General features: G+C 40.9%; 2 protein-coding genes, 2 long non-coding RNA genes and 1 other non-coding gene across 6 annotated transcripts; 4 read left to right on the forward strand and 1 right to left on the reverse strand.

The window, feature by feature from the left end:
• Positions 1 to 10963: 10963 nt before the first annotated feature.
• On the reverse strand, positions 10964 to 11036 carry trnav-uac. Its single transcript has one exon. It is a non-coding gene; the product is annotated as a tRNA-Val (tRNA).
• A 6832-nt stretch (positions 11037 to 17868) lies between these two features.
• LOC122129420 lies at positions 17869 to 18297 on the forward strand. The gene is made up of 3 exons (XR_006151768.1): positions 17869 to 17935; positions 18039 to 18104; positions 18208 to 18297. It is a non-coding gene; the product is annotated as an uncharacterized LOC122129420 (long non-coding RNA).
• A 19390-nt stretch (positions 18298 to 37687) lies between these two features.
• LOC105906565 lies at positions 37688 to 46188 on the forward strand. 2 transcript variants are annotated; one of them, XM_042704336.1, is made up of 18 exons: positions 37688 to 37888; positions 38477 to 38821; positions 39140 to 39487; positions 39769 to 39870; positions 40604 to 40648; positions 41614 to 41706; positions 41840 to 41932; positions 42385 to 42459; positions 42806 to 42904; positions 43324 to 43425; positions 43546 to 43623; positions 43806 to 43898; positions 44622 to 44705; positions 44990 to 45088; positions 45234 to 45332; positions 45514 to 45532; positions 45647 to 45707; positions 45872 to 46188. In XM_042704336.1, exons 1-18 carry the CDS (start codon positions 37840 to 37842, stop codon positions 45878 to 45880), a joined length of 1893 nt encoding a protein of 630 aa, XP_042560270.1. In that variant the 5' UTR covers positions 37688 to 37839; the 3' UTR covers positions 45881 to 46188. The 2 variants fall into 2 exon arrangements, with proteins under 2 accessions (XP_042560270.1, XP_042560271.1); XM_042704337.1 differs by lacking the exon at positions 40604 to 40648.
• A 310-nt stretch (positions 46189 to 46498) lies between these two features.
• On the forward strand, positions 46499 to 89876 carry LOC122129421 (putative butyrophilin subfamily 2 member A3). Its single transcript, XM_042704338.1, has 9 exons — positions 46499 to 46975; positions 48665 to 49012; positions 71843 to 72187; positions 72967 to 73062; positions 80292 to 80387; positions 80501 to 80593; positions 80969 to 81040; positions 82623 to 82718; positions 89860 to 89876. The coding sequence occupies exons 1-9, from the start codon at positions 46912 to 46914 to the stop codon at positions 89874 to 89876; spliced, it is 1227 nt and encodes a 408-aa protein (XP_042560272.1). The 5' UTR covers positions 46499 to 46911.
• A 1744-nt stretch (positions 89877 to 91620) lies between these two features.
• LOC122129419 lies at positions 91621 to 93548 on the forward strand. The gene is made up of 3 exons (XR_006151767.1): positions 91621 to 91835; positions 92198 to 92284; positions 92685 to 93548. It is a non-coding gene; the product is annotated as an uncharacterized LOC122129419 (long non-coding RNA).
• The last annotated feature ends 26444 nt before the right edge of the window (positions 93549 to 119992 follow it).

Genomic DNA, 119992 nt, shown 5'->3' on the forward strand with positions numbered 1-119992 from the left:
CAACTATGTTTACAAGGTTCAGAGTTCAAAAGTCTTGGCCAGAAATATTTACAATGTGTTGTAAGTCTCAAGTCTGAGCACCACTGAAAGAAGGTTTTTGTAAGGGTATCTTTACATTTGATTTAAATTAAAAATGTATTTATTACATTCCTTGTAGTCTCATGTTATTTCTTAAGTTTTCTAGAATATAACCATATTTGGCACTTTTGCGAAGAAATTTCGAATCAGCCAACGGCCTGGTCTCACTGTTAAACTCAAAAACTCCGACGAGGCTACAGCTGGCATGAAGGAGATCTCAGCACCATGGACAGCATCCTCCGTTTCTAGCTGTTCGGCGAACCGCTCCCTGACTTGTCACCAAACAGTCTTCTTGTAGGCTGCAGTGAATTCAAAGGTTCCCAGTTTTATCAGCCTCAAAATGAGCCGCTAAGCAAAAGGAAAACGCTTGGTGGTGTTCTGCAATAAACCAGTTCAAGTGGAACTTTTCCAATTGATTAAAAGCCTGTATATTTCAGCGGTCACCTAATGCAAACATGTCCTACAAGCCATACATTTTATTTGCTCTTAAAGGAAATCATTCAGAAGCAAAGGGAACAGTAAATTGGATTCAATTGTTAACATACATCTGCCTTAACAGAAAACTCCTATTACAAAGCAGCATTAAATGGAGTATAGCTATCTGGAAAAGAAGCTGTGAAAATCTCCAGTCATTTAAAGTTGTCAGGACTGAGGTAAAACACTGTAAATCAAACGAAAGCTGCTCATTACAAAGCTTCTTCTGTCCACCTTTGCCGCGATGCTTCAAAAGAGTTACACTTAGATTCGGCCATGAATAAATGAAACAGAGACATGAAATGTTGAAAACAAACATTGACAAAATTGTAGCTAATTAGAAAACAAAAAATTCGTCGAGGCTTGCTTCATTTTCCACACGTACAACACGTACACACTTTAGCATTTGAGTATCTGCCAGTGGCGATTCTAGACAATTTTTATAGGGGGGCCAAGGAGGGGCCAGTGTTTAACCAGATTTTTGTAACCAATAGTAGCTAGGTAGTCATATATAATAATATAATAATTATAATAATGATATTATAATAGTATATTTTTCTGTTTATAGTTTCTTCAAATTTAGACTTTTTAAATGTAGTATTTTCTAATTCTAGTGGTTGGTTAGTCATGACAACGAACATATCGTCATACAAAATTGCCCCACCAGAAATTTCGGGCTAAAATCGCCACTGCTATGCATACTAAAATCTAAGCATGTGCTTTTTTTATGTGATGTCTCCTTTAGGATTTGTTTTTGGCGTTGATACAATCGTGAATAATTACTGTGTCTTATCAAATCTAAACTCTTCTGAGCAAGCTAGGGAGCTGTAGCTGATAGCACATCTAAATGAGACAGAAGGACAGCGATATTTGGAAAAGACATTGATTTATTGGCTGCGATCCATATATTTTAACTTCAACTTTATTTTGTCCTTTAAAGTCTGCAAAGCGTCTGCCCCAACTTTCTTTTCCCGACATTTACATTTATCTTGTACATAATCCATCCCCATACACCGGAGATTTCAAGAGTAGGCTACAAATGCCTATCAATATGCAGTTGCAGGATGGGTGAACGACACCAAGATGTTATCTGGAGACAAGAAATATATAGTGATCACAGGTCATGTAAGTAAAAGCGATTTTTCAGCGATTATCAACCGTGTTATTTTAGTGGTGGTTAAGAGTGCCAATATGGGCTCACGAGTTGTAGCTAAAGCCTTTAGTAAAGGGCAAGCTAGCTATTAGCGCTCTAGCTTGCTCAGGAGAGTTTAGCTTTAATAAGACACAGTAATTATTCACGATTGTATCAACGTGCAGCATTTCACTTAACAGGTCAGTCATTCCCTAAATCTTTTGGAATAGAACGAAATAGTATATCTGGGTTTCTTTGGCCGACAGTTGTCATATCCAACAGCAAAACATATCCGGGCATTTGACTTTCTGTGGGTTGTGACCGACGCACAGCTATACTACTGTGTCCGTGTTGGACACAGATATGGCAGCGCTTAGACACAGTGACGTCACATGGTACCCATGAAAAGTAGTTGCTGAGCTCTCATTCAACGACGAGCACCACACCTGGCAGTCTTGTGTTTGGGTGAGCCGCTTTAATTTACCTGTGTAGAATGTTGCGTCGCATTAGTTCCGCTTTTGGCGCTCGGGTGTAAAATCATAATAAATTCATAATATTTTTATTTGGTCGGCACGGGGTGGTCACAGGGGTGGCCAGTGACATGTCTACGGGGGCACGGGCCACCCCAGGCCTCCGTGTAGAACCGCCACTGGTCATTGCACATAGTACAAGTACTCAGCATCTAACCAGAAGTGCAAAAAAGCTGAAAGGTGCAGAGTATGTACACATGTATAGTGGTAATAAATAAATAAGATATATACAGTATGAAATAAGATATATGCAGTATGAACAGTATTGATAGTATAACTGTTTCCCATACATACACTTTTTTTGTGGTGGGCCACTACACTATCAACATCAAATCTGTAGGAAGCGCTAAGCTACAAAAACTTATAAGTATAAATGAGCATTGATTTGTGAATTGCAGGTATCTTGTCACTGGAGCTTGGGGTTCAGGTTTTGTGTAGGCTTCTTTACAGTAGCTGGCATTGTAAATGCAGTGGCCAAAGCCATCTGGGACTGTCTGGTCGCTGAATACATGCCAGTACCAACTGGCAGAGAATGGAAGGAGATGGCAGAAAACTTCCATAGACTCTGGAACTTCCCAAATTGCCTCGGCGCAATCGACGGAAAGCATGTGCAAATCCAAGCCCCAGCCAGCACAGGATCCCTGTTTTATAACTACAAGGGGCATGGAGGGACCCTGGCTGCGTCTGGCTTTGGGCAGGCCTTGTATTCCCAGACCCTTCAGCTCCCCTCAGATGTCCCTCTCCATGGTGCTGAGGATCAGAGCCCAGTCCCCCATGTGTTTGTGGCAGATGAGGCGTTTCCTCTGCGCAGGGAGCTAATGAGACCCTACCCGGGACAGATTAACACACGAGAGAGGAGGGTGTTCAACTACCGGCTGTCCCGGGCCAGGAGGATGGTGGAATGCACCTTTGGCATTCTGGCAACACAGTGGCGTCTATACCGGAGAGTTCTGGGGGTGTCTCCACTGGTTGCAGAGAGGGTGGTTAAAGCCACCTGCATCCTCCACAACTTGTTGCACTGGGAGACAAAGGAAGACCAAGACCATCCCAACCCTATCCTCTGTTGAGCAGTGTGCTGTCCAGCACCTGGATCGTCTTGGCAGCAACAATGCCTCGAGAGAAGCCCAGGCTGTGAGGGAGAACTTTACAACCTATTTCTCCTCTCCAGCTGGTGCTGTCGATTGGCGACATCATTTAAAAAATTACTATTGTAAAGAAATACAAAAACATAATCTAAATGCCTTTGAAATTATTTTATTCACATTCATTACATTGTGTGTGTTGTAATGAAGTCCAAGGCTTATGATCCACCAAATTCGGCTTCATGCAGTAGCTTTTGGAGGCCCATGCGGACTTTCGATCGTGTTATGTTGTCCAGCCTCTGGAATGCAGGCAAGAGGCTCAGCAGAAAGTGTTAATCCTCGTTGTCGGTGTATTTAAGGCACCAAGGATGCTTTGGTTGATAATCAGTCAACGGGTGCGACCATTCCTTTTATTGACAGCAGTGGAGGTTGAGGCCTTTTGTGAATAGGGATGGGTTCTCCTGGGTGTGTGGTGTGTGTGTGTGTGTGTGTGTGTGTGTGTGGTGTTTGTGTGGGGATTGACTCTGCTGTGTCCTCTTGCACTGCTTGAGAGGTGAGGAGAGGCTGGTTCAGGGTCGGGGATCCCAGCCTGTCTTCTTTTATTTCAGTCCCCATGCTTTCAAGGGACAGCTCCTGTTTGACATATAGTGTGTAAAAACTTGTAAATCAGTTAACTTAGCTCATTGCATACAAGGCTCAAATGCAGGTAAGTAAACACATTCTAAATCAACCATGATATAAAGTTTTATGAATACAACTCCCCACCCTTCCATTTATGTCAAGTCTCTTTACTATGGTGTCAATTACCTGGGGTGATTGGGCCAGCGCAAGGTCATTTATAGGAATGAGAGCAGGACCTATCTGTTAAAAAAAGTTACATAGCAAGACAAAAAAACAGTTTGTTCAATAAATGAAATAAAACTGCATTTAATAGATTTGTGAATTGATACATGATAAAGTCCAACAAATCCCTACTTCTGTCTCTATCATCATGGTCCATGTTGGAAGTTGTGACCCTCTCTTGCACCTGGGGTTCCATGAAAGACATGATTTCCATGTACTTCCATCTCGTCTTTCTGCCACCCTCCGCTCCACTTCTTTTTTTTAATCCTCTTCGCTCTCCTTTCCCTAATATACTTGTCTCTGAAGTATTTCCACTTATTCTTGCATCTTCCTCTACACACACAGACACACACAAAAGTAGTGAACCTATTTCAAAAGGCATTTATAAAGGGCATTTTACTCACCAGAGAGATGCACCTGGTTGCTCACACAACTCCAACGCAATTGGTTCTCCTATTTGTGTTAGCGTAAATATTTGGTTTTGGAATTATAAAAGTTCCTCATCGAATACCGCTAAGATTAAATTCTCATCAATCTTTAACATCGCCATTGTCAATTTTATTTTGCCGCTACCAGCATCAAAACAGTCCAGTTTGTTAGCCTTTGTTAAGTGTGCCATTCTGAGTGAAATTTGCGGTGTAATAGGGAAAAGTCCACTAAAAGAGTGTTTGTTTCAAATTCCATCAATTCTGTGTTTTGGATTACTTAACTGGGGGTAGGGGTGCCTCACCTGGTTAACAGGATTGGGTAGAGTGGGGGTGGTGCCAGGTCAGGTTTAGGTGCTTACCTCATACACACTGCATGCACTTCAGGGGGGGGGGGGGAGGCACCAGACATATCCCTTCATCCTGAAGCCATCTCAACCCAAACTCAAGGGCCGGTGCCCTAGTCTAGGCTGCTAAACAGGGGACAACCTGTTCGTACACACGGACAGAGGCCATATGCATTGGGTGTGGAGGACCTAGATCCTGTCCCGCTCAGTTCCCCGCAGTTAAGTAAAGTGTTAACCCTACAAGGTGGCGGCAATTCTCCCGACCGCCACATTAACATCAGAGGAAAAAGGACCAACATCCTGTTAAGGACAATGAATCAAGAACAATCTGTGATTGCCTATATGGTGAACGGAATAGAGGTTAGTGCATTGAACGATAATATGTACGATAATATGCCTGTGGACACCGACAGAATTCCAAAGACAGAAGAGCTATCTAGGTGGCCTTACTTGAGTGAGATCCAGATCCCGAAAATCAAAGCTGAAGTGGAGTTGTTGATTGGAAACAATGCTCCTAAAGCAATTGAACCATGGGAAATTATAAACAGTCGTGAAAATGGGCCATATGCTGTGAAGACCCTATTGGGGTGGGTTATTAATGGTCCTCTTGATGACCGTGTCATGACAGACAGCAGTGGGCGTCAACATGTTACTGTCAACAGAATGTCAGTTGCGAAGCTGGAAGATTTGCTTGTACAACAGTACAATCATGATTTTAATGAGACATTAGATGACAAGGAAATGTCAGTAGAAGACAAAAGATTTATCAAAATTGCAGAGCAGTCAATCACGCCCAAAGATGGACATTACAGCATAGACTTCCCTTTCCGAAGAGAAAGGCCAGTCATGCCCAACAACTATCAGGTTGTAGAGCAGCGCCTAATAGGCCTGAAAATGGACATGCTGAAGTGGTGCCACAAGCTGAACTTGAAAGAGAAGATGGCAAGGTACATCCCACACCATGGCGTTTTTCACCTTAAGAAAGGCACTATTAGAGTGGTTTTCGACTGTGGCGCAACATTTCATGGAACATCACTGAATGCTGAACTCCTCCAGGGGCCAGACCTAACCAGCACACTCCTTGGTGTTCTCACAAGATTTAGACAACATCCCATGGCTCTCATGGCTGACATAAAATAAATGTTTCACCAAGTCAGAGTCTCAAAATCTGACTTTTTACGCTTCCTGTGGTGGCCTAAAGGTGACGTGTCTCTACCCCCTTTTGATTATCGCATGACAGTGCATCTGTTTGGAGCAGTGTCTTCTCCGAGCTGCGCAAACTTCACGCTCAGACAAACTGCCAAAGTCAATAGCAGCTGTTTTGATCAAGAAGTGATGAGCACTATTGAAAACACTTTATGTTGATGATTGTTTGAAGTCTCTTGAAATAGAAAATGAAGCCGTGGACCTGGTGAGAGACCTTACCTGTGTTTGCCACAAGGGGGATTCCACCTAACCAAATGGGTGAGTAACAGCCGCACTGTACTGTCTCAAATCCCCAAAGAAGATAGAGCCACTGAAATGAAAGAACTGGATTTGGACAGGGACAAACTCCCTACAGAAAGAGCCCTAGGATTGTTATGGTGTGTAGAAAGTGACACATTCAAGTTTAACATCTGTCAAAGATAATCCACACACCAGAAGAAACATTCTGTCAATGGTCAGTTCTATCTATAACCCGCTGGGTTTCCATTAACTCTGCCTGCTAAGTTGCTTCTTCAGGATCTTTGCAGAAACAAGTGCAGCTGGGACCATGAAGTACCACAGGCTGCATTGGAGAAGTGGAGGAAATGGCTGACTGGTCTTGACAAACTGGAGCACTTGAGAGTGGCACGCTGTGTGAAGCCAGATGGAATCGGAATGTCCACACAGGCTGAACTCCATCACTTCTCAGACGCTAGTGACCACGCATATGGAACAGTAAGCTATCTAAGACTGACAGAGGGAAAACACACTGTGCATATAGCTTTCATGCTTGGCAAGTAGGGCTGCAACTAACGATTATTTTGGTAATCGATTTAATCTATCGACTATTTTTTCGATTAATCGACTAATCTAATGATTATTTCCCATAGCAAATTAAAATAACGACTCAATGTTGGAATTTGAATTTCAAATGTATTTGAGTAACAAATGTAATCATAATACCTAAATTAAATAGTAATACAAATTAAAGTGCAAATATGCTTTTAAAAGTAAAGAGAAAGTGCAAATAAAGTTTTAAAAGTAACTCAAATTAGCAATCAAGCCTCTGCAAGTGCAAAATAACGCAAGAATAACTGGGCTGCAAGTGACATTCAAATTCAACTTATGAAATATATATTTTTTCCACAATCTTTTGTTTGAAGAATGCTAAGTGGAGGAGGTTAACTATTCAGAACAAACGAAAATACAGGCTACTCTGATAATTCACTGATTTACTACATTGCACTTAACATTCATGAAATAGCGTTAGCAAGCAATCCTCCATGAGACGTTCTGTTTTCCAACATGTAAGCTTAAACCTTACTATAAGTTATAGATATATCATATATGTCTATGATAATTGCTGCTCTGTTCACTGTTCTTGTGCTCCCACAGCTCATTCTCTTTGAAATACTGGAATAGTGCTTCTTTAACTACTAATAATTGACCATCATTGAGAAAAATTACAACTTTTCTGTTAGCCATATCTCATATGCTGCAGCTACTAAAGCTAGCTTTGTTTATTGTTTCCATGGTAACATGAGCCGTCTCAGAATAATTAGCTTTTTAGTCGGCCATTTCTGATATGCAGCACATGAAGGTACGAGAACGGAGGGCAAAGAAAACGGTGCATGATTTGTATGCTAGGCTATTTGCAGATTCTGTTCCATTTTTCTCAATGATGGTCAATTATTATTAGTTAAAATGCAACTATTTCGCACTTCCTATAGTGCATTGCAATGCCGGATGAAATTACCGGTAGCTCTGCTAGCGTATGCCAAAAAAAAAAAAAAAAAAAAAAAGTAAATTTTTTTTTATATATATATTTTATGACGCGTCGACAATTTTTCATAATCGACATCGTCGATTACGTCGACTAATCGTTGCAGCTCTATTGGCAAGGCCAGAGTAGCACCTTTGAAGCAGACGACAATACCACGCCTGGAACTTGTGGCAGCAGTCTTAGCTGTTCGAGTAGACAGAATGCTCAGAAAAGAACTAGACATCACGAGAATTGAACGAGTGAACAGTAAAGTTTTAATACTCAATATAATTTAAAGTTAGCAACACAGAGTGATTGCCTTTTTGCCTTGGAGTGTGCAGCCGTTAGGACGTTAGCGAGGCGCAGTGCACCGGCCAGAGGAAGAAGCTAGAATCGCGTTAGTCTGTGTTCGGTGTCCTTTGATCCCTGCCCCCGCTGAGGTCGACAGTTCCCTGCCATACAGAGACTGCTCCAGAGCTCCAGCTACCGAGTGAAATCTAAAGTGAAGATATGAGGTGAAGTAACCTGAGTTTGTGTTGTTAACCAGCAAGCTAGAGTGAAGAGAAACTACTGTGTTGCTCGCAAATACGACGGAGATATTTTTGTTATTTGATTTGTCACTTTGCTATTTGCCTGGACAAAGATATTTCTTTGCTAGCCTATTTGATTTGGTACTTTGCCGTTTTTCCTGTGGACTAAGTGAACGAGATTTGGGTATTTTGCTCTGGACTAAATTGTAAGATTGGAACCTAGTATTTTTCTTACTGTATGGACTGAAGCCATTTTCTGTTTAAAACAGCTATTAGGTGAAAGGACATTGGTCAGTGACATTTATTGTATATTGTCTTTGGCCACTGCTGTTCATTATGAATCTGTATTATCCGTTATAAGTCATTTGCAATATTCTGAAACTGTGAATGAAGGTGTTTAATTCCATTTTCCCTTTGGTAAGTATATATTTGAGTGTTCAGGTTTAGTATGTTGGCCAACATTAGTGGTAACATGTGCGTATTACAATTGTGAAAGGTGATTTTGAGAAACAGCATATTTCTATACAATTTGTATTGTGTTTATTTTTCTAATTGATCTAGTATAATAAATCACTAATTTTCAACTTTTAAACTATTTGCTTATACTTTGAAGCTATTCATCTTCTCTGAAGTAGGGGTGTCTCATCCTCTGCCAGTATATGGTAGTTAGGGAAAATACAGGGTAAGTTGCACTTACACTTATGCTTGTATCCTGTCCTTTAGGTCATCACCGTGACCTGTCCAAATCCTAAGCCCGTACTTATATTCGTTCCTTGAAGGCAGGTTAGGCTTGAGACTAGTAGGCCTGAGGGGTTAGGGACTCAGATCCTTTCAGGGAAGAGTTATTTACCCCTACTAAGCGGATGTAGGTCCCATTCGCTACACATGCACACTATTAGGGGCCGGTGTGTAGAAGCCATTTGAGTCCTTTTGAGTATTTTAGTTGATATTTCAGTTTGTTTGACTATATTATTATTATTATTATTATTATTATTATTATTGATTTAATTTCTATTGAATTATCCCGAATTAGGAAATTGTAATTGTTTCTGAGTGTGTGCCCCCTATAGTTCACGGGGGCATTAGGATAAAGGTGTGCCAGGCCAAGGACAGAGGAGGGTTCCGGCCTGCGCATAACATCATTGACCGTGACCGTGAAGCGGGAACCGTGAAACGTGCATAGCCTTGAACTGAGCCTTGAAATGAACTGATTAGAACGAAACAAAGAAATACAAAACAAAGACTTTAATTTACTTGATTTCTGTATGAAATAAAGGGAATGGAAAGTTCATTAAATCCACGTCTCCTGGATTCTATTTAAATCACGCGCCAAGATACAAATCGGCGGAACTCAAAGAAGTGGTAAACTAATTTGCAAGATTTCGCCACTATAAATGTTCTTTTGCTCATCCATACTCCTCCTCTTAATCCAACTTTTCAGATCCTTCTATATCAGATTACTCTCCAAACTCTGCATCCAAATTTCTATTCATCTCATTTTAAAAGCCAACAATACTCTACATTACATGCTTATTGATTTGAGCTTTACCACACATTTCTTGAGTGATGCTATATTGCATTGCCTTCTTTAAGACTAAACCAATGGCAAAATGTATCGAGAGCTATTTAAGTCAATTTGAATCAATTTTCTGAAGAAATCTTATAGTAGACAAAACTATTTTGTACCCCTGGTAGTGTAGAGTTTTATTTCTCCTCTCACAACCCTAATTTGTATGATTTCAGGTTTTCTCCTCCATGCTCTCACTCAAGCCAATTATTCAGCTGTATCCTTCATCCACATGAATACTTTTACATTTTAACTTTGCTCAGCCACAGCGAACATTCAGAAAAATGATTTTGAAGTTTAGGCTAGTAAGTACAAAAGCGCAACCTTCACTCAAAATGGTTGCTAGGTCTTTACCACCACTAGGCATCAGATTTATTACGCTGCTTGTCCTTTCATTTTTGTTCTTCTAGTTAAACCAACTAGACCAAGGACGTGGTTGCAGGAATAATGCTGTCCTTCAATCACAGCAGCCAGCTTTTGTCTCCATTCTTGCATTTCCCCCACTTTATATAAGCTTAAAATACACACACCGTTCTGGTAACTCATTCTCAACCTATTTTACCTCAGCGTTGCCCTCCTTTGACGAGCCGCTTATGTGAATGAGACTGTCAATTTCGAATGAGAAAAAAATGGAATAGACTGTATTGTACCTCTGTAGCCTATATGCTTAATGCATGTCCAGAGACGCTGCGTTCCATTGGGCAAAGGCGGGCAGTTGCCCTGAGCCCCAGCCACCAGGAGGGCCTCGTCGTACTTCCGAGTTTTTTTTTTTTTTTTTAAGAATTAAAATGAATCACTTGTCATTGCAAACGAATGACAATTCATAACAAACATGAAATGTGTTGTTACGGTTCTCTTAGCACCGTTTTCCCGAGCTGATCAGTTCAGGGTGGTGGACCAGAGCCATGTATGGCTATCTATATGATCCTCTGGGGAGGACGTTTCATTTCAGATGTCTATTAGCTACCAATGTTATATGCGCAATAAACAACAACAAGAAAAAATGTCTGGTTCCACTGGGGCTCGAACCCAGGACCTTCTGCGTGTAAAGCAGACGTGATAACCGCTACACTATGGAACCTCATGCTTGACAAAAGGTAAAAATGTACAATAAAAAAAAAAAAAAACCTACCACTACATTATCTGTTTATCTACTATAGGTAGATTGTATCATAGAGTGATAGTTTAACATTTCCAAAGTTGTTTTTGATGTTTAACCAATTTAAAATTGTGGGGCTCTCTAAGGATTGTTTACAGTCCGGATTGAATTGTGTTGGCTAATACAGCTAAACTTAAACTTGAAATTGACAGTACAACTTTGAGACACTGAAACGTTCGAAGCTCTTCAATGGATAAATGTTACGCGGTGTGAAACAGCTAGCTCTCCAGTGACGTCTACTGGTCATTTGTGGCTATAACAATCAAATCAAATCCAGCCGGTGGAAGTTTCTCTACACCCGAGGCCCGTTTCACACTGCCTGCGTTGCCCGTGCCTGGCGGCTGCGTTACCTGTTGATTTTCATTTCGGAGCCAGAACAAAATTGTTCTTTGCCCAGAGCCTCCAATTTGCTAAAACCGCCCCTGTGCATGTTGGACATTTTCTAGTGTCTGCGAGTTAGCATCTACTCACCGTAATCAGCGCAAACGATTGGCGTAGCATAGCCAACCCTTGATTATAAAGAATGTGATGTTTCGAGATTATAAAATAAAAGTTAACACATCAGTGATGTATATTCGGTCAGTATGATGCCCCAGTTAGCTTGCATATTATAAGGAATATTGTATAAAGAACATTAAAACAAATGATACATCATACATCATAGCAGCAGCTACTGTTACACCAGCTAGATTAGAAGTACATTGATGATTTATGTGCAGCAAAACGATATAAAGAACCTATTAAATGAATTCCAGCAAAGAACAAACAAACATTTCTTACCCGCAGCCATCTTGGGAATGCGGTAAACGTGCCCAAATCCCAGGTCGTTTTTATCATAGACATAGTATACTATGTCTATGTTTTTTATACTTTCAGCATGCTAGTGTGGTAGGGTGATCCCTGCTAATTAGTAGCTCCACCCATACCATTCCCGTGTCTCTACTAGCCTGGGCCTATTTAAACACGCAGGTGTTTGCAGTTACATCGTCTGGAGCCCAGAGTAGTGTTGGAACGTTGTCTGCTGGTTGAGCTCGTGGGAAAAAGATGGCTTGTGTGGCGTGCTTATAGTTTCGCGGTTCTTGGAAGTCATTAGCGACTAGGAGTTGGATGTTGGATTCATCATGTTCCATAACCAGCTCTTATCAGGTGTTGTACCCAATTCAGCACCCCCGGCGTCAGATGCACCCCCTCGCGGGAGCGCGCACCACTTGCTTGATAGGAAAGGAAAGCAGTTCGCCTAAACAAACGCAGGGGAAAATACTATACTACGATTTAATTATTTGTGAAAGAGATGGAAGAGAAGAATACAAGTGATTAGCTACAGTCTTTAAAACAAACGCAGGGGAAAATACTGTACTACGATTTAATTATTTGTGAAAAAGATGGAAGAGAAGAATACAAGTGATTACAGATTTTAAAACTGTTCTAAAGAGTACAAACAACCGATGTTTTTCTTCCAAAAAACTCTGATAATAACGAACGCAAAAGAACACCTTTTTGTTCTGTGGAAATATATAGCCTACCCAGCCATGACTACAAAATGAATTAACTTAATTTTGCTTTGAGCAAGTTGAATGTATTTGACACGGCGTTTCACAAGACTAAATATGATTCTAGCATTTCTTGCAATTCATAGGTTCAAAAGTAAGTGCTTTTAATTGGGTTAACCTGTAAATAGGTCGAAACAATAGCCTTCTGATCCTGAATATCTCTTGATGAAAATGTAATGTGATCTATGCCTGATAGACAAGTCATAACCTATGTGTGTGAAATTAAACATTTTTCTTGCTGCTTTATAAGATAAAATATAATAAACCAATTCCACATCCACCACTGACTTATCTGTGGTCAGACCTATCAAACTCATACATATCTTGGCACCAATTGCATGCAGTTAAAAGCACCAATAGTGAGGTCAAAGGAACAAAATGATGCAGATGGGGTGCATTTCATGGCAGGCCTTGTGTTCCATTTCCTGTGATATGTACCCCCAGCATAACTCTTACTGTGAAGCTGTCACATGCACTAAACTGACTCTGGTTACACGTACTAGTCTCATCTGCGTACCGTAAAAAGCATTTGATGCTAGGATCAACAGAAAAAAAAACGAGGGGTTGCGTACAGAGGTGTAAAGTAACGAATTACATTTACTCACGTTACTGTAATTGAGTAGTTTTTTTGTGTACTTTGTAATTTTTAAGTAGTTTTTGAAATCGGTAATTTTACTTTTACTTAAGTAGATTTTGACTGAAGTATTGTACTTCGCTACATTGGAAATTACATCCGTTACTGAGTAAAAAAAAAACATAGTTCAAGAAAGGAAACCGAAAGGCGGGAATCGCGCACGACAATTCTCATTGCAGTGGTGGATGCTGCATAGAGAGGATGATAGAGTCGATGCAAGCCGCCGGTGTCGAGTCACGAGAGATAGAGATGGAGGAAGATGATAGTGCGGACTACCAACAAGCTGCGGACGACCAACAAGCTGAAGCACCGAACTTTCCGCAAGTTAAAATTAAAGAAGATGAAGAAACCCCGTATCCACAACTCAGCAAGCAGTTTGCCTTCCAACCTAAAAGAGGCAACAGCTATATAATGCTGTGTAAGCTGTGCCTGCCCGGCCAGACCAGACAGAACTTTCTGCTTATAAAAATGAATCTTCAAATCTGTGCAAGCATGTGTTGGTAAGTACAGTATTTGTCCCTTTCCATTAGTAGTTCAGACAGCGTTTTTGTTGTTTATTAGCTTTGCTACAATAAGCAAAATATGCGTGTCATGGCACTTGTAGCCTCATTTTGGCTAGCACTTGCAACCACCCTGAGTATGCTAACGTCAAATAGCTAGCTAGCTAGGCTAGCTATACACTCATGTACCCATCCTTCTGTTAACAGCCGTCATCCAATAGACTAATAATAATTCCATTCCTGTCTTCCATTCGTTTCAGTTCATAGCATTATTATGTTCAGTCTCTCATATTGTGTTAAAAACTGCAGATCAGTCATCAGCAATAAGATACACTGCATAAACTGATATTAGATATAATTTGGCTGCCTCCCATGCCCTGAAACAGGAACGATGTGAATGCGCACACCATCGTTGTCAGACAGTTGGACAAGTCAATGTCAATGTGTATGTCGTTATCTCGAATTTATCACGATGTGGTGGCTTTGCAACGTGCACGTCTTTCATGTTCATGCTCAGGGGTCTCGGTTAGCAAGAATTTAGGATTATGAATTGTGATGCATGTAGAAATAGAAAATAATGTTATCATTCTGTATATATACTGTAGGTCTGTCATCTCAAGTAGCTATTTATAGCTATTTCTGTGTTAAGATGCACTCTTGATGGCAGCTCAATACTTAATTGTCAGAATTGTTGTTTGTCATTCTACAGGTCTAGTCTATGTCAGACAACATCTTGACCGGATGGTAGGGGCTGAAGCAAGTTGGACAACATTCATCAGATGAAGATGATTTATTTTCCTCAATGAAGTCCAGAAGGTACAGGGGAGTTAGAAGGGAACCTAGCCTGTGTCTCAGTCAATATGGATCTGCTGAACTTTCAGAATATCAAAAAACTGTCCCTGAAACTCAATACTGGCCTACCTGCCTCGGCCGCCTGCGAGTGACTCTTCGGCTGTGCTGGATTGCCGTTTACTGCAAAGCGAGCCCGGATGAACTCTACACACCTTGAAAAGCTGCTGCTCAAACTCAACACGAAGTTTGTAGACTAATGCTCTAAAGGTTCACACAAGTAAAGTAACCAAAGTTTTAATATAGTGGGGCAGCGGCATTTTAACTTTTTTATTTTAGCTGTCATGTGGTTCATGTCTTGACATGTCCTCCCAAAAGTTCTTAAATGTTGTGTTGACAGTTTAATGTTTAACATGTTTAATGTCATTGCACTTATATTTCTAAAGATTTCCTTTAATTAAAAATAACTAGTTTTTGTATTGGATTTATCACCCCTTGTCCTTTTTTGCACTATATAGGAGCGGCCCCGATCCAGTTGTTGAAAGTAACTAAGTAACTTTTACTTAAAGTACATTTTAAATGAACTACTTTTTACTTTTACTTGAGTACATTTTTAGATGGGTAATTTTACTTTTACTTAAGTAAAATTTCATCAAAGTAATTGTACTTTTACTTGAGTACAACATTTCAGTACTTTTTACACCTCTGGTTGCGTATCACGGCAGAGCTGGTTTCCTACCTGCCAGAATGTGCACCCCCTGTTAACTTTTACTACGAAGGTGGCACATGCATGAAACTGACTCTGCTTAGACATACTAGTCCCATGTGTGTACTGTCAAAAGTATTTGATGCTGGGATCAACAGGAAAAAAATTAGGAGGGGGTGCATATCACGGCTGGCCTATTTTCACACCAGGCAGAATAAGCACCCCCTGTTAACTTTTACTAGGAAGGTGGCACATGCATGAAACTCACTCTGCTTACTCATACTAGTCCCATGTCTGTACTCTGAAAAGCATTTGATGCTGGGATCAACAGAATTCTTTTAAAGGGGGGGGGGGGTGCATATCACGACAGGCCTATTTTCACAACAGGCAGAATAAGCACCCCCTCTTAACTTTTCCAAGGAAGGTGGCAGATTTATGAAATGGACTCCCCTCATCAGTCCTGTTTGTACTCTGACAAGTACAGTAGTGATGCTGGGAGAAATACACCACTTTCATGAAAATAATGTAATTGTCGAATTTAATTATTTTTTATTTTTACACTGAATAGTATTTGCATATGAAATGAATAGAAATTTAGGCAACATTCCTCACTTCCCACCATCGAGGCTGTCCAGCACAGAAGACGTCTGTGGAGGGCGCGCAGCATCACCAAGTACAGATCTCACCCCAACCTTTCCCAGACTAGCAGGTTCAGGAACAGCTTCTTTCCTGGGGCTGTCTCCCTGCTGAACTCTGCAGCTCCCCCCACCCCCTCGCCGAACCCTGCAACATCACCCCCCCCCCCCCCCCCCCACACACCCCCCCTGGCACATCGACCCCCAGTGACTGTACTCCTCCCGGCCTTGACGGCCATGCACCTTGACCCACCTGTTCATTGCCCTCTACCTCAATCCACTTCACTCCACACCACTTGTTGTACAAATGGTTGATTTAACATGAATTAATTAAATATTTAATGTACATTATCATCATATATTGTACCTATATGATGGGTATGATCGTACAGCAGCAAATGCAAATGGGATCACAAATATTTTCGTGAGATGCCTATGGTCAATTCAAATTCCGATTTTTTTTAGAGCTCTCGGCAAGCTGGTGGCCAACAAACCTCAGAGTTGGGATCAGTACCTGGATGCGGTCATGTTTGGGTTGAGGACCAAAAAGCAGATTACAACTAAGTTCTCCCCATTCATGTTGATGTTTGGACGAGAGGCTCGGTACTTAACACAAGTGCCAGAACACTTCATGGTTAGTAGACACATGTCTCAATATAATTTTATGTCTATCGATGCAGTGTTGAAAACATGGGCTGAAAGAATATAAAAAACATTTGTTCACAGGTTGACAGCAGTGTTGAAAATCGTGGTGGCTGAGGAAGCTGTGTCGGAGGACATAAAGCGCCTTGACGACATCAAGGACATTCTCCAGGGCAACATCTCCAAGCAGCAGGAGAAAATCAGGAGACGAATGAAGCACGGTGCTGCTAAACCAGCATTAAAAGTAGGGGACAAGGTGTGGAGGCAGAATGTGAGGAGTCAGCAGAGGAAAGGTGGAAAGCTGGAGCCAAACTTTCTTGGCCCTTTCACCGTGGTGGCACTTCAGGGGAAAAGTGCAGATCTGCTGGCTGAAGGTGGGACTGTCATAAATAAAGTTAATGTAGACCACCTTCAGCTTGCAAAGGTGGAGCAGCCCCGAATCCCCCACAAAATCGGTGCATCATTGGGCCCAGTCTCCGCAGCACCAACCTCTGCAGCACCAGCCACAACAGCAGGTCAAGCATCGCCAGCCTCCACCCCACCAGCAGCACCAGCCTCCACCCCACCAGCATCGCCGGCGTCCACCCCACCAGCAGCACCAGCCTCCACCCCACCAGCAGCACCAGCCTCCACCCCACCAGCAGCACCAGCCTCCACCCCACCAGCAGCACCAGCCTCCACCCCACCAGCCTCCACCCCACCAGCAGCACCAGCCTCCACCCCACCAGCATCGCCGGCGTCCACCCCACCAGCAGCACCAGCCTCCACCCCACCAGCAGCACCAGCCTCCACATCCACTTCACCAGCTCCATATACTCTTACTTCAGCAGAGAAATTTAGGTATTATGATATTGTATTTCTTAAATTTTATTTTTCCCCCCAAAATGTACAAATCTTCTTTTTTCCCCCAGATGTTCAGGAGGCATGGGCAGGGAAAGATGTTCATGTACTTCTTTCCAAAGTGGGCCCATACAAGTTGTTTTATTGGAACATTCTGAATACTGGTCCAGACAAGGAGCTGGAGAGTGAGGGAATTACTCTTTCATTATTGTATGAAATCATCAATTTCCACTCCCTATTGGGTAATACTTCAGTAATGACATTTAGAGTATATTGTGTAGAAATAAAACGACCTTAAAACATGCAAGGAAAATCAGGAATACTACAACAATGTAGTTGATAGTTTTACAGTGAAACTGCCGCTGTGTAATACTAATGACATCTTTATAAAAAAATGTATAGGTGATCAATGCGTATTTGTCTTTGCTACTGCGTCAGTACAACCAGTGCAATTCTGGAGATGGTGCGGTCATTGACACTTTCACAATGACCTCAATATGGAAAAGAAATTTCAGAAAAATCCGCGTATGTACTGGAGTGAAATGACTTTGCATTTTGTAAATATTACAAATATGCATTTTCAAGTTAAAGAGATTACGATTTTTTTTCCCCCTTTAACTTCTTTCAGATTGATCCAATGGCACACAAAGTCATAGTGGGAATTGTGAATGACAACCATCACTGGATGTTGGTGGTGAGAAGAGCAGCATTGCCCAACATTATAGAATTTCACTAATATCACTAATGCCCAGGGTGTTTTCCTAATTTATGTTGTGTTTCCATGTGAATAATAAAAGGTGATGTACCCACATGAAAAAAAGAAGCCTTTTCTTGGATCCACTTGGGGAATCCAAAGGCAAGATCAAAAAGTGCCTGGAGTCAACAAGGTAAATTTGACTCTTAAATGTAGTAGCTCTTCTATGAGTTGCTAAATGATGTACAACAGTTTTCACACATGTGTTATTTACATACTTTAGAGCCTTCATGAGGAAAAAGGGCTGCAACGTTTCCAGGTGGACATGCAGCACTCTCCCCCATAGCCGTCAAAGAGATGGCACATCCTGTGGTGTCCTGGCCTTAAAAGTGAGTGTGAAATGCAGTTACGGAAACATTATTGTCAAACTCAAATTAAGTAGCAATTGCAGTGAAGATCTTGACCTGCTTTTAGACATCCTGACGTAGGTTTAATAGGTAGGTAATACTTAGAATTTGTTTGATTTGTATTTAATGAATTGGGGCAGGCGGTCATAGACCATGCAATGCTTATTACATGTTCTTAATCAAAGTTCTCTTCAGTTTGCAGAGAACATTTTACAAGGGCAGGCAATGGACATGGACACATCACAGAAGGCAGTGGACAAGTTCAGACTAGAGAATCAGGTGTTTCCTTTTTGCTCAACATTGTCAGTCACTTCATGTTGTTGTTTTTTATTCATGTTCTCTCACAAATATGCAACCGTAAGACAGTCGATTAATACTGTGCAATGCAAATTGTATTAATCTGAACATATTTGTTCAATATTGTTTGTCTTAACAGATGACCTGAGCAACGAGTGCTTCTTTTGTGAGACGGAGTACCAGGATGAAACACAATGGGTAATTTCTACGCTTTCAAAAATGTTAAAAAAGGAATAGTTTTTACGTCATCATTGTCATGGTTGCCCTGGTTATTTACAACAATTGATTACAACAATCTTATGCATCATCGGCATCTATTAATAAAGGCATTGCTTATGTTGTGCTCGTTTTGTGTTGACAGATTACTTACTTTCTATTATACATGTGCTGTAGAAAATATTTTTTTAGCCCGAACAAAACACTTATGTTGGTGAGAACATTCAAAAACTGAAGGAATATTAAAGATATTATTAGTCAATGAAATTATAGTTATCCTATATTAAAGGACACTTTATAATATAAAACTTGCATACCACTACCCCTCCCTATTTCCCCAGATTTGCTGTGACGTCTGTCAGAGGTGGTACCACCACGGTTGTGTACGTTGGCCTCCAGTGGATGAGGAGTACCTGTGTCTCGCTTGTGAATAATGGCGCCACTTGCTATTTATTGTATATATTTGTATATTGTTAGAATATTTATATTATTTATATTTTTGTTTGTTTTTATACATGTGATGTGTTTATTGTGAAGGTGTTCAGTGTTCAAAGTGTTTTTTTCCATCACAATAAATTATGTAAATGTTCCCTATGACTTTGTGTGCACATTTCCCAAAAGAAGAGTCTAGAGAGAATATGTCATCACCACACTCCAAAAACTGCTTTTCTAACCTAGGGTTATTATTCTTATATTAAGATGAAAAAATCTAGTTGGTCTTGTTTTTAGCAAAATTGGACTTACCTAGTGCTGTCTTGATAAGGTGATTTTTACCTATTTCAAGCAAATATTACTTGCGCTGCCTTGATAAGCACATTTTAACTTAATTTGAGTTCTTTAACACTAGATATGAGAACTTTATCTTAAAATAATCCACTTTAAGTGTGGTAGTCTTATTTTAAGCAATAGTGTGTCAAGTTGTGTTATTTTCGTATTGCATTAAAGGTCGTAATTCAAGTTCTTTTCAACTAGATATGAGTTTTAACAACCACTTAAAAGCATTAGTGTCTCATTCTAAGCACTTTTATATCAATTTCAATCACTAATTCATTATTCACATTAAGACACTATTCAAACTGCAATCTTTCATTTGTATTTATTAAACAGTTCATGAGATACAAACATGCATTTAAAGCAACACAACAGTCAACAATATGATTACATTTTTTGAATAACCACATGTAATTTTATACAAAACCTGTTGTGAAAATAATTCACACAAATTAACCCGGTAAATCTGTGATTATCTCTGAACATTCACAGTCTGACGGCACAACAAAACATCATTTATGTTGTATTTGAGGGGTACATATTTGTGACCTTGAAATGGAACTATATGGTATGCTGTGAAATCAACAATGTCTTCATCAATGACCTAATTTGCCTGTGCAAGATTAGGTATTACCACCTCATAACAGCGCAAATCCTTCCTGAAGGCCACTGTTTCATATGGCTGAATTTCAAAAAAGAATTTCTTCTCAATTTTCCATATGTCTCTAATGAGGCTAAATCTTGGCATTTGGCCATCAAAGCCAGAAATGATGAGTGATTTATGAGACATATACTTATTGCTGTTTAGGGTGAGCCATTTTAATGACACAGCAGTCTGTACATCTATCCCAAAAGAATCCCTCAGTTTTGAGCGGATGTACTCTATGTTGGAAGCCTCTGACACCGGGCCAAGTTCTCTGTCTTTTGTGAATATAGGATGCTGGTTTCCACTGACATTTTGAGAGCATTCAAATCTTTGGTTGTGCTGAATTAATGTTTTACAGATGTTTTTAAAGTTTAATTTAGCAGTCCATCGTTTAAAAAAACGATGTTTGGATTCGAAGCGCATGCACATATGCCTTACCATAGGCCCCAAAGCAGCGATTTGTGAGGGCATATGAAGCAGATAATGCTGCTTTGGTATGATGTTCTTTTCTGGGAAGAGCTGTTTAAATGTTTTCAAGTGCTGCTCAATCAGTTCTTTGAGCTGTGCAATTGTATGAAGCGAAATGACTGGGGCAAGGAGAATCTGTGTAATCTCTACCAATTCAATGATGAACTGCACAAACTCACTGTCTTTGACATTATTTAACAAAAATGGCAATATTTTCAAAAGGACAAGCATTTGTCCTGATGATTGTTTTAGTCTGTTGTCATTTGAGGACAATGTAGATGCTGTGATGGGACATGGCCTGTCTCTTAAATCAAGAGGTGAGTATGGGAAACAATACATAGCAGAATTGAATGTATCCAGATCTATCTGCCCACTAAGAACGAGATGGTTTAGCACACATTTGATCTCCATGGAGGCAATCCCTTCAAGAATAATGTGCATAATATCTTGTGGTGTCTGCTCGATGAGATTGAAGCTGGGGAAATCAACTAATGAACTTCTTCTATTGATCCCATAGGTTGTTTTTAAATGGTTCCTTACTAAATCTGTACTGGCCTCAATATCACTACACTGCCTCAAATGTCCCTCCACTGTTCTTTTGTTGAAATATTTCTCATCAAAATTTGTTTGCATGTCTTCAGCTGTACAGTCACATTGCCGGCATTTGCAAAGGGCAAAACCCACACCCTCTTTGAAACCTGCAAACTCATGTTGAGCCAGTGTATCCCCACAAAGTGAAATCACAGCACCATAGATGGTCCTTTCACCAACTGCAGTTTGAATTTTAACACCCTGGTATAACACATCTAAATCTTTTTTAATTCTATCTAAAATCACATCCACAGTATACCTAGACAGGTCACTGGATTTTGCAATGGCCAGCAATCTAATTGCTGATAGTTTTGACCTATATTTAGGATCTATATTGCCTAAGGTGTAATAAACCATGAGTAGTTTGTTCTTTCCTGCATGTGATCCTAGTGGGTTGCACAGTTCAATCTCATCTGTGTATAAAATAAACTGCAATGCAGAGGGTCTGATGGAAAAGAGTGGGTGGTTCCTAAAAATATCACCATCAACTAAGTCATATAAGAACCCCTCTTTACACCTTTCGGGCATGGAGCTTATCATTGTAAATATCTGCAGATCAGAAAACAAGTCTTCAAGGCTCTTCAATAAGGGTACATAGAAAAAGGAGTTTGCTTTAATGGTAAGAGCTCCTTGGTTTTTCCCCCTGAGTCTGCATACAGTTCGAGATATGACTACCTCTTCTGGCTCAACTGGGTTAAAGAAATGCCTGATGCTTCTGTCCTGTAGATGTGTAGATGAAACCTCTGAAAAGGGGTCTTTGAAATCATCAAATACTGCTAGGATCGCTGTTTGGAGCTCCTCTCTTTCAACATGGGTTTCAAAAGCATTCTTGGTCTGGTCTCTCAGGCGGTCTAGAAGGGAGGCTTGGTACTGTTGGATATCAGCAATAACACTGTTGACATTGTCCTACAAAGAAGAAAATACAGTAAGCCCAGGGGTGGAATGTAACAAAGTGTTTGTACTTCGTTACTGTACTTAAGTACATTTTTACGTATCTGTACTTTATAGTGCATACTTTTTACTTTTACTTTGTTACATTTTGCAGCTATTATCTATACTTTTTTTAACAGTATTAACTTTGCAGATAATCCCTGGTAGATAACTTGTCATCCGCAGAATTGTAAATTCGAGTGTGAACAGTATTACAGAGGGTAAGCACAATAAGTACACCAACCTTTCCAATAAACAAATGTTGTTGCTTACAATTATTACCAGTAGTGACATCTGTAGAGGCATAAGTATTACCAGTAGCTTTATCAAAATGGCACAGCCTAGACATTGAGAGACAACCCATTGCGTGAGTACTTTTACTTTTAATACTTAAAGTACATTTAAAAGTAAGTACTTTTTTACTTTTACTTAAGTATGATTGTTGATGTAGTACTTCTACTTTTACTTAAGTATATATTTTGCTGGGTACTTGTACTTTTACTTAAGTACTAAACTTCAGTACTTCCTCCACCACTGAGCCTACTCACCTGCTTGAATTAGTCTAGCCATACTCTATACTATAGAGCTTCTCAAACTTTTTGGGGCCAGGTACCCCTCAAAGGGTAAATTTTTTTCCGAGGACCCCCTCATAATCGCATCCCAAATTAAACCATATAGGCTTATAGCTATTTGTAATGTTATATGCTTTTGGACTCTTTTACTCTAAAATCATATAGTACTAATATTACAAGAGTTTTAGATAATCATTGTGTTACATTTGGCATTACTTGACAGTATGTAGGATAGATTTGTAAATTATCTTTTGGAAAATGTGCTGAGAAGCTAAATAATGTTTACCTTACATAAAAAACAAATATTGATGGAATAACATTTTTTTTCAAAGCAGATTGTAGGGTTTTCCAATACAACTCAGATTGTAGAGATGATTCTGAAGATTTATTTTTAACAAAGACATTAGCAAACATGAAATATCCACCTAATGTTATCAAAAACTGGTATCCCCGACTGACACTCCGTACAAATCTCTGTACAAAAAATATGATAAACTCTTTTCAGTGGTGGTGTTGTGTGTGTCTGTGTGTCATCAATAAGAAAGGTGTTCCTGTCTCTCAGCACATAGTTTGTCCAGTCCAGTATATTACCCGGTCTTGTTGTCACTGAACGATGGCAACCTTTGGAAGCCAGATATCTGCAGTTGTTTTATGGCGGATGTCATGAGCACTTGTCTGTATTAGCGTTGTCACGAACACTTAACAAATGGCATTCATATTAGTACTAGCCTCCAGCAAGATACTAATGAAAACAACATGGTGACATCACTGCATTGATTATACACGTATAGGGTTTTCTTTCTAGAGGTTAATTTTGACAGTGAACTGGGCTACGTTCTTGCAGCCAAATTGAAAGCTAGATCAACGTCTTAAACGAGAATAGCTACATGCAATAGGGCAACCCGATATGCCTTCGGCGAACCTATCTTTAAAAAAGGGCCTTCTGCAATGATAAACACAATCCGTACTGATAGAAGATTAAATGCATCACTTGCAGATTATGGCAGTTAATATTACTAGCCTGAAAAGTACGGTTTAGTTACGTTAACCACACTGCATTATGATCATTGTACTACGCATAGTCAAAATTCTGTGATGGGGAAAATCGCTTGTCGCTAAACCAGGCTAAGGCTACTCGTGTTAGGCTGTATATGGGTGACCTTGGGGGTGTTCATGTTTATAATCACATTTGCTAACCTGCCGTTCTTTGAACTCTCTTAAAAGTTATGGGTGTCTGTCTGAGAGGTGCTTAGCCATATTTTACGTGTTACCTCCCTTTGCCTGAGTGGCTTTGAAGCATGTTTTACAGACGGGTCTCTGTGTGTCGATGGGCTTTCCTTCACAGTCTGCTTCGTGTCCGAAGTACTTCCAGATATCACTTATTTTTTTTTAAACAAGCCGAGGACGGTCGGCCAGGGCTCCTGCACATGAGGCCATGTCTCCCCTGAGATCACTCGCTGTGAGTGAAGGCTGTCTGTTGCATGTGTGAGAGCTGGGCAGCCCCGTCCTTGCAGTCAATGCGTGCAGGCAGCCTGACAGGGAGCGGAACAAAGAGTGCGCTCTGATTGCGTGCTATTTTAATGAAGTAACTATACTTATACCTTTCAAAACTTTTCTAGTACCGGTAAACCGTGTAACATTAGTCTATGTTTTGTATTCTGTATTGCAATAAATAAATAAAAAATGAAATACATTTAAAAAAAAAAAAACTTTGGAAGCCAGACTTTTTCGCGGACCCCCAGGATTGTCCGACCAGACCAATGCAAACCAGTTTGTTTTATAATAGCCTAATTATTTAATTTACTTTCTTACTTAGGGTTACTCCTGAAGTATTGTAACTTTGTGAACACAATATCTAATAAGCCAATGGTGCAATACCTGAGATAATCTCTCGCGGATCTTCAGAGCAAATGCTGCTGCATGCTTGTTTAGGCTGTGGTCCGTTGCGCCAGAGGATGCCTCCCCCTACAACATAATTGAGTACAGGATTTGCTTAAACAAATAAACAAACATACATGGATAAACTCTGCTTACATTAGCCTATGCAATATACTCTGTTATACTAGACTACTATGATCAAGTAATTTTTATAAAGCACAACAGTATTGACCAATAGTAAGCCTAGGCTATATAATTGAGGGGGGAAGGAAATAATAATGAGAATAATAATTATAATCATAAAGACCTATTTAACAGCCAGTTCAATAGGCATCCAAACTATTGGAAGAGCACAAGGCTCTTTTGACATAAAGAAGCTCACCGTGCTCTGTAGATCTGTCTGTATCATTTCCAAGTTTCTGTCTGTATGTTCAACGTGATCTCCAAAACCTGTTAGTAAGAATGTCAACGAAATATTTGACATAGAAATTCGTAACCATACATACTTACTGGCGGTGGTATGGCATTATTAACCACGCCCATAATACAACTTGAGTGAACGTCTCTCCGCCATGTTGGATTTTTTGAGCTCCCATTCATTTCCATTGTACCAAGATGTGTGTAATAACTTGTGTTCTGCTTCATGAAATACAGTTTTTCTGTTATATTCTTACAATTTAACATTGATTTCTCGTTAAAAATGCAATCATAACACGTTTATTTTACATCGTTAGACTTCACAAAGTGTGTTTACGGGGTGCAGGTCCACATTAATTTTGAATGGGGCGACGTCATCAGTTGCCGAACTATGGGGTTCTTTTATTTTGCATTGCTTGCGCCGACACTTGAGGCAAGTATGATGTTCGTATTTGTGCACTTTTGTTGTTTGTTTCACTTTTTTGCTTAGATTTTTAAAAATGTACCGAGAAATAGACACTGCACAATGTAAAAAGCTCATTATTGTAACTGAAAATTACGTCTGGGATTTGCGAGGTGATTGGTGTTGTGGACCTGTCAATCTCACTAAAAACATCTCCGTCACTACCCCATGCGCCAATTAACGCCCTCCAACTTCCGTCAAGCAAGACATAACCGGTAGATACAAACAAACCATTATAAATTACACAGGGGCGGCTCGTCCATAAGGGCGATTGGGGCGACGCACTGCCTAGGGGAAAAAAAAAAAAAAAAAAAAAAAACCTCCTTATGTATAAACGCAATATCCTTGTAAGTCGCGTAAATGACACGTACATTTAAATGTAATCATTTTTTTTTCTGTCGGATTCTACCACTAGACCGTCTGATCTGCCTCTGTATGTCATTGTCGAATCAGGTAACAGTCGTTCAGTCAGCCTAAAGTCGTGCTCCAAATGGCCCCACCCCTTCTGGGGCGATTTGGGGCGAAATGAAAATCGCCCCAGACCTCTCCCATTGACTCCCATGTTAAATCCATTTTTTTCACAAAACAGAGCTCTCAATGCATTCTCTATGGCTTCCGGGAGGGCTCGCCCCTCCTGGTCTTGTCATAAGTAGTGGACGTAAAAGCCTATACCAACGTCATACAGCTTCGACGGAGGCATATTCTGTCAAGATGGCTGCCCTGTCCAGTGCAATAACTCGATTCGCTCTTTGACAGAAACTCCTTTTTAGTCGGCGTACTAATGAAGATAAATTGACAACAAAACAATTAGGACTTCCTAGACCAAATGTATCCATTCAACAGGTTTCTACAAAGGGAGGGAAATCCTACATCCAAGAATTGGAACGAAAGAAAATCGCGTGGCTAATGCGGTCTGTATTTCATATACCACTGTCACTTTTCATAGGTTTTACAGTGTGTTTCACAGTTCGCTTCTTGCACTAACACTGAATAATTTTTTATGTGATGACTTATTTTGCTTTTGTAAGCCAATACTTTCAAGATCAGTCAATAAATATTGTTGTTTTTGACTTATGTTACCCCTTCTTTATGATGTTACTGGACATATCATGTGTCCTGTTAAGCTATGTTACATCATACAACATTTGAGACACGTGGATAATGAAAAAGTGGGATAATTTAATGTGGAGCCACATCATGTTTGCTTATGAAGGCTCCTGGATGCAACTTTCTTCCATAGCTTTCCACCTGTAACTTGCTACTCTAGCTATGTAGCAAGAGGGGACATATTACTGTTGTGTGCTGCCAATAGTGGACAAAAAGGTATTGCTGTATGAGTTAATCAGCTAACTTAATGTACTTACTGAATGGGTCGCCTTAATCATTATAAAAAAAATTGCCCCCCCTGAGAATTTTTTCAGGAGCCGCCACTGAAATTACATCTAATGTTATACATATGCTAATGGCAGCCAATTAAGGCTAAAGTTAGAAAAAGTTTCAGGTTTATTTAGACTTTTTTTTAGATGTAGTGTAGCATAGATGTGCGGTGTCCAGTTGTGCAGGCCAGAGAGGTCAACCAATCCTGTGTTCCCAGTGGTCCGTGTTCTGGCATGGGGTTCACGTGCACAGAAGGTGACAAGACGGTTTTCAGTTCCCCCAATGCAGTTTCACGGCTCCCCCAGATCGCACTGATAATCAATAGCCTATCAGAATGCCCCTTGACCTGTCCCTAATGTCGTCCTGTTACATCTAAATAAGCCAGACGGATAACCGCCAGAGTTGTAAGAAGCTGGAGCAGAGAAACAGAAATGTGCAGACCGGAACTTAAACAGAGTGAGTACTGTTATTATTTGTGTGAATTAGCGAGTCAGTTTAGTGCCAATAGTAACTAGTATTTGCTATTCCATCGAATGTTGTAATTATCCACATCTGTCTGCTATCTAAACCATTCCATGTATCATCATACTTCGTTAGTCATTCCGTTATATCAAAAAAGTTACCGTCAGTAATCTCTTTTAATGTACTTATCACTTAATCAGTGGCGATTTAGCCTTACATTTCTGGTGGGGCAATTTTGTATGAAGTCATGTCATCGTCACAATACTAGAGCTAGCTGATTATTATATAAGCAATTAGCCTATATTATTAGATAGACACATGGTTCAAATAACTTGCTTTATCAAGCTTGTGGCACACGCATACAACATGAAGCGAAAGGAACAACTGAAACAGCAACAAATCATGTTGCTAAATTAACGAAACTTAGTTAAAATGTTGTCTTATAAACCAAAATTATTTCAGGCTGCAAATTGCAACACGAAGGCTGGTCACGGGCTAGGCAGAATTCAATGGGCCCATCTAAAACTGCCCCATCCCCCAATGTAAATGTTGGCCTGTGTCGTTCATGGTCACATGTTGTTTCCATAGCAACATTCTTATGTTTGCAGCGCTGCCCAGAGGGGGAGGGGCAGAGTAGAGCAGGCAGCATTCCACAGAGCAAGCACAAACACAGAAACACACAAGAATCAAATAACTCCAAAACAGCACTATAATGCTTGTGAGTCTAGTTAATTAACACACACACATTCACAATTGAATCACTACTTTGCCTATCAAATAAAATAAGATATATTTTGCCACAAAGCACAGTTGTATTGAGCATTCTCCACCACATTCTGTTTTGTTTTTTCTTTCACTCAAGCACTGACTTTTCTTACTGACACTGAAACATCCCTTTGGAGATCAGTAAACTGCTTTATCAGTATCTATCTATATATCTATCCAAACACAGTTCAACAAGCGCAATGTCTTCAGAAAAGGAGCGCCTTGATGCTGTCCTTGAGGAGAGCACATCTTCTCTGGAGGAATGTAACCCACCACAGGTAATGTGCCTTACATAGAGACTGTCTACAACAGTTACACCACTGTGAAGTACTCTATCAGATTTAAATCTGAGCTTCTTTATCATTGATTTCCAGCCTAAGAAAAAAAGGGGGGAAAAGCACCACCAAGAACCAAAAGTTAGCTCGAGCAGAGAATCAGACAATTCGCAGACCGGAACCTTAAGGGGCTAAGTCTTCTTTAATTATTTGTATGAATTAGCGAGTCGGTTTAGTGCCAATAGTAACTAGTATCTGCTATTCCATCGAATGTTGTAATTATCCACATCTGTCTGCTATCTAACCCATTCCATGTATCCACTGTATCAGCATACTACATTAGTCCTTCAGTTATATCAAAATAGTTACCGTCAGTAATCTCTTTTAATATTCTTATCACTTAATAATGAAAGATCAATCTCTCCATTGATGACCACGTTCTGCAACTGTCTGTAGGCAACGTGAGAAAGTCGTCTCCACAATAAAAGCGATTCTTTTAGTTATTTTTTACTTCACCTTTTAAGGGAATTCCTACTGCAACACTGAAATTTCCCTTTGGAGATCAGTAAACTACTTTATCAGTAAAGTATCTATATATCTATCCAAACACAGTTCAACAAGCGCAATGTCTTCAGAAAAGGGGTACCTTCATGATGTCCTTGAGGAGAGCACAGCTTTTCTGGAGAAATTTAACCCGCCACAGGTAATGTGCCTTACATAGAGACTGTCTACAACAGTTACACCACTGTGAAGTACTCTATCAGATTTAAATCTGAGCTTCTTTATCATGTGATATGATTGATTTCCAGCCTAAGAAAAAAAGGGCAAAAAAGCACCACCAAGAACTAAAATTTACCTGGAGACAGAGAGACAGTAGGGGTAGAATCATACCCCAGACCACCAGGCCATCTACCAGTAAAGGTACAATAATCTTGTTGTGACATAATGAAAACCTTTTATTCTACAAATTTACATTGACTCCACATTCAAATGACACTATTATCTTAATGCCATACAGTATAACATGTCTTAAACTGCAGTTGGTTTTATTCAGTTTCAGGGATTAGGGAAACTCGGGAGAGAGAGACTGTGGATCCACCATGTATGCCAGAAATAGATCTTGGTGAGTGAGTATGTATGTATGTTGTACGGTGTAATGTGGTCACATATGAAAATTCCAATACCAAGCCATAGCCAAGGTTTGGGAAAATGTAGTGTTGAGTGTTATGATCGTTTAAAAAAAATATATGTATATAGCAGAGTCATGTAATGATTCTATCATATAAAGAATGGTATTGATTAAATGTGCACAAGAAGTGTGTATGCTACAAGTTAATTATATGTCTTTTATGAAATAGCTACAACACTGGAAGATTTGCGACAGCTTCTTCAGGAGCCTGTGTGTGAGCCTATTCAATCCGACCCTAACCCAAATCAGGGCAACTAGGCAGAGCATCTCTGCGCAGAAGTGGCAAGATGCGAGGCCACAGCTCTTGAGCAATTTTCTGCTATCAGAGAGTTGTGTGCCTCGCCATTGTCAGCAATGCCATCTGAAAGATGCAGTCATACGCTGCAAGGACTGCCTTCCTTGCCCCTACTTTTGTGAGGATTGTGACATAACATGTCACAGCAAGTATGTTTTACACAATAGATCATCAATGATTCGAGGATTCTTCAGTCCTGTACCGCCAACCACTGTGGTTGAACGGTTGGGGGAAGAATATTCACACCAACACCATAGTAAGTGATACATCTAGTCTCTTTACTTGTCCTGGCTATATTCCATTATCAATTGTGTAAGCTCTTAACATTTTCTTCAGTGAAATTCCTACCAGTGGAACTCCCAGCACACATCTGCTAATGTCCATTAGCGCCGTCATTGGTTAGTGGGAAACCTGTAGTCCTTATCAATATAAATGGTAAGTGTTTATTTGAAATGTTAGCGTTATTTCAAGAGCCATTTTTCATGCAGCTTAATTAGAGATGGTCCACACTTTTCAGTCTGTATGCTACAAGGAATTCTTTATTCTTTTTCTCAACAGGACGCTACCATCTGACTATGCCAGAGCTTTATTGTGGAGGCTGTGGTACCACTTGGACTCCAGGATTGGTGGATGTTCAACAAAGTGGTTATTGGCCAGCCACCATCCAATCTTCAGTTCTTTATGACTGTGAGGTGTTCAAGGCCTTCGAGGATTTCAAACTGGCTTCCCCAGGCAGTTCAAGGCTAGCTATGTTGAAGATGTTAAATATGAAGACCACGTCTTATGGCAGGGTGAGTGCTTGAAACATGTGCTCCCAACATCCTTGATGAAAAAAGTAGTTAATATTGTTTTCTGTTGTGTGTAGAATATATTGGATTTTGGGTCAATCCATTATCACCAGGTGTCTTGTTTTATCTTCACATGGCATTTTCTCTTTCAGACTGGTACTGTGTGCTGCGACACATTAAACAGAAGTTATACTGAGTGGGCTATTTGCCAGTATAAACTCTCTGAAATGTGTAAAGAGGAGCCATTCACTTGTCCAGCTTGCACACCTCAGATGCTCGCTGTGGCAGTGAATGGCAACCGCAAGCAGTATCGTTTTAAAAAAGCTGGAAAGTAAGAAAACCTCAATAGATGTTCCCCTACTTTTAAAGCTGAATTACTATGCATTAAATGCTTTTTGTAACATGTATTCAATTGTGCCATGTCATGCTCTTTTCATCTAGTTCTGATGACAGTGGATTTTTTGAGGGCATCTTTCTGCGTAAAGATGGGGATGTGGCGTCCTTTGTGGATTACATCCACTCCAGAACTGAGCATGTAAGCTTGAGGCTGCTCTATCAACCTTACTGCACATATTACCTGCTTTGTAGTATTTAGTATTTTGATCTCCCTTCTCTTCTCTTTACATTTTTTTTCTTGAAATCAGAATACAGGAAAGGGCTCCTGTGGTAGTGCTGAGTTCACAGCAGCAAAGGAGAGATCCAGAAAATCTGGTGCAAGTCTGGATGAGGAGGGGCTGGAAGTTGCTGTGTGCCGCCACGGGGTGCTTTTACGAGCACTTAACATGTTCAAGTAATTACTGTGCTATTTTCAAAGGACTGAATCATACCATGGTTCATCTTCAATAATAACATGTTGAATTGTTTATCCTTTATACAGAGGTGACATTTTTGCATACCCTATGTTCCTGCAGAAGGAAATAGCTTCCAATCAAAGAGCTATATTCTTCTGTATGGATGTGGTGTGCAAATATATGCCCTACCTGCACAAAATTGGCAAAGCATGCCCTGAGTACAGGCATCTACTTGAGATGAAACCATTCCTGTCAGTGCTTCATGCCAAAGCACATGGGCTTAAATGTGAGGTAAGCTATCAATTTCACCTACACACTATGTCTCTTAATCTCAGACTGTGTTTGATAATTAACTAACAAACTTAAACAGATCCTTCATGGTGGTGGCTACCAAACTGGTGCAGGCTCCACCCTAGGTGAAGAGGTGGAGCAAGTAAACAGCTTCCTGTCCAGGCTGGCGTGCAACACAAAATTCATGTCCAAAGCAGGTGGGAAAGCATTGCCCAGGACCCTTATTTTCTTGTGTCTGAGCTGTAAATACATTTCTTCAAATGCTACATAAAATGTCTCAGTTGACAGTTTTGCACATGCTATCTTGTTCCATACTTGTTATTGCTTTTGACATTATTTGATATAGAAATTCATTAAAATATTTACATTGAGTACTTAAATAATTAAAGAGTTTAAGAGTTAAATAATAAAAAAAACATTGCATCAAATTCTTTATGAATGAGTTGAAATCAAGCGGTTGTATGTTATACTTCCAAAGAACTGAATTCATTGTCATTTGTAGGACGAACCAACACACTGACCCTCCAAAGCATGGCCTGGAATAATCTTAAAGTGCGCAATTTGTGCCATGCTCTGTGTGCCAGATATTTCAAGGTGACAAATCACATTTTCGGTCAGCTGCTCATGTATTGAATGCAATGTTTGTTTGATGCGTGGGAATGACCTATCTGCATACTTCAGACCAAGAAGAACATTTACATTTACATTTACATTTAGTCATTTAGCAGACGCTTTTGTCCAAAGCGACGTACAAGGGAGAGAACAGTCAAGCTAAGAGCAATAAAAAGCATGGTGTAACAATAAATACTACTTTACATGAGAATTAGAAAACAACGACCTAGAAACAAGGAAAAAGAAGTGCAGGAATGTAACTGCTGAAGTGCAAGTTAAGCACTAGTCGAAGTGCCAGTTAGGAAGGGAGGTGCTCTCTGAAGAGTTGGGTCTTCAAAAGCTTCTTGAAGGTAGAGAGGGACGCCCCTGCTCTGGTAGTACTAGGCAGTTCGTTCCACCAACGTGGAACTACAAATAAGAATAGTCTGGATTGACTACACAAAAGAACTGGACCACACAAAAGAACTGGAAAGCCTCGCCACCCTTAAGGCAGAACTTGGGATTGATGAAGAGATGTTAGAGCAGTTTGTCCTGGATGTCCAGACTTGGGCAAAAGACACTGGTGTGTAGAGGTTGTCGCATGCAAATCATTTGCTCTTCCATTTGAAAAAAAATGTAAACACACTGAGCGTAATTACTATTTTATATAACAATAGGCATAGACACTATTGCTTTTATATGTACTGGGCTGTAGATGAAAAGCATTGATTTACTCCTCAGCAGAACCCACCAGTGCTGATTCCTCTTTGCTGCCACTAAGGAGGAGAATTGAGGAGCTGGCACTTGGAGTAAAACAAAGAACAAATCGTCTCTATAGACAGAATGGTAAGTATTGTTTACCACTGGTAATGTTGTATGCATTGCATTTCCTCACTTCAGAACATCTGATAAATGTAAAGATGTAATGAAATGTTTCATTGGTGAGAACAAAATAAAAACTAATTGTGCTTTCCATCTTATGATCATGTTTTTCAGACACCAACTCAGCACGTAACATCCTGCGACGTAAAATTTGGGATGAAAAGAAAAGTTTGGCAGTCGCAGTGGGAAAATATGATGCCCTTGTTCAGCCATCAGAACAGCTTTGCTCAGCAGAAGCCATTCTAAAGGGTGATTCTGTTTTGCCGTGGGACCTGCCTTCCTCCGGTATGGTTTTATGCCACTCTGGTGCAGCTAAATACCACCCATTTCATAGATATTTTTTCACAGATAACTTACTCTGACTTCTTGTGTATGTATTTGGGGTCTTTCCGTACATTCAGATGGAGTAGACTTCCTGACAAAGAAAAAGCTGTTTGATAAGGTCATGCTCATTCGGAGAATTGCGGAGGAAGAGATGATCCTTGTGCAAGAGTCGAAACAACACTGGCATAATCTCAAGAAAAGAGAGGATGGCTTGAAAACCTTACTAGCCAACGTAAATGCTGATGGTAAGAACAATACATTACCGCTGTCATTTGAATGTACATGACCATAATGTTTCAAGTTAACACTTTACACTCCTGATATCGCTGTGTACCTTTTTGTTTTTTTGTCTGTCTGAAGGGAGCCACCAGAGCCAGTGTTCCATGGCTCCGCTGTATTTTGCTGAAGAAATTGTCTGATCTACAGTCAGATCTCCGCGTTACAAAAGGCTGTTATTTAAAGCTGGTTCAGGTCGGCCCTCAAGACTGACGATGACGAAGATGAACCCGAAGACATGGCCAGTGGGCCAGAAAGTTTTGATGAGGATTCAGATGAGGACTTTGAATGATGTCCTGTGTCACAAAGCACTTGAATTATTTCTGGACATTTGTGTATATTTGTATATTTTGTGAACTGATGACAATTTATGTTTTTTTTTTTTTTACATAACTGGAGCATTTTATCCGAGTAACTGTATGGTTTTTTGTGTCTCATGACAAAGTTCTTAAATCTTGACAGTTGTTATTCTGTGGCTGTGGTTATTATATTATATATTATTAAATAGTAGCAGTAGAATCATTGGTTTTATTATGACTATTTAGAATAATATTACACAAGTAGCATGATACATGGTCATGTGCGCTACTGTGTCCCTTTTTGATAGGGTTACAGTTTTTTTCAAAAGGTTAGATTTAATATTGGCTTGATATTGACTTGTGATATTGATATACTGTATTTAAATATGTATTTCAAATACAAAATACTATTGTTATTTGTGTTTGATTGGCCTGATTAAATGGTCATATTACTTGTATCAAAATAGTATAGAGTTCAGTATTTTTGTAGAGCGGAGGTTTGTGATATAATGTCATGTTGCCTTGGAAATATGTTCATTTGTATACTTATTATAAAAAGAAATATGTTTGTTTATTTTCATACAAGTTGTGGTTATGGTACTTTGAGTGGTACTGGCGGAAACGTTTGGAAATAGAACCGTGTTCCGAACTTTGGCGTCGACACGTGTTAGACGCTGCCAGTGGGCGCTGGCCTTAAGAAGACGAAAGTGAAAGCAGACATCTGTTTTATGCTCGCAAGTCACAAGACATAGCCTCAGTGGCGGTTCTAGACAATTTTTACTAGGGGGGGCAAGGAGGGGCACATAAAAACTATAAGATTTTTGTAACCAATAGTAGCTAGGTAGTAATATATAATAATATATAGTAATAATATAATAATTATAATAATAATATTATAATAGTATTTTTTTCTGTTTATAGTTTCTTCAAATTTAGACTTTTTAAATGTAGTATTTTCTAATTCTAGTGGTTGTCATCATATAAAATTGCCCCACCAGAAATTTCGGGCTAAAATCGCCACTGCTATTCATACTAAAATCTAAGCATGTGCTTTTTTATGTGATGTCTCCTTTAGGATTTGTTTTTGGCGTTGATACAATCGTGAATAATTACTGTGTCTTATCAAACCTAAACTATCCTGCGCAAGATAGGGAGCTGTAGCTGATTGCATATCTAAATGAGACAGAAGGACAGCGATATTTGGAAAAGGCATTGAGGCATTATTAACTTCAACTTTATTTTGTCCCTTAAAGTCTGCAAAGTGTCTGCCCCAACTTTCTTTTCCCGACATTTATCTTTCAAGAGTACAAATGCCTATCAATATGCAGTTGCAGGATGGGTGAACGACACCAAAATATGGCATCTGGAGACAAAAAAATATGTATGTGATCACAGGTCATGTAAGTAATTATTCACGATTGTATCAATGTGCTGCATTTCACTTAAGAGGTCAGTCATTCCCTAAACCTTTTGGAATAGAACGAAATTGTATATTTGGGTTTCTTTGGCGACAGTTCCCGGGCATTTGAACTTTCTGTGGGTTGTGACCGACGCACAGCTAGACTACTGTCTCCCTGTTGGACACAAATATATATATGTGGCAGAGTGGGCTACGCCTCCACAGTCCATCCCCCCAGGTGTAATAAGAAACACTGATTACTGGGCGGGCTTGTATTTTGATATATAGCCCAGCTCAGGTCACGGGGAGACACGTCCTCCTAACCTTGTTTTGCTTCCGGGTGCCCATCAGTTTGTATGGTGGTGTGGGATTGCAAATTGCACTACTTGGGCTAATGCTGTTACCGAAGCACGAGTGGTTCATTGTCGCGACAAAGCCGGTGTAGCGGTTGCTCTGACGCCGGGTGCTCGGTGGGAATCAGCTGGAGCTCCGTCCATGACTCGCTGCCCCTGAGTGTGCAGTCATTGCAGCTCGGCACGTTGAGCTGAGGTTCATCAACTACCTCCCCCCGGGAAGGGCTGCTGTTCTGTTTACTGTCAAATGCATGTTTATAATTGACCGGCATGCTCATGTTTGGTGTGTATCTCTCTGTGATTTCCTGCATGCATGGGGCTAGGCTGGGTATGCTACCTTCCATCTCCGCTTGCTCTGCCTGATATCGTTTTGTTGGTTTCTTTTGATTTGATGCATGGGGCTGTGCAGTGGGCTGCTGCTTTTCCCTCTCTGCTTGGCCTGCATGTTTTGTTGTTTTGTGCTGCTGCTATGTTAACTATGGTGGTGGTAATTCTGAGTGATTGTTAACTAGCCTAACCGTGTCTTTGCTGAAGTGTGTGCGTGTGCCTCTGTGTGTGGGTGTGTGCATGTAGCTAAGGTAACCCAGGGTACTGTGACAAAGCCCGCTACTCCCCGCTGACCGTCGGAGGTCCACCCCGTCCTAAGTCCCTCCGCCAAAGCTAAGTAGCCTCAGTAGGATAGCCACACTATTAAATCCTCTCCTTGCATCTTTACTGTCAAGTGTTTTGCTAACCCCAGTGCCTCTATCTCTCTCCCTGGACAGGTGCAGTGGGTTTCACTTGAGCGACAGGCTGACCCTCCGGTGGTGGAGCCCCCCCCCCCCCCCTCACTTTTCCTTGCTGTGTGCATAACGGTTGCCCTATTTTGGAGTGCAGTGCTTACTGATTTTATGCACGTGTGGTGTGTGTCTTCTGGGCCTCTCCTGTCCCCCTCTTGGAAAGTCCTGCTCGCTGCGGTAAGCCACTGCCCTGCTCCACCTTTGAGTCCTGACCACTGGCCCATCTCCGTAAGGCTTTGGCCATCTCACCTGCTCATATTCGGGTCATAGCCCACTGGCTAACATTGTACGTGTCTACTGTGTGTGTTTAGTGTATGTGTGTATACTGGAAATAACTCTGTTTGGTTGTTGTGTGAGAGGCAACAGCCTGTACTAGAATTGCCCTGTATTCCTTTTACTACTGTTTGTATACTTGTTAATAAACTGTATTTATGGAACCCATGTCTCTGGCCTAAGAGTGGTACGAACTTGTGTTTGCCTTGTTAGAACTCAAGGAACACTGAGTCTATATCTGTCCTAGGGTGACTACCTAGGTGGCGTAGTCGACAATTAAAACTATCCTAGCAAATTACCTCGCCACTGTCACATATAATATTAGACACACGTCACAATCACATGGTATCCATGAATAGTAGTTGCTGAGCTCTCATTCACCGACGAGCACCACACCTGGCAGACTACAGTGTTTGGGTGCCCCGCTTTAATTTACCCGTGTAGAACGTTGCGTCACAATATTTCCGCTTTTGGCGCTCGGGTGTAAAATCATAATAAATTCATAATTTTTGTATTTGGTCGGCACGGGGTGGCCAGGGATATGTTTACGGGGGCACGGGCCACCCCAGGCCTCCGTGTAGAACCGCCACTGCATAGCCTACAAATAGAAGGTTTTAAAATAACCTAGAATGTTAACTCATTGGCTTCGACAAGATACTTTTGATTAGCAATGGCATTAGAGAGTTTGCTTATGGTTTGGATTCTGACATCATCTGAAGGTATGCATCCTCCATTTCTTTGAGTCGAATTACTAAAAATATCATCTTTTCTTATGATATGTTACTTTACTGTAGACTCAGTCAGGCTATTATTTTTTATCTGCGGTCTTGATCCAAGCTAAGCCTACTGTAGGCGATTATATTTGCTCCCACCTATCAAGACGATGTTTTTATAGGCTACCTACGTTCCCTCACAATGGTGGAAGTTGTTACGTTCTCTCTCAGTGTTCGCATAGAGGTCCTCGTACAATGTTCGTATGTTTGAGAGCGTCCACGCTGCCCAGATTCACCGCAAATGTTCTATAAAAGTTAATGGAACAAAAAAACAAAAAAATGGAAGCATTTATCAGTCAGAAATGTTGAATGTAATGATGACATTAGGAAAACATTTTCTTATCATAAAAATCACATTTTAAAAAGTAACGGGGAACATAATGAACATGTTCAGGCCTACTTATTTATTCATGATGTTAGATTTTTTGCTGATATTCTTATTAATGTTTGCTGGGCCATAACACATTAGGGGAGTGTGAAATACCACTGCAGTTGCAACTTTAATTGACTTTTATATTTTATTGTTTTCTGTAGCCTTCCTGCTACGGGGTCCTGCTGGTCCTCTGGTAGCCCAGCTGGGAGGTTCTGTTCTTCTGCCCTGTTCTGCTGAAACCCCCTTGCCTCTGGAGGAACTGGAGGTGGAGTGGAGAAGGACAGATTCAGAAGCACTGGTGCACCTGTTCCAAGAGGGGGAAGTTAGACCAGAATCACAGAGTTATGACTATAGTGGCAGGGCCCATTTTCTCACAGAGGGGTTTGCTGCAGGAAATTACTCTCTGCTGCTCACTAATGTGACCCGTGCGGATGGTAGAGATTACATCTGTAAAGTGTTTACAAATCTGGACTCAAACGAAATCACAGCTGAAATCAAAGATATTGGTGAGGTTCTCTGTTGTCTGAATGATTTGTAAAAGCAGCTAGGTTTGGTTGTTCTCTTAATGGTCTCTTTCTGCCATGTGTTTGTATCTACACTACACACCAGTACCTCAAGGGGAGCTACATGAAATGGGTTTCATGATCTTTTATGGGTTCAATGTTAAGCTGTGCTATAGCCATTAGTGTTCTATAATGTGCTGTGCTATAATGTGTTCAGGACATTAAGGTTTAGGATTATGTATGGACTTTTGAGTAGTAATATTCTGGACATACCCTGACTGTTTTTTTAATGGCAGTATTGTCTGTCTCTTGGTGTGTCAGAGCGCCTTGTAGTTACTGGGACAGGTGTGGCCTCTGCCTATGTTGGTGATGAGGTCACTCTGAACTGCTCTGTGGACTCCCATATCCCTCCTGGGGAACTGGATAACGTCACCTGGAAGAGGAAAGACCAGGAGATGTTAGTGCTAGTTTTCAGATATGATCAGATTGTGCCAGTCTCTGCACATGAACTTTATCGAGACAGAGCGGACCTCTTCACTGCTGAAATCCCCAAAGGAAACTTCTCCCTGAGACTCAAACACGTCAGGCCTGAGGACAAGGGAGAATATGTCTGTGAAGCCCACAGTGGTCATCTGTCAGCCAGCACCATTATTGTCCTACAGGGACTGGGTAAGACGACAGACAACTAGGAATTTAATTAGGAGTTAAATTTGTCCGTAAACAAATTAATCTGTCATCATTTATAAAGAATCAAGTAGATTTAATTTCTTGTAGGCTGACCCTATAGGCACTGAGTAATATATTTGGAAACAAGCAAATTATTTTTAAGGCTGCTTACTACAGTTTAGGTTTAGAAAATCTGCTTCTTAAGACTGACAACCTAAGAACATCATCTGTTTTCTTTACTCCATGTAATTTCTGTTCTGTTTATCTACCCTTAACTCCTGTAGGACCTCCACCTGTGCTGATCTTGGCATTAGTGTTGTGTGTCATTGCTCTTCTGTTGGCTCTTGGGCTTGGGGTTCCTTCATGTATCCATTTAGTATCAAACGGTAAGGACAGAATATACACTCAGTACCACTCAGGCCACTTTGAGGGCACTTTTTTAGTTACACCTTTCTAGTGCTGGATAGTCTTCAAACAGCCTGAATTCTTTGTAATATGGATAAAATGATGTCCTGAAAACTTTCCCTCTGTTGACCTGATATGATAGCATGACAGATTTGTGGGCTCAACATTCATGCTGCAAATCTCCCATCTATCCACTACATCCTGAAGGTGCACCATTGCATTTAGATCTGATGACTGTGTAGGCGTTAGGAGTACACTGAGGACATTGTCTTGTCCATAGAAAATTCTTGTGTGTACTGATGCTGGGGCGATGAACAGCCACACGTGCTGCTGGCCCTTGAGCCAGAGTTGCCAGTTGTGTAGGAGATAATGTTTATGCCTCAAGTCCATAGGTTGTGGGGTTTTAAGACAACCTTTATTTTAAGTGTTTTCAGATTAAACTGAATTGACTGCCTTTAGCATATGAATGTCCTGTCTCCAGCGATTGATTTCTCCTGAACTGCTTATGATAAAATCCTCAAAGCTGTAGGTGATGATGTGTAATTGCTGTAAGACCTGATGCTGACAGAAGACAAATTCTAACAGTAGTAAGGAGTACAGGGCCAATATGTATGCTTAGAATGTAATCATTTTAAACTGTAAAAAACTTTTCACTCTAAAGTTTTTTTTTATTTCTTTCTCTAACTTGACTGTATGTTTTTGTTGAGTTTGCAGAAAACCCCAATGAAGATGTAGATGGGGATGAGGATGTTGATGGGGGTGAGGATGAATCTGTGCAACAACTTTTCAACAGTGTAGTTGATAAGTTGTCCTTGCAGTGCACCATAAACATAATTTGTTTCATTAAAAGGAGTTTGGGATTAGGGGAACAGGATAACCATTGTTTCTTTGCCATGCCCATGAATTTACTATCTACATGCCAAAGGTAAAGACACTGGGGTCTGATGTTTGTGATGCTAACTATTGGAGCAAGTCCTTAAACACATAATGTGGTGTTCAGAGGTGTAGTGTTGTGTTCATATCCTTCAATGATGGCAGGTTTCCCAGAAAGGCACTCTGTTATTGAATATATACAGTATAGATTTATGAGTTTTCATCCAACCATATGCTGTCAGTACACAACAGTTCATATTGCACACAAGACAGACAAACTGGCATTAGAGATACCAGTGATCATAGTCATAATGGTGCCTGATGCAGAATGACCAGATCAGTCCAGTCAGAGAATGTTCTCTAGATATTCCTTAAATGTTTCCCCCCCCCCAACACGAATACAGCTAAAACTGAACCAAGCTGGGAACTGTGTTGTAGCGTAACTGCCAGTCCTGTTACAGATCGACTAACTCAGTGAATGTTGGCTACATGCAGCAGCAGGCATCATTGATAGTAAAATGGCATACTATAACTTTAGATTTGTGGTTTTCCAGCCACGCTCGAAATAGCAACATTACAAATTAAAATAGCCTACAAACCCAAATATAAACATACTGTAGACCGGTCAAGTCAGCTAAAGACCAAAGAAAACACGACACTCCATTGTCACTCCATTGAGGGAGATTCCAGTCTTTCAGAGTCTTCTTTGCTATTCTGAACAATTCAAGTGGAACAGCAGAGTGGAAATGGCTTTGGTGATTAGTTAGCTCCATTAGCACTAGTCCCCCGAATCTACACCCTTACCGCTCGTGTTAAACAGGGCAACTCATGTGTGTTTCCCTCTTCACCAGATAATGGAAGGACAATGCTGATGCACTGCTCATTGGTCTTCTGTCCAAACATCATTATGTTCATTGCTTTCATGCTATATGGTGTGAAGCAGGGTAGGTCATTGTTAATTAATGTACAAACTGTGCCATGAAATGCATTAATGTTATAAATCTGAACAGATACATAACCTAGCCTACATCATGGACTAAATTTAGTTTCTTATTCATTTTTTTTATTGTCTTGCAGGTTTTGTGGTTGAAATAGCTACGTGTGCAACTGTAAATCTGGTTCGATTTCTTCTGGTTTTCAAGACTGCTCCCTATCTGGACAGACTCCCTGGTATGGGTTTTAAGGGGGAAAATGTGCAGATGCATGCAAAATGCAAGAGTGTAAAATGCAAAAAAATAATAATAACAATAATAATAATAATAATAATAATGATGAGAAATGGACCTCCAAAAAGTTGGACATTACAAGTTGTTAAATGCTGAGAGCTAACTTCATGCATTTGTATTGTAACTGCATAGCAGAAGCTGATTTATAGAGTTCATGAAGGGTCATGCAAATCAAATCTAAAAGTACATTCTGTTTAAATGCAAAATATTATTTACGAATAGGGTACACAATTTATCATTATTTCTTATTACGTTGTATAATGTATACTGAATTATAATGTTGTCACATTTAATATCAGACTCTGCTTGGCCTGTAAGGGCCCATGTTTAGAATACTGCTAAGGGACCATTTTGAATATTTCTCTTTTACTTGGGTTGTTTTTCCTCATTTTACAGCATGTCCAAAAAAATATATCAAAGGAATGGGTGTCATGCTTCAATATCTAATCACTGCTGGAGCATTATTTTCAGGTACATATGAGTCCTTAGTGTGGCATAATGAACATATTCACATCATAAGGATCTATTATTTATCATTTATGGCCTTTACATTCATCATCAGTGGACAGGTTGCAGAAATGACAAATGTCAGAAATCAGGGGGGATATGTTGTCTAAGTATCTGAATAAGTATCTGACTCAGCTGGAAGAATCTAACATTAACATTTAATATATGGCATCACATTAAAGTGGAAACTAACACAAACATAAACACAGGCAATATAAGAGATACAGCAATAGCTAAAAGAGCTATACAAACATAAATACAGCACAGTTCAGTGTCTAATGAATAACTTGTGCCCTTTTCTGTCCCTCAGGTGTTTTCGCAGACCTTTCAGTCTTCGGCATTAACACATATTTTTTTGGGTACGCTGTTGGGATGAACTTATTCTTCAATTTTTGGGAAATTATCTTTGGTATGCAAGAGTGCCTTAGTCATGAATAATATTCAAGTTTTTTGTTATGTTATATATTTTCCTAAAGGTAGAAAACAGAACAATCCCTGTATCATTACAGCAGTATCAACCACGGCTGTGTGTGGTGTTGCATGGATAAGTTGGATGGTTATCATTTTAGCAGAGATATGTAAATTATTATTTGTATTATGGTGTGGCCTCATTTAAATATGTAGAAGCCCTACTGATTGTTTCACATGAAGGTATTAAATAGAAAAAGTATGGCGTTTATACAATGATCAGTAGAGGATATCATTCTTAAATATCTCTGCAACAGTGATGTTTGTCCATGCAATTTTTATTGACAAAAACAGGAAACATGCAGTTTCTGATGCAGATCAGAAACTGAGTTAATATCTAAATGCTTTACCTCCTTACAGATGGTATTAAGGATTTGGAATATTGGTGCTTTACATATGTGGACATAATCAACTGGATCCTGCTATGGCTGCTTGTTGTTGGATATTCAACCTTCAATTTAAGTATGTTTATACTTTTTTCAGTTAATGAGCATCATGTTGGAGAAATGGCAAATTATTTATTATTGAGACTCTGAGATGAATTGTGAACTGAGGGTAACATTGTTTGTATTGTATTCCCAGGTATGTCTATCACCACATTAACTGTTACTCTTGGGGTGGATGTCTTCTTTCATTTTCAACATTTCCATAAGAAGTGGTGTAAGTTGTATATTTTACTACTCTGATTAGTGAAGTGTTTAAATACTATTTCATCTAAATCTATTGTATTACAATTCCTCCATCAAGGTATTCTACATAATGTTCTATGTAATTTTGGTGTTTGGCCTAACCACCTCATACTAAAAAGAAATTAGTTATGCTTTCTTTCTGTGTTATGACAGATGTAATGTGGACAATCCTGTTAGTTCTCCTTTTCCCTACATGCATCAGTACATTTTTCTATTACCTTTATTGGATGTTGGCCAATAAACCAGGTGGGTGCAAACAAATATGACCATAGAAATAATAATCAATATAAAACATAATTGATTGATGTTGAGTCCAAAAGAAGAAGAGAATTTAAGAACTACCATGAAGTGCTATCATTTAACAAAAGGTATTTAAATTACATTTCTTAAACAAAACCAAAGGGATCTGTGGTGTTTACTGAAAGTTTATCTATAATTGGTATTTCCAACTTGTCATCATCACAGCTTGAGCTTGAGACAATGGTTCAACAAAATTCTGCCTGAATCAGACAATCCACCTCTAGTAGTAATTTACAGATACTTACTGCCAGCAAATGTCTTGAGATATAATAATATATTTAGCCTTTAACTTGTTTGGTCCAATGGTCCCTCTGGGAAATATAACATCTTGTAAAGGTTAGCCAAAAAGGACTGCAGAATATAATCTAATAATCTTACCATCCAGTCACTAGACCTCAACCCCAACGACATATTTGGCAATATGTGCCAATAAGACAGAACATACCATTTTATTTCAAGACACTGGAATTCTTATTCACATTTATATGTTTACAATTCACATGTACATATTGGTGCATCACAAACTACATATGGTTATAAATCCGTGAAAGACTGAATGTGCACCCATCACATATGGAAACAGTTTGCCCTTTTGTTTGTGTGTTGAATATCATTTGATCTTCTGCATGAAATAAAATCTAACACTTGTATGTTTCCTGTTGAGTGCAGAGGGTCCTGGATTGATGTGTGGCTGTGCACTGCTCTACAGTCTCACTGCTGTTTCAGGGTTTGACCATCCCCAGACAACAGCAGGTACAATGCTAACAATTCATTAACAATTATGTTGTGAAATTCATCAAATGACATTGTGGACAGCACATACAGAAAAAAAAAATTTAGTCAAGGCAGGTCATTCCCATCATTTATACGTAGAAACCGAGACCTGAATCCCCTAGAGCCAACAAATATCCTTACCACTGGTACTATTACAAATGTTCAGAGACCCTTTATTAATAATATTGAATGTTGTATTGAACATCACCCTGCAGTATAATGATACAGGATAACTGACCATATATGATATTTGTGTGATTCAGATATCCCCATTCCTCACATTGTTGTTTACATATTTGGAGCCGCTGCCCTTCCAGTAATCAATGCAGCTGCACTGACAACAGAATTAATCACGCAATTGGGTAAATATGAAAGAAACAAACAAACGAACCACATTTCTCTTAAAAGTGACACTATACCATTTCTGGGGTTGTAAGAAATATAACCAGAACTATTGTAGAAGTATGGATGCTGATCATGTTTTCTGTCTGTGTAACTCAACCTCAGTGACAGGTGCACGGATGTTCAGTGATCTGCAGGTTATTGTCCTGCCATGTGAATGTGTCTTTGTTTGTGGGTGGCTTGCCTTGCAGCCATATCACTACTGTAAGTACAGACGCCATGGGCTTTTGTAAGCCTTTGCCAGATAATGTTAAAATTGAACAATATATTAATAATTCTATAAGTTGTGTAATATTTTATGCTATTAGTAATATTTTCATCACCTTAAATTATGTGTAATTTAAATAACATTTTCAATCTTTTTCTGTTGGTGTCTTGGACATAGGGAAAAGGACAGGTGCAATGTAAGTGTTTGTAATTAATTAAACATGGATGACCTTGCCAATATGTGTTGGTCATGGTGTAATATTAAACTAAAGTAATAAACCTAATGCCACATATCCTCACTATCCTCTCAGAATACAGGAACAGCTCAGAGGGATAGCCACAACACTCAGTTGTAAACACCAGAGGTCACAGGTAAACTCAACTTTGACTCAAAAACTTCATGTTACTTTATGGATTTTGTCAGGATTTCTGAAAGAATTGTCCGCCACCCTTAAGGTTACCAATCTTATGTGGTAATATTATTATCTGCCTTAAAATGAGTCATCAATATTAACACAATTTCTCCCTGTTTGTAGGAACCCTGAGGGATCACATGTTTGGAGCCAATTACATGTATACAGTAAATAACAATAGATATCAAAATGGCAAAATAACATCATCAAAAAGTTTGTAAATATTCTTTGTGATAAGGTATGATTCCTGTTTTTTGTACATTTTGAGATGTTATGAATGTTTTTATCACTGCAAATTCCTATATACCCTCCATACATAAATACTGTACATACATACAGTACATACCTACACATTGCTTACTAATCTTGGCATTGACATGAATGCATGGAATCAAAGCTCTCTGTTAATTTCTGAAATAAATGACCAATGAAAATATGAATTACTGTGAATGTGTATGTGAGTTTTTAGGCTGTTGTTCTCAGATCTATCCAGTGCTGACTGAACTTTGTACAGACATTAGGCATGCATAAAAGTGATGAAAAAAACACTGAGATAAAGGCAGAAGGACAGTGAATGTACTGTTGAGCTTCAAACCACCTTGGCCATACTGGAAATAAAATAAAAGATTTCTGTAGTAGCAAAGAAGTGTCCACTCTCTGAATCAGACCTAAAAGTGGACAAATATTTTATAGTTTATAGTAGCAGTAAACCTCTTTTGAAGAAGGTCAAAGCCTCTATGTTCTTTCTTTTCTTTATTCGTCTTGGCACTACATACAGTAATGTATTGTTTAGTAGGTCTTCCCATATTCTACTGTTTGTAAAATATAAAAGGCCTTAAAAGATGAACACAACAACACAGCCCAGCTACAGCACATATCATTGAGAGATTCCATTTCATTATGACTAAAACAAAAATCTACTTTCTACGATTATGCTGGTTGCCCCTTGATGATCGCCATTCTCAGCTGGCGTGGTCAGTTCAGTCACATGGTTCTGTTGAAATACAAAATCGAAAGTAATTCAAGTCAAATGGTGTTGGATCCAGCACACACGAAGCCATACTACAGAACGGAATTGTTTGAAATAATGTTCGCATTTTGACGGATTCATTGTTTGCTGTCATTGCCATAGCAGGCTACTAGATCCGATCAGTGGGAATACTATGGCTGCGACAAAAATGTCTTTCAGAGGTATTTTGAGTGCCGTCATTCTCCTCTTCTCCGAAGGTAGGTCTGCTGACAAAGTAGCTGCGTCCAGGGGCGGACTGGCCATCGGGGATACCGGGGGAATCGCCGGTGGGCCGACGGGGTTGGGGTGGTCCAAAACACCGGCACAATTTAATCACCAACCGGCCCTCCCTCTAATATCGCCGGCTTAGGCTATATTGTATGCTTCAGAGAACACGTATAATTTACTGGAATAACTTTAGTTGTTGGAAAGTACTGACTGAAATCTATACTACGGCTCGCGGTCTGTATACACACTCATGGTGGCGATTTTTCGAAAAAAATTCTGAAGTGTCTTCTGAAATGTGTTCTTATGGACTTCGGAAGACCACCATAAGAAAAGATATTCACCTGATTCATAAACGCCTGAAAATGGGTTTTTACACAGCCGAAGTCTTCTCAGCTGTGCGGATTGAGGATGAGGATTCTTAAATTGAACGCACTACTCAACACTTGCGTCACTCGCTCGCAGACAAAGTCGTTTTTAAAAGTGAGAGCATTTCATCAGCACCAAAACGTAAAGGTGAAGCTAAAAAGCTCAGGGAGAAAAAGAAAAGATGTCTGCAGGAAGGAATGTTTAAAAATCTCTGATTTATTTGGGAAAGCACCGACTGGAGACAGTGATACGAAGGCAAATTGTGGCGTTGACTTGGCCAATTTTAGCTTGCTTTTCACAGATGAGGTAACGTTCCCTACAAGCTAGCCTAGCTAACGTTAGGTAGATGAATGTCCAAAATTGAGACCGTTATGATCTGGTAAAATAAGCAAACTGGCGCTGTTGTTATCATCGAGATTATCTAATTTAACATGTTAGCCGTAGTGACTTGTTTACAATCGATGAGCAAGCTGTCCATGGTGGTAGTTGTAAAGAGGGCAATCTTATAATTTTTAATAATTTATGTCAAATAAGTTAACCAGCTAGATTGTTATGCTAAAATCACCGTGTTACACACAACACTAACATTATAAACAATGTTAATATGTTATCTAGATTAGATAGTGAGGTAATAATAACACATGAGTATACTGATATTGTTTTTTATTACCATGTGACTATAATGCACCATGGCCGGCAGAGTTAGTTTAGGTTCTGTTACTTAACTTATTGTTTTGTTATGCACCTTCAACACCCCTACACACACACACCCAGCATGCAACACTACTGATACCACTGATGTTCACACCCCATCGTTCTATTCTGTTCATTTCTACAATATAGTTCATACTAATTCTACCCTCTGATTCCAGTTTCTTTATTGTGTGGACATTCATTCCTTAATGTTCTGTAGTTATACGTATAACCATCTGATACTAGCCCAGAGTTAAGCCTATTCATCTAGCAAACTATACCTACCTTGGAGTATTACAATAGTATGTCCATCCAGGCAAATTGGTGGATCCAAATGTTATAAAAAGAAAAAACATATATGATGTAATTTCTTCCAAAATAATGTTAAGTGTATGGGTATTTATCCAATACGTGCGATGCATTGGGTGGTTAACGCGCCGTGTATTGAGTGGGCAGCGCGCCGTGTAGGCTACTGAGTGGGCCGGTCTGACAGTAACTCTCGGTCCACTTTTTCCCCCCAGTCCGCCCCTGGCTGCGTTTGTTTATCAAGTCATCTCCCAACTATTTAATTTTCCATAAATGACTAATCATCAAACTAATACTTGTATTAATGTTGATAGGATTGATATTACAGGGCCCCAGTAGTCCCCTGGTTGCCCAACTAGGAGGTGTTTTGCGGCTTCCTTGTTCTGTGGAGACCCCATTACCTCTGGATGACCTGGAGGTTGAATGGAGAAGGACCGACTCAAAGGCGCTGGTGCACCTCTTCCAAGAAGGAGAAAGCAGACCAGAATCACAGAGCGATGCATACAGGGACCGAGCGCACTTTTTTACAGAGAGAGAGATTGCCAAAGGGAACTATTCTCTACTTCTTCGCAATGTTACAACTGACGATGCTGGAACTTACAGTTGCGGCGTTTACACAAATGAGGAAACCGGTGAAATTGCAGTTGAAATTGAAGCCATTGGTGAGTAGAAACAATCTTATATATTTTTTAATGATTTGCAGTTACGCATTGCTTGCTATTTTAAAACCTGAGCAGAGGTGTCAGATTTTGTGAAATGTAGTATAGTGTTGTATGCACACACATATTTCTAATTTTTAACCATATAACCTCCTCCTCATTGTGATTTTCGGTCAGTCAACGAGGACTTTATTGTATTCCTGCATCAAAACAATTAAATACCGACAAATAACATTTCAAAGACAGACATTTTACACCCAGGCATGGGTGATGATGATGTATAACGTCCAATAAATTGAGCTGCTATATTGTATTCCTAACCTATAACTTCTACAGGGCTCTCAAGTTTTGAAGACAGGCAAGAGTGACATATCCCCGCGTGAGAAATACGATACGGGAGTGCGTGACTGAAGACCGAAATGAGTGACTGTGACAGTTGAGAGCCCTGCTTCTATAACTTATATATAGCCCATGCTCAGCCAAAATATCTCCTAAGATATCAGCAGTTGGTGAGAGGTTCTCAAAGGTTACACGACATTTTCTTATATTAAAACAATCAAACAAACGATAGAGACTCGTAATATCATTCTTCGCACGACACCGTGTGAGCCTCAGCAGCTAGCCTCTCCGTGCACTTTCTTGAACATAACGTTTTCTCTTTTTAAATCGCTCAAACATGATCAATCCACTTGCTGAGGGCAGCTTCAACCACGGGTGCGCATTCTCCAAGAGTAGCAGCGTAGCAGCGTTCTCGTTGTTGGCGTGGACTACACAAGACCAGGAACAGCCAGTCCCGCTGCTGAATGTAGTCAACTCTTTTTTGCCAGTTTGTCATTAGCTTCGAGGAGACGTTTTTCATTGCGAGGGAGTGGCTTTTTCTCAACATGATTGCAGTCTGCACGCAGAACCAGCCTCGGGTAGACACGTGGAAGAAGATGGAGGCCACCATGAATAAAGTAAAAAGAAGAAAGACAAATGTTCCCCCATATATTGTCACGTGTGAAAATACTCAAAATGAGCACTGTAAACGGCCTACTTGATTAATATAATCATTTAAAGAGCATTTCTATGATTCTGTCACACGATTTGTATCCACAAGTTGATCACTGTAACCGTAATCACGATAAGAGGTTTCCACTGCAAGGCAAGGCAAGTTTATTTATATAGCACAATTGAATGAATGAAGAAAAAAGTAAATGAATAAAAAGCAGACTGCATTCAATCAGTTAACATAAACCATCTGAGAACAGTTGGGTCTTAAATCTACAGTGCCCTCCACAATTATTGGCACCCCTAGTGAATATGAGAAAAACAGGCTATAAAAAAAGATGTCTTTGCTGTTTATCCTCTTGGTCTTTCACTCAAAATATTCACAAAAATCTTACCTTTTCATTGAAGTAAAATTATTGAAAGGAAAAAAAACTGTTGACATTAAATAAATATTTTCCCCCAAAACATGTGTGCCACAATTATTGGCACCCCTAGAAAAATCTTATAATTAAAATCTAACTGAAGTATATTTCCAGTCATGTTTTACATTTTTAAGTTCACCTGTTTGATAAGGAACTCTTAAGAGGTTGTTAGGGATTTATTTCCCTTATCAGGACTGTATTAACCTCAGAATTAAGACTCACACAACCAAGAATATAATAAATAATTTACTTTTACTCTGGCAAAGAGGAGTGAATGGCGTCAGACCGCTTCTTCAACCTACACTCCTACGAGAGGAGCGCAGTGGTTTCAGAACGCTGTTCAACCCATCACTGCCTTCTCTGGTAAAAAGAAACAGACTTTATGCAAAGACAATATCACAGAACATGCAGGAAAACACTCCCCCCTTGTACCATCCCGTACTCTGGTTCCAAGAGATAAGAATGTTTACCTAAGACCCCCAAACCCAGACTTTAACACAACAGTCCAGAATGAGTTCACATAAACACATGGTCTCCTAATTCAGTCCTACCCTAAACATCAAATGACAGGTCTGAGTTTAACATCTCTGTTCTCACAGATAGAATTCCTCTCATCAGAACAAAGGAACAGCTTAGACTTCCATTTAACAACCTAATATCAACTTCATGATAATAATTAAAAAGAAACATTTCTTTCACATTTCCCTCCTGTTTATCATGAAAACAATATTAGTCTAAACATCATTAAACTAAAACATCATCATCTTGATGGTTCCAAACAACAGTTCACAGTAAGACAGAAGTACATACAAGACTAGACATGAGAACTTTGAAACATGTAGAAATACACATCATAAAAATACAAAAAGTATACAAATTGCTACAATAGAGAGCAGACTTTTCAACACCACTTACCACCATGTACCAGACGTAAACCAAGCAACCAGATTTCACCACGGAACATTAACCACTTTGTCTTGTAATAAAGCATCACATAACAACCTTCATTTGCTGTAAGGCTTCAGTCACAGAGACACTATGAATATAATCCAATATCCAAATACACAGCAGATATCAGTCACCTTAACACAAAACTCCCCCACTAGCAGCAGTGAGCAAATCTAGTACTAATCTATTTTGCAGCACCATCAGCCGAATCTGCGAGACCTCATCATTAAGGCCGTCCATGCTGACTAAGTTGTCATTAACAAAATCCTAACCTATCTAAGCGTTTCCATTCTTAACATGACTTTTCTTACTCATAGGGCCTGAAACAGAAACAAAATAACCTTGGAGCTGGTGGTCCAAATCTTTTAATCACCAGTCACGTCAATCCCCCCCACACGCTGTCATGCTTCTCAACAGCAAATCTCTTCTTACGAGATACTCTGCCTGCGAGATAGCACTGACAACACAAAAATGGTCCATGACCTGGGCGGGGGCGCATACGCCACCCCAGTGTGGAAGAAGATGACTGTACCATATACTACCACACAACCACAATACCTCTCTCACCTTAGGGGTACCCTTGTCAGAGTGGCAATGCCCTGCATTCCAACCTCAACATAAGGACCTGTTCCCAATGGACAGGGTACGACGTTGGCTGAGGAAGCAGTGTTTGATGACAGTATAGCAGTATCGATGACAATTTCATTACACTGTTTCCGTCTCAGAGAGCCTACTCTCGTTGTTCCTCTAATAGAAAAACGCATTTGGAATATGGAATGGACTGCCACTTAAGGTGACAGCTCGGTTGTGGCATGTTTTTTAGTTCTGCTAGTGGGTGGGTATTGTTACACAGATCCTGCACCTGGGTACTGTTTGCATCCTAAGATGGCTTACTGTAGCCCCAGTTGTCTGGGGCACACTTCTCTCCAACACAGATCATTGCTTGGAATGAGAGTAGCCTTGATTTAAGTCTAGGGTGAAAGTAGGATGTTGGCATTAAGGTACATACATAGCAATTGGTCCTATCAAGTCTGTTCGCTTGCAAAGATGCATATCTATACCATGAATTAGTAAAATACAGATGAGTAACGTTCCCCATGGCTTCATGTTCCCCATATGAAATCCACCTCTTATGGATTCTCTCAATTACACTTGTAGAGGACCATAGACCCAACATTACCCCTGAATTAATCATTAATAGTTACAGTTTAAACATTGTTTTACCCAAGTTATATAATGTATACAGAAAAACAATAAACACAAATAAACAAGAAAAACAATAAACAAAAAACACAGATACACCTCTACTATGTTGACCAGAATCTCTAACCCTCAGGGCGCTCCCTGGAGGTTAGGTGACGTTAAGACGGAAAAGAGCTATATTTCTCAACCCCCTCAAGTAGGCACGAAACCCTACTCAACGCTAGTGGTGCATCCTAAAAAAATGAACGAAGTTTACAGTGTGACAGATGAATCCAGGTGGAGCGTTCTGCAATTTTAACGGCAGTGGGGGTAGACAGTAGCACTTGATATGTTTCCTCCCCCCTGTCGTCAGACCAGCTCTTTCATTTGATGATTTTGATGAACACCCAGTCACCTTCACCTTCACCTGGCCTTGTATCTGTGGAGACACAAAAAAAACTCGAACAGTATTTGGTTCTTTACATTTCCTAGTTTGTAGTATAATTTGTGACACACCAAAAGTTGGTCTTATTGTTTTGCACAGTGCTTTTGCTACTGTGAAATTTAATTGAGTTATGCCGAATACATATCTCACATTTCATACAAAAAAAATGTTTTAATAGGTTTTTAATCCATATGTTGTATAGTGCTCATGTACTATGCTAACCATTCCCCCAGTTGATACATAAGTATCACCATGACTCTTAATCGCTGCCCATTTATATAAAATCACACTAATATGTGTAAGTTGACAATTCTTCTCATCTCCTCTCCTTTTAAAATACAGCGTGTGTGTGTGTGAGAATGCACAGAGGCCGGAGCCCTCTGTTCCCCCTGACAGCCCCCACCCATGTGCTTCTCTGTCCGTCTGAACAGCCAATCACACAGGTTTGTTTAAAAAGTCGAAGTTGCCTTTAGCGATTTTACGTCTTAAAAACAATCTACAATAATTCCGGGCTATCTTAGTCACTCAGTACTTTGGCACATACAATAGCTCACAACACATCACAATCTCGTATTTCCATTTTTCTTTTGTTATGCCCTCTGACGGCGCATTATCTGATCTAAGGTAACGAGAGAAAGTTTAATATGATCTTTTTCGTTTTATGTGCGTCGCGCTCTCAGCAATTTTAAATGCTCTCTCTTCACAGATGTTACACAAAATACCTTCAAGTAAACTATGCCAACAACTGGTCACTTGCTTATTTTAGTTTTAAATATCAATTTAAAACGTTAAGTTCCGATCAATAATCTTGCTCCAATGACTGAATGCCCACATCAACGCAACCGTGTTCGTCATTTCATCTATCAAGTTCACACCCTGAATAAAAATACACGGACATTTGCGATTTACACCACAGAACAGTCAAGCACGGCAAACCTATCATCAAACCCTCAAATCTACGTTTAGTCTCGCCTCGGAGCACCAAACAATCTCTTAATGAAACAAATGAACTCGTTTTTGCAAATACAATTCCTGCAACACTGGAATTATTTCCATTCATTACTATAATATCTATATATTTATAGCACTCTGAGATCCTTCTGAATCCCACTCCTTTATTCTTCATTATAGATGCTACACTGCATTTCGTTGTCTTTACATAATTTCTAGTAACTCCCCCTTCACGCACTTAAGACTAAAAAGTGCGTGCAAATGAACAAAGCAGATAAAATGTATAGAGTTTTCACGTGGCCACAGTAAAAGCGCTATATAGTTTATCAAGCCTGCAGTTTTCCCCTCTTTCTCCACAAGAATAACACTTATCCTCACTTTCTTTTAATCTTCTTCTTAACTTTCCATTGACTTTCTTATTCTCACTTTCTCAAAACCATCTTGCCTTCTTACTTTCCTCAAACCATCTCATATTCATTAATTATGGTGAGTTTTTTGGAATTAAGCAAAATACTTCTCTTGAGTCTATGAAAAATATCCGGATATTTTCCAAAGTTTTAATTTTGCCTAATTACTTTACTCCATTCACACTCTCATTCACACACAGATGTACATCATTTACGTAGGCCTACAACATAACCATAGTCCCGGACTAGGTTTCTTAGTCCCCGACTAAGTTTTTAGCGCTAACAAGAGATCCCGGATCTCTTTAAAAAGATCCCCGATCTTTTTCTAATAAGTAACCCCAGGCTACTTACGTAATATTCTTGTTGTGCGTCTCATCTGGATTCGGAACTCGTCAAAGGCAGTGAGGCGGGGGCAGAAATCCGTCAACCGGCCCAACGAACAATTCAACACGCAGGGTCATTCTCTGTCCTTCTTTCTCGGCTTTCGTATTTCTGCTCCCGTCCATCTGGTCCTTCTTGAGCTCCGGATCGAATGGACCAAACTGTTAGGGATTTATTTCCCTTATCAGGACTGTATTAACCTCAGAATTAAGACTCACACAACCAAGAATATAATAAATAATTGACTTTTACTCTGGCAAAGAGGAGTGAATGGCGTCAGACCGCTTCTTCAACCTACACTCCTACGAGAGGAGCGCAGTGGTTTCAGAACGCTGTTCAACCCATCACTGCCTTCTCTGGTAAAAAGAAACAGACTTTATGCAAAGACAATATCACAGAACATGCAGGAAAACACTCCCCCCTTGTACCATCCCGTACTCTGGTTCCAAGAGATAAGAATGTTTACCTAAGACCCCCAAACCCAGACTTTAACACAACAGTCCAGAATGAGTTCACATAAACACATGGTCTCCTAATTCAGTCCTACCCTAAACATCAAATGACAGGTCTGAGTTTAACATCTCTGTTCTCACAGATAGAATTCCTCTCATCAGAACAAAGGAACAGCTTAGACTTCCATTTAACAACCTAATATCAACTTCATGATAATAATTAAAAAGAAACATTTCTTTCACAGAGGTCAACCATGACTTCCTGTTCCACTGGCGTACAAATATGAGGTGACACAGGCCAAATTCCATTAGTCATTCATCACTATGGGAAAGACCCAAGAACACAGTGACGAAGTGCGACGGAAAGTTGTGGAGCTGCACAAATCAAGAAATGGACACAAGATAATCTCTAAAGAGTTGAAAATACCCATTTCCACTATCATGGAAATTATTAAGAAGTTTAAAGCGACAGGAGATGTTAAGAATCAGCCTGGAAGAGGACCTGTGTGTACATTGACCCCATGCACCGTGAGGAGGATGGTTCGACTGGAAAAATAATCTCCAAGGATCACAGCTGGAGAATTGTAGAGGTGAGTTGAGTCTTGAGGTCAGAAAGTCTCCAAAACTACCATCAGACGCCACCTACATCACCACAAGTTGTTTTGGAGGGTTGCCAGAAAAAAGCCTCTGCTGTCAATCAACTACAAACTAAAGCGCCTACAGTTTGCCAAATGTAAGTCAGACTTTCAATGGGGCCGAGTTATATGGTCAGATGAGACCAAAATAAAGCTTTTTGGCAACAAACATCAAAGGTGGGTTTGGCGTAGACAGAAAGATAGCCATAAAGAAAAGACCCCCATACCCAATGTGAAGTATGGTGGCGGATCTTTGATGTTGTGGGGCTGTTTTTCTTCCAAAGGCCCTGGACATCTTGTTAGGATACATGGTATCATGGACTCCATCAAATACCAGCAGATATTAAATGAACACCTAACAGCCCCCTCCAGTAAGCTTAAAATGGGCTGTGGTTGGACCTTCCAGCAGGTCAATGATCCGAAGCACACCTCAAAATCAACACAAAAATGGTTCACCGACCGCAGAATAAAGGTTTTGCCATGGCCATCACAGTCCCCCAACCTAAACCCCATAGAAAATCTGTGGGATGAGCTGAAGCTGAGTCCACAAACGTTGACCTCAGAATCTGAAGGATCTGGAGAGATACTGCATGTAGGAATGGTCTCAGATCCCGTGCCATGTGTTCACCAACCTCATCACGCATTATAGGAGAAGACTCAGAGCTGCACAAAACATTAAATTAAGGGGTGCCAATAATTGTGGCACACATGTTTTGGGAAAAAAATATTTATTTAATGTCAACAGTTTTTTTTTCTTTCAATAGTTTTACTTCAATGAAAAGGTAAGATTTTTGTGAATATTTTGAGTGAAAGACCAAGAGGATAAACAGCAATATAGCCTGCAATATAGCCTGTTTTGCTCATATTCACTAGGGGTGCCAATAATTGTGGAGGGCACTGTAGATTTGAAACTGGCTACAGTTGGAGCACATTTGATGTCATCTGACCAGTGTTGTGCACGTTCACACCTCTCATGAACTAGTTCAAAGTTCAGTTCATACAAGTAAACATGAATCGTTCACGTTCATAGTTCACCATTTAAATTCTGAACTAGTTCAGAGTTCAGTTCATTTTCATTGTTTTTTTAATTAGTATGTAGTACCATTTAAATAATGAATTATACAGGGAACTAATAATAATAACAGGGTAATAATTTTACCTCTTCAGCAATGACATACTACTGGCTTAATCTCAGGGCAACAAGGGCATGTACACTAAATGAAAGACCGCTCAAAAGTTAGCATAGGTAAACCCTGTAACACTCGTATTTGTACATTACCAGCTTATGCTAAGCGAGTTCACGAACAGTGCATCATGCTAGATCAATTAAGTGACAGTGCTCGTAACAATTATGAGAAAGCTAAACTATAACAAACACATAATGACAAGGTAGGCTACACAGTCAAACCCACGTATACATGGACGCACACAACTTCAACAAAGTGCAACGTTCAATTATGTGAAAATATGCCCGAAGTTAACTGCTACTCCATCTAAATATGCCGTGAAGCGATATAAAAAACTTTGCACCGTGAGAAGTGGAGTCACATGACCAACGCAATTACCAAATATGGTCATTTACCGAAACATGGTCTGTCTGGGCAATTTAACAAATAATTACTATGGCCTTACAGGTACTGAGCAACGACATGGTACAAGCATTCGATTTAGGAGGCGTCTTCCCTCAGCAGAAGGAAAACATTCCGTAATGTTTTAGCTAGACCTCAGTGGCGCTGGACCTCAGATAATATGAACGTGTTCACCGTTCAAATTTATTATTTGTCATGAAGTTGCGTTCAGTTCATCATTCTCATAAAAATGAACGTGTTCAATGAACGCGTTCATGCACAACTGCATCTGACAGGGCCGGTAAGGCCTAATTGGACTAAAGAGCAGACTTGTTTGACAAATGGATGATTTAGAGAGTTATAATCAAAATAGAATAAAAGATTCAAAACAAAGCTAAAAGAACATAGAAAAGATAAAACAAATAAAAAGGTAAATTAATAAAAAGCAGAGAGCATTCGGCCATTTAACAAAAAGCATCTGAGAACAGTGTCTTACGTGTTGAATCTGGCAAAGCGGTGGACATTTGGTGTCATCAGGAAGTTGGTTCCAGAGCTGTTCAGCATAGCAGCTAAACGCTGCTTCACCATGTTTATTTCTGACAGTAGGTATTTTTCTCCAGTGATCTTATAGATCTAGCCACTATACTGCTCTAGCTGCTCCACTGATCTAGTTAGTATACTGCTGAAACATTTCTGAGAGGTAATTTGGTCCTGTCCCATTTAACTACTTGTAAACAAGCAGCAGTGCTTTGAAGTCAATTCTGTGACTTGCTGGAAGCCAGTGTAAGGACTTCTGTATTGGAGTAATATTGTCAATTCTTTTGGTTTTCGTAAGAACTCATGCAGCTGCATTTTGTAAAAGCGGAAGCTGTTTGATAGTCTTTTTAGGAAGGCCTATGAAAAGACCATTGTAGTGAACCCTGCTGGAGATAAAGGCTGCTTTGACATGGTTGTTAAAACTGAGATTGCAATCAATTAAGACACCAAGGTTTTTAACAATGCCCTTCACTTTAAGACAATTTGTTTCAAGATGAGTATAATACAAAAACAACCCCAAATCAGAAAAAGTTGGGACGGTATGTTAAATTAAAATTAAAACTGAAAACAGTGATTTGTCAATTATCTTTGACCTGTATTACATTGAAACAATACAACAGCACATTATTTGATGTTTTACCTCATGAATTAATTCAATTTCGATATTTAAAAAAAAGTTGGGACAGTAAAGCATTTACCACTTTGTAATGTTCCCGTTCCTTTTCACAACATTAAGACGTTTTAGGGACTGAAGACACAGAGTGATGAAGCGTTTCAGGTGTAACTTTGTCCCATTCTTCCTGCAAACAAGTCTTAATGTGTGCAACGGTATGGGGTCTTTGTGGTCGCATTTTGTGTCTCAAAATTTTGTTTTTTTGTGTCTCAAAATGCGCCATACATTCTCTATTGGGGAAAAGTCAGGATTGCAGTCAGGCCAGTCCAGCACCCTCACACTTTTCTTCCTCAGCCATGCCTTTGAAATGTGTGCAGAATGTGGTTTTGCATTATTTTGTTGAAATATGCATGGGCGAGCAAAGAGAAATCGACGGCGCTTCTGGACACGGTTAACAGAAAAGTAAAGCACAGTAAAGTTTTAACTGCCATTTGCGGATGTAACTACGTATTGTACTGCTTGACAAAGGTTTGCCAAAGTAATCCTGAGCCCATGTGGTTATGTCGCTTATAGATGAATGACGGTTCTTGATGCAGTGCCGTCTGAGGGATCGCAGATAACGGTTATTCAGCTTAGGCTTGCACCCTTGACCTCTATGAACTGGAATTCCTCCAGATTCCTTGAATCTTTTAATTGTGTTATGCACCGTAGAGGGTGAAATATCCAAATCCCTTCCTATCTTTCTTTGAGAAACATTGGGCCTCATTCTCGAACGCAGTTAAGAAGAATTTAAGAAGGAATTTCTTCTGAATTGGATTTAGGAAAACATTTGGCATTCATGAAAGTTTTCTCATCTGGGATTTGTTCTAAACTTCAGAAGACTGTCCGAACTCGAAATAGCAGTTGTAACTCGGCCAGAGTTTTCTCAAATGCGATTCTTTAAAAAACCACAAGATGGCTCCGCGGGCCATCTTGTGGTTTTTTGAGGAATCGCATTTAAGAAAACTCTCCGTGTTAGAAGTGTTAATGAATTTGTGAGAAATCGTTGGTGATTGCGTTCACATCAACTCTACAGACATCCTCGGATTCAAATAATTATAATAATAATAATTACGAGAATATTTGTATCATTAACAATTACGTTTCACATGTAAAGTTGTCATGATTCTACGAGTCACCGTGATAAAATAAATAAAAGGACTACACCAGAATGCTGCGCTCGTCTAGTGAGCTGCCTAGCACTACCAGAGCAGGGGCGTCCCTCTCTACCTTCAAGAAGCTTTTGAAGACCCAACTCTTCAGAGAGCACCTCCCTTCCTAACTGGCACTTCGACTAGTGTTTAACTTGCACTTATAGCAGTTACATTCCTGCACTTCGTTTTTATTTTCTATTTCGTTTTTCTATTTCTTATGTAAAGTAGTATTTATTGTTACACTAGGTCTCGTAGCTTGCTCGTAGCTTGACTGTTCTCTCCCTTGTAGGTCGCTTTGGACAAAGGTGTCTGCTAAATGACTAAATGTAAATGTGAATGTACACGAACACTGCAAATGTAAGTGAATAAATAAATAAGCACTAAACTCAATCACGTTGATATAGCTATAGTGGAATATAATGGACACATCTACATCTTGCAACGGTCCACCTCTGCACCGTTGAAATTAGATCTGCGTTTACTGTGCTTGCTTTCCGCTTTGACATGACTCGTTTACGAGTTGCTTTCGTGTAGATTCGGTCGATTCTGACTGCACACGTCAGTACGGTTGCGTGCCCTTATAAGGAGCTGGCGGGGCGTGTATGTATGCAAATTCAGGAGCACAAGAACGCGCTTTCAATTTAAGAAAACTCTTCCGGTGGAGCACAGCTCAGAACACTTCTGCTGCGTAGGAACACATTTTCAAGCGTTCATGAATTTGTCGTTGTTTTTCCGAAGCCCGTAAGAAACATTTCAGAAGTAACTTCAGAAAATGTTCGAGAATGAGGCCCATTGTTTTTAAACATTTCAATAATTTGCTCACACATTTGTTGGCAACCTGGCGATCCTTGGCCCATCTTTGCTCCTAAAGGACTAGGCCTTTCCTGGATGCTGCTTTCATGATTACAATGACCTGTTGAAATCACTAGTTTCAAATCACGTCATTATTTCATTATTTGACCTCATTACTACCCTTAAATTGCCCCCGTCCCAACCTTTTTTGGAATGTGTTGGAGGCCTGAATGGCAGGGATGGATGTATATTTACAAATCAAATTAAGTTGACCAGACACAACATGAAATATCTTGTGTTCATGCTGTCTGCAATGAAATACAAGTCAGGGTAAATGTATAAATCACTGCTTTCTTTTTTTATTTGCATTTTCCATACCGTCCCAACTTTTTCTGATTTGGGGCTGTATTTCAGTTTTGTTTCATATTCAGCTGAAGGACATTTCTAGACATCCAGTTGTTAATTTGGTGAATGCATTGACAATAAGATTCTAGGGGACCATAGTCATTACTAGGTGAGTTGGTATAATCATAGTCTCTTGATAACCGTTCAACCCAATGTTCCAGTCTGTGTAGTAAGATATCATGATCAACAGTGTCAAAGGCTGCACTAAGGTCCAACAACACTAGGACTGATGATACATTCCTGCATTTCTTTTTATTTTCTATTTCGTTTTTCTATTTCTTATGTAAAGTAGTATTTATTGTTGCACCAGGTTTCTATTGCTCGTAGCTTGACTGTTCTCTCCCTACGTCGCTTTGGACAAAAGCATCTGCTAAATGACTAAATGTAAATGTAAATATAAATGTTTTGCCTGTATCAGTAATAATTTCTCATTGAAAACTTTAATGACAGCTCTTTCAGTGCTGTGATCAGCACGGAAACCTGACTGAAAGTTATCAAATATGGACAGGTAATCGTCTAGTATGGAAGCATCTAGATTATTCTTTTTCAGTAGGGCCTTTATAACAGCTGTTTTAGGGACTTTAGTGAAATGTGCTAGATAGCAGTAATATATTTACAATTTTAAGCGCATCTGCTGCTAAGAGGTGAAAAACTGATTTGAAAAGCAGAGTATCTAAGCAGCATTTGAAAGAATTGAGGTTCTGTACTGTTTATTCCAGAGTTTCATTGTCTATCAAACTAAATTTTGACAAGCTGAGTTCCCCACTCTTTGTTGCTGGTAATGTTGAGCTGTTTGTAAATGAGAGGATATGTTCTGCCTAATTATATAAATTTGACCTAAGACGCAAACTCGTTGCACTTTTAACAGGAAGAAGTGCAGGTCCCAATCCTGAAGGGGAGTTAGTTAAATTCTCGACTGTTGCAATTAGCACACGAGCATTGCTTATGTTTCTACTGATAATGTTACAGAAGAAAGACTGTCAATTTCAGTATTATATGTGCGGACTGCGGAGCATCTGTTTATGAATTTGATAGTAGATCTGAAGTTTGTATTTGCGCCATTTTCTTTCAGTCTTCCTACACCCTCTATTTAGGACTTTAACAGTTGGATGTTGTCACGGGGGATGTTCCTTTCTGTTTGTCGGTGACTGCCTTAACTTTCACTGGAGCAATTTTTTATTCAAATTATTCAGAGTCTGACAGTAAACTCATTGAAAGTGCCTGCTCAGAGAGAGCATTTGAACGCTGACTGGGAGATGTTCCGGGAGTCCTGACGTCAGTGAGTTTGCGGAAGTGGTCGGGAGCTACATCCACCTACTAATAAATTAGACCATTCAGTCTGGCAAAATAAAAGTTTTCCCAAACCAGAAACCATGGGTAGATGGGACTCTCAGGGCAGCACTATCAGCGCGCACTGCCGCCTACAATACGTGGATTACTACAGGGGACATGACAGACTACAAAGTGGCAGCTTATGGTCTGAGGAAGACTGTGAAAGCTGCAAAGCGCCGATATGGGGACAGAGTGGAAGCCGACTTCAATGCAGGTGACCCAGCTAGTGTGTGTGGCCTGTGGATTATGATGAGCTTTAAAAAAAAAAGCCCGGCTCGGTGTGTAGCTCTGACCCCTCCCTTGCTGATGAACTTAACACTTTCTATGCACGTTTTGAGATAGGGGGTGAAAACAACAACTCAATGGCAGTTATGGCCGACATGATTGGCAATAACAGCAAACCCCCTTTCATAGTCAGTGAGAGTGATGTGTTAATGGACAAAAGGCTGCGGGGCCTGACCAGATCCCTGGGAGGGTCCTTAAATCCTGTGCTGACCAGCTAGCTCCAGTGTATACCAAGATCTTCCATACATCCCTGGCCCAAGCTGTCGTCCCATCTTGCTTTAAACAGTCCATAATTGTCCCAGTGCCCAAGAAAAGTAAACCATCATGTTTGAGTGATTATCTTCCAGTGGCCCTTACATCAGCAGTGATTGTACTGTCCTACATCAATCATTGGACAGACACTGTGACTGCAGTCAAAAGGATTCGGGTGTATCCTAACCAGAAACCTTGAATGACAAGCAAGGTCAAGACCCTACTCCAGGAGCGGAACTCCGCCTTCAGGTCAGGTGACAAGGCCCTTTACAGTACTGCTAGAGCCAACCTGAAGAGAGGCATCAAAGATGCCAAGAAGGCTTACAAGGAAAAAATCAAAGACCATCTCACTAATAATAATCCAAGGAGAGTGTGGCAGGGAATTCAAAACATCACCAACTACAAGAACACCAGCACTGTCCACGCTGATGCCTCACTGGCAGAGGAACCTAATAATTTCTTTGCCCGTTTTGAGGTCAACAGGCCCACCACAATTGCACTGACTCCACCAACCCCCAGCAGCCACACTCTCACCCTACAAGAATACGAGGTGAGATGTGTGCTCAAATCAGTGAGTACAAGAAAACAGGGCTCTCAAGTTTTGAAGTGAGGCAAGAGTGACATATCCCCCCCCTCCCGGCCACGACCCCATTCCGCCCGCCCCTCCCCTGCCGTATGCCCACAGACCAGCCCTGCCCCCCATCCCCCCATATTATTATTAGTGTTTTGTTGTTGTTAATAATTGATCAGACTTGCAGAAAAGATTTGACACATGGCACTGACAATTCAACCAATTACTAAGAATTTATTCAATTTGGGAGAGAGAGAGAGAGAGAGAGAGAGAAAGAGAGAGAGAGAGAGAATTATGACTTGTGTTGTTTATTGTAGGTGTTTGTTGCCTTTTTGGACTCTTATCATTTTCGGTGTTGGTTCCCATTATATATGCCATAGTCATAGAATTGGATGTATTAATTAGGAAAAATTGTATTCATGAACATTGTAGTCAACCTTATGCATTTAAATGTACCTTGACCTCTTACACTCTCATCTCTGCAGTCACTGGCAAGTCAAAGTTTTTGACTGCGCTGGTTGACTTCAGTGCCTGCTGTTTGGCCTGATGCCCCTTACTGCCTATGTGCCTTGTCACATCCCGCACACCTGGATGGGCACAGGAGTTCTCTTGGCGGCAGATAGAGCACCAGTAATATGAGCTGGTGCTTCCTACAGTAATAAATGGCCATTTAGAGGTCCATTCACTATTAAAAGAGGTCTTGTAGGTGGCTGCTCCTGGGACTATTCTCCCTTTTGTTCTAGCCATCTCCTCCACTGTTTCTTCCACCATCTCTTCCACTGTCTCCTCCTCTTCCACCTGCACCATCTCCTCCTCCTCCTCCTCCTCCTCCACCTGTACTGTCTCTTCCTCCTCCACCTGTACTGTCTCTTCCTCTTCCACCTGTACAGTCTCTTCTTCTTCCACCTGTACTGTCTCTTCCTCTTCCACCATCTCCTCCTCTAATGTGTTTACGTTCTCTGGGCCTAATCTGGCCTTTTTAGGGGGCTTTCCTCTTTGGGGAAGGACAGGATGCGTATTTGTTTTTTACCTGACATCTTTGAAAGACAGATGCAATGATTAATGCATCCATGGCCAGGATATTTATAAAATGCTAGTATGCCTAATGAGCTCGCGATTCACATCATAGAATATTAAGGGCTGCCTAATATTTGTTCGAATTATAGGCTTTTATATATTTTTAATAGGCCTACTCGAATTTATTATAGCCTATTAACGAAGTTTGGAGTCAAAGCTATAGTGAAAAGGCAAACTGTGTTGGCTACAAACACTCATTAAAAACTGATGCTAATTATCTGGGAAATATTCTCTAACTGCAGTCAAGTTGTCATTGCTTGTGTCAAACCATTGTGAATTTGTTGTAACATTAAAACAGGAGACGACTTGCTCTTTGTAGAAGACTGATGCTCGGAGCTCCAGTGGTTTCCTCAGGTTAACGAAACTTTCGGAAGATCAGTCGCGCGCAATTCCAGGATGCTTTATTTTCATTGGTTGCTAGATTAAATCTTACCCAGATACAACAGATACAAAAGACACTTTTTTTTTTGGTATTGGCTGATAATTGGCACCTCACGGCAGAACTCCAGGGGATTCGGGGAGACGTGCTTGATTCCTCCATGGTGAGGGCAGCGCGGCCAGGTCATGTTTGCGCGCTGCGGCACATTAAATAGCCTAGAGTTTTTTTTTCAGCGTGAGAAATACGATGTGTGGCGGGAGTGCGTGATTAAAGACCGAAATGAGTGACTGTCACGCTCAATGCGTGACACTTGAGAGCCCTGAGAAAAGCTGCTGGCCCCGATGGAGTATCTGGAAAGTTACTCAATTCCTGTGCCAACCAACTCGCTGGGGTCTTCACTAAGATCTTTAACCTTTCTCTCACTCTAGCCACCATCCCACCCTGCCTAAAATCAGCTATCATCATCCCCGTCCCTAAGAAACCAGCCATCAACAGCTTGAATGACTATAGACCGATTGCACTTACACCTGTAATCATGAAGTGCTTTGAGAAACTGGTTTCACGGCACATCAAATCAACCCTTCCCCCCACATTTGACCCGCATCAGTTTGCTTACAGAGCAAACAGGTCCACGGAAGATGCCATCGACGTAGCCCTCCACACCGCACTGAGCCACCTGGAACTCCGTTGAACCTATATAAGAATGCTCTTCATTGACTACAGCTCAGCTTTTAACACTATCATCCCTGACATACTAGTCAGCAAACTAACTGCACTAGGCCACTGTAAAACTCGGCCCCCACCTCTCCTCCACCATCACTCTAAGCACTGGCTCTCCACAAGGCTGTATGCTGAGCCCACTACTGTACTCCTTGTACACCCATGACTGTACTCCAACCCATCCCACCAACACCATCATTACATTTGCTGACGACACCACCGTGATCGGGCTCAGAAGATGACGAATCAGCGTACAGAGATGAAGTACAGAAATTGACAGTGTGGTGCTCAGACAACAATCTGTCACTGAACACCACAAAAACGAAAGAATTAATTCTGGACTACAGAAGGCAAAGTGCAGTTCCCGCCCCACTCTACATCAACGGGGACTGTGTGGAGAAGGTCCACACCTTCAAATTCCTAGGAGCCAATTTATCAGATGACCTCTCATGGTCTGTCAACACCTCAGAGACAGTAAAAAAGGCACAGCAGCGACTACACTTCCTGAGAGTACTCAGGAAAAACAACCTGGAGTGTAAACTGATGGTGGCCTTCTACCGCACCACTATCGAAAGTGTACTAACCTACTGCATCTCGGCGTGGTACTCCGGTTGCACTGCAGCAGACAAGAGAGCCCTCCAAAGGGTCATCAACACAGCACAAAAAATCACTGGCTGCTCACTGCCCTCCCTGGAATCCATTGCCCGCTCCCGCTACCTTAGCAGGGCCAATAACATCTTAAAAGACTCCTCTCACCCAGACCACCACCTGTTGAGCAAGGACCACAGTTTTTTTTTTTTTTCCTAAGAACAGTTTTTTCCCGACGGCCATCAGAACTCTAAATACCGACATGCACTGAACACTAAGCACTTTATTGACTATAAGTCACATCTCAGTCACCTTACACATGTGCATAAACAAAGCTGTATTAATTGATGTATTTATTGAAGTACTTTGGTCTATGCCACCGCACTTTGTTCTACTCTTAATGTATATATATATTTTTGGGGGGGCTGTTCCTACTGTTTTTGGATAGTTGTAGTATTGTTATGTTATATGTTGTTGTTGTGTTATATGTTGTCCCTCGTCACACCAACAGGAGAAGCACTCAAAATTTCGTTGTATAAATACAATGACAATAAAGGCTTTTCTATTCTATTTCTATTTCTATGAAGTGCTTTGAAAAGCTGGTGAAAAATGATATCTGCACCTCCCTGCCCAGCTCGTTCGACCCCCTCCAGTTTGCATACAAAGCAAATAGAAGCAGAGACGATGCCATCTCCAACCTTCTGCACACCACTCTAACCCACCTGGATGGGGGAGGGGGAACTATGTGAGGATGCTGTTCATAGATTACAGTTCAGCATTCAATCCCATAGTCCCCCTGCGCCTGGTCGTCAAGATGAGGTCGCTGGGGATCAACACCCAGATGTGCAACTGGGTGCTCAGCTTCCTGAATGACCGCCCCCAGATGGTGAGAGTGGGGGGTGGTGTAACCTCTGGGCCGCTGACCCTCAACATAGGTTCCCCCCAGGGGTGCGTTCTGAGCCCGCTGCTCTACAACATCTACACACATGATTGCACAGCCTCCTAAAGTTCAACCTCCATCATCAAATTTGCTGACGTCACTGTGATGCTGGGTCTAATCTCCGGAAACAATGAGCAGTCCTACCAGAACCAAGTGGCAGACCTGGCACTGTGGTGTCAGTCAAACAACCTGGCCCTAAATGTCAACAAGACGAAGGAAATGGTGGTGGACTTCCGGCGAAAGCAGGACAGCGAGTACACCCCTCTCACCATCAGCGGGGAGCCTGTGGAGAGGGTCCCCAGTTTTAAGTATCTGGGGGTGCACCTCACTGAGGACCTAACCTGGACCCTTCACACACAACACCTGACAAAGTCTTCTAGGCAGCGGTTGTACTTCCTCCGGAGGCTTAGGAAGTTCAAGGTCTCCCCTTCCATCCTGAGGACATTCTACTCCTCAGCTGTGGAGAGCGTCCTCACAGGATGCATCTCCGTCTGGTACGGAAGCTGTACCGCCCAAGACCAGGCCAACCTACAGAGGGTGGTGCGCTCAGCTGAGGGGACTATCAGAGCCTCCCTACCCACCATGCAAGATACTTACCACAAGAGGGTGGGATCGAGGGCAAGGAATATCATGAGGGATGCCTCACACTCCAATGCCAGCCTCTTCACCCTGTTGCCGTCGGGTAGACGCCTCCGCAGTCTCAATGAAAGGACTGAGAGACTAAGGAGGAGTTTTTACCCACAGGCAGTGAGACTATTGAACTCAATTTAGTTACTCACTAAGTTTTAATTCAGCACTCTTTCCTTATTTTTTGCAGTGTGGAGCCTAGACCCTTTTACATTTCACTACATGTTTATGTATGTGACAAATAAAGCACTTGAACTTGAACTTTTATATTTTATATTTATAACTCTCTTTATTACAGTCATAGATCTGAATGTGTGGGGTCATAAACACATCGAAAGAGCACACAGAAAGGATCAGATAAGGCCAAGTCCTTGACGGTTATAGAGACGGTTATAGAGATATTAACTTCTATATTAACAGACTTCTGCGTTGCCGTCGTAGGGTACGGATTGTTCCAGTGGTGAGAGCCTGGGGAAAGACGTCCGACTACGGAACTCCACACTCAATGCTTCCTCCGTCCTCGTCGCGTTTTACATTATTGTTTGTTTATTTGATTACCCCTAGACACATTGCACGACACTTTCCTTTTAATACATTATACTGACTCTTTGTACTATTGTAAATAAACCCTTTTAATTATCACTACGGTGTGGTCAACCCATTTTATGTCAGGGCTGCCTTGAGCCAGGCAGTCGTGACATGTGGGAGCTCGTCCGGTGATTTTTCGCCGACATTTGAGTTTAGTAATTGGTCAAAAAATTGCGCTGCATTGTGCCGTTGGACGCGACAAATGCAACGGTTATTTCGGTGAGTCAATGAAATTTTTCATTTCATTGAATAGGCTCAGCTGAAAAGTAATTTGGGAAAATCCCCGTAGTGATTGGGTTTTTGGATAATGTAAAACGCGACGAGGACGGAGGAAGCATTGAGTGTGGAGTTCCGTAGTCGGACGTCTTTCCCCAGGCTCTCACAACTGGAACAATCCGTACCCTACGACGGCAACGCAGAAGTCTGGAGCAGAGAGAGACCGTCCATGGCGAAACCCCAGCCTCTTATAGGCCAGCCTATTACCTGTTAGGCACTCAGCACCCTGCAGGAGACAGATGAGCAACAGCCGTAACACAACAAGGGGCGGAGCCCCTGGCCTGATTAGTAGGGCCGTAACAGTAACAAGCAGTGCATTTAGTTCCTTAGCATAACTGTTTTCTGTTTCTTAGCATAACTGTGACTGGATTTGAAAAATTGTTGCTTTGCAATTGGCTGGGTCTGCACATTGGTTATGGCATTATTATGAATATTCTGCTATTCTATACCAGTAACTTACATGCAATTACATTTAATTAACTAATTAAAATTGCTATATAGTATCTGTCATGAGTTTGTCATCTGCAATCTAATAAGGTGTGGGTAGTGTGCCCATCGGCCTTCTATTTTATTTAGCACATACTTTTTGGACAAACGCCAAATTTCATGAACTTTCGTCCGTAGGGAGCACAACTGACACATTTCAGTATCTCAAGACCAGCTTAAGCTGAAGTATTTAAAATGAGTATGCTTATAGTATGCTTTGGATTCAAGCCAAATTCGGTTACATTTTGTAGGGGGCTCTCCTGACACATTTCGATATCTTTCAGGAACTGCTAAAATTGGAAAATTTGGTATGCTTTTACCTGGCTACATTTGCTCAATCAATATTCAGCAGCCAATACATGCTTGTGTGAATGGCCAATCTTAATTTTTGTAGGGTCATTAATAATTGCATATAGAAGGCATTTAGCCAATATCAAACAAATCAGCAATAAGATGTTGCAAGTTATACCATGTTTCCCTCTGTTACTGTTTGGTCTATCTTCACAATTCATTTTGATTATAAATCCTTACGGAACATTTACAAAATCATTCTATTGATGATAATGTATACCCCTGTCCTGTGCTTGGTGATCATATAGTGTTACTGCTGCACACCCTTGTAGTGTACAGCAGACACAATCACAAAGATAGCTCCTTACAATTTTAGAAACCTATGGATAGTTCTTATTTAGTGCTGTTTCAGTAAATAACCTTGGTGTATTGCTATGAAGCATTGGTAGGGTCTGAAATATACTGTATGGGAGTCAAAATGTGGGAAAGGTAAGTATTTTCAAATTGATTTAGAACATTTTTTGAGGACACATTGACATTCCCTGTGTCTTCACAAAACGCTGAAATATGGCTTAACCAGTTACTTAAGGTCAGAGTATTTTGCAATTCTTGGGAATAGGAGCTGTTTGTTATATCGGTTTTGCCAATACATCACCTACTTTTTGCCTCTTTTGACACTAACAGTCCATGTTGGCCTCTGCCTCCTCATATCTGTTTTACCAATAGTAGTGTAAATTCATCCTCTCATATCTAACACTAAATGCTTTGCACAGAGGCGACAATATACTTATACTTATACAATACCCATCACAATATTTGGACCATGATATGATATTATTGCAGTTCCTTACATTTTACGATACAGCAAGTATTGTTATTTAATTCCGCGAAACATTTATTTATTTTTTCTCCCATATATTATGCTTATTTACTGGGCATCTTGGCGTGGTAAGTTTTTCAAATTCAAATTTCCGCTGTGATGCAAGAGAAGAATGAGGTTTTGTGCCATCTTGTGGACTTCAGAAGCAATGTCATCAGAGTTGACCAGTATAAAAGTATAAAACAGTGTATACCAAACAAATTTTTTTCCTCCCACCTCTAATGTACACCACTACATAGTAACTATGCCTTCTGGATCATCAGTAAATGATGTTTCCATGAGAAAATTGTGTTTCCCTAACCCTTACCTTATTGCTGTTGACCCTGGTCAAGAACGTCTGGCCACCCTACTCTGAAAGGAACACAAATTTACAGATGCAAAGTCACTGGAAACAAATAGCCAAAACCACTAAAGAAAAAGTCAAAGACTTAATTCTTCTTTTTTTGAGGCACACATGGGTATAGTTGCTTGAACAGTGAAAAAATTGATGTAACAACACGTTTTCCTTTTGCACAAGTTGATTGAAAAAGTGACATCTAGTCCCCCCGAAACAAAATACTGAATATTTCGATGTCCTTGAAATATTAGTTGTGAATTAATATAACTCTTAATGTGTTAATGAATGCTTTAATTGCTAGATCTATAACCTTTAGTGTAGCAAATTCCTAGCATACTGTCTTGGTATGGATGAAATGGATTACCTAAGCATGGGCTTGCACATTCACACTGACACTCATGAGCGGTTGTAATGAAGTGAAGTGAAGTGTAGTGTTTCATGGACTTGCTGTGTGAGTGAGAGGGTTATTGTTTTAACCTTGCATGGTCCTTTAACAGAAGTGTTTGAGAAGAACTCAATGAAATTGATTTGATTCTTTCACACTGAATAAATTAAACTGTTCTCATTTGTATTTTCTATTTGAATCTGTATTTCTCTATATTACTACTGCCTCAGGGTGTTCCTGTTCAGAGTTCTGTGTGCCTTTTTCAGTTTGCCTTTATGATTAATTCCACTGTACGATCAGACATTTTATATGTTTAGCAGAAGTATTTTTGTTTTCCTATGCTGCATTAATTAGTTAAATGATTTGTAACAGCCTGTCTGTGAGAAGCTTAGGTGAAAAATAAATGTTTGAGAAGAACTAAATGGAATTGATTTGTATCTCTCACAATGAATAATTCTGCAGTAAAATATCTGAAGGCAAAGCAGTGGTGTTGATCAGTTGTTTCCTGTGGTGGAGTTAGTGGACCACTGCAAAGATGAACCTAGGAACTGGAAAAAAAAATAGTAGCCTAAAAGTTTGATCAATAAATATTACAAATCAAAGCAAATGAAAAAGTGATGGTGGAAAGCTGTGGTTTACCAGCTTGCCAAAGCTACATCTGCCTAGCATTTCTACAGTGACTCTAGGAATGCCTTTTTTTTTACGTCTGTTCAGTCACACCTTAAATAAATTTGGACGCAAGCTGGAACTGATCGTTTACAGTCGGGGGCCCTGTATCTAGATGTTCAAGTTCAACATTCATACTTATTTAAGTTCACTATAGCTGGTAGTTGCCCTTATTTAGTACATTTAGTAGTTAATTTAAAATGAGCAAATGTGTTTAATTGATATTTTTCAGAGCACTTGGTGTTGACAGGAGCAGACCATGCTGTGACTGCCTATGTAGGTGAAGAGGTCATTCTGAACTGCTCTGTGGATTCTCATATTCCTCCTGAAGAGGTGTCCTGGGCAAAGGTTGATTCAGATGAAAGCCACATGCTAGTTCTGCTTTTTCAAGACAATGAAACTTATCCAGGAGATTCAAGTTACCAAGGCAGAACAGAGTTCTTCACGTCAGAGATCCCCAAAGGCAACTTCTCACTGCGACTGAAGGATGTCAGGACTGAAGACAAAGGAGAGTACATCTGTAAAGCCCACAGTGGTCTTCTATCAGCCAACACTACTGTTATACTGCAGGAGCTGGGTAGGAGTTCATCACACACAAAAAAATGCCCAAAACTCTGAAACCAGAACAGTATTGCCAACTTTCAGCCTTCACATTTAAGCAAGTATGGGTGTGGGTATCATGGAGGTATTATATAGACCTAGTGAGGAAGTACCATCATTCATTTCAATGGCTGATGCTATGCTAGCTACTTATGTCCTGGAAGTGCCAAATTGACTGTCAACATTTAAAAAAAATGTTGTCGCATGGGTGCTCACTTCCACCACCATTTCTACGAAAAGCCAATTAAGTGGCACATTACAGATAGTCGTCTATCCGGATAAGTGGAAGTTCTTGGCTTGAAAACTGGCAATTCATGCATGGGTTTAGTGTCGGGCACGAGCCTCCTCATGCGTACATGTTGGCAACATTCCTCATTTCATCCGCAAATGGCTTTGTCATGGCAACCTCCACCAATCCGCATAGACGTCACACTGTCTACCTTTAGCCTCCTGTCTTCAGGAGGTGTTTGGATTGGTGTAAAAATGCTGCAGTCATTCCACCAATTTAGGACACATTTCACCATAGATGTCTCCAGACAAGTATTATATACATCCGGCTCTGAAAGTGTAAATCACAGCTTTTTGAACAGAACTGACCAGAGTTTTTATTGAACTTTATGCCCCTCTTTGATCTGTCAGATTGTGAGAATGTAATGAAGTTTCAACAAAACACCTAAAGCTTATATGAAAAATACTCTGTAACTATCTGAATTGCTTATTAATTGACTTGATTCAATCATCTTCTCATCTCCATAGGTCTCTCCTCTATGCACATACTGGTGTTAGTGTTGTGCTGCTCAGCCATTATAGTGGCACTTGTTGTTTCTGCTATGATCCTTTTGGACGTCAAAGGTAAGTTCATGTAGTGTTCACATAATTTTTTCCATTTGGAACCCAATCAGATTTTGTCTGAATCACATCCAAATCCAATCAGAGCCTACCTGAGAAATATATTTTCATTCACACTCAGTCACATTCAGTCTAACATAATGATAAAGTAGTGGGTGTTGTGAATTCCCACCAGATCTTTTTTTAACTGGACGCTATGGAGCACGAACCTCCGTCAGAGGTGTGAGAAGTCTCATGCCAGTTAAAATGACTATGAACTTTCCTAGCTATCTCTAGCTTAAGGAACCATCTTAACAGTTTGTAGTTGCTAGCGTCTAATTTCAACTCAACAACTACATGGCATGGAGGTACGCTGAATAAACTTTGGTTACTACAAGTTGCAAACTCGTGTGAACACGGAATGCACACAGGAATGTATTACATTCACACCTTGAAGACAAGGCCAACACAGAAAAGATACTACACTCATGAGTATGTCCTCTGACTACCATACCATCGAGCCTGGCTCTTCGGCGTTGCGGTCAGAGTGCAGTTTTGGCACCCTGTAGACCCGGGTTCAAGTCCGGGTGGGGTGACTACCCTCTCCCCATCGCAACACCCATCTTATCTGAACTGATAGATTGGCTGCTGTGACCAAAGTGGCTGAAATGTAATGATTGTGTAGGAATGTGAACACACCAAAATGCCGTTGCGTATTCATGATAATGGTATTCCCTAATGACAGTGGCCTCTTTTAGTTGTTTAAAGCACCCTGCGACAATTATCAAAGGACTCCGGGTGTTGCCCTATCCTTCAAATTCCCCAGATTTGATTAGATCAAGCATTTGTGGGATTTGGAGGAACAACTAGTCAGATCAATAGCAGCTCCACCTTGCAGTTTACAGGGTTTAAGGATCTGCTGCTACTATTTTGCAGCCAGAGGGCAACTTCAAGGTCTTGCAGATTTCATGCCTTGGCAAGTTGTAGCTGTTTTGGTGGCAAGGAGACACCAATAACAGATTGGAAAGGTTGTCCTAATATTTTCACTCACAATTGACCTATGGCTAAGCCCCGCCCCTCGAACGCAGACGAGCCAATGGCAGTTTAGTAACAACTGCACTCGGACATCTTGAGTTTACAACTCCATAGAGTAGCATTAGAAACCGTGATTCTTCACTTGTTTTATGGGGTTTGTTGTAATGTAAGTTGAACAAAAATGGTCAAACGATGTGCATGGGGTAGATACAACACTTATACGAGGTATCATGAGAGGATAGGCAATGGGGTATATTTTATCCCTTTTCCCAAACTAAAACAAGGCAGAGCCAAATGTCTCCGGTGGATTAAGTTGTGTGGCAGACCACACAGTCAACTCTGCGTTCATTAGCTATCTGCCATACTCTTGTTAGGTTGGAATTTTCCTCTGCTAAAGCAATCAACTAAGCCTACATGATCATAGGCATACTCATTATTCACATTATTGTCATTGACAGTACCGGCTTACTTTCACCACTGATGTTATACTAGGCTTAGGCAAGTTATCTCTGGCTAAAACGGTAAAAAATAGCTAACGTTAACGTTAGCTATTCACTAGCTGCACTAGCGTAGCTATGTCAGTTATTGGACATTTTGTTAAAAATCAGCCATTCTATTAAACAATCGATATGCACAAGTATACATAAGTTTAATAAAGAATTAACATGACAACGTGAACATTTGCCGATAACACACGCATGCCGGTTACGATAGCTATCGCAACGGCCCGTATTAACGCCCGAGACCTATTAACAGCCTCACGCGGTAAACGGTACTTAATATTGATTTCTGTATCAACCAGGATAACGGATTTTAAACACCATACGCTCCTACCCAAAAGGGGTATTTAACTTGTATGTGTGCAAAAAAATTGCAGTTGTACAGCATTATTTAGTGTACTAGACAGCGATTTATTTCTGTGTGTACAAACCCTCATGGAACGAACTGAACGAATTCGATTTCGCGACGAGAATTTGTGAGGGTCATAGAGTTTTCCATAGACATATATACAGAAAGGCTGTTAATGGGTTCCACCTCCTGTATCAGCTAATTTTGCGTGTCGGTCTACACAACGGAAAAAAACTGAAAACACGTTTCAGTTGAAATCCAAACAAGTTACCAGTCCTAATCTAGACACCCACCGCTACTGAAATATGTAAGATTGATTGATTAAATATTTTTCGATGTTTTTTAACTGTTTGTCACTTTTTTAATAGCTAGGGCGTTAATAGGTATCTTTACGCTAGCTAGACAGTTAGGACACGGTCCTGTCAGGGGCAGGTTAATGCTAGTTATAATAAACATAGGTCTACATCTCAGTGCCTCTCCAGATTAGTTAAATTAACTGAAGGTAAATTAATTTAATCTTTCCCTGCGGTGCATGAACAATGCTGGTATTGGATGTATTTATCTGCAATCGTGATGACCGTGAGATGAGGCTTCTCCCTCTTGCATAGTGATCTGTACATTTTCGCCTCAAATTTAAGCTTGTTATCCACCATATCTAGTTTTAAATTTCATACATATCCATCCATTGCATAATGAAGTCCCTTTTGAAGGCTTCTAGACGAAATCAGGTTCTTTTGTCTCCAAAAGTTGTCTAGAGCCTCTTAGGGATATTGTTTTGACACTGATAGCTGCCATTATAAACTCTAGTCAGCTCTGATAACTTGTCCGAGTTAGCAACAGTAACTAAGGGGGGCGGGGCTTAGCCATAGGTCAATTCTATATACAGTACCTTTGTTGTGAAGGTCCTTTTGGGTTCAGACAGTTATTTAAAACTGTTGAATGCATTACAGCACAGGCATAGAGAACATTGACAAGAGTTTGAGAAATGAAAGTTTTCATGTTTTCAGTTTTTAACAATGTAAAGTCACAATGTAAAGACAGTCGATGTCAAAGTAAACCACAGGACAAATGGTCAGATTTGAAAATCTCAACAAAAGGTTCCGAAATGCTACCGTAGCGGTAGATTCTCAGTTAAAAGCCAAACTCTCTCTCCCATTTGGTCCTGACTGTTGCCTCCTATCAGCAATACAAGTTGCTGATGGCGTATCAACGTTGTTTTCGGGGTCCTACAGGCCTTTTACCAGTTTTTGATATTTGAGCTCAACGACTAAATGACACCCTCCCTTCCATGCCCCTGATGCTGTGACCTGGAATGAGAATGAGGTTTAGTGGGGGTGGGCATAATGGTGAACCAGGTACAAAGCTGTGCGACATCACCTTTATTTTTCTCAGTACATTAGCTTAGCTGTGCTTTTTGAGTTTCACCAGGTGTTAAACTTGCTAAATATTAAATAAAAGGTCTGTGTCCACCAAATGCGTATTTTTCCCGCCCTGGCAACGCCTATTTTCAATACATTTCATACGTGGCCCACTGCAAACAGCGCTCAAGGCCCTTGGCGGAAAAACATCCTCAGTGTAGAATGTTTTTTTTTCCACTTCGCTCCCAATGTCACTTCTCACTTGCTGTCCAATTAAAGGGGGGCGAAACATACATTATCAACAGTGTCAGCCATGTCAGAGGAAAACCCAGTCAACCAAGTCAAGTAACTTAATATAAAAAGACTACCACAACCAAAGCGTAAACCACTAAGTCTGAAGCGATGACAGCTTCTGTTCTAATGCCAAATCTCTTTTGTTTGTCAAGGTCACATATTTAATCTGCTGAGTACTGAACATTTGCTACAATTTCAGTCAGCTACATTGACTTTGACATTAATTAATTACATTAATATACGGTGCTGGTAGACGGTTTTGAAAACTAAGCAACAATAAAAGCTTGAAAGAAACGCTCTGAATTTCGTGGGCGCTGCCAGCACAAAAAATGGATCTGGCTTCTTAAGCCCCATTGCTTTGTCATCAACACCTGTGGTTTAACCTTCAGCTGAGGTGTAGTTTGATTTCAGTTGCTGTGTCTTCAAGAAATCTCAGCCACTTAAGGTCGCTTTTGTGTGTATTAACTTAAACCTGGTTTGTTGATGGTTTAAGGAGAGATTAGATCAATTTATTTCCAGAATTAGACCAATATTACATACATATATTGCACAGATGGCAGGCTTGTAGGCTTTGCATTTCGTTCCCCATATAGGCCACTTTGGAATACCTTGACTGTATGAAGTAAATTATATAGGCCTATAACTTTGCATAGGCCTATAGTAAAGGTAGACCCAGGATCAAGGCCAGGTGGGATGACTGCCCTCTTCCATTGCAACAAAATGCATTTTCTGAACACAGCATTTACTGTAATTTGATGATTTGTTAATAAAGAAACACAAATTGTTGGCTTTTAGATGATAGGATTTCTCTGCTAACTTTTAGCAGCTGTGTCATTGCATAAGTTTACTTGTCAACACAGTGGCTTTTTGTGATAACTATCCATCTTAGTGGGAGTAATAATGCCTCTGATGAACTTGGACACAAGGTCTCATTTGAACACAAGGTGTCATGGATGTACAAATGCACAGCACATCCGACAGACTGTACCTTGACTTGTTGAACTTCATCACTGAGAATGTCTGTTCACAGATGTATGTGGATCCAAAAAGAACAAGCATTCTTTGAGCTTGCATCCTCATATGTGGAAAGTTTCTTTGAGAGATAAATAGGATTTCTGCCGCAAAGCAGACCTAAACCTCTTTGCCATTTGAGCATTGTCATCAAACACGAAAAGAGATGAAAACAGAAGCACCTTACTTTCCAGTGCTTTGAAATTCTCAAATTGTTGTGAAAACTCACCATGCAGTCTGCAACATGGATGCATATCTATTGTAATGAGTTGAAATAGTTGATGGATTTTGCTCTTGCAGTGTTGGGAGGTGGGTGAATGTGTTGATCTACACTTAAACTGAGAACCTGCAACTTCCTAATGAGGACCTTAACAAGGCTGTAAGTGTCAAAAAGGACCCTGAGGTTCCTAAATATGACTTTTGGGACCAAATGTATCATCTTTGTGTACAACTGTAGGACCATGTGTACGCACAACCCCACAATATGTGTAAGGAGGTTTTTCGTCAGAGTTATCAAGCACAGCATATGCACGACGTATGCCCATTCTCTTCATAATTCTGAATGAGAGTCAAATCAGTGTAAAATCATGCACATTAATGCACCCAATGTCCTCTCTCCAAAATTATCCTTTTATGGGTCGAGACACACCTTAAATTGGTCTGACTAGCATGTACATCTTCCGGGTAAACCTCCCACGGAAAGCACACTTATGAATGAACTTCAATGCTGCACATCCTGAGGAATTATAATGAGAATCTGCAATGTGGGTCATGTATGTGTTCAAAGTTTAATTAAGACTAATATGCTAAATAAAGGAAAGGATAAATATGTTGACGATGTATTCTTACCAAAATCACGGATTTCTCCATTTTGCTATTTGCGCCGTTCACTATTCTAACAAATAATTAATTAATCATCCAGGCCATTGTGCTGTAACTTTGTAAGCATCATGGTGGTAAAATGGGTATTGATTTAATGGAAATGTATAAACGACAAGATAAACAAACTGATCATCCTCTTTTGGTGCCTGTATTTCAATATGTGCACAGTCAATCACACCGATTACCTGGCATTGCTGTGAAATAATACTGTCCACGGCACTGTCAAATATACCTTCAAGTGAACAGGGGCGTCCCTTCATATACAATTGGCGTGATGGCTACATTGATAGTTCAGTTGCAGCAGTTGGCCTACACAATAACCAATATGTGCATGAGAAGTTCTGACCGCAGTGATACATGGACCGTTTAGCCCACTTGCATCATTACTAGTCCCTCTTCGTGTTGCCAATCTGAAAAATACAAATATTATGCATACGCCACCTTGAGACCATGCGCAGAGGTAAGCACGTCTTCCCGTCAAGTATCTTTTCACAAACACTGTTTTATGTGTAGATAGTGCTCAGCATGATTTTAGTGTGTACCCACCATTGATACATGTGACCCTTCAAGTCCCACATTCTTTAACACTTTGCCCACGCTTAGCAATCTGATAGCTGTGTGGTGGGGCAGGTCTGTGTGTTCAGAGTCACGCTCGGACCAGAACACCACTGTGGTCTAGAGTCCTCGCCCTAATGAAGTTCACTAGTTTTGTCAGATCAAGTTGTGACGTTTTAGCTCCAACTTACAAAGCTGATAAATAATGCAATGCAAGAATATACATTTTTTTCTAAGTTCATTTCAGACACTTTATCCTTCGGTCAGGTCGTAGTCAGGGATTGAACACGGACCGCTGGATTGTTAAACTAGTGTGCATCACGCTGAGCAAATGTAGAACCCAAGGGCAGATTTTAGGAAAAGGTTTTGTCTTTACTTCCAAAAACACAGAAGATCCAAAAAGAACCAAAGATACCTCGTGGACAAAACAGGCAGATAAGCTGGGCGAATTCCCAGTGCCAAAACGAGTCAAAAACAAACACGCATCCAACTGCTAAACAGTAGAGAAACAAACCAGTCACAAAAACAGCCACAAAAACTCACGGGTAGACAAGACGTAGCCTTCCGCGTGGTGACCCAAGGTACACAGATCCCTAAAACTCGATGATGAGTCATGTGACTGTCTGATGAGCAGGTGGGTACAGAAAATGGTGGGGAAAAAAAAAAAAGGCAGGAAGTAAAAACAAAAAGTAGGAGGTCAGGACTAGCGCACATGGACAACCAAAATAAACACAGAACACAGGTATAGAGTCCTTGGCGGCCTCTACAGTCCAACAAATGTCCCAAACTCGTGACATATTCATACAGCCCACAGGCCATATTTTGCCTGGTCTGTTTTAGACCAATAATTCCTAATGAACAGATTGCACTGACAATGACAACAGTGTAACAGTTATGTTCTTTATTTATTTAAGAAAAATCTTACATTTTTTGGCGAATGCAATGTTGACTGTAATAGCATATTCATATTTGCACAGATCTAACTTTGTTAATGATATCATTAAGTTGGCACTATTGTATGGTCTGGGTATCATAGTTACAGTTTCCAGACAGTTTAGCAGCAGATCAGCTGAACTTTTTATCACACAGCAGTCACGCATCACAGTTCTAAAGCGCAGCTAAGCAAGCCAATTGTTTATTGACAGTGCAGTTGCCATCTTTGGGGTGGTTTATTTAAACCGAAACATTTACTGTATAGTATAACACAAAATAGTAATACATTGACTGGTTTAGTGACAACATACACAATTTGTATTTTCTTGTCTGCAGACATAACCCAAAGAGCCTTGAGAATGCACTATGTGTTGGTCTTTGGTCCAAGTGTCCTTATGTTCACTGCATTTGTGTTATGGGGTGTTATTGAGGGTAAGTGTAGTCAAATTATCAAAGTATTAACAGTTATAATATTCACTCATTTGTGAAGGATGGCTTGAATTTTAGTGCTGTATGTTTAAGGTTCTCATGTCTTGCCGTTGTAGGATTCCTGGGTGAGGTGGTTATCTGCTCAACTCTCAACCTGATTCGCTTCATTTTGCTGTTCAAGACTAGTCTGTATCAGGAGAAACTCCCAGGTTTGAGAATGATGAAGCACAGCTTCCAGTATTGTGTTTTGAACAAACATTTTCTTGGCCATGTCTTACCTATAAAATAAAATATAAAAGTGTGACAGCATAGTAAAAGTATAAAATGGACATGATCAGTGACAACTGAAAATGACAACTGCGCCTATCAGAATCCAGCAAAGACAGTTGCTTCGTGCTTGGGGCCCACTATCTTATATATAAATTACATTCCTATTCTTGGTGTAAGTGGTAGTTTTATTCTCTAAAATTATCTTGTAGTAAATGTACTAATTTCCTTTCTAAATACTTTTTTTAAAATCTTTTCTTGACTTTTATGTCTTATAGTGGTACATCTGACATTAACCTTATGTGTTGCTTCTACAGAAATAATCAAGACCATCATCGAGAAATCATTTTATTATGAGTACATCATTGTTGTCAACGTTTTGTTTTTTGGTAAATATTCAGTTGAGTACGTGTGACAAAGACCCAAATCCAGATCAATGAATTCTCTACCAACATATGCTATACACAACAAACTCAATCTACGATAGACGGCACACTACCACACTATGTAGTGCCTGCTGTCATATGTTATGTGCTGCGTAATTGGCTTTTCGTAGAAATGGTGCCGGAAGTGAGAACTCATGGTCGAAAATTTCTTAAGATGTTAACGTTCAATTTGGATGTAAACTGGCTGAAGCAAACCCTTCCCATCCTGACCCCCTGGTCCAGAGGACACCGCACCAATGAAGGGTACTGGCCGAATCACAGCACAAGCCGGTCCCAAGCAACACACCCCAACATCATGGGTGTGGGGGGAAAAGGTGCAAGAGGGGTGAAAGGTAGTGAGGCAGATGGATCACAGACAAGACAGGGTGGGGGTGGTGATGGAAGGGGAGGGGGTAGCAGAATTTGAGTTTACTCTTTACTTTCCTACTTCGCTACAAATGAGTAAGGTTTACCTATGAAGTAAAAGATGCAAAGGGATCCCACAATTTTTCATTTTCTTGTACCCTTGAGCGTATAGTCTGATCATTGTTGTGTATGCAATTTCAACAAGTTGCAGGATAGGGGGAGGAAATATTAATGAGGACGTAATATATTTTAGAAACGTGGTGGATGTCTAACACCATCCATATTATAATTTCAGAGCCATGAAAGAACTGTTTAAGAATTAATACAGTGGTTTGGCAGACAGGTTGACAATCATGATTAGACATGAAGAGTTTGAAGTTGAATTAGCTTGTCAGGTGGAATTAGCAAAGACTTGATGAAAAACCTGTGGGTGGGGAGGATCTGGTTTTACTCAATATGGCAAATTCATTTGGTGGAGCTTTGGTAATGGCCCTCATTAGTGTCCCGTTAAAATGCTAATACACAATGAAGTAAAAAAATGAATCAGTATTCAATAGTGCTGATATCACGAGATGATTAAGAGGACAGATGCATAGACAAAATTCAACAACAGAAAAATAATAAACTAATACTCTGAGAAACAAAATGCTCTCTAGGAGCCAAAAGTCATTTAACAAGACTGCACACCATCACAGGCCAGGAGTTTAAGGTTAATTTCATGCGAGGTAAATTCTCAAACAGTCAAATAATTCCAATCCAGGAATGATCCATTAAGAATCTGAGCACTGACAGCTCAGCTTTTATACCCAGCTAACGAGTCGCATCACCCGCACCTGAATGCTGTTTGCTCACTGCACATATAGATAATACTGACTGAAATGTACCTTCATATCAGCGCCCTTCAAATGTGTCACATTTTGACAGGAGACTGAGAACTTGACTTCCTTTCTTGTATTTACTGCTAAACTGAACACAATAAGATTACACATTTGCTATGCTTTGTCAAACTCCATTCCTCACTTACTTTTCTTAGCTTTTACAGCAATGTTGCCTAAAACTCTGCCTACGTAGTGTGTCATCAATCTTAATGTTGTTATTGTTTTGACAACCATTAGTGACTCACACAGTGACAGCTGTTGGAATCACTTACGTCTTTATTTCATGTCCCTCTTCATTCCAGTCATCTTCTATAGTGTTTGGAGTGTTGGAAGAGAGAGCAAAGCCATGGCTCTCATGTTCATCATGTATGGATCATCATTACACATTGACCGTGAAGGTTTTCTCTGGAAGTATGAAAAAAAAAATATATTATTGATTATACTATAAATTATAGCATGTTTCTGTCTAGTTACAGAAACAGAACTGTTCATAGTGACTATTTCTGGTGCTGTAAGATGTCTATAAGAATGTCTATATTGGAAGTTGATGTTTTTGTGTTATGTTAATGAGACACATCGATAAAGAAACCTGATTCATATGTATTGTCTATTTCAGGGGGGTCGGCGGTCATGATGGAAATGATGGACTTTTGCTACTTGTTCGCTCTGTCTTTCCTGTCTCGCACATTCAGTCAGAGTATGTATGTCTTTTGTAATAATATTTGTGTTTTCCTTTTATGACTTCTGTAAATACAGATACACCTCATTGCAAGAGAACAGTAAATAACCCTCATCATTGTTTTCCCCATTTGCAGGTGCCTTTCATAGGCTTGTTTGTTGGGAATATTTGGAACTCCTATTTTAGTTGCCATTGTTTTATGTACATGTTCTTCTCTGGAGGAATCAGGTAAGTGCCGATGCTCACATTAATTACAACATTGTGTCACCACTCACAATTGTAAGCCTCCTCAGTCCAAGCATTACTAAAATGAGGTTCCTTATCGCAGTTCACTGCGATATAACAGTATGGTACATGACGTCAGTCATGGGTACAAATCGAAGCATTTATCTATTCACGCCTGAAAGGCCGAGGAGATCTGTCAGGCGCGCTCCTGGGCCCGCCCCCCAGGAGTCCCTATAATCTTATTACGCGCCCTTCAGATCTGCCTCTTTTGAAACTTTCGCAAGACGGAGTGAACAATCTCCGAGCATATCTCAAACGCTCTACCACAGTCAAAAGAGTTTTGTGTGCTTTTCGCTCCTACGGGTTGGTGAGTTATCTGGGTTCCTTAACCCTCACTAGCTCAGGGCGCTACAAAATTCATCAAACTTCGCAAGACGGAGTGAACATCTCCGAGCATATCTCAAACGCTCTACACAGTCAAAAGAGTTTTGTGTGCTTTTCGCTTCTCTACGGGTGGTGAGTTTATCTGGGTTCCTTAACCCTCACTAGCTCAGGGCGCTACAAAATTCATTGGCTCAACTACATTTTGAAAGTAGTGGCTGCTATCCTGGCTGCCTGGCTGGCTAAGTTTCTTGACTAGCCTGCTAGCTTGCTAACAACGTGTTCGTTGCAACGTGTTCGTTGCTTGTGTTTTAACATTCTCTCTACTTTCAGATTGAAAAAAAGATGGCCAGACACTACCCCGACTGCGGTCACGTCCGTCCCAAGGGCGGACCGCCACCGTCGGTGCGTGACCTGCCTAGGCAGGGACCCACGCAGAGGGCGCGATTTCGGGCAAAGCCCCTGTCTGTTCCATCTGTGCTAGCCTCCTGCTAGCTAAGGCTACCAGGCGCTTGCGTTCTGGAAGCGCAAGGACGCCGAGGAGACTGCACTGGTTCCATCCGGGGCTAACGCCCCCGTAGGAATGAGTGCGTCTTCAGCCTTGGACTTGGTGAGCGTGAGCAGTCGCCTTGCAGCGGCAGCTCCGCCCCGGGTCTTCTCCCCGTCTCCGCCGCCTGTCAGCCCTGGGGCTGCGGGCAGCGAGGCTGAGGAGCTTCAACCAAGCGGTGTCCAGCCTGAACTCGAGCTGGACATCAGCCTGGATGATGATAGTCTGCTAGACTTCTCCGATGAGCACAGCTCAATCGCTGAAGCAATGCAGACGAGCCATGACGTTAGGATGCGGGTGGAGACACCTCCTACCTCGTCTCGGCTCCTGGGCAGCAACTCCACGAGGTTGCGCTGAGAAGCAGCCAGCTGCCTCGGGCTCCTCTCCCTCCCCCTCCCAGCGTGCGATCCTCGCTGCTGGACGGGGATTTTTTATGCTGGCCCCGTCGCGTCAGTTCCCAGCTGCATCCCCTTTTTCGAGGAGGTGCACGAGGAACTGCAGGCGACATGGGCGATACCCTACTCGGGCCGAGCCCCGTGCCGGGGTTCGCGCCCTACAATGCAGCTCCACCATGGCTAAGGAGAGGGGCTACCTCTCCTTTCCTCAGGTGGGGGATGCAGTAGCGGGCTACCTCTCGCCCGCCTCCCCCACGATGCGTCTCGGCCAGAAGCCTCTCCTGCCCCGCGGGTGGGGCAGACACCAGGCTCAGCTGGCAGAGAAGTCCTACTTGGCTGCAGGGCAGGCTGCCTGCACAACCAATACGGCTGCATTGCTACAGCGCTACCAGGCAAAGCTCCTGACTGAGCTTGCCTTGTCGCTGGGGGAAGATCACCCGTCTGTGGCAGAACTCCGTCGCGCGACGGATCTGTCGCTCAGACTAACTCGGTGCACGTCACAGGCACTAGGGAGGGTGATGGGTGCCGCGGGTGGCTTACCCCAGAGGTCTCTGTGGCTATCACTGGCTAAGCCTGTCAGACAGAGAAAAAGCACCACTCCTCGACGCCCCCGGTCTCTGTTCCCAGGGCGCCTTCAGGGAGGAAGTGGTCACAATGGCTGCCAAGTTCGAAGAACAGCAGAAGAGCAGAGAGGTATTCCAGGCTTGGATGCCTCGCTCTAGTGGCACGGATGAGACGTCCTCCTCAGGACACACCACACCCGCCCTCCAGCGCAGCCTGCAGCACAGCAACCAGCTGCGCGCCCTGCCCAGGGCGCAGCCCAGGCTCCGCGCAGCACTCCGCTCGCCACGGGGCGAGGCAGAGGGAGACCTCAGGCTTCCTGATGTGACAGTCAGCCACTCGTCCACACAGGGGGGGAGCGGTGGAGCCCACACCGCCTCCAACGAAAATCAGCCCGTCGCTCACAATGTGGAAATCATGTCCAGCACGGTAAAGCAGGTTCTCACAAGCACCACAATCATATGTCTAACTCCCTGTCCCAGATGCGCAGTGCCCAGGCATGCTTGTGCAACTCCCCCCGCGATGCACACAGTGCAATCGCACCCCACATTTTTTCAAAAACATGAAGGGGGCAGCCCCAGATCTCGTCTTCCCTCCCTAGGTGTAGAGCTTAGACTCATTGACCATGAGCAGGTTAGTCCCCCGACAAATTCAACTCAAAAGCACAATCTCCCTGGTTGTGTGGCGAGTTGGCGCGCATGCGCATTGTCACCATGGGGTGCTAAAGACCCCATGCAGGCTGTGCAGTTTATAAGGCCAAACGATTGTTTATCACGATAGACTAAAAGACGCTTATTTCCAACATTCCGATCCACCACAGACATCGAGATAATCTGAGGTTTGCGTTCGGAGGAATAGTGGTACCAATTCAACGCACTTCCCATTCGGCCTGTCCTAGCGCCGAGGGTATTTACAAAGTGCGTAGAGGCAGCCATCGCCCCATTACGTCTACGCGGCTTACGCGTTTACAATTATTGGATGACTGGTTAATTACGTCTTCATTCAGAGGCTGCAGCAGTGCAGGACGGCCATCTAGTGGTGGCGCACCTGTATCGACTGGGCTTTGTAATAAACAGGGAAAAAAGCGTTCTCTGCCCCAGGCAAGTTACGCATTTTCTGGGTATGATTTTAGTCTCCACCTCCATGGAGGTCAGGCTGTCTCAAGAACGGATAAATGCCATCAAAACATGCGTGCGCCAGTTCCGACGGGGACAGCCAGTCTCGTCGCTGTGCTGCCAACGCCTGTTAGGAATGATGGCGTCGGCCGCTATAGCGCTCCCGTTGGGGATGTTGCGTATGCGGCCATTCCAAATATGGTACCTGTCTATGAAGCTCAACGCAGTCACAGACAGGCATCGCAGAGTAGTGGTGTCCTCCAGATGCAGGAAAGCCCTGGCGATCTGGAGAACCACCTGGTTTCTCGCCGCGTCGGGCACTATGGGCATAGTGTCGCGTCGCGTGGTGGTGACCACAGACGCTTCCACCAAAGGCTGGGGAGCTGTCTGCGAAGGGAGAGGCGTGAACGGTCTCTGGTCTGTGACAGAGGCCGCGTCTCACATAAATGTGTTAGAGCTGCGAACAGTAGTCCTAGCTCTACAACACTTTCTGCCCAGGCTGAGTGGTCAGCATGTACTAGTGAGGACGGACAACACTGACCTTGCGTATATAAATCGCCAGGGGCGGAGTGCGCTCCCCGTCACTACACCATGGCGACTCGCCTGCTCCTGTGGGCAGCGAGGGACGTCCTGTCCCTCAGGGCAGTTCATATACCAGGTCACCTCAACTACGGTGCGGACCTGTTATCGAGGGGCGATCCTCGAGCAGCAGACTGGTGCCTTCACCCACAAGTGATAGGTCAGATCTGGGTGCGTTTTTTCAAGGCGCAGGTGGACCTGTTCGCGAACAGGCAGAACACCTGCTGCCCGCTCTGGTTCTCGCTAGGGGCGACGATCCTCAACTGGGCATAGACGCGCTGGGCCACCAGTGGCCAGCTCTACCCCTATATGCGTTTCCCCCGATCCCGCTCCTCCAGCAGGTGCTGTGCAGAATTGCGGACGAGGGCAGGGAATTGATATTGATAGCCCCCCACTGGCCCAATCAGCCGTGGGCGGCAGGTCTAGTCAATATGTCAGTGCAGCAGCCTTGGGAGCTGCCTCTGCGGAGAGACCTCCTAACGCAGGCGCACAGGACAGTGTGGCACCCCCATCCGGAGTGGTGGCGTCTCAGAGCCTGGCACCTGAAAGGTGCAGGCTCATAGCGTCAGGCTTGTCGGACGCGGTGGTGGCTACAATACAGAGTGCCCGAGCTGTATCAACACGGGCTCTGTATACGCTGAAGTGGCGCAGTCTTGAGCGGTGGTGTGCTGTGCGTCAGCACGACCCCATTAACTGCGCGTTATTCTAGAATTCCTACAGCAGTTGTTTGATGAGGGGAAGGCGGCTTCTACTCTCAAAGTGTACATGGCTGCCATTTCAGCCTGCCACGCAGGCATTAATGGCAGTTCTCCTGGCAGTCAGTCACCCTAGCGTCACGCTTTATGGCGGGGGTGAGACGGCTCAGGGTGCCAGAGAGACACCTCATACCCTCTTGGGATCTGCTGGTGGTGTTACGTGCTCTCACAGGGCCTCCGTTCGAGCCCCTGGAGACAGTGGACATAAAGTTTGTCTCTTTAAAGACCTGCTGCTGGCGTTAACGTCAGCAAAACGCGTTGGTGACATGCAAGCCCTGTCAGTCAGTCCATCGTGCCTTCAGTTTTCGATCGCTGGTGACAGAGTGGTTATGCGACCTAATGCTGCTTATACACCTAAAGTGGTGGTAACCCCATTCCGCAATCAGGTGATTGAATTAGCAGTTTTTCTCGCCTCCTCCTTTTGCGTCGGCAGAGGAGGAACGTTTGAATAAGCTCTGTCTGACCTCTTTCAAAACCGAGCCTCTCCCGTTGGATAGTAGAGGCTATCGTGTTGTCTTATAAGAGCTTGTCTTTAGATCCCCCGGAGAAGTTGCATGCGCACTCTACGCGGGGGGTCTCATCTTCCCGGGCCTTACTAAAGGGCGTCTCAGTGGAAGATATTTGCAAAGCTGCAAGCTGGAGTTCTCACCACACTTTCATTAGATTCTATATGTTAGATGTGGCTGAACCTAGTTTTCTTCATAGCGTTCTGCGGGCAAGCGATCTCTGAATCCCCTGGCCTGAGAACGATGTATATGATAAGTGTGTTCATTGGTGTCTACATGTTATGTTGCACATGAAACATTTCAGGGTGGTTTCCTACAGGCGCAGGATCACGATCCTCGCCGCCTATGATAAAGGTTGCCCTGTTAATATGTTCACCGCCAGCGGCCGTAGGAACCTCTATGAGGGCAAAGGCTTCAATAAAGCTGGTGTGTGTAATTGGCTGCCACTGTATTATCACGCGGGAATGTATAGGGTCCCATACTGTTATATCGCAGTGAACTGCGATAAGGAACGTCTCGGTTACTTACGTAACCTCGGTTCCTTAAGCAGGAACCAGATATAACAAAGTTGGTGTGTACAGTGTTACCTTGGATTGATTGTCTTGCTCAGTTTCTTTCCGAGGCAGATCTGAGGGCGCGTAATAAGATTATAGGACACCTGGGGGGCGGGCCCAGGAGCGCGCGCTGACAGATCTCGCTGCCTTTCAGCCGTGAATAGATAAATGCTTCGATTTGTTCCCCATGACTGACGTCATGTACCATACTGTTATATCTGGTTCCTGCTTAAGGAACCGAGGTTACGTAAGAAACCGAGACGACTTTGTGTCAACTTAAGTGTATTTGAAATAATATTATGTATATTATGTGATTTAAATAAAATATTAATAATTCTGAAATAATAGTGTCCTGCTAGTTTTACACAAGAATATACAGACATCTGTGTCAAGGAATGTCAAGGCCAGGCAGATGTCATTTTATGTTCATATCCAATCATGTGCATGTCTACTAATACAAACATTTTTTTTTAGAATTGTTTCATTTGGGCTTTATGGCACTCTGGCGTCTTATCATGAGTGTAGTATTTTTCTGCTTCTTTGATCAAATTCTGGAAAGAAATGAAGGTGAGTAGCATTTAGGCCAGAACTACTAAAAGTGCAAAATACTTATTTTTAGTTATTTGCTGTAACTACATGTTACTACTTATGTTATGATACATGGATCATTTGTCAATGAGGAAATGATAATGGCCACTTCTATTATTGTTTATGTTGGATATCCCTGTTATCTCCAGAGCGTGATGGATTGCTGTCTGTGATTGCGCTGTTCCAACTCCTGGTTGCGTCTGAAAGACTTGAATTTTATTCTCAGCCCTCTTTAGCTGGTACAGTTTTCTTTTCTCTCTGTCAGCCTTTTACAAAGTGAACATGATCATATGAACTGTCAGATAACTGAAGAACAGAAGTCTTAGGGTCATTACATACATTCAGTACAACTTCATGGACAGTATTTATTCAGGTTGTTAAGCTACAAAGTGTTCCATGGCCTCATTAAATTAGTAGTGATGTTCAAGGTTTCCAGGGCTCAGACACATGCTCAGTGTCTGCTGTGCCGTGTTTACATCACTATGGGTTTGAGTCAATGACTGTACAAAGCATGGACAGCATGGTGTCATCCCCTTCAGTTACACATGAAACAGCGGTTCCCCTAACCCTAACCCAGGCCCCCCTTTGACATTGACAAAACACTGTGCACCACCCCCAAAAAGCGTGACCCTTGTGTCCCCCTTTACTTTGTAGGCTACATCCGGGTATGACCGAAAGTGAAACTAGTTTGTAAAACACACTGTAGGTGTGCTGCTTCCCATCAGTAACTAATAAAAGCTGGCTATAATCTCATAACCAAATAAGTTAGTTGCAGGCTACTATGCTGTAAGAACACTGCCATTCCTAATTTGACCAGTAGGGGATTGTTTAGGGTTTTTTCAACTCGTGCCTCCCCTACGCTGTGGGGAGCCCGCCCCCTTCTTTGGGAACCACTGACATAAATTAAGGCAAAATCCCTGATAATGAGTAAGACCAGATGTCAGGTTCTGTGCAATGCTTTAAAATATCGGTCAGGATAGGCCCTGAACCAACCCATATATGGTTAAATCTCCTCTGTTTTTAATTTCCGTCCAGTTGCTTGACTTATTTAAATTCAGTGTCGCACACTGTTTTTTTTGTTTTGTTTTTTGAAAGAATGATACTTTATTTATCCCAAGGGAAATTTAGGAAATTTTAGGAAATATATGCTACATTCAAACATACCAGAACAAAACCGCATAATGTGTAGAATCAGATATACTCTCATAACAACTCTTATGTAATAAAATCTCATATGCTCTCTTGTAAGTTAAGTAATAATGATTCTCTCCCCCCCCCAAAGAAACACCTAAGACAATTCTCTACATGTATGGAGCTTTTGGTGTAGTTGCAGTTAATGCTATTACCCTGGCAACAGAACTAATGCTGAAATCACGTAAGTAGTCCTATTAAAACATACAAGTTGACTTGTCAGTCAGAGCTGTTATCTTAACACATACATTTTATTACATATACATTTGTACAAGTGACCCTTCTTTTTCACTATATTTTATAGAAACTATTGGCTAAGTAACTTCTATATTTTGATATAAACTGTGTAGATGTTACAATTTGAAGTTAATTATGAAGTTACAGCAGCATGGTTAGTAAGATCAAACAGTAATATTGAGTCATAGATCATTATTACACAAAACATTAGTGCTGTACGGTGTGCTGCAGGGTCCTGCTATCAAGCAGCAAGATAGAGTGATGAACTGAAATAGCTTTACTCTATGAAAATGACATTCATCAGACCTGCTAACAACAGCTCACACAGAATCACTCTATGAAAAATACATTCATCAGACCTGCTAACATCAGCTCACACAGAATCACTCTATGAAAAATACATTCATCAGACCTGCTAACATCAGCTCACACAGAATCACTCTATGAAAAATGCATTCATCAGACCTGCTAACATCAGCTCACACAGAATCACTCTATGAAAAATACATTCATCAGACCTGCTAACATCAGCTCACACAGGTTCACTCTGTTGGAGCACAATACATCTGCTGCAGTGGCCCACAATTACCAAAGGCATACTACAGCATACACTGACCTTAAAATAATCGTATAATAAGTCGTCATATGATAATATTATTACTGATGGTGCTGAAGCTGGTTGATCTGTTCATTTTAGGAAAAGGACGACGGACTTTGAAAGATCTCCGTGTCATAGTTCTACCATTTGAATGTGTTTTCGTCTTAAGCTGCATTGCTCTATGGATCCATGCTGTCTGTGAGTATAATTAACAAAGTAACCTGTCATAACTATGATATATAGGTTTTGTGGATGACATTAAATAACTGTTAACTCTTTATATTATAAAATATATTGACACAATGGCATACCTATGATTTATAGGTTTTGTGGATTTCATATTAAATAACTGTATTATAAAATATAGGCACAGAAGCGTCGGAGGGTATGTACCTTTTTTCTCAAAGCAGGTTTATCTTGATACCAATGTTTCTCTCATTGAACTAGGAATTCATTTGTGTTGAAAATTTCAAAATAAATGAATGGTTGCCTCATCACAGGCATGTATCATTACCCTCATGTTTATTATTGTTATGATTACTTTCCTAGAATTAAGCAAGAAGTGGCGATATTACGGAGATATGGTTGTAGACGTTGGTGGAAGGTTTGTCATACCGCATTTTTTATTTTTGTTTCTGTGTAACATTATGTTTCATACTGTACATGTGAATCAGGTTTAATATGAATCAACTGCTTCCTTTAAATACTGAAACCAACGAGTTGGAAGAGGAAATTTCACATCTATGAGCGCTAAACTAAAAGCTTTTACAGGAACTGAAAACCCGATTACAACTACCTGGTTATTCCATGGGGAAATGTAAACTTACTATATCTGCATTTTATTATTCTGCCATTGTTTGTTGCAGATTGTACTTATTACTAGTGTCATTTCCCAAGCTTTGTCAAACTTCTTAGGTACATGATTACTGCAGTACTGAATGATACAATGAATGCCTCCTTCAACAGTTTTTGAAGGATGGTGCTAAACCATCGGAGGCTCTTGAGATGTTAAGTCAGTCTGCACCTCCACCTGCTGGACCAGACACTCCACAGGTACTAACCAAACTGCTATGTTCACCAGTGTATTGGGAAATGCATTGGTCATATACTGACAAATACAGTCTTGTGTTGCCTTATGGATCTTATTTACTTTTATATGTAATGGGTTAGAAAGCATTAGGTTTTGATTTTAAGAATTCTTGCAACAGTACTCTACAGCAGGAAAGCTAGGATTTTTTTTTTGCAGTTTTCATTATTGTTGACTAATGATTTCCTCCTGTCATTTGGTGGTGTGCACGTGTATTTTTTGTGTTTGTGATGATTATTGAGGAATAATTGTTGAGGATCCAGTCATGAGATGGTGTTTATTTCTTGTTGTCTAATTAATTCATTTATATTTTATTTGTTTGTGTTGTTTAGTACATCTGTCTAATTGGTGTTTTGTATTAAACAGGAGAGTCCACCAGATCCTCCTCCTGAAGCAGAGACAGAAATAGATTCCATTGGAAATGTCCCAGAAGATAGACACAAATTCACCTGGACAAGTTGGAAAGAATGATTCACACTTCCCTGACACAAATCCAGAAAGAGAAGAAAACTGTAAAGTTGAAGCAAATGCAGATACAGATGGACATACAACTGGGTCACCACTTTCAGTGGATGTACACATAAACACACACTCGTGTGAAACAATTGCAAGTGAGAATGATTCATTGCTGAATCACGGAAGTGAAGTACAAACAGACTCCACAAAGCCAAGAGACAGTTCAGCCCAAGAGAGCTCACCACTTCTGGGAAAATACATCAATGAAAGTGTCTCACCTTCGGAATCAGAATAACAGACAGATGTATGCCCAACAAGCCCAAACTGCAGTTGTCCAGTAAGGAACAGAAAAAGATCATAGTGGACAACAGATCTGATCTGAGCAGCCTTCGGGTTCAGTGTTGCCCCAAGTTAATGTCTCTGAAATTCAAAAGTCATATCTGTATTTAAACTATGTGTCATTAAATGATGTTTAACATTGTCACTTGCTTGTCACTTGTCATAGATGCCTTAATCATCAGTAGGAGTTGAACAAAGTTCTGAGCAGTGTTTGAGTGAGCAGTGTGATGGGAGCTGTAATGACGTAATAAGCGGAGCATTACAAGCTGTAAATCGTTTATGTTACAGTGATGACTATATGTTATATTAACACAATAGTATTATATAAGGGCATCACTTTTTTCACAAATTTTAAGATAGTCCATGAATGAAGTAGATAAAATGATCTCTTCTGGATAATTAAACTAGTTCCATAGGCATCTTCTCAGCAGGTGGTTTGATAAAATAAAATATGTGACTGAACTTAAGTGTAATATTTCTTTTTAGCAGTTTTCAAAGCAATTCAAAGAACTTTTGAAATGTGATCTCTGTCTAAATTAAATTCAGCATAGTTTAGTCAATTTATACTGCTAACATACTGTAGACAAACGCTCCTTGAACTTGTTGGAATCTAAATGAGCACGCCAAAGTTGAAGAAGGGACCGGAGAGTTGAAGTCAGGTTTCTGTAGTTTATTTCGGCGTGGAGACCCCTCTCAGCTGGTGCTCAGAGAAAGGCCTACCTGATAGCAGAATGTGTTGGCATTTATACATTTCAGTCAGGTAGAATACAATAGGGGAGGGGATGACTACACCCTTTAGGTGAGAGGAAGGGGGAGACAGTGGGGTGAGTGGTTCACCTATGGGGGAGGGGGGTGATACCAGGGTACAAAGGATTTTAGCAGGGGGGAGGCTATCTGGGGGGGGGGGGGGGGGGGGAGGGGTTCACATGCCACTTGTTCAGGTCTCAGTGAGACAGACAGAGTACACATAAAAAACGAGTTGCAGATACAAAATAAGGAGTTAATGTCTTACAACAACAGAATAGCAATATTTCCAGTTCCATCAAACTGAAATCCAATTTATCAGAAAACGAATTTCTTCGTAAACAACTAACGATGTACAGCATAGCAGTGAGTAATATGACCGCTGCATAAAGTGAGAGAATGTTAAAGAAAGTATTAGTATATTTTATCATGAATGTCTTTTTGTTTTAAGGTTTCTTCCAAAATGCTGTGTGCCCTGCTTCTCCATGTAGATTGGACTTTGGAAGACAATTAGCAGAGTCAAGAATGTTAACCCAGAAACCTAACGTATATGTTTACATAAGATAAGAAGGAGAGAGCGGGTTGTGAAATGTCTTGTTACTGGGCAGAAGTGAAGGTATCCTAAGTGCATCCCAGCGTCTTGACTGTCATACTGTGTAAACATTGGTTAATAAAAGGACTTGTTTTCAGCACGGCACGTCAGACAGACTTAAGGTGTCTGTCTCCGTCGGGTCCCGTTCGAAAACCGTCCAGTTCACTTATATGCTGGGTAGTGTTTTTAACCTGCTAACTAACTGTTGAGGGTCTTATCCCTGACATTTATTGGTCCTTTCGAGCCGGAACCCAACAACACCGACCGCCTGGGAGCAGACTTCAGGAAGCCGAAGACAAGTGCACGTCCTGCCGAGAGAAACCATCGGCAGAAAGTCCCACTTAGTGAATTCTACGTGGGCCGGCGGAGAGGGCTCTGCTTCCAGGGAGGCTGGTCTGACGGGGATCTGAAGCAAGGTTGAACACACAGCATAATATGAAGTAAGTAGCATAAGTTACTGAACGAACGGACTAAAAAAAAAGAGATTCGAGGTCTCTTAAAAGCGCTAGTTCTAGGCCTACGTGAATGGATGTACTGTGTGAATGAGTGCGTGACTGGAGTAAGGAAATTAAGCAAAATTAAAACTTTGGAAAATATCTGAGAGTACAAACTCCAAGGGATGGTCCGGATTGATTTATCAATCTAGAAGCTCGGCCTCCGGATATTTTTCATAGACTCAAGAGAAGTATTTTGCTTAATTCAAAAAAAAACTCACCATAATTAATGAATATGAGTGTGACTAGAGCAAGTGATTAACAGTCTAAAAACAGATAGAAACTCTGTGGTACAAACACCAAGGGAAAGCCGGACATATTTTTGTCTAGAAGCTTGCTTTCCGGAGTCTATATCTGACCCATTTGAGGTATTCTGTTTTAATCCAAAAAAGCTCGAAAATGGGTAATGAATATGAGATGGTTTGAAGAAAGTAAGAAGGCAAGATGGTTTTAAGAAAGTAAGAATGAGATGGTTTGAAGAAAGTAAGAAGGCAAGATGGTTTTAAGAAAGTAAGAATGAAAAGGTACGTGGAAAGTGAGAATGAGAAAGTCAATGGAAAGTGAAGAAGAAGATTAAAAGAAAGTGAGGTTAAGTGTTATTCTTGTAGAGAAAGAGGGGTAAAACTGCAGGCTTGATAAACTATAGAGCTTTTTACGGTGGCCACGTAAAAACTCTATACATTTTATCTGCTTTGTTCATTTGCACGCACTTTTTAGTCTTAAGTGCGTGAAGGGGGAGTTACTAGAAATTATGTAAGACATAAATAGAGTTGAGCATTTGTGAATGAGAAATTGAGATACTGGCATAGACAGACACTGCGCAAGCGCGCAATCCATGTGTCTCATTGAAATAGCCACCAGTGACTGTGGCTGGAAATAAACACAACTGTAAGAAGCTGAATGCTAATACTTCCAGAAGGATTATAATCCTTTGTTTCAAACGGATAAGTGGCTCATTCAGAACTTACTCATTGTGTTTTATTAACCTTGTTTGTGAGTCAGAACGTGCTTGTTTCAATTGGTTGAATCCTACGGGCCCTCAAGAAGGCAGGGGTGTGGTTTTTCCAACAACCCAAGATAACCGGTGGTTTGAATTAATTAATTAATTAAGCACGTGACAAGCAACACAAGGCAATAATCAAAACAGAGGGAAGAGGTCTTATTGGATATAAAAGACCTTACATTGTACTAATTTGATTTAACAGCACAGGTGGGGAAGGGACACATTGGAATTGTGATCATCATTGTGTATCATTTAATTATCATTGTATCATTATATGATAATGATGGCGATACTGCTTAAATAAAATAATACAAGTGCAGATCGATTTGAGGATGAGGAATTTTGGTCTGATCAACTAAAAGATCTCTATCCAAATAATCGAATTGCATGAATAGCCGCAGGGGTAGAGGCCCGGAGTTAAGATTAGATTAGATTCAACTGTATAGTCATTGCATAGAGTACAAGTACTGAGACAACGAAATGCAGTGTAGCATCTATAATGAAGAATAAAGGAGTATGATTCAGAATAATCACAGAGTGCTATAAATATATAGATATTATAGTAATGAATGGACATAATTCCAGTGTTGCAGGAATTGTAGGAATTATATTTGCAAAAACCTATTGTATGTAAGCTACGTTTTCATTTGTTTCATTAAGAGATTGTTTGGTGCTCCGAGGCGAGACTAAAACGTAGATTTGAAAGTTTGATGATGGGTTTGACGTGCTTGACTGTTCTGTAGTGTAAATCGCAAATGTCCGTATATTTTTATTCAGGGTGTCAACTTGATAGATGAAATGACGAACACGGTTGCGTTGATGTGGGCATTCAGTCATTGGAGCAAGAGTATTGATCGGAACCTAACGTTTTAAATTGATATTTAAAACTAAAATAAGCAAGTGACCAGTTGTTGGCATAGTTTACTTAAAGGTATTTTGTGTAACATCTGTGAAGAGAGAGCATTTAAAATTGCTGAGAGCGCGACGCGCATAACACGAAAAAGATCAGATTAAACTTTCTCTCGTTACCTTAGTAGTGCGCCGTCAGAGGGCATAACAAGAGAAAAGTGGAAATACGAGATTGTGATGTGTTGTGAGCTATTGTATGTGCCAAAGTACTGAGTGACTAACATAGCCCGGAATTATTGTAGATTGTTTTTTAAGACGTTAGATCGCTAAAAAGCAACTTCGACTTTTTAAACAGACCAGTGTGAGTGACTGTTCAGACGGACAGAGAAGCGCACGGGTGGGGGCTGTTAGTTTAGGGGGAACAGAGGACCCAATCTCACACACGCACGTTCTCACGCACACACGCACGGTCGTAATTAGAAGGAGAGGAGGTGAAAAGAATAATAATCAGACTACACATATTAGTGTAATATTATTTAAATTCAGAAATACTTTTGGTAGATATGGAACCAACTACGCCGTTAAAGGAGATAGTTGAATTGTAGTCGTCAGAAGCAAACTATTTGATACTGCATAATTAAAAATTGACTGAGCGGACAAGCAATTTGATTCAAGCCCGTGGCTTGAACACAGGTCAGTGGGTACCCAATTATGCAGAATTAGTAAGACCTATGCATGATATGATTTTCTCTCAACCAATGGCACCCCACGATAAGGTTACGTGGACTAAAGAGGGTTCAGAATCTTTTCAAGCGACAAAAGAAAAAATAGCCAGCTCGACAGTACTGGCTCTCCCAAATTATGCGAAACCTTTCGTCCTTATGGTTGATTCCAGACATGGATTCATGACGTCTGTTTTGCTTCGAGTATGGGGGATCAAAATGAGACCCATCGCATTTTATTCGACCCAACTCGACCCGGTAGCTCGTGCTACACCATCATGTGTACAAGCAGTGCTCGCGGATGCATCGGCCGTTCACGCGTCAGCAGAAATTGTGCTGGTTCATGAACTCGTCGTTAAAGTATCCCATGCAGTCTTAATGATTTTATTACCTAGCATATAAAACAGACAAGCAGGCAGCTGGCCTGTATCTAACACAGGGAACAGAGGATGATGGTGTAGATAACATACAACAACAAGCACCCAAAAGTGAAAAGGAAATTTGGATAAAACTGGGCGACTCTGAAAGATGAGGTATATGTAAGTCCAGATAGAAAACCCATCCTGTTGCGAGCTCGATACAAATGGGCAGCAATTTTTTGAGTCATGGGAATATCCATGCCTCAACAGGGGGGAGATAAAGACTAGTACATAAACACTGTACAACATATAACCTATTAAAAAAAAAAAATAATAGTAGTAATAATAATTAAAAAAAAAAATTAATTAAATTTTATTTTATTAAAAAAATTTGTCAGCAATGTGAAATATGCATTCGGCATAACTCACAGGGAAACCTCAGGCCAAAGAGGGGCGAGTTCCCCAAGCCTGATTATCCTTTCCAGGTAATACACATGGATTATATCCAATTTAGCAAAACCAAAGGGCTGAAATATTGTTTGGTTATAATTGATGTGTCTTCCAAATGGATAGAGGTATTTCCCAGCTCAACCCCAGATTTCCTCACAGTAGCAAAATCACTGTGCAAAAGAATAAGACCAACTTTTGGTGTGCCACAAATTACACTACAAACTAGGGAATGTAAAGAACCCAATACTGTTCGAGTTTTTTCTGTGTCTCCACAGGTACAAGGCCAGGTGAAGGTGGGAAACTGGGTGTTCATCAAAGTCATCAAAAGAAAGAACTGGTCTGACGACAGGTGGGAGGGACCATGCCAAGTGTACTTGCCACCTCAACAGCCGTCAAGATCGCTGAACGCTCCACCTGGATTCACCTGTCACACTGCAACATTCAGAACAATTAGAACATTCAGAACATTCAGAACATTACCAGGATCCACCACTAGCGTTGAGTAGCGTTTTGTGGCGCCGGCAGGGGGCTAAGTGTTTAAATCTTGGTCGTTTGAACGTCACCTAACTTCCAGGGAGCGCCCTGAGGGTTAGAGATGCTGCTCAACATAGTAGAGGTGTATCTGTGTTTTTTGTTTTTCTTGTTTATTTGTGTTTATTGTTTTTCTGTATACATCATATCACTCCGTTATAACAATGTCCAAGCTGCTGCTATTAGTGGTTACTTCAGGAGTAATAATGGGTCTCTAGTCCTCCACAAGTGTAAATGAGAGAATCCATAAGAGGTGGATTTCATATGGGGAACATGAGGTCCTAGGGAATGTTACTCACCTGTATTCTACTAATTCATGGTATAGATATGCATCTTTGCAAGCGAACAGACTTGATAAGACTAATTGCTATGTATGTACCTTAATGCCAACATCCTACTTCCACCCTAGACTTAAATTAAGGCTACTCTCATTCCAAGCAACGATCTGTGTTGGAGAGAAGTGTGCCCCAGACAACTGGGGTTACAGTAAGCCATTTTATTATGCAAACAGTACCCAGGTGCAGGATGTGTGTGACAATACCCACCCACTAGCAGAACTAAAAAACATGCCACAACCTAGCTGTCACCTTAAGTGGTAGTCCATTCCATATTCCTAATGTGTTTTTCTATTAGAGGAACAACGAGAGTAGGCTCTCTGAGACGGAAACAGTGTAATGAAATTGTCATCGATACTGCTATACTGTCATCAAACACTGCTTCCTCAGCCAACGTCGTACCCTGTCCATAGGAACAGGTCCTTATGTTGAGGTTGGAATGCAGGGCATTGCCACTCTGACAAGGGTACCCCTAAGGTGAGAGAGGTATTGTGGTTGTGTGGTAGTATATTGTACAGTCATCTTCTTCCACACTGGGGTGGCGTAAGCGCCCCCGCCCAGGTCATGGACCATTTTTGTGTTGTTAGTGCTATCTCGCAGGCAGAGTGATCTCGTAAGAAGAGATTTGCTGTTGAGAAGCATGACAGCGTATGGGGGACTGACTGCCTGATGACTAAAAAGATTTGGACCACCAGCTCCAAGGTTATTTTGTTTCTGTTTCAGGCCCTAGGAGTGGGAAAAGTCATGTTAAGAATGGCAACCCTTAACTATAGGTTAGAATTGTTTGTTAATGCCACCTTAGTCAGCATGGATGGCCTTAATGATGAGGTCTCGCAGATTCGGCTGATGGTGCTGAAAAATAGATTAGTGTTAGACTCACTGCTGCTGGTGGGGGAGTTTTGTGACTGATATCTGTGTATCTGGATATTGGATTATATTCATAGTGTCTCTGTGACTGAAGCCTTACAGCAAATGAAGGTTGTTATGTGATGCTTTATTACAAGACAAAGTGGTTAATGTTCGGTGGTGAAATCTGGTTGTTTGGTTTGCATCTGGTACATGGTGGTAGATGATGTTGAAAAGTCTGTTCTCTATTGTAGCAATTTGTATACTTTTTGTATTTTATGATGTGTATTTCTACATGTTTCTAAGTTCTCATGTCTAGTCTTGTATGTACTTCTGTATGGAGTGTACTGTTGTCTTGAACCATCAAGATGATGATGCTTTAGTTTAATGATGTTTATACTAGTGTTATTTTCATGATAAACAGGAGGGAAATGTTAAAGAAAGTATTAGTATATTTTATCATGAATGTCTTTTTTGTTTTAAGGTTTCTTCCAAATGCTGTGTGCCCTGCTTCTCCATGTAGATTGGACTTTGGAAGACAATTAGCAGAGTCAAGAATGTTAACCCAGAAACCTAACGTATATGTTTACATAAGATAAGAAGGAGAGAGCGGGTTGTGAAATGTCTTGTTACTGGGCAGAAGTGAAGGTATCCTAAGTGCATCCCAGCGTCTTGACTGTCATACTGTGTAAACATTGGTTAATAAAAGGACTTGTTTTCAGCACGGCACGTCAGACAGACTTAAGGTGTCTGTCTCCGTCGGGTCCCGTTCGAAAACCGTCCAGTTCACTTATATGCTGGGTAGTGTTTTTAACCTGCTAACTAACTGTTGAGGGTCTTATCCCTGACAGAGAATGAGCAAGAATTAAGTGAAACTAGAAAATTATTGAAAACATAAACACAGAATTATACATATATACATATGTATATAATTATAACAAAATATTTGGGGGGGGGGAGTAGTCAACACCAATATTTTTACAACCTACTGTGTAACATGACCGCTGCATGAAGTGAGAGAATTAACTAGAATTAAGTGAAAGTACAAAATAAAGACATGCCCTCCACAATTATTGGCACCCTTAATGAATATGAGCAAAACAGGTTATGAACAAATATGTCTGCTGTTTATCCTCTTGGTCTTTCAAAATATTCACAAAAATTTTACCTTTTCATTAAAGTAAAATTATTGAAAGAAATTTTTTTTTTGACATTAAATCAATATTATTCTCCAAAACATGTGTGCCACAATTATTGGCACCCCTTAATTACATTTTTTGTGCAGCCTCCCTTTGCCAAGATAACAGCTCTGAGTCTTCCCCTATAATGCGTGATGAGGTTGGTGAACACATGGCACGGGATCTGAGACCATTCCTACATACAGTATCTCTCCAGATCCTTCAGATTCTGAGGTCAACGCTTGTAGACTCGGCTTCAGCTCATTCCACAGATTTTCTATGGGGTTTAGGTCGGGGGACTGTGATGGCCATGGCAAAACCTTTATTCTGCAGTAACATACATTAACATCAACAAATGTATTAAACATTGCAAAGTCGGAGACCTAGGCTACAATTAAATCCACGTAAGCGCGTGATGTATAGGCTGTATTCCAAGACATCCATAACTCACCTTCGAGAATAAACTTTGAAGCCTTTCTCCGAACTTCATTTTTTTCTTTCTTTGTTATATTGGGCAAATATCGGCCTTCAGATTTGTAGTCCAAAATTGATTGGTACAGTGTTGGATCCATTGCTTTAAATTGTTGGTCAATAGATTGCTTTCAATTGTCGGTCAATAGCTACTGTCGTCGGTCAATTGTTGTTGTCGGTATGGATCAAAGGCCTTAATGGCGTTCCCAAAAGTGTGTCGTCTCTATGGAGTAGCGTCATTTCCGAATTGGATAATATACGCCTAGGCTACAATTAATGTATTCAGTAGCTATCACATGCTGTTTAAATGTATAGAAATTATAATAAAATAACTAGATATGGCTAGATTAATATGTTGACATATGATGCTCTTAATTATAGAAAATTAACCTTTATTTTGTGTTGTGTATTAGTAAACTTGATAGGTTAATGCAGGTAGTCTGCGTGATGGTTGACAGCCAATGAGATACTGAAAGGGACGTGATGTGCGTGTAGGCCTATTTCATAGAGCATGTATCAATAGGAGATTTTCCTCTCCAGTGGGAGAGAAGTTGTTCCAGGGTAAACAGAGCTGATTCCCCACTGTGTATTTTCTCCCTCCGTTAATTCTTTATCAGTCTAGTTCTGGGTTTGTGCGCAACAACTGCTGCACATTATCATCCTTAGCTAACAAATTTACTATGTTATTATGTAAAATGTAATGAAATAAAGTAGTTACACTACATGAAGGGGCAAATGCTATTATGCTAAGCTACTTATGTTTTAGATTAGATTCAACTTTATTGTCATTGCAGAGTAAAGGTACCGAGACAACGAAATGCAGTTTAGTATCTAACCAGAAGTGCAAATAAGCAGAAAGTGCAGAATATGTGCATATGAATGGCAGTGGTATATAAATAATGAGATAGTATATAATAAGATACAGTATGTGCAATGTGAGCAGTAAGGTTGTAAACTATGAAAAGACTATAAATAAGATATACATTATGGATAGATATGTACAGTAACACGGAGTAGTAAAATATGACAAAGACTATAGACATGAAATGTACAGTATGAAGTAGGATATGTGCAGTACAATATAAGACTATAACATGACTATAAAAGTGAGCAGCAGATTTGCTAAATAGCAGAGGGGAGTGCAGATCAGACTATGTATGTAAAGTGCAGTTAAGACAGGTGAAGGACAAGTGGTGTGGAGTGAAGTGGATTGAGGTAGAGGGCATAAGTGGAGTACAGTAAAACAGTATAAAGCAGTCAGTGCAAATGAACAGGTGGGTCAAGGTGCATGGCCGTCAAGGCCGGGATGAGTACAGTCACTGGGGGTCGATGTGCCAGGGGGGGGTGTGGGGGTGATGTTGCAGGGTTCAGCGGGGGGGTGGGGGGAGGTGCAGAGTTCAGCAGGGAGACAGCCCCAGGAAAGAAGCTGTTCCTGAACCTGCTAGTCCGGGAACGGTTGGGGTGGGAGCTGTACTTGGTGATGCTGCGCGCCCTCCGCAGACATCTTCTGTGCTGGACAGCCTCGATGGTGGGGAGTGAGGAATGTTGCCTACATTTCTATTCATTTCATATGCAAATACTATTCAGTGTAAAAATAAAAACTAATTAAATTCAACAAAACATTATTTTCATGAAAGTGGTGTGTTTCTCCCAGCATCACTACTGTACTTGTGAGAGTACAAACAGGACTGATGAGGGGAGTCCATTTCATAAATCTGCCACCTTCCTTGGAAAAGTTAAGTGCTTATTCTGCCTGTTGTGAAAATAGGCCTGTCGTGATATGCACCCCCCCCTTAAAAGAATTCGGTTGATCCCAGCATCAAATGCTTTTCAGAGTACAGCCATGGGACTAGTATGAGTAAGCAGAGTGAGTTTTATGCATGTGCCACCTTCGTAGTAAAAGTTAACAGTTGGTGCTTATTCTGCCTGGTGTGAAAATAGGCCTGTCGTGATATGCACCCCCTCCTAATTTTTTTCCTGTTGATCCCAGCATCAAATACTTTTGACAGTACACACATGGGACTAGTATGTCTAAGCAGAGTCAGTTTCATGCATGTGTCACCTTCGTAGTAAAAGTGAACAGGGGGTGCACATTCTGGCAGGTAGGAAACCAGCTCTGCCGTGATACGCACCCCCTCGATTTTATTTCTGTTGATCCTAGCATCAAATGCTTTTCACGGTACGCAGATGAGACTAGTATGTGTAACCAGAGTCAGTTTAGTGCATGTGACAGCTTCACAGTAAGAGTTATGCTGGGGGTACATATCACAGGAAATGGAACACAAGGCCTGCCATGAAATGCACCCCATCTGCATCATTTTGTTCCTTTGACCTCACTATTGGTGCTTTTAACTGCATGCATTTGGTGCCAAGATATGTATGAGTTTGATAGGTCTGACAACAAAAATGTAAAACATGACTGGAAATATACTTCAGTTAGATTTTAATTATAAGATTGTTCTAGGGGTGCCAATAATTGTGGCACACATGTTTTGGGGAAAAATATTTATTTAATGTCAACAGTTTTTTCTTTCTTTCAATAGTTTTACTTCAAATCAAAAGGTAAGATTTTTGTGAATATTTTGAGTGAAAGACCAAGAGGATAAACAGCAAAGACATATTTTTTTATAGCCTGTTTTGCTCATATTCACTAGGGGTGCCAATAATTGTGGAGGGCACTGTATAAATCCTATACTCTTTGTTGCAATCATATTTGTGATTTTTGTGTTTCTAGCCCTACAGCTCTATGCTGCTCTTATTTTTCCCTCACTCATGCCCCTTTCTCTGCTATTTTGTTATCTACAGTTAGGTCCATAAATATTTGGACATTGACACAATTTTCATCATTTTGGCTCTGTACACCACCACAATGGATTTGAAATGAAACAATCAAGATGTGCTTTAAGTGCAGACTTTCAGCTTTAATGTCAGGGTATTTACATCCAAATCAGGTGAACGGTGTAGGAGTTACACCACATTTTATATGTGCCCCCCCCCCCCCCCTTTTAAGGGACCACTTTGTTTTAAGTTGAAATATGACTACGGTTACATTTGTCATGTTCATAGGAGGTATTACCATACCCAAAGCAATAATCATTTTTTACAGAAAAGAATTCTTCTCTCTCTCTGTCTCCCTAAATATATACCCTATGATTGGCAGACACCATACAACCCCAACATTGATCGGGTTTCCCTGAAATAATCAGAATTTTGACCCTGTAACACCCAATAATGTAATAATTTTCCTCAAAATGTAACAACGCCTGAAAATAAAATTTGCATGTGATCGAAAAACCCAAAATGTAATAATTTGGCCAATTATGTAATAAACTGTCCTGACTGATATTAGTTTTCACTGATAATGTAATACCTGTAGCACTCAAGATTTTATATTTTGTGTTAAGAATTGAATAATGTTATATACTTTCCATTTGAAATTAATGAATGACTATTGAGTTAAATTGCAGACTAAGCACCATACAGCCATATGCACATGGACAGAAACTCAGGGACATGCAACTTAACTTATAACTAGCATGTAATGTGGTCAATCATTTTTTTTTGCCTGTAGCCTACTACTTAATCATCCAATCAAACTCTTTTCTGATGTCCTATAGGAATCTTAAGCTATTTTAAAAAGTAGCCTAGTGTAACCAAGGTTTACAGTCATCTTTAAGGTTCTCTAAAATAGTGTATAAATAGTAATTCATAAATAGTTGTCTAATAATAAACATTAAACATTGATTAGTTATTTGATTCAACCTTTATTGGAAATTTATGATAGAAGAATAGAAGCAATGCAAACATTCACTAAAATTAGGAATTCAGCATAGCTTTTTATGTAGAGAATTAATTAAATGTAATGTTGGAGCGCCCTCTACAGGACGTAGTGCGTGCTGAAGAGCACGCGCAACTTAACTTTGAAAAAGAAGACGTGAGCAGAGACAGGAGACGCTTTTAAAATTTGTGGTGACAACCTTTTTAAATAAACATCTTTACTGACTGAATTAGTTTAACCAAATTTAATTATTCGATTGTATCTAAAGTTTACCGTGTTTAAAACGAGTGTGAGAGAGAAAGTACAGTTTGTACAGTTTTGAATATACTGGATTTATGTTTTTCCCTGTGAGTGCTAACTTGTAGCATGACCGAAGCTAGCTAGACTGAGCTACAGCAGACATGCTGGAGATAAGCTGTTTTTGAATATTTTGATGGAGATTTCTCATTGTGGATTGATCTACAAATGCCTTGAATACTGACTGACTGACTGAATACTCTGTGAAAATGCTTGTTGATGCTAACTGGGGAAGCTTGTCTGACCTGGAATTCTGGATCCTTGCATATGGTGGTCTCCCAAGGAGGTAGTCTATCACCCACTCTAAGACAAGGATTTAGTTTCTGTCCATGTGCATACGGTTGTATGCTGCTCAAAGTCTGCACTTTAACCTAATAGTCATTCTCTGTGTGCATTTTTGGAAAATTATTACATTATCGTTAAAAATTGAATTATTGTATCAGTCAGGACATGTTATTACATTATTGGTCAAGTTCTTACATTTTGGGTTTTATTACGTTTTTCAATCAAGTTAAGTACGCATTTTATTACATTTGCAGGAGTTATATTATTTTATTTATTATTGGTTGAGACCACAACCTTTCAGTCCCATTATTTTCTCTCTTGCTCACTCACTCACTCGACTCATTTCAAAGACAGTTATAGCCTTTACTTATTAGAATGGCATAGATGTTTTAAACTTGGAGATGTCAGTTAAGATGTGTGTGTCTTCATTTGTCTTCAGGCTCACTGCGAAACCCTCGACATGGTAATGAGAGGAATGCAAGTTGGACTGTTGATTGGACACGAAGGCCCGCTGCATGAGGCATTTCCTTTGGAAGTCTTTAATGTGGCTGTGGTAGTGGAGGAGAAGATCATCCTACATGACCTCAGAGATGTGCCCACGGGCTTTGCCATGTTACTGGGCGCAATCTACTGCCTTAACCTTGAGTACCCGCGAAATATGAGTTCTTTCAGAAGGTCGTCATGAGCATTAAACCGGACCAATGCTCAGCAAGAGACCATGGACTAAGAAATAAACTGCTTGGATATCGCCTGTTAACAGATGACTGCACATCTCAAGCCCCTACTAGGAGGCAGCAGTTATTTGGGACTAACATTGTTCATGTTTTCATCAGCGTAAGCAAAGCAAGTCACTAATGGATGAAAAAGTAAAAAAATCTCAAGTAGTTCAAATGTAGAGTGTGTGTGTGTGTGTTCTCTTGTGCGGCTGGTTTTCTGTTCTTCCTTCTATTTTTTACATTTGCTACATGTAGTGTATTTTTGATGTATTGTTGTGTTCCAGGAAGTGAGCGGGTAGGGGTTTCCTTGTTTTTCCTTTGCTATTTTTTTTATATTTTAGCTTTATGTATGCATACTATTGAGATTCAAGATTCATAGACAAGTTCTTGTATTCCTCTGATGTTTGCACAATTTTGTAAGCTTGTATTTTGTTTATACATTTTTCAATAAACATTTGGTCACACAAATAATAATGTGCAAAGCCTTTTTGAGGCACTAACTTTAACATATAATTAAAACAAACAATTTTCTTTACAATTGTGTTGAAGTATGTCATGTACAATGTAAGTTGAAACTAATTTGGAATATAAATCCTCTTAACTTGAAATGGGAAGTCGTATAAACGTAGTTAAGTTATTTTAACTCGAAACTGAGTTACAATAATGCAGAAATGTGTGTTTGTTCAACTAGCTAAGGAAAGTTCTTGTACTGATAATGTATAATGATTTTTTTGTTTTAAATCACAGTATCAAGTTAAGATGGCAAGTGATTAAAAGTTAAATCTACTTTGACAACTTACAAAACGATGTTGAGACAACTAGAACATTGTAGTACAATCAACTTTTTTAGTTGAAACAAAGGTAAACCTCAAGTTGAGTTAACTTGCATTTTTACGGCAGCAGGTACGGTGGCCAGGAGGTGCAAAACAACATTACAAAATCTGAAACACTTTACAAAGCTTGAGACAATTATTATTATTTTTTTTTTCATATCATAAAACAAAATTACATTACCATAGCACATTCACAAGTCCCGAAACAAATTTACATTTCAGAAAACAAATTAACAAGACGTGAAACACTTTTACAGGTCCCGAAACAAATTTACAAGTGGCGAAACAGATTTACAAATGACATCAACCAGAAAGGAAATGTACCAACTCCGAGTTTGACCCGGAAGTGATAATGTGAGCGCTCAATTGGAGTTGATGGAGTTCATGGTGACCCAAGACGGACAGCGATCGAGTGGTGTTTTGCCTGTTTTCTGGCAAACATATGAGCCGATTAACACGATTTAGTTTTTCGTGTGGTCGGTCTTTAGAGTTTTTAAATGGCGCAGACCAGACGGAAGGACCAAACGCACAGGGGACAACTCAACAGCCGGATAATGCTAAACAAAGTAAGTGCAGCATAACGCTTGCTATCTGAAGTATGTGAATGAAAGTGAATAGCGCTATTGGTTAGCGGCCACTAACTTTCTATTGCAATTTTCTATTGAAACAGAGCTTTGTTAATTTCAGCAGAAAAACCTTCCCCATCATATAAACAGTTCCTGGAGTACAGAAGCTCAAAGTCCAAAGAGTATCAGTCTTTCAACTACTGGCCGAGAGGAAGATATCGGGCTAAAGAACGAAAACAGGTCCAGGTAAGTTGTACTGACTGTGTTAGTTTATCAATACTCGACTGTCTGACTCGAGGTGACTCATAAATGGATCTGTATCATAGTAGATTTATCGTACAGATTGAATTAAGTTAAAAAGAAAAACTAATATCTTTGAAGGGGGTATCTTTGCGTAGATCAGGGGTGCAAACTCATCAGGGATGAAAAAGGTGACAACGATGCAAACCCCCTAGGAGGGTCCGGGGCATGCTCCCCGGGGGAATATATTATAAGAACATTTTGCACATTTTAAAGTTCAATGCATCAATCTGGTGCACTTTGACAACAAAATTATGAGGCTAGATCTATGAATAACGTTGTGCTGTTGTAAACAATTGTGTGCACTGGTAACAGTTTCATCATAAACATTCCTGTGTTGAATGTTGCACGGGCACAGGCCAACCCAACCACCCACCCCAATACCCTCCCGACCACCCACTCCAGTCCACTTCACCAAAGCACATTATGTCACAGATCTCCATCAGGTATTAAGCAAAAAAAAGGGCCAACTATAGGAACAGAAAATCAACAGAGGCTGCATCAGGCATGGCCTAGCTTCTCCGTGTTCTTGAAAAACTGTGACAGTGGGAACACATATTCTTTTCCCTTTACATTACTCTTTGAGTCTAGCTTGTCAGGACAAGGCCCATTTGCACCTGACTCCTAGTTGAGCCACAGTAATGGCATCCTCCTCCTAAAATTCTCTCATTCTGAAACCAAACTGAAATAGGAGAGTGGTAAGTTTGTTCAGTTGCAGTGAAGCGCCCGGCAGTAGAAAACGGGTCATACACATACCTCATGAAAAGTAAAAGTCATCATGAAAAGTAAAAAACAAATAATGATAAAATAAATATTAATATGTATCTACTGATCTGTGCTTTAAATTAAATTTTGTGTATGATTCCGATCATTTTTATAATCAAAATCGCTGAATTTGACCATGTCCTGTTCAAACAGAGAGGCCACTCGCAAGGTGAGGCAGCGACGAGCTGCGCCTCATCTCAAATTGTGCAATCCCTCACACACTGGGTTGAGCGCATGACTTTTGCTTTCTCATTGTTTGTCATCACTGAAATATTTGTAGACACTTTTATTATATGTCGTTTGTATCCATATAATAGGTATAGTAATATAATGCATTTCATGCATGTGAAGAAGCTATTTAGTCTTGCTGATCTGTCATAAAACCACAGTGAAAAAGCACATAGGAGAGGCAAACCTAACCTCTGCCTCAATGAAGGGGGCGTGCGATAGCCTAGAAAATGGACTTCCAATCCAGTGAAGTGATTAAATACATTATGGGAGACCAATGCCAGAGCTAAAAGGTTTGCTTCAAACAACAGGACAGAAGATCATTTTAGCAGCTAAACTCCGGACCAAACTCGGCTGACGGCCATGTCTTTTAAGTAAATGTAAATTTTTCGGCGTTTTCACGCTTAGATTTTTCAAAAGTTACAGAGAAAAAGACACTGTACTATCCGATAACACCGTTATTGTAACCAGCAAGAATAGTTGATGTGATTTGCGAGCCGTCTGTCAGCCAACTGTCTGACATTAGCACGTTAGCCTACGTTAGATAATATAACGTTGCAGCGTACCAACGTCACACGTTACCGTAAATGCCATATTAAAAAGGCCGCTCGAAACCAACGCTTTTACCCGAAAGACATGCCTTGTAATACACCTATCTATTACGGCATCGAGGCAGAAGACCCGAAATAAAAAGCGTGCCTGTCATGGTTACATGGACTTGGCCAAACGAACAAGCTTGAAAAAAATATTCATGACAGCTTGCGTTCGCAGATTACTTGGAGGACCCCCCCCCCCCCTACAAATATTTGTATTGCAGATCTACACGAATCACACAAATTATGTATTTTGGATCAAGAACGGCGAATTTCGCCGAAAGGTGACGAGTTTGCACCCCTGGTAGATGTTAGGGCATACAGTATAGCGCTCTAGGCAGAATAACAGAAGCTCTCGTGCAGGGCAAGATGCTTTGCTAAAGCAATTGGGCAAAACAGTATAACGATTTGGAGAGTGTAGCTTATAGACATGTTCGGCTCACTATGAAACTGTGATGGCACCAATTAGACCATGGACGGACACCACATTCTCCATAATTAATTGGGAAACACAGATGTATGTATAGTCTTTTATTTTACCTATGTTTAATACATGAAATTAATCTTATCTTTGTCATTTTATTAGATAAACATTGGATTGATGGTGCCAAATGGAACTGATTTTTTGCTGATCCAGTTTTACACTGCAGTCATTGAGTCTGTTCTCTGCACATCCATCACCGTCTGGTTTGGTTCGGCCACTAAACTGGACAGGAACAGATTACAACGGACAGTCAGGTCTGCAGAAAGGATTATTGGTGCCGACCTGCCCACCATCCAGGACCTTTATAACATCAGAGCCAGGAAACGTGCAGGGAAAATCATTGCAGACCCCTCACACCCTGGACATAATCTGTTCCAGCTCCTCCCCTCTGGCAGGCGCTACAGATCTCTGCACACCAAAACCACCAGACACAGGAACAGTTTTTTCCCCCTTGCCGTCACTCTTATGAACAGTTGACAAATGATTATATTTTATTATTATATTATATATTATATTTATTTATTTTATCCTAAACTGTTGCATGCATATTTTTCAGTTTAAGTACATTAAGAGCAATTAAACCCAGAAAAAATTCCTTGTATGTGGAAATGTACTTGGCCAATAAAGATGATTCTGATTCTGATTTAAAACCTCTAAGAGGGAAAACACTCTTGTTATTTGCAGACCTAGAGGTAGCAGCACCTGATGTACTGAAACACGCTGTCCAGAAAATGAGAACATTCAACAAGGACATGCAAAAAGGACCGTACATCCTTTTGTATCCAGACTGCTCAGAGGTGGTCCATGTGCCTGGATCAGAAAGGCCATTCAAATTGGCAGAATATAAAATAGAACTAGAAAGGCTATATTCCAGGATCACATTTTTCATTTGCCTAGAAACATATTTTAAAAGGAGGCTAGTAGATCTGATGATTCAATATTTTTTTTTATACATATTTTAGATACTCTATTGAAGGATGCATCTATCTACAGTATCTACTTGATCTGTTGTTTGTTTGTTTTTACAGCAGTGGATGATAACTCAGACCAGTGGCGTAACGTAGTAACGACTGGCCCAGGTGCAAGATATTATGATGGGCCCTCCTATTGAACGCTATACTATCGTAGCGTTCCCTACTTCCGCACCCGCGTCTGAAAAACCCCCCCGCTAAACAAAGATGTTTGTTATCGATATAAATACTGTTTAATTAATCAACCTTACATATTGCAGAAGCGACGGGTGTGTACACAATGAACTAAGTCTTGTTTGACTCTGTTGTGTCCTGTACTGTCCTGTAGCTGGAGATTAAATGTCTGAAGGGGTACGGGACTGTAAAAAGTTTGGGAACCACTTTAGACTCTCGAGGACTTCTGCAGACATAGAGGGAGAGAGGGGCGGGGTTGTGTGGAGAGTGTGTGAGAGAAGATGGGAGGAGCCAACACGGAGCGTTTTATAGAGGAAACTGGTTATGAGGAAGTGAAGCTCAGTGACAGACGGCAGCTTTGTTCCACGTTACACCTCTACAAATGTTCTAGCAGGTGAGAATAACATTTAAAAACACTCAAACTGGACATAGTTGTTTTCATAAAGACGTTGGAGAGGTTGCCATGCTTGCATAATCGGTTAAAACAACAAGAGGACTCAGAAACTGACTGGATTTTTCAAACTCCTGAAAGTGAAAGTAAAGTTTGGGGGACAAGTTGCAACACGAGGAAAGCTTGAAGCAGATTTATATTTACTCTTGGAGAATGGCTTCGAAGTTAGAGGAGGATTTATCCTGTCCTGTGTGCACTGACATTTTCAAGCACCCAGTTATCCTGTCATGATGTCACAGCTTCTGTAAAGTCTGTCTGCAGCAGTTCTGGGAAACCAAAGGATTCAGGGAATGTCCAGTCTGCAGGAGGAGGTCATCAAGGGATGAGCCACCAACCAACCTTGCATTAAGAAACCTGTGTGAGACATTTTTACAGGAGAGAGATCAGAGGGGAGCACTCTGTAGTCTCCATGGCGACAAACTCAAGCTGTTTTGTCATGATGATCAAGAACCTGTTGGTTTAGCTCTGCCTACTCCGTCATTTCTCATACCTTACAACAATACAAAATTGGCGACGAGATTAATTTACTTCGAAGAAAATGACGGCTGCAAATGTGCCTTTCCCAAGTTTTTTTCTCCCGTGCCCCGGTGAGCCTGCTGTGCCGTTTAAAACTTGGATTCAAATCTTTCAAAACTACCTGGTAATTATCAATGCGACTGGAGATGCTTGGCCAGTTGCCAGAAGAAGAGCTGTTCTCCTACACTGCCTCGGTTACGGAGGGACAAAGAATATTCTACAATCTTCCTAACACAGGTGCCACTTATGATACAGCCGTTAATGCATTGAAAGCACACTTTAATCCGAAGACTAATACAGTGGCGGAGCGTCATGCTTTTCGTAAACGTTCTCAAGCTCCCCACGAGTCAATTTTACAGTATGTTGCTGCTCTACGTGACCTTGTGTCAACTTGTGATTTTGGTGATAGTGAAAACGAAATGATACGTGACCAATTGATAGAAAACGTGTGCAATTCAAGAATACGTGAAAGACTGTTACTAGAGCCTGAACTGTCTTTAGAAAGAGCATTAACTTTGGCTACTCAAATCGAGTCTGCTGCACACCAAGCCAAGGCAATTACTGATACGCACGTGGCTCCAGTACAAGCGGTGCAGCACACTTCAAACAGAAGGGGGAGAGGGGTAAGGACGAATTTTACTGGCGCCAATGCTCCTGTCAATCAAAGTAGAAATCTAACTTGCTATTGATGTGGATCAGATGCTCACTTAGCCAATGCAGCTAACTGCCCAGCTGTAACAGCAACATGCAGGCAATGCAAAAAGACTGGACATTTTTCTAAAGTCTGTCATTCTACACAGCCCCATACTGAAGTGCGTGAAGTTGACCTCCCTGAAGTGTTAGTGTTATACACAGACCATGATGCCAGTGGTACTACAAAAATTACATGCATAGTGGAAATTACTGACCATCACTCACAACCCTGTACAGTGGACTTAGTCGTCGACACTGGTTCTTCTGTATCCATCCTGCCACAAAGCCTCTACGTGCGCCATTTCAACCACGTTCAGCTGACTCAGCCCAAGGTCAGACTTGTGTCTTACTCTAAAATGCACATCCCTGTTCTTGGCTGTTTGTCCGGGAATGTGTCCCTACATGGCCGCACAGCTCCATGCACATTCTACATTGTAAATATTGGGACTCCACTGCTGGGGAGAGACCTCATGACAGCACTACAGCTTCGCATAGCGCACAACAGGATCCTGCCTCCTGACGCTTCTACTTCTCCTGCTCCGGTGCTGGAATGCGCCGCTACACCTACACCTGATGGCTCCATTGCTCCTGCTAACTGTGACGACTCTGATCCTGACTACTGCCCGTCACACTCGGTCTGCCACTGACCTCGACTCTGCTTGTGCTACATGCCCTGAGCTCACAAAACTCTGTGCACAGATCACGCGTGGATGGCCTCCTTCACCCAAAGGCCTTGACCCTGACCTGTTGCTATACTACAAGCTGCGCTTGGAACTCTCAGTCAAAGAACTTTTAATTTTTCGTGGCTCTCGACTGATTGTGCCTATAGCCTTACGTCCTGACCTGATTGCCATCGCACACGAGTCTCATCACGGGGTGGTACGGACAAAGCAACAACTATGCGAACTCTACTGGTGGCCAAAGATGGACGCCGAGATGCTCAGTGCCATCCGCTCCTGCCAGCTATGCCAGTTGAATGACAAAACAGTTAAGCCGTGCCGAGCCGTCACCTTTCCAGCTTCTCCATGGACGACCAATGCGCACAAAGCTGCCTCCTGCTTCAACACCTCCTGCTCCTACATTGACTGACATGGACATACATCACAGGGTCAGCCAACGTCAGCACAAAATGAAGACATACACGGATGCCAGACGTGGTGCTCGTCCTCCTGCCTTTCAAAAAGGGGACAGAGTGCGGGTGAGAAACCCACTACATGTTCCTAAAGGACACAGGAAGTTCAGTGATCCTCTGACAATAAGCAAGAAGATTGGTGAGGGTACATACAGACTGAGTAATGGAAATACATGGAATGCCTCCCACCTTCCTGACTTTCCGACCACTACACACACACCTACACATGAGGACACTAAACCCCCTGACGAAACACCTGAGCCTAGGCCCCTGCGAGATACTCGCCAGCCTACCTGGCTGAAAGACTTTGTTACTTAAGAATGTGATACTACACTGTGATTCTTGCATACAATTGTTTACTTGCACAATGACCGTTGATTGTTGACTTGATTATATGCACTATTTCTGATGCACTGTTACTGTATTGATTGCACTGGAGTTATTTGAATTGCCACAGTAATGTTACAGTCAAAAGGGTGAGTTGTTCTGCATACCTATGTGTTTATTATTTCAGACAGATGCATTACTTACCTGATCTAAATTAGGTTACATGTTTCTATACCTCACTGTATTCATAGGGGTTAAGCACTTAATTAGCAGTATGGATGAATGTTCTTGCCTATGGATTACAGTATCCTCATATGTGTTTTCTATTATACATGTGCCTTCAGTAGGGTAGTTACTCCTTTTCTACAAAGGGGAAAATGTTGTGTCCTGTACTTTTAATGCAGCACAGGAAGTACCTATACAGGTTGTATACATGTAAAGAAGTTGCACTTCCTGATGATGCCATGTTAGTTCTGCCATGAGTAAAGTACCTGTTGGTTTAGCTCTGCCTACTCCGTCATTTCTCATACCTTACAACAATACAAAAGACTATCAGCGGGAACATTTCTTACCGTAGAAATAGTTCTAAAGTAATAATAATAATAATAATAGAGAGCACTAGTGTTTACTATAAGCATGATCTTAACAATGACAGACATCCAATTTTGGAGCGTAGCAAAGCCAGCTGTGTGGCAGTTTGAAACCCGCTTTTGTCGATGTATAATAAAACCCTTCAGAAAAACAACGATTATCTTGATTTCTTCGGAAAGAACCACTAGGTTTACAAGACCCCGTAGTTATGATGAAACTTTTTACCGTAGCATCTGAAACATCTTCCTCAAAATGGCCCCTATCTGTGGCGTAAGGCTTCAGTGGCTGTCACTCGTCGTCCTGCTCTGTACCACTGACTGGCATCACCTCAACCTGGTCCTCGCCTCTGTCATCTCCATTAAGCAGCTTCCACACTGCCCTGACAAACGCCAACATTCTCCAACTAACGCCAACATTCTCCAACAGTCGGGTCAGTGTGGGCCGGCAGTTGGTGTTAGTTGGAGAATGTTGGCGTTTGTCGGGTATAGTCGGAAGAGTTCAACATGTTCAGTCGGATCGGGTAAAGTTGGAGAATGTCTGACCAATGTAGAGCGATTTCCAACGAACTCCAACATTCTGACAGCTCATTACCTTGACAACTAGGCTAAACTTGCGTGCATAACATCCTAGCGCTCTCTTGGATGTCGAAGTTATGGTGGTTATCAGCCAGTTTGTTAAAAAAAAAACCCGACATACTAAGTCTATTTATAGATTAACGTTATGTATTATCTTCCCCAAACGAACGGTTTTCAAGACATATATTTGTCTATTTCAACTTCTACGACTCGCTTAACACGGCAAGAAAACGTGTTTCTAAATATTAATGTTTACGGTGACACTTTACAGGAGTACGTTTGCACTTGTGTTAGCTATCGACCACTCCCACTTCGTTCCATATACCGCGTTGAAATTATCAGGGGTGCCCAAACTTTTTCATACGACTGTATATTGGTCTATTGTTCTTTACAAATTACTTGTTTTCCAAATATGTTTTGACAAGCAAACGTTAATCTAGGTATCAAACTCATCCATCTTAAAATAATTTAACACACAATTGAAAAAATAAGTAGCTAGTTGGAAAAAGTCTGAGCAGTGTGGAGCTGGCAGTTGGTTTACTGGACATTCTAAAGACAGGTACCAACTACTGCCAACAACTGCCAACTTTAGAATGTTGGCGTTAGTTGGAGAATGTTGGCGTTTGTTGGGGCAGTGTGCAAGCTGCTTTAGGCATTCCTACTTGGGTCGGGCCACTTGGGGTGCTGACTACAACTGAGCTGCCTGGTTCTGACACTGTCTCTGACTGGTTAGGCCTGCAACCAAGAATATGGATTTGTTTTACATTGGAATAAATGGAGAAACACTTTGTTACATTTTGCTACCCTCCCGAAAGGGTTATCCTAATGCTAGGAATAGCCTCCCTAGCACCCTGCTAGGCTATTGGCTAGCTTAACATAATAATTTGCAATCCACCTAATAGCGTTCACTATTTATCCAACTTGTAGCCTAGTAATCTTGCCCTTCCACAATGTATGTAGTCTATAACTTGTCTTGAAATGTATATCTATCACAAAAGCCGTAGGTTACCTGTTGCATGGTTGCTGACACACCACTGAGGGCAGCGATGCTCATCCCAGCTGAACTGCTGCACTGTTGCTAGCAGGGGCGTCGTCCGTGGCGGACTCCGTGGGCTGGCAACTAGTTGACGGGCTAGTTAAAAAGCCAAAATAATCTAATTTAGGCAGCTTTGCCACCTTCTCCTCCTGTTCTTTTCTCTTTTGCCTTTTTCTACTTCCACTCTTATGCTTAAAAGGCATTGTTACGAGTAAAGTTGTGCTGTGCTCAATGAACTAGGTTGTCGTGACTTCCGAATTGGTTTAACTATAGCGTATTGTATCGTCACATGATCAAATAGACTTGACATTGGACAACAACATACATATTACCCAGCAATCATTGCTAATCACAAAAATACCAAAGAAAATAAGAACCTATTAATTTCATTGAATCGTTTTTTGATAGTTTCTATAGTGTATATAGGATAAGCATATGATTTTGTTACAAATTGCAACTATTTTTCCCCAAAAATAATAAAAACCATGACGGAGATAAGTTTGCCTTTTCAAGAGGATATATAGCATTAGACACTACTGACAGTACGTTAACAGTTCTTCGTTGAACTCAAGCATATCGGAGAGGCGAAAATATGACGCAGTGTTTAAGCACCTGCCACATCATGCGGTAGCCAAACAGCTGTCCAGGTCCATGAAGTTCCAGTCGTATTGCCCTAATTATGACGTTTGTAGAGGAGAAATCCTTTCTGCGATATAACCAGGCATCATTCAGTTTGCTTTTCAGAGACCTCAAGCTGATGTGTACACCGTGTACACATGACATCATGTCCACGATTACAGTGTACGAGTGTCCCTCATTAAAATATTGTATGCACTGCTGCAGCATATCTGGTCCTTCAATCTGGTCTGCGCCATTTAAAAACTCTAAAGACCGACCACACGAAAAACTAAATTGCGTTAATCAGTTCATATGTTTGCCACAAAACGGGCAAAACACCACTTGGTCATCATGAACTCCATCAACTCCAATTGAGCGCTCCCGTTATCACTTCCGGGTCAACCTTGGAGTTGGTACATTCCCTTTCCTGTTGATGTCATTTGTACATTTGTTTCGCCACTTGTAAATTTGTTTCGGGACTTGTAAAAGTGTTTTGCGTCTTCTGAAATGTTAATTTGTTTCGGGACTTGTAAAAGTGTTGTGGGATATTTTTATGATAAGATGAACATGGATTGGTTTCTCTCATGTACAAACAGTCTGACCACACAGTCACAAAGACAGTAGGCATCACACAGAAAATAGATCAGGACACTTGCGCCAGATAAGGACATGGTTAGAGCCTAAAAGAGCCCCAAAATATCTAAACACCAGGTGGAGACGGAGACAGCAGTCTTGGTCTCCCGAATAGACAGATTTCAGGTTAAAGGTGGCCTCAGAAGATAGGCACTCAAAGCGCGCAGATACACGTCCAAATAAAGATGATTAGGGGAGTTAACACAGGGCACCGCCCCACAAAGTGGAGGCTTTAAAACAGTGACAAGACATTTGTACTTTGAGATCGTAGCGAACCCATGGGCCATCTCCTTATTGTGACTTATTGATTACAATAAACACTTCAGATTTCTTCAATCAGTCTCCAGTCTTCTGATAACAAAGGAACTGAATGATCAGCCACAACAGTGTTTCGCGTCTTGTTAATTTGTTTTCCAAAATGTACATTTTCTCAAGCTTTGGAAAAGTGTTTCAGATTTTGTAATGTTGGTTTGCACCTCCCGGCCACCGAAAGCAGGTGAACTTTCATTTGCAAGTTAAACCAACTTGAAATGTCTTACAGTGTACAAGGTCTACTCTTAGTAAGACTTACAGTGAAAATAATGTCATTAGTCATTAGACAGGAAAGGAAAAATAGTAAGAGGCTTAAGAAAATAGGAAGTGTTGCGTCTAAACAAAGACCACGAAGTTTGCCAATCAATGGAGTCGGGATGCCAGCAAATGTCGAATTCTTCAGAAGGGTTTATTGCAATACTTAGATCACAATAAGAGAAGAAATCAAGAAATGTTCTGACTACCTAATCTCGCGCTTGGACATTTAAACTTAACATGACACTCCCCCTAAAGCCCTGAATGGCTGAACCTATGTCCAATCACATCCCTACCCTCTACTCTGACTCTGACCTACTCTGACCCACCCATTTATCCTGTGGGCCACAGAAATCCCTCCCCTTATCTCAAATAATCTCATTCATACCTTTACTTACAAACTAACTTAACTATTATCACATGTTATGATCTATCTACACACTAACATTCCTACAGAAGGCATGGCCAGTGCAAGCGGTTTAACCACACAATGCACAACCTTCTCCGCACACTCTCCTCAGAACAGAACAGCCGCTGGCCTGATTTTCTCCCTCAACGGGTCTTAAGTTATAATACCATCCATCAATCGACAGGTGAATCTCCAAATTTTCTTATGTTTGGACAAGACCCTCAATTGCCGATTAACTTCCTTTTGGGAAGGGTCAAGGAGCCGAGAGGGGGTAGAATCGGTGATTGGATCCAGGACACCAGCGATGCTTGGATGTTCCGTTCTATGGTGTCAGAGAGCGGTTGCAGTCTGCACTATGAAGGAAAGAGCGGCATGACCAGAGGGAGCAGAATGACCCACTCCAGGAGGGACAACTTGTGTACATCCAAGATCACTCAGTGCGAGGGCGCTTACAAGATCCAAGATGCTTGGAGTACGGTCATGTACAGAGTTCTTAAGGCACCCCCTTCAGGTGGTGTTGTATATTCCATTGCGCCGATCCATGACCTGAGGTTACGTCGTCGAACTGTCCTTCTCCATAAGCATATTGAACTGCCATTTCTTACCCTTGCCCTACCTGTCCCCACAGATCTTGGCCCTGGTGGCGGTGTACTACCTCCACGAAGGACTTCCCAATCACTGCAGGAAGGCATGGAAATCCCCATCACCTCCCAATGTCTGTGAGTAGGACCACTGCAGATGGGCCTACACTGTACAAAAATAAAACT

This window comes from Clupea harengus, unplaced genomic scaffold (genome assembly GCF_900700415.2).
Source record: "Clupea harengus unplaced genomic scaffold, Ch_v2.0.2, whole genome shotgun sequence".
NCBI classification, from domain to species: domain Eukaryota; kingdom Metazoa; phylum Chordata; class Actinopteri; order Clupeiformes; family Clupeidae; genus Clupea; species Clupea harengus.

Bases quoted from the DNA above. Each gene is read 5' to 3' on its own strand.
- LOC122129421 (XM_042704338.1), top strand. From the start codon at position 46,912: ATGGCTGCGACAAAAATGTCTTTCAGAGGTATTTTGAGTGCCGTCATT. The intron at 72,188-72,966 runs GTAGGAGTTCAT...TCATCTCCATAG, and splicing joins TGTTATACTGCAGGAGCTGG to GTCTCTCCTCTATGCACATA. The intron at 73,063-80,291 runs GTAAGTTCATGT...TCTTGTCTGCAG, and splicing joins GATCCTTTTGGACGTCAAAG to ACATAACCCAAAGAGCCTTG.
- LOC105906565 (XM_042704336.1), top strand. From the start codon at position 37,840: ATGGCATTAGAGAGTTTGCTTATGGTTTGGATTCTGACATCATCTGAA. The intron at 41,707-41,839 runs GTAGGTCATTGT...ATTGTCTTGCAG, and splicing joins GCTATATGGTGTGAAGCAGG to GTTTTGTGGTTGAAATAGCT. The intron at 45,089-45,233 runs GTAAATATGAAA...ACTCAACCTCAG, and splicing joins AGAATTAATCACGCAATTGG to TGACAGGTGCACGGATGTTC.